The sequence below is a fragment of the Spea bombifrons genome, chromosome 4 (assembly GCF_027358695.1).
Source record: "Spea bombifrons isolate aSpeBom1 chromosome 4, aSpeBom1.2.pri, whole genome shotgun sequence".
Lineage (NCBI taxonomy): Eukaryota > Metazoa > Chordata > Amphibia > Anura > Pelobatidae > Spea > Spea bombifrons.
The window spans coordinates 85,070,281-85,214,459 of NC_071090.1; the positions used below are offsets into that span (position 1 = coordinate 85,070,281).

General features: G+C 39.5%; 4 protein-coding genes across 4 annotated transcripts in view; 3 read left to right on the top strand and 1 right to left on the bottom strand.

Moving 5' to 3' along the window:
• Positions 1-7,879: 7,879 nt before the first annotated feature.
• Positions 7,880-9,405, top strand: LOC128491931 (cocaine- and amphetamine-regulated transcript protein-like). The gene is made up of 3 exons (XM_053464323.1): positions 7,880-8,161; positions 8,438-8,521; positions 9,243-9,405. Exons 1-3 carry the CDS (start codon positions 8,009-8,011, stop codon positions 9,348-9,350), a joined length of 345 nt encoding a protein of 114 aa, XP_053320298.1. The 5' UTR covers positions 7,880-8,008; the 3' UTR covers positions 9,351-9,405.
• Positions 9,406-19,299: 9,894 nt separating this feature from the next.
• On the top strand, positions 19,300-38,739 carry TUBGCP4 (tubulin gamma complex associated protein 4). The gene is made up of 18 exons (XM_053465111.1): positions 19,300-19,475; positions 20,207-20,335; positions 20,706-20,828; positions 21,093-21,146; positions 21,362-21,418; positions 22,044-22,123; positions 23,487-23,688; positions 25,189-25,354; positions 27,108-27,232; positions 34,505-34,555; positions 34,776-34,881; positions 35,018-35,125; positions 36,523-36,661; positions 36,881-37,058; positions 37,235-37,369; positions 37,446-37,562; positions 37,664-37,803; positions 38,252-38,739. Exons 1-18 carry the CDS (start codon positions 19,398-19,400, stop codon positions 38,262-38,264), a joined length of 2,001 nt encoding a protein of 666 aa, XP_053321086.1. The 5' UTR covers positions 19,300-19,397; the 3' UTR covers positions 38,265-38,739.
• A 2,163-nt stretch (positions 38,740-40,902) lies between these two features.
• TP53BP1 (tumor protein p53 binding protein 1) lies at positions 40,903-61,355 on the bottom strand. The gene is made up of 27 exons (XM_053463766.1): positions 60,960-61,355; positions 60,542-60,626; positions 59,964-60,051; positions 59,286-59,356; positions 58,967-59,113; positions 57,434-57,509; positions 57,004-57,242; positions 56,046-56,145; positions 54,728-54,822; positions 54,223-54,410; positions 51,742-53,797; positions 51,122-51,241; positions 50,361-50,597; positions 49,521-49,558; positions 48,682-48,884; positions 47,743-48,253; positions 47,064-47,216; positions 46,367-46,659; positions 45,915-46,091; positions 45,299-45,702; positions 44,684-44,875; positions 44,111-44,329; positions 43,525-43,740; positions 42,936-43,030; positions 42,296-42,495; positions 41,696-41,841; positions 40,903-41,292 (listed from the first exon to the last, which is right to left on the bottom strand). Exons 1-27 carry the CDS (start codon positions 61,137-61,139, stop codon positions 41,105-41,107), a joined length of 6,717 nt encoding a protein of 2,238 aa, XP_053319741.1. The 5' UTR covers positions 61,140-61,355; the 3' UTR covers positions 40,903-41,104.
• Positions 61,356-135,168: 73,813 nt separating this feature from the next.
• The window catches only part of MAP1A (microtubule associated protein 1A), a 12,188-nt gene continuing 3,177 nt past the window's right edge, over positions 135,169-144,179 (top strand). Inside the window, exons 1-3 of the mRNA XM_053465255.1 lie at positions 135,169-135,251; positions 136,610-136,750; positions 137,478-144,179. The exon at positions 137,478-144,179 is cut by the window's right edge and continues 1,936 nt beyond it. Of these exons, the coding sequence (XP_053321230.1) occupies positions 137,628-144,179 (6,552 nt within the window). The 5' untranslated portion in view covers positions 135,169-135,251; positions 136,610-136,750; positions 137,478-137,627. The remainder of the gene's footprint in view (positions 135,252-136,609; positions 136,751-137,477) is intronic.

Sequence of the window (144,179 nt, forward strand, 5' to 3'; positions counted from 1 at the left end):
AAGACAACTTGCTGAAGTTCAAACTGAGCATCAGAATGGGGAAGAAAGGGGATTCAAGTGACTTTGAACATGTCGTGGTTGTTGTTGCCAGATGAGCTGGTCTGAGTATTTCACAAACTGCTGATCTACTGGGATTTTCACAAACAACCATCTCTAGGATTTACAGAGAATGGTCCGAAAAAGAGAAAATATCCAGTGAGCTAAGATGCCTTGTTGATGTCAGAGGTCAGAGGAGAATGGGCAGACTGTGCACAACATGTCGAAACTTAAAGCAGATGGGCTACAGCAGCAGCAAACCACACCGGGTGCCACTATGTCAGCTAAGAACAGGAAACTGAGGCTACAATTCACACAGGCTCACCAAAATTGGACAATGGAAGACTGGAAGAACGTTGCCTGGTCTGATGAGTCTCAATTCCAGCTGCGACATTGAGATGGAAGGGTCAGATTTTGGCGTAAACAACATGAAAGCATGGATCCATCCTGCCTTGTATCAACGGTTCAGCCTGGTGGTGGTTATGTAATGGTGAGGGGGACATTTTCTTGGCACACTTTGGGCCCCTTAGTATGTAGTAGTGTTGCTGACCATGTCCATCCCTTTATGACCACAGTGTCCCCATCTTCTGATGGCTACTTCCAGCAGGATAATGCACCATGTCACAAAGTTCACATCATCTCAAACTGGTTTCTTGAACATGACAATGAGTTCACTGCACTCCAATGGCCTCCATAGTCACCAGATCTCAATCCAATAGAACACCTTTGGGATGTGGTGGTGATTTAAATTTTTATTAATCCGCTGCTCACAATAATTTGTGTAATAATTCCAACCTTAACTTTATACTTACATGAATGTGTCATATTTAAATCCAGTGCATGTCAATTAAAGGATGCAAGCTTTCTATTGGTCATTTAGGAGAACACATTTAGTATACATTTTGTAACCAGTAAGTCAATCTCCTACTCTGACAAATCCACAAACATATAACGACATGATAACTTAATGGTGTTGTTCACTATCTTTTTCCATAGTCTTGTCATTTTTCTTTCTAGCGCTGCATACACCTACTCAAAAGGTGCGTGTGCAACAACCTTGATAATCTGTCATGCAGCAGATATAGTGCTTTTCTACTATTTATCTATGTATCTCTAAAGAATGGATCATAAGAGAGATTGTTGAAAAGGTAACAGAGAAAAAGCTCATGAAGCTGAGAGAAGAAGGAGGTAGTTAAAGGGGGACCTCCATCACTAGTTTATTATTAACTCTTTGAGTGTCAGGAGGCCAGGGCAATTTAGTAGTTTTGTTCTATATAGAATCAAGTGACAACAGTATAAAACAGCTTACAATTTACCAAAGGCAATATACATATAAATTCATAATCTTGGGAAATTGAGAAGAGCTATCCACCTCCTTTTATTACGAGGATTAGATTTAGGATTAACCCAGTGTTTTGGGTAGGGAGTTTGATTTAGCATAGAATCCCCTGTGTGGGTTTTATGATTTTACAGGGTGGACCAATTTAGGATTGCACCGAGTTTAGCTTTATGTGTGTCTGGAAAAACATCTTACTATCCAGAAGGTAGCATTAAAAAATCTATTATCCACCAAACAGCAATTATAATGACACACTTAAAAACACACCTTTAACAAATGTTTTACACAAGAACCACAGGCTTCACAGATCTCGCCTGCAAACACCACCCTACTATCACACTGTCACGTGAGGAAAGTTGAATTGAGTTAAGACCTTTTATGCAGTGTCAAACACCCAATCTTTAACTAAAAAAAAATTGCATCGCTTATTGCAATGTTTGTGATCGGCCAGTAGGGGAAGCAATCAGATATTCCAGTAAGGTCTAGACCAGGCATGTCCAAAGTCCGGCCTGAGGGCCAATTGCGTCCCCTGTTCCGGGCTGATAAGGCCCCACAGATAAGTTGCCCAAATATAGATCTGTTTTTTTGATATTAAAGGCAGAGTGATTTAACACCTGTTGTCATCCAAGCCACAAAATGAAAAGTATGCCGTTTTCAATAAACTTTGCATAAAATAGTTTATTTGCATTTAATTTTAAGGGTTCAAAGAATGTCAGGCAAAATGGTCGGCCCTCGCACATGTTCACTTCAACAAATCTGGCACTCTTCGAAAAAAGTTTGGACATGCCTGGTCTAGACAGACCATATTCACATTCATCATACCTACAAATGCCATGATATCAATGAAAAGTATTTTCAAAAGTATACTTCTAATATACATTTTTAAGTCATTATCTATATGGCAATGTCTATTCTCTTTTTTTTTTTTGTTACTCCTATTATAGTGAAAAAGATACTAGAGACCTGATCCCACAGATCCTTTGAAGCAATGCTTAGTATTTCTGCACATCCTATTCCAAGAAAAAGTGTTACTATTTTTCATTAAATGAAACTTCATTAAAGATGAAAAGTGTATGCTGTCTTGAGCGAAGAAATGCCTATGTTTTATTTTTTGTTTTGTTTTTTTGATCTGTGCATTCATTTTATTTAAAATTGTTATTTCAGGTCTCCCTTTCAGCTCAGGCCTATATGGAATCATTAGAATTCAGTTTATCGAGTACTTGGTGGGCACAGGAATTAGATTTCATTTATTGGTTGGAAAATAAATGTCTTACTCTGTGGAGAATATTCCCCAGGCACAGCAGTAATTTAGATTGAAGCCTAACCTTTAAGAAGAATGATTAAGTGTGACAAGGGCAGTAGGTGATAGCTGGATTCCTTAACATGCTACTGAAAAGCCACAAACATATCTTTCTAATGAGACCACCGTTTAGAAGCAGTCCATTTCTGGGCTATTTTTGTATGCTCTCTTTCTCCTCAATGAACAGGAATAATAAGGAAAATGTAATGAATTGGTAACAGTTCATCTGGTAAAGGTGGTAAAGTTAGCTCAGCGTTATATTAGTATTAGAGCATTGTTACTAATATTCAACGCATCATTAAACGCAATCAAAAATGTACAACTCCAATGCAAGGGTCAAAGACTGACAGTTTAATGCAGTTCAAAATATTGAAGAAAAGGAATATTTTTAACATTTTACGCAATTTCATGTTATTGCATATAATACAGTACCACGTAAGAAAAATGTTATGCAAGAGGATCATGCCAAAGGTGTGTGTGATTGAATTCAATTGAATCATTGGTTTTAATGCTTGCCATTTCTCGTGATTAAGAATTAAAAATTAAGCGAAATGAGTAAATGTGTTGTATAAATAATTTTTTTTCTTTTTTACAAAAACTAATAGTACCATTTTTTATTGTTTTTAAACCTGTGTAATTATTATAATGATTTGATTTCAATTTTGGTCTGGGCAGCTCTAGGTGCAAAACTTATTTTCCTTCTTAAGACTACTAGAACCAAGTAGCTTCAACAGGGGAGAAACAACTTCATATGGAGGATAATTACTCAGGTCATGGGACAGGTAGATAAAACAGATCTTCTTATTCTCAAAACCTACAGAATATTTTGTAATTAAAAGTAAAAACAAATATATATTTCAGACTGTAATTTGAAAATCATAATGAATGTATGATATCTACAATCTTTACCTTGACTTCATAAACACTTAAGATTTTAATTTAAAAAACCCAAATATACAAAACATGCCACTAAGCCAGACCACATATTTTTAGCAAATGGATACAATTTTTTTCCACTTTTGAGAGCAATAAATATAATTATAGAAGCACCATAGAGTACATCTAAAGAAGTAAAGAATGCAAGACGGTGATCAGGTAAATGCTATAGTGTGCTAAAACATATGGGTGCGGAAAGAGTATAATAAAGAATAAAAGATGGAAGATATTTATGTACTCATTCCCATGTGCATAGTTGTTTCGCATTTAAATGAGTACTCAAAAATCTGATCTGTAGGCTGTGAATGGTGACACAATTGACTGGAAAAGGCATTATTTAAAAACATTTTTTCCATAGTTCAGCAAATCTCTTTGACCATAACTCCAGTGTTGTCATTTACAAATTCTACATATTGCCAGGATGTTTACATAGGAAGCTAACTATAAACCGAAAAATACACAATACATATGGACATGCAATGTCAACACAAATATCTTTGCTCATGATTAATGATGTAGTAAACATTTCCGCAAGAAAGAAGAAAGCTGGACAAATGAGGAGTAATGCCGATTAATTCCAAACAAAAACAAATGTCAGCCAAAAATGTGCTATTAGCAAATCACCACTATATAACAAATATAATATAAGCTCAACGGCTTTACAGAGATAGCCTGGACAGTCAACCAACCTTTCCAGAGTCCCTGGATGAAGTGAAATGTGTTCACTTAAACAAATATCCAGGGAGTACATAAGGCAACCGGAGAATGTTTCCTGATTCACAGAACAGAGAAAATAATAAAAATGGAAATGTTATATATTCTTATTGTTTCAGAATAGAAGAGAATGGTGGCATTTAGGCTTCCTACACCAATGGGGCAAAACAAAATTATATAGCATGCTACTCCAGGGAAACATATTAATCAAGACATAGCTGCTGGGTGTGCTGTGCTTCCAATCATTATATGTCCCAGATGCAAGTTGAAGCCTGGAAAGCTCCATATTCTTCGCTAAACAAAACTAATAAATCAGCTATAACAAATGTTGCAATTTGGATTCCTCACTATATGTGCCCAGCAACAGTAAACAATGCCGAAAAGTAGCTTACAATGATCTTCCAAAGAATTCATATGATAAATTAGCTTCCTGGTATTTTAAAATTGCTCTTTGCATACAAGAACACAGCGCACCCTTCAATGAAATGTTACCCTGTAAATTATTGTGTTTTAGTGTTGGTTTTTGTGACCATATAACCCAATTTATATTGTATCCCCATTACACGTTTGCTGTTACACAAAGGGTAGCCAACAGGTACTTCTCCATCTTAAAACTGGCTCAAAAATGTGGGGTTGTAGTTAAAAAGCTTACCCCATGTTCACAACATGCCATAGAAACACATACTAATGAATCCATTTAATTTAACTGTCATGGTCCCTAGGATTATGGAACACAGAAATGTGCACAAGAGTAGTCAAAGGCGGGCCAATGTCAAAATAGGAGATCAGATGGCTGGCAACAGAATTGGAATCCAAGCATCTAGGTCAGGAGTAGGTCGAGATCAAACTGGATGATTAGATGTCAAGCAGGTTGAATCAGAATCCAGAAGTCAGGAACCGTCCAGGGTCAGAAACAAATAAGAAGGGTAAAAGAGGGCAACAATCCAAGGAGCAGAATCAGGAACAGATCCAAGGGCAGGGCCAGGGTAACAAGCTGGGTCAGCAACTTGTATCAAACTACAGGAAGTGGAGCAATAGAGGAGGCACCTGAGCACCTACTGAGTGCACCTGAAGTGGTCTTATACCTGAACTAAACATGATCTACCCATGCAAGAGCTCCATCCACAGACACGTGCCTTGACTTTTTTGGTGCCTGGATGACTTATTTGCTGTTATTTCCCAAAAAATGAAGGTGGGTACACACACGGCAACAAGTTTAACCATTACACTATTAAAGTAGAACTATAACATTTTAACTAACTTATTTTAATTTATTTTTTAATGAACATGTGCTTCCTGAGTTCACTTGTAATACAAATGACTGTGAGTTTCAAAAGGGGGAAGAAAGTGCTATTTTCCGCCGACATGAATATACAGACAAAACTCTTCACCAAGCTCTAGCCAAGCCTATTATGTTCCAGGGCTGAGGTGTATCGTCCCAAACAGAAGAAAGGCAATCAGTAAAGAGCATTAAATCTTCAAGATTGATTTTCCAGTACCAGCCAATAACCTTGACTGAAAACCCTTACCATGCAATAACATAAGTCCTTAACATCTTTTAAGGGCATCACAGAAATTTTTAGTGTTCCGTGTTGCTGTGTCTACAAATGGACTTATTTTTTCAAATAATTATATTGCAGTTGTATTAAATAGGCAGTTCTGTGTGTGCGCAAAAAGTGAATATAAAGAACAGCCCCGGAGGGAAAGAATTGGACAGAGGGGCCACATGAATGTAGTGCGGACGAGGTACCCATTAGAGCCCTGCGCGGGACTGCTTTTTGAATCCCGCTCCCGCTGTTTTGAATCCCGCTCCCTCAATGTGGGTGTTCTGCTCCCGCCCGCTCCCGCCACATTTGTGGCCAATCCTGCCCGCTCCCGCCACATTTGTGGCCAATCACGCCCGCCTCCTTACCTGATTTCCCACGCAGTCCCGCAAGGCTGCCCTCGAGTTGTTCCCTCACGGCGTCTCTTCTCTTGCTCCGCCCAGTAATAAGGTGGAGTCACAGGAAGTGACATCACGTGACTCTGCCTTGTTCATGGGCGGAGCAAGATAGGAGACACTGTAATGGAGCAGCGAGAAGGCATCCTTGCGGGGCTGCGCGGGATTACCGGGACCTGCAGGTACAGTGCCTGACCGCCCGCTCCCGCCTGCAGCACCAGAAAGACCGCCCGCCTCCCAATGCAGTCCTCTAGTACCCATGGTCAAGTCTGTTTAAGGGGTTAAGGCATGACTAAGTGGAAATTTTGGCACTGAAAGCGTTAAGTATTGGTGGCACGTGCAGGGCCAGAAGGGAGGGGGTAATTACCCTCCCTGGGGGGGTATATAAGGAAGGGTCGTGGCCTATAGGGGCAATTATTTTCAAGAGAATTTTCCCGCCCATCCCTTTTTTTTAAGCTGGTACGGTGCAGGAGTTAACCATCTAGGTATGGTTACTTGTGGTGCACAGAGGTGTAAGTGCAGGACACTCCAGGGGCATGCGCCTCTGTGAATCATAAGGTCATGTGACTGCCGCACTAGGGGACGCCGGCAGTTCCAGCAGGGATACAGGTGGACACGCCCATACCAGCAGGTTATTAATTTGGTTATTAAGTGGTTATTAAATGGTTACAATTGGTTATGTTTGCTTTCATTTTGAAAATAAATTATTGATATATATAGTGTCAAATTTGTTGTGTTAATAATATTTGACACTTTGTAACATATTAATAAAGGTTGAGTGTCGCGGTGCTGAAGTTATTTTAGTCAAATAATTCCATATCTGATGTTTACTAAAATTTTGAAATAAAGAAGTGTCTCTTGTTTTTATTTGTAAAAGAGGTACCGAAACTGGACGCTACTTCATTCAAGTGAATTACAAAGTGATTATTTATCTTGGTTTTTATTTCATACGAAAACTTATATGTTATTCCCTGTTACAGAATTTCTGTTAAGTATTCAAAATGGGTAGGCAACAGGTTTTTCTCCAACATGCCATGGAAACAGTCCATATTCCAAGACAGCAATTTTTCTTCCCCCTTGTTAAACATGTCATAACTCATTTAGTAATGCTAGTATATCAAATAAATTGGCTGCTTGAATTCTATTAAAATGCTATGTACATTTTTTTTTGTAGCTGTGTAGAGTTATAGATATATATATGTCTTGTGTCTGCCTACACATTCTCTGAAGAGAATTGAAAGTCGTTGCATCAAATGTACAATGTCTGTTTAAAAAATATATATTTTAAATGCTATTATCCAAATCCTCAGCAATCTAAGAAGGATTCGACTCTGAACTTAATGATATTTTTTTTTGTTTAATTTGTTATTTTTAAGACATCAAAACATATGAGAGATAAATGAGAAATGCATTCTTATTAAGTCGTCTTGATTCGTAGGAGAAGAAACATACGTCTTTCATGCCCTCTGTGCCATGCCACCAATGCCCAGGGGATGTTTGATGGATTGTTTAACAAAGACTCACCCTGTAGCTTTCATATGGAGATCAATGATTTCTGCTTTGTACCCCCCCCCACGCAGCCCATTGGCGTCATAATAGGAGGGGTTAGTGAAATAAAACAACTAAACAGTTCTTGGAGGATTGGATAAATAGGAGCCGTTTGGGAGAGCTTGCTGATTAGCAGGCAGCGTGTGCACTTTTCTAGCTCCACGTTACATTCTATTGTGTGCGCTCGCTCAGCACCATGGAGAGCTCTCGGCTGCGTGTCTTGACCTTAGGCAGCTGCTTGCTCTTAATTGCTGTGGTCTGTGGGCAAGAGGACAGTTCTGACCTGGAGACTAGGGCTCTAAGAGACTTTTACCCCAAGGACTCTATCCCATCTAGTGAGAAGGAACTGGTGAGTATGGGGGGGCAACTAAGTTTGCATAAAGGCAAGTAGATTTTGTGTATTTGGAGTGGGCATTATTAAGATTAATTATAAGGCTCAATTGGGGCAAGGGGAATGTTTTAATTAAGTAAGAGGGATCAGTTCTGATCTGGATAAAATAGTTCTAGTTTTAGGTTTTGTACGTTATCCAGAAATAAAAAAATGTAAATCTTTCTGAAAGACGCATAATAAGTGGACGTGTTGCTCGGAATGCGGTATTTATTATGGGAATATTGTGTGTTCCAGCTGGGAGCGCTGCAGGAAGTCTTGGAGAAATTACAGAGTAAACGGGTCCCATCCTGGGAAAAGAAATTCGGACAGGTGCCAGTGGTAAGTTAAAATTCTCTCAATAAACTACATTTTTGTGAGCTTGAAAATGGCTTTTTTTAAATTAAAATTAAGTTTACTGTGATTTTGTTATGGTAAAAACACAGTATTCTATGATGTTCACTCTGATGCATACACTACATAGACTGTTTCAAAGGTTTAAAGACACACAGTATTAAGAAAGGTCTATACTATGTTAATGCTTGAAAACAGGTGTTTTTAGGGAATGGAAAATTTAGTGCAATCATGATGTTCCTTGTAAAACAAAGAAATTAGATTTACAGAGGAGGGCATTTGCACCACTTTTTGGAAAGCATTCTCCTGTATGTTTTTTCCTTTTTTCTGTCTTAGTTTAACCCATTGTCAGCAGAAGGCAAAATGTGATATGTGGAAGATTAGTCTAACAGTACTTATTTTTCAACTGTCCAGCATAATAATTTGCACCAATTTGTATGGTTAATTTTACAGAATATAAAAAATATTCCTTATGCAAACAATGACATGAATATTAAGTTGTATATGATTAGGAGTGTATATGGAAATTATTATGTATGGAGAGTGTATACTTTTAGTTTGGAAAACACATTAAAATCTTGAGCTTTTTACATTCAAATTACCAAAGTTTTCGGTTTTTCCAATTAAATGGGTAAACAGAGATCTGAACTGGTCCAGTAGATGGAAGTATTAACCCTTAACTAGAACTGTTTTATGTTTTATTTTGCAGTGTGATGTTGGGGAGCAATGTGCAGTGAGGAAGGCTTCCCGCATTGGAAAATTATGTAACTGTCCTAGAGGTGCTGTGTGCAATTTCTTTCTCTTAAAGTGTTTATAAAAGAAACGTCATCCAACGTCATCTGTCAAAGCACCAGTGATTACCAGCAAGAGAAGACGCAAGGAGAGGACATGTGCTGTGGATGATTTTAACACTTAATTAAATAATTTGCAGTATCCAGGGTCGGTTTTAGAGAGACTCAATTGCATATTCTTATCGGGATGTCTATTAAATTTCTGTAGTACTGACCTTTCCAGAGCTAGATGTGAGTGCAACACATTACAAAATTGGTTGCTCACCCTTCTAGTATTAAGTCGTTTTTGAGATGTATACACATATATATCTATATATATATATATATATATATATATATATATATATAGATATATATGTGTCTGTGTTTATCTTTGTATATATATATATTGATCTATATATAGATCTATAGATATTGATATACATATATAAATATATATATTAGTATACACACATTTATTTGTGGTCGGGGCTTACAGAATGGGTAACAGAGTAAGTATATTATAGATAGAATATTATAGAATAATAGAATATTGGACAGTATGATATGTTGTAAAAAGATCAGTGTGTTGTATTGTGACAATAACTTAGGCTCCGATGATCCTAGGTGCAGCTGGCAAGGCAGCAAGCTTTTTTAGAGAGCTAACCCTTCGGGGGCAGAGGTAAAGGGTATAAAGGGAGGGCTGCTGAAAGAATGACAATGTCTAAGGAAGGCTGGATTAGAGGGGTTTAAATATACCTCCATCCACTCCCACAAATTCAGGCAATGCCTTTTACACACACACGCATATACCGGTATATATATATATATATATATATATATATATATATATATATATTGTATATAAGCACCTATGTTCACTCTAACACCGACCCTGACAATATCTGCTTTGTTCATTGTACTCTTCTGCTTAGTGTTGCAGAGAGTTTGTACACGTGTGCAGATAATGAAAATAAAGTCAATGCTATCTTTTCTAAAGTAGCTTTTTTCACTAGGTGTCTTAAAGCATTAAGACGAAGAAAGTCAAGAATTGATTTTTGTAGGGATACTATGCTATTGAGGTATACAGAATTCAACAAATTCACTGCCGCTAATTGGAACATTTCAAGTTAAAAATGACATCAGCTAAAGTATATGTTCGCTTAACACTTGCCAGTGGATATCATGCAGGGGATGTGGGGTGTATTCATGTGGCTGACAGTACTATATGTATATGTGTTTTTTAGAGTCTTAATTTCTGCTGGTTGCACCTCCTCCGTTTTGAGGTCTAGTTTAACTAGAACATGATCTATTTTATGCTTGGGAAAAAAAAGACACAATTGGCAAAGCCATGTCCACACAAATATTTATTAAAAACAAAACCTTATTTTATCTAATTAAACTTATGTGAAAACCGATGAAAATATGCATTTTTATTTTAATGACGTGTTGGTCACCAACTTTATTTCTAGCGTACATGGGTTTCAGCTCGATTCCTGACTTAATAAGCTTATCAACAGTCCATAACAACTGCTGTAGATAGTGGCCCCTTCCACAAAGTCGTTTACTGAAAACAAAATCCAATCTGATAAGATATAACTTTTAATAATAGCTTAAAAAGATGTAAAATATATTTATGAATCAAACTATAATGAATCAGTCCTTCACTAAACCTCCCAGACAATGACCACTAAACGTTACAGGCTGTGTCTATGGGCCCCCAATGTGTCAACTCCTTCAGATTCAACCCTTTGTGTTCCCCTGTTAATACAGGTTTCTGTCTAAATGCCATCTACTTTTCATTCCTGGACAACAAACAAAAATTAAAATTGAGAAACTAAATTAACACAAATCCACCATTCATCCATACCTTTACACTATCCCCTAACTCCTAACCGAACCCATAGATATAATCATTAAGCTGCTTTGTTCAATATATGAATGCTAGCTGGCCTTTAGAACCAAAAAAGTAAAAAAAAAACGAGAGACACCAAAATATTTAAAATAATTGCCCCAAATCCAGGAAAGGAACTACGGCATCGCCAATACCATATGTGGAAGACAAAAAGGAAAGGCTCCCAACATGTGATACATGCAAAAATGTGAAACATCTAAACATCCTGTGTTCCTGACGTGTTTGAGGTCCTCAGGCAATGTGTTTTCAGGGAATACATGGGGTTATTTTGATGTTTAAGGGTAGTTTACCCCCCAAACTATGTACTCTTATTGCACTCTCATGATTTTGGAGTCTCTTGTGTAGCGCTTACACACCACATCCAGGTATCTTTACAAAAATTCAAGGGCATGCTTTTAGGGAATTATATATTTTGGGGATATGTTGGTGTTTAGGGGTAGATATCCCTCCTTGTGTTGTCTTTCTTGTTCCAGTTAGGCCAAGGTACAGCATTATCCTCAAATATGCCTGGAACATGAAACATATGGGGAGAAAAAAACAAAAATCCTCTGGTCTTGGAAGGTTTGTGGTTGCTGTGGACAAACTAGAAAGGTGAGTGGGGTGTCTTTGAAATCTTCAAGGTATGTGCTTTTAGGGAACATATATTTTTTGTTGGTTATTTTGGTGTTTAGGTGTATTTAAACCCCCAAACTCATGAGGTTCACCTGTACAAATTCCTTAGCCTTAAACCACTTTACGCACTCATGATTTGGGGGTTTCTCATGAACACATGTGTTCGAGAGACGTGAGAGATTTTATTTGTTTTATTTTTTTCTACCTTTTTATGTTCCAGGTAGTACAGAGTACATCATCCATCCTCAAATATGCCTGGAACATAAAAAAGTTGGTTAAAAAAACAAAAATCCCATGTGCTTGGAAGAGTCATGGTTGCTGTGGGTGACTTAGAAAGGTAAGGGATGTGCGTTCAAGCAATTACATAGTCTGAGGGGATTATTGTGATGTTTAGGGGTAGTTTTTCTTTCCAAAGCAGAAGGCCCGTGTTTTTGGTTCAACAGTGAAAGTGTCTTGGCTTTGTGCACCCATGATTTGGGGCCATGTTGTGATATTTTACAATGTGATATAACACACACGTGGTAATCAGGAAACTTTGAAGAATATATTGTCTTTCTTTTAGCTAACATTTGAAAAATACATAATCATATATCTCAATGTATTTGTTGTGTAAGAAAAACTAGATGTTTTTTAATGACTTACAGGGTTAATAAAAAGAAGATAAACTTGTGTTTGTGTTCTTTCCCTTGATACCCTTGATGCGAAAATAAACACTTGGAATTTATCACTTGCATCGTTATTAATAAAAAATAAAGATTTTGGGTTACCAAAAAAGTTAAGCTATGATTCTATGTGACAGTATACAGCAAAACAGAGGAATATACTATGCAGTTCCGTAATATATATGTAAAAAAAAGAAATAGCACAATAAAAGTATCAACCATATCTGTGTATAAGGGAATTCAGATGTTTCCTCACACTTTTTAGAGCAGCTTACTGCTCCTGGACCCTTTGGTCACTGTTATTGCATCCTCCCATATAGTAGCTCTGATAAAATAATTAAGCATTTTAAAGGTAATATTCTTAATTCAATATAAAAAAAAGAAAAATTCTTACATAAAAGTTTGTGTTTGCAGTCCCACATAATCATCAATATTTTGCTTAAAAGTGCAATCCCATCCTCAATTCACAACGCATTACACCTCTGTGTGACTTCATCAAGGGGTGATTACATCTGCCGTTGTATAGAACAAGAAGATCTACTCTGCCTATTCCACAGTGTTGCCTGTGATGCTTGTATGTTTAGCTCTGCTAAATTCTGGGTAATAAGCAATAGGAGCAATAAGAGCTTTACCTGGTTGCCCCCTATACTCTGTTTACCAAAATTGTGACTATAACTGTGTGATATTCACCACTGAAGGGCCAACCAATTAAGCCAAATAAATCAACTTAAAAATATCATATATATCCATTCTAAATATATCATGACACACTAGAGCACTTCCCTTTAGTATAGGACTGTTTGATTCTAGTTTGATTCATAAATATATTTTATAAATATTATGAAAAGTATCAGATTAAATGTTGACTTCAGTTAGTTACTTATTTTTAGGGTTTAGTACCTATTGAAATCATTTCTTCGTATGTCAATTTATAGAGCCATCTACTTTGTGAATGCGTTTGGTAATGCAGGTGCCAGAACATTGTGGTGATGGTGGAACAGGCAAATGTAGCTGACCAGAAGTTTCATTTCCATGGGAAAATAGAAGCAGCAATGTATAAAATAACTTTAGAATGCTAGGATGCCATTTACCTCTTGACTGACATAGCAGCAGACCCAGAATTTGATATTCAGCAATGTTTTGCATGCTTAGTATCACAGATTAAATAATTGAATGGTATGAGTCACATGGGCACTCCAATGGTTATGTGTGATCCCATGGGTACCCTTTTACCCACGTAATACTTCCTAAAAAAAAAAAAACAGATTATATATGCTCATGTTCAGAGGAATAATTTGCATATTTATCAGTTCTTGGCGTGTGAGTGCTAGTCTTCGAGTGCCACATGTGGATATTTATATTAAACACATCTGAGTTCAATAGATTCTCTTTTGTCATCCAAATGCTGAAGTCTATGAAGATGTTTGCTCTTCTGTCTCCCAAAAGAGCATGTGCTAACAGGGAAGGACCCATTCTCGTCCAGGCTTTTCTCCCCATAGTTTCCGTTAAGAAACCCCTTCTGTCTTTTTCATTCTACTCCAGTCCTTTTTCTTAACGTTGCCGGTCCGTCATGCTTTTCCCCTCACCTTAGTATTCTGTTCACACTAATATCCCCCAAATCTCAATCCACCAATTTTCTCCCTATCTATTATAGATTTCTCTCTTATAATTTCTGTCTTGATTGAAACAGAGAAGGGCAATTGGGTCTTAATACTTGTAAGTAAAATCACATTAGAATTTTAATTTACGGTGACTATATTTTTCTAGGATTTATAATCTGTACTCAGCTTGTCCTTTCTGACGTTGGAGGCTCGCTACCTGAGCATCTGAGCAGTGAATTCTGGTTAGCAGGTTTTGTATTTTATTATATCAAAATTACAGAAAAATGCCAAATACTTATGTTCGTAACATTTTAGGTTGCATGGAGTCACACTCTTAAATTGGTCTTCCTGACTAATACAGTTTTGTATAGACGACAGAACTTTTTGTAATAAGTTATGATGTAGTAGAAAACAAACGTGTAAAAACAAAACTTTGTCCTGTGACTTCCAATTGCAGAGTGATTTGCATTGATGCACAGGGTGTTGGCAGCATGCATTGGCACTGAGATTAGCAGCTTTTTCTTCCCACACACCCTGACCCTCAGGACTGTCTTCACAACCAGGGCCTGCCCGACAATGGAGCCGAGTGGGGCAACTGCTCCAGGCCCTTTTTTTTTTAAAGCGGAAGAGAGAGAGAGACAGCATTACAAGCCGGCACCGAGACCGAACAGGGAGACTCGCCGCAGAGGAGAGAGGGGCGCCAAGCGGGTACTGACAACTTGGTAAGCGAAAACCACTCGGCGCCCCTCTCTCCTCTGCGGCGAGTCTCCCTGTTCGGTCTCGGTGCCGGCTTGTAATGCTGAGCGCCAGAAGATGACGTCATTTCCGGTGCTCAGCATTACAAGCCGGCACCGAGACCGAACAGGGAGACTCGCCGCAGGACTGCTGAAAGGTAAGTACAAGGGGGGGGTAGATCATGGGGGGGCGACAGGGACGGAGGGAGAGGAAGGGTAGATAATGGGGGGGCGGCATTTTAAACTTTGCCCCAGGCGGCATATTGTCTTGGGCTGGCCCTGTTCACAACACAGCAAAAGGGGCAAATGTGGTTGCTATGTTATTGAGTTCAAGTTTCTAAACATCTATTCTACATTTATAAGGACTGTACTTAAATTGAATGTTGACACAGAAGAGATTTGATAAACTTGTCCAGATTTCATATAACAAATATCCGTGGTGTTACCTGATACATCTCAGGTCACGTCTACGAAAAGACTGTCACTATCAAAGTGATAACAAGAGAACATTTAATTCAAATGTTATTTTAATTCTTGTTTTGTTTCACTCAGTGAATAGACAACGGGTAAGTTTCTAGTTCCTTCTAAAAGTCATCTCTCATTGTTTCCACTTACTGCAGCGATGGCGAACTTATTTCACGCGGCCAGGTTGCCAACTGTCAGGGATGGTGTTTGGGGTGTGCAAGTTCTGCGGTGTACAGGACACCATACCAGCAGGACACCACTAAGGCCAGGGCCATGGCGAGGCAGGGAGCAGGTAGTAAGGGGGGGAGGAGAGAGAGGGCCGCCGAGCGGTCTCTCATGACAAAGGTTTTTTTTAGCAACCGTTCGATGCTGCCCTGACCTCGGCAATGGGAGTGCAAAGCCTCTTTGGTCACGGTGCCGTCATTTCATGCTGAGTGCGAGAATATTATGTCATACCCTAGTGCTCAGCAGTGAAGTAGCGTGCAAAACAGCAATGCACCAAGACAGAGGCCTTGCGCTCCCACCGCAGGACTTCAGCAGGGTAAGTAAACTAGTGAGAAGGGGGAGAGGTCAATAGTGAAAAGGGGGGGCGGTAGCTACTGAGAAAGGGGGTTCATGCATGAATGAATATGTGTAAATGATTTATGTGTACTGTATAAGTGTTTGTGTGTATCATAGATGTTTAAGTGATTTGGGGAAAGGCAAAGATGGCACAAGCATGATGTTTGAGCCTTGGGGACCAAGATGGCACAGGCAGGGTGTTTATGGGACAAACATGTCTTACGCTGGTCTGTTTGAGGGCAAATATGGTTTAGACTGGGCAGTTTGAGGACAAAGATAGCGAACCCTATCTGTTTTATCCGGGTGCTGGCCAGGTTCTATGTCGGCAGTGTGGACGCCAGGGCTGGCTTTTGGGTTGTGTAACCTGTGATTTATTCCTGTAATTTAGGGGGTATCTATACATTTAATGCTGAGTTTACATGTGGTTTCCAACTGATCGATACCTGCAAAGCTAGGTTTGCGTGTTATTCTGTTGCTCTGTATCTGCTATGCTATGTTTCCATACATTATTTATGTATACCTGCAAATACAGGGTTTGTATATCTAATTCAGTTGATCCAGGCCTGCAGGTCAGGTGCCTTTTAACTTGTCTTATACCATGAAATCATTTTATACTGGACAGAGGGCTCATCATCTATGCTTCTGATCACTGGCTGTGACTTCAATCATAGCTGTTTTCTGTTGAAAAGTCATTGAAGCCAATAAGAGGAAAGTTAGATTTCAGATGAGTCAGTTAGTTATGTTCTACTTTCTTCATATGTCTCTCTTTACTTTTAGTAATGTTGCTAAACAGTTTAGTAATGTAAAGTTCTTGATCCTCGTGCAGAAGAGTTGGCAGACTATGCAGGACACGTACTGTGAATTGTTAGGCTCCATTTATTTTTGTTATACACTGATCTCATTTCAGTTTAAATAATAATAAAATCCTTTTCACAAATAGAACCATCTTTTCATGTGTTTTTTTTTCTTGGGTAGATAGATGGGCCAAATAGTTATTATCTGCTGACACTTTCTGTTTCTATGCTTAAAAAACAAACATCATTTATATGGGCAAATTGATGCACACTGTTGTGTAGAGTGATGTTGTACTGAAAAAACTTTCCTTCATGTGTAAAACTTTGAGGTCTGCATCTTGGTTTCATGCAGAAAATTGGGCACTCAGGGCCAAAACCGTTCGCCATCGCCATCTTATTGCATTTCCCAGTTGTGAAAAAGGGGTGGAATGGTAGGCAGCCAAGTAACTGTGATTCAGAAACAAATAGACAAGCCAAAGGGTTGAGTAACTGGAAAAAGGGAGTTCAAAAGTGTAAGAAAGCAAATGTAGATGCAGAGCATCTGCACCATTTATTTTAAAAAAAAATATATATAATATATATATACACCTTTCAAACTGATGGGATCTGGTGTGTCGCACGGGGCTTCCTAGTCAGATGAATTTCATTTGCCAATCTTTAACAACTGCATTAGGTTAGCAAAACACGAAAGACAAGAAATGATGGAGAACAAGGAGTTGACTAAATCAGAGTGCATGGTGTCTCTATGGCAGCATGTCACGCTTGCAAGTTCATGTCTTCTGGTAATGAGACCAAAGCACAAAAGAATGCCAGCTGGATTTAAACAAGAGATGGACTTCACTGGAGCTGGAATTTTGAGTCTCTTGAATTTGGTAATATATAACATCCACTAGGCCTGGAATCAATCAAGACATTAAATCAGTATTTGTTTCAGTCCCCTGCAAGGAAACAGGGACAGATAAGTGAGGGGCAACATAGCAGACTTAGAAATAACAAAGTATGCTTGCAAAAAAGCAGCCTGCTGCCTGGCATTCATGGTCTGATACTAAACTTGTGGAGGATATGGCCTGGTTACCATGATAAAGAAACAGGCGCAGCTGTCTCCATCTTTCTTTCAATGTCAGACTACCACTGAACATGCAAGGACAGAAAAGCAGAACAACCGAGTGCGGGCTAGCAGTCTACTACATGGACCTGGCCAGGCGACTGGTCTCAACTAGATTGCCAAAGCTGAGGGAGCTGCACGCCAAAAGAAACATACAGAAAGGAAGTGGAGGATGCAGTAAGTACTGTGTGAGAACATATGTGTAATATATACCGTATTGGCCCGAATATAGGCCGCACTTTTCCCCCCCACGTTAAGTCTTTAAAGTGGGGGTGCGGCCTATATTCGGGGTCTAGCGCCCGACGCCCAGGACATGCAGTTCCGGGTGCCGGGTAGGCAGCAGGGTTAGGATGCAGATCCCCCACAGCGGTGCAGGGGCCCCGTATCCTACTCTCTGCACGCTCAGACAGCCTCCCCTGCCAGCACTTTCCACGGGGGGGAGTGCCGGCACGGGAGATTGTCTAAGTGCATCGCGCAGACGTTCACCGGCAGTGGCGATGCGCGCATAAACAACCTCTGCTGTCGGCATGTCTGCTCGATGTGCTTTAACAATCTCCCTTGCCGGGAATTCCCACGAGGGGAGTCCCGACAAGGGAGATTGTTAAAGCACATCGTGCAGACGTGCCGGCAGCGGAGGTTGTTTACGCGCATCACCGCAGCTGGTGAACGTCCGCACGATGCATTTTACCTCTGCCCCCAAGACTTACCAGAGCAGACTCCCGGGTGTCTTGCGGGGGACATCTACGTATACAACTTCCGTATGCGTATACAACCGGGAATTGTATACACGTATTGCGTAGATGTCCCCCTCCGGCCCCGCAATACACCCGGGAGTCTGCTCTGGTAAGTCGGGGGACAGAGTGGCAGCATATCTCCAGGGAGGGGGACAGAGTGGCAGCATATCTCGGGGGGGCAGAGTGGCAGCATATCTCGGGGGGGGCAGAGTGGCAGCATATCTCGGGGGCGTGGGGGGGACAGAGTGGCAGCATATCTATTACAAAACTTTTTCTTTAAAAAAGCACCAAACTTTTAGGGTGCGGCCTATATTCGGGTGCGGCCTATATCCGAGCCAATACGGTATATGTGTATTATATATGTGTGTGTGTGTGTGTGTGTATGTGTGTGTGTGTGTGTGTGTGTGGGGCTGAACACAAGTTAAAGGAAGAAAAATGTAATAGGCAGATAAAGCAAGATGAAAAGAAAAAGAGAAACAAAGAGAGAAAAAAGGTGAGGGAAAGATGTCAGCAAGTAAGGTGCAACAAATAGATGGAACAGAAAAAAAATTGAAAACAAGGAGCAAAGCATTAAACGGAAAGAAAAAAGAGAGCAAGAGACAGAACGCAGAGAAAAGGCTTGCTAGAGACAGGGAGTCTAGAGAAGGGGCCCTTCCTGTACATTTGCTCCAGAGCCCAAAGCTCCCTGGCAGTATCTCTTCCCTACACCATCACGTCCGCCGCAGGTCCAGAATGTGCAATGCAAGCAGGGAAATGTAGTCCTCGGAGCTTCGTCCGCCGCGCACTGTATGTCGGGAAATGTAGTTTTGCAGACCAAAACATACCACTGGCGGGCTGTGCTGGCGGTAGATCCGTTGGGGTTTCTCCGGTGGAAGCACTCGTATAGCCGCTTGTATCGCCCGCTCTTGGACATGATTCACGAGCTGCTCCTTGCCCTGAGCGGATACCCTGGGAGTATTTTCACCTGGAACAAGCGGACGGGCCTGCAGGTAAGAGGCCATATCGTGACAGCAGGACTGTCGTGTCGTGACATGCAGACCTGTCAGCACAGCCTAAGGTATGGCCAATATCTATAGCCTTGGGCAACCTGCTATCTCCTTAATCAAACACAATTATCAGTTGCCAAATGCGCTATTGCCAGCTTGTAGGTTTATTTTAGTGGCATACCCGATTATATATAAATATACATATATATCACATACAGGGCACATGTGCTACCTCTTTAGTAGCTTCTTTAAAAGTTTAGGTTGGCTTCTATGTATCTGTCAGGGGTACCGAATTCTTGCCTCCTCAGCTTCAATGTTTAATTGCTGTTCAAGTGGCATGATCATGTCACGCGTGTCACACATTTTTAACTTGTGCAAAATCAGCGTGAATGTTCATTAAGTGTGCACCCCACACTGGAATATTTACATGCCCCACAATTTTACCAAGCTGTTAACTTTTATTCTACCAAAATTAAAATTGATTAAGGAGCGATTCAGCAGGGATCTGATTGCAATATCACAGATAAGTGACTATTTTTAATCTCTTTACAAATGCGAGGCCGTGGTTACTAATTGTTAAATTATTAATTACTAAATATTAGTAATTTATTATTAATTACTAAATAATTTGTGCTCCATAGGATCCTGATGTTGAGTAATTTAGTTGTGCAGTGCAGGTCTTTGTATTCATTCACATTAAACTTGATGGTGTTTTTGTTTGTTTGTTTTTTCAGGTATCACAAGATCTGCCTTTCCTCCATCCAGGGGAAACCAGCGTCCTTAACCGCCTTTGTAAGCTGGGAACCGACTATATCCGCTTCACAGAGTTTATTGAGCAGTACACGGGACATGTACAGCAACAGGTACACTCAAAGCAGGGAGATCCGCTCTATGGAAATATCATACGCTGTAATGCACACTAGGTGGAAATCACATGCTTTAACATTATAGAGCGATGTGTTATATAAAAAGTAAAGGGGCAAATTAGACCTAAATGTGATCTTAAAATGACAGCATCTCAGATTTGGTGCTCAAGCTCACCCAAAGTTTTGCTGGGTTTTAAAATCATTAAAGCTTTACAGTTGGTGGATAGATCCCAGTGTTACTATTTCTTTTTTTTCTTTCTTTCTTTCTTAAAATGTTTTATGTTTTCAAAGCGATCAAAGCCTGAGACTGGGGAAAGAATCTGTACGTTGGATGTTTTATAAGGTTGTGCTCTGTTCTTTCCCATAGGATCACCACCCCTCCCAGCAGGGACAGATCGGTCTGCACGGAATATACTTAAGAGCGTTTTGCCGAGGCCTTGATTCAGTACTTCAGCCATATAGACAGGCTTTACTAGACTTGGAGCAAGAGGTAACGTAAAGTCTCCAAAGTCTGGAACATAACAAACTGTGAATGATTTTTATTTTTTTTGTGATGTGTGTTTATTTAAAAAAAACAAAAAAAAACAGTAGTTTGTATATCGTATACATAGAGCATAAATGTGCACATGCACTAGTGTCTCAGATTTCTGATTTAAGTAAAGTGTAAATCCTTTAGGACTAGCTAAAACATGAATGCTTTTTATTGTTTAAATTCCTGTTTTTTTGTTTTTTTCTTGTTTTATCATAATTGCAGTTCTTGGCTGATCCCCATCTTTCAATTTCACACGTTAACTACTCCTTAGATCAGGTATGTTTTCATTCTCTCATCATATCCAATGTCATCCTGTTTCAGTTAAGACCGGATTCATAAACATGGTTATATATATGTCTTGTAGTACATTTTGAGGCATTGTACTCTGTACCTCATCGGTGAATAAGCAAATATGTACATTGTTCTTCTCAGGCTGGACATCTGCAGCAGCATAAGCAAATGTATTTACAATATAAACTTTTGTCTTCTAGTTTCATCTACTCTTCCCGTCATTGATGATTGTGGTGGAGCAGATTAAGAGCCAGAAGGTGGTATTATTGTTATTGTCATCTTATTATAAGTATATATTTATAAAGCACCACAACATACAAAATATGGTACAGTGGGTCAGTAGGTAAATATAGACGCTAAAGCCTAAAAATAAAATATAAGCAAACGTTCCTATGGCTGGCTTATCTTTAGAAAACATATAAAAGGACATTTCAAGGTGTAACATACAGTCTGTGTTTCACTTATAAATGCTGGGTCTGCTCTGCGTGCGGTGTGACATGGTATAAATTATATTCTACCTAACGTCTCGGAAGTTTAATGTATTGGTGGTACATGGAGATACAAGTCAACAAGTGCTATTTTTTGTATATGTCAGATTCATTTGGGGAGGAAATATTGATTAAAATGTCATGTCTTCCTAACCTCTTAGGGGAAAATAGAAGGTCAGATTTCATTGCCTTTGTCTAATGTTACAATGTGGTGATGAATAATGATCCATGATATTATTTGGAAACCTGTTTTGGCTTGAATATCATAGGTTCAACAAGGTGGCCAAAGGCAAACCTTTTAACATTATCAATGTAGCTCATGTGTTAATATCACTGCTTTATCTATATCGGTGTCAGTCACTGGCATTTATACAAGGATTGTTTTTGTGTGCAGATTCATGGCTGCCAGATGTTGGAAACAGTTTACAAACATAGCTGCGGAGGACTGCCCCCTGTCCGCAGTGCCCTGGAAAAGTATGTATGTATGTGTGTGGGGCGTGTATGTGTGTATAGTTCGATCAGCCATAACATTATGACCGCCTGTCTAATATTGTTAAGGTTCCCCTTTTGCCTCCAAAACAGCCCTGACAGGTTGAGGCATGAACTCCACTAGACCTCTGAAGGTGTGCTGTCTTGTCTGGCACCAAGATGTTAGCAGCTGATCCTTTTAAGTCTTGTGAGGTGGGGCCTCCATGGATCAGACATGTTTGTCCAGCACATCCCACAGATGCTCAGTTTGATTGAGATCTGGGGAATTTGGTGGCCAAGTCAACACCTTGAACTCCTTGTATTCCTCAAACCATTCCTGAACCATTTTGCTTTGTAGCATGTGTTCTCCAGGTAAGCGATGCACCCGGCCATCCATGTGATGGAAAAGAAAAGGTGATTCACCAGACCAGGCCATCTTCTCCCATTGCTGTGTGATTCAGTTCTTATGCTCATGTGCCCATTGTAGGTGCTTTTGGCAGTGGGCAGGGGTCAGAATTGGCACCCTGACTGGTCTACGGCTACTCGGCCCCACAGGCAAGAAACTGCGATGCACTGTGTGTTCAGACACCTTTGCATCAGAACCAGCATTCACCTTTGCATCAGAATCAGCATTTCAGCAATTTGAGTTACAGTAGCTCGTCTGTTGGATTTGACCACACGGGCCAACCTTCTCCCCCCTACGTGCATCAATGAGCCTTGACTGCCCATGATACTGTCACCGGTTCAGCGTTTTTTCCTTTGTTGGACCACTGCAGACCGGGATCAACTCACAAGAGCTGCAGTGTTGGAGATGCTCTGACCCAGTCGTCTAGCCATCACAATTTGGCCCTTGTCAAAGTCATTCAGATCCTTGCCTGTTTTTTCCTACTTCTAACACATCAACTTTTAGGATGAATTCTTCACTTGCTGCCTAAAATATTCCACCCACTGATAGATGCCATGATAACAGGATTATCGGTGTTATTCACTTCACCCATCAGTGGTCATAATGTAATGGCTGCTTGTTTGTGTTTACTTTTTTATTATACATTACACTTTTTAGTTATCTGGAACAAATATTTCAAGGTGACATAACTCTTGTCTGACAAAATATTAAATGGGCAGGATCTGTTTTTTTTTTTTATGATCTCCTTAGCGGCTTTACATGCATCCAGATACCAGCATTTGCCACTGCGATGGCAATAAGTGCTTTTTACCTGTCGGTACCCTCTGTTTAGGTCATATGACACTGGCAGTTAGTCTAGTGGAGGCAAAATATAGTCTTTGCAATATGTAACATTGCAGCATTTCACCTTTGATGTGTGTGATGTTTTAATGCAAATGTGAACATGTTGTGTGTTTTGTACAGGATCCTGGCAGTGTGTCACGGTGTGATGTACAAACAGCTTTCAGCCTGGATGCTACACGGGCTGCTCTTGGATCAGTATGAGGAGTTCTTTGTTAGACAAGGATCAGCTTCTGGGAGTACATCAGCCCAGCTTGAAGAAGATGATGATGACTTGGGTATTGGTGGCTTAACAGGAAAGCAACTGCGAGAGTTGCAGGATCTGGTGAGTCCTTGTAATGGAAATGGAAATGTTTATGTGTATGTGTGTAACATAAAAAGGGAGTTTAGCAAATATAGTTCATATACAGTTGAAATGTACAAAAATGTACCATGTCACTCTAAAAATAATAATAAAACATGTAGTGGAAATGAGAAGGACAATAGTCTGTATTCTAAAAGAAAGCAAAAAAAATTAACACGGTTAGTCCCCACCGAGCTCCATGTACTTAACGACATATAATTATACTGCAAGAGCACTCTACATGGTGCCTACTAGTATTGGGAGCTGCATTGCATATCACTTTCTACAGTAACCCCCATAGCGCTGCCTGCAGTCCCTCCCCTTATTAAAAGTGCCGCGCAAGCATAGCCTGTCCCTCTCTGACTTAGTCTGCCAATCCAGTTGTAGCAACGAGGAGGACCCCTAGATCCCTAGTTTTACACTATGAATTCTGCAGCAAGTGGCAAACCCTGTCAGTTTTTTTCTCCCTTCCTTATAATATAGACTATTGTCCTAATTTCTACTACATTTATTATTATTACTATTCTTTAAAATTCTTTTTAGAGTTATATGTTACTCTGGCTCCCCCCAGTGCCCAACAGGACAGTTGTGGCTACACTAACAGCATAAGTAGATTTCTCTTATCAGCAAGTCTTGTGTGTATGTATATGTAATCTACATATGTTATATACACACCTATAATATAACTGTGATAAATTACTGTGATATAGTATATCTGGGTTTTTTTTTTTTTTTAGAGTGTTTCAGATACTGTATACTTTGTTTTGCATGAAAATTCTCAGCAATTATCATTGTGTTTTACCTATTACCAGTGGGAGTCATGTAAAAACTTTTGCAAGCCAGTGGCACTTGGAACTTTGATGCACATGGATGTTGTTATTAATGTTATTTTATTACCATTGTTAGAAGACTTGTGCATGTATATAATGTTTTATGAAATGTTTGTTTTTTACTATGTATTGTTATCCTGAGTTTTGTTTAGACTTCTTACAAGGCTATTTTGACAGGGTAGACATAATTTATGGGCTCCTTTATTTCCTCTTTTCTCCCTCTTTAGCTTACTTTTTCTCGGTATCTTTCTTTGGTAAGACTCCAGCTTGTTCTCCTTACACATTACCTCAGATGAAGCCATACGGCTTCTATATACATGTATTCCTACTGTATAGAACAAGCACAGGGAGATGCCAAAGTCACAGTTAATATAGTGTATAATAAACTGAACCATAATTAGCCAAGATATCGAAGAATATCTGTTTTTCATTAGATCCTATTTTGTACTATTCTTTTAACAATAAAAAACATTTATGTATTTCAACTTTTAACAAAAATGATTAAAAAATTGGAACATTTTGGTAGTGTGGTGAAAAAACAACAACAAATTGTGTGTATCTGCTTCTAAGATGTGTTTTGGGTTTTTTCCCCATCCGTAAATACATATACATGTGTGTGTTTTATGTACTGAAACTGCCCTGTTTTTGACAGCGTCTCATTGAAGAGGAGAACATGCTAGCACCATCTCTCAAGCAGTTTTCATTACGAGTGGAAATGCTACCTTCTTATATTCCTGTAAGGGTTGCAGAGAAAATATTGTTTGTGGGTGAATCTGTACAAATGTTTGAAAATCAAAATGTAAACATGACCAGGACAGGTAAGACAAAGCCATTCTGTTATATCACCATACTCATTATATGTGCAAAATGTTACTCTAGTGCCTAACCTAAATTTGAACAGAATTTCAAAATGAATTATATATTGTTAAAACAAAGAAGGTCCCGCTTTATTCCTCCAATAATCTGATAGATGCCCTCTATTTTCCTGTTATATTATTATATATATGAAATGATATGTGTGTCTGTGTATTGTATATGTATTTATAATATATATATATATACACACACATATACATTTGTGTGAAAAAGAAAGTACACTCTCTTTGAATTCTATGGTTTTTAGGACATAGTAACAATCATCAGTTCCTTAGCAGGTATAAAAATTAGGTTAATACAACACAAAACATATCACACCGTGTCATGATTTATTCAACAAAAATAAAGCCAGAATGGAGAAGCCATGTAGCTTGTAGAACCACCTTTAGCAGCAATAACTTGAAGTAATCGTTTTCTGTATGACTTTATCAGTCTCTCATATTTGTTGTTGAGGAATTTTAACCGGCTCTTCTTTACAATGTTGCATTTGTTTATGCACAGCTCTCTTAAGGTCCCACCACAGCATTTCAGTTGAGTTGAGGTCTGGACTTTGGGCCATTGCAACACCTTGCAATTCTGTTGTAGATTTGCAGATGTGCTTGGGATCATTGTCCTGTTGCATGACTACATTTCAGGCAAGCTTTAGGTCTCAGGCACATATATGGTATACAGAGGAGTTCATATTCAACTCAATAACTGCTAGGTTCCCACATCCCGCAGCTGCAAAACAAGCCCAAATCATCACCCCTCCACTACCATGCTTGACAGTTGGTATGAGTTGTTTGTGCCGTTATGCTGTAAGTGCATTATGGCTAAAGGTCTTGTCTGTCCAAAGGACATTGTTACGGAAGTTTGTGGTTTGTTCAGATGCAATTTTGCACACCTTAGCCATGCTGACATGTTCTTTTTAGAGAGAAGAGGCTTTCTGTCACACAAACCATACTTGTTGAGTCTTTTTCTAATTGTACTGTCATGAACTCAGGCATGTAGAGTCTGAGATGTGCCTTGTTGGTTTTTCACAATTTTTCTGTGCATTGCACAATCTGACCTTGGGGTGAATTTGCTGAGAAGATTGGAAACTTGAATTTTTTCCACTCTTGAATAATCTTTCTCACTGTAGAATGATGGGTTTTCAATTGTTTGGAAAATGCCTTAAAACCCTTCTCTAAGATCGTTGCTGATGTCTTCCCATTTTGAGATTGTGTTAACATACACCTGAATGCTCCAAACCAGCAAACTACTAAAACTTTTAGAGAGGTGGCCACACTTGCTGATGAAAACTTTAACAAGGTCATTTGATCAGCAGCACCTGTCTGGTACTTGGCATCTTAATTCCTATGGAAGCAGTAAAGGTGTACTTTAGTTTTTTCACACATGGCATCTCCGTTTCGGCTTTATTTTTGTTGAATAAATCATAACACGGTATAATATGTCATGTGTTTGTTGTTCATCTGAGGTTCTATTTACTTCATTTTTAGACCTGCTAAGGAACAGATGATTCTTATGCCCTAATGTGTAAAACCTTAGACTTTCACACAACTGTATATATAATTTCTTTCCTGCCAGGAAGTTATACATGATACAATCTAATGCTGTCTAGACAGCTTTGCATGGAATGGTCCCTAATTGTATATTGTGGGTGAATAGGGAGCAATTATCTCGTATGTTTCTACATTCAATCTGTCATGTCAACAGCTTCTATTTTAAAAAATCAAGAAGACATATTTGCAGCGGAACTTCACAGACTGAAACAACAACCACTCTTCAGCCTGGTAGATTTTGAATCTGTTCTTGATAAAATCCGAAGCACAGTGGCAGAGGTAAAAAGGCACTTTATTTCTCTCTTTCATAACAGCAGAATACTGTTACACTCCTTGATGACTTATATACGTTTCACAATGGTTGAGACTAGTTCCTATCCGGTAGAAGGACCATGTCCTTTACAGGGATAGGGAATAGCTTGCTCAGTGTGTGTGAGCTATTTTCTATCCAGCAAAATTACCTTTTGCCCCCTACTGGTCAGGTCCTGTACAGGGATAGGAACTATCCAACTCATGTAAAGAGAGCTAGTTTCTATCCCTGTAAAGGACCTTTTGCTCCATTGTGGCCAGGTCCCGTTAAAGGATAAGAACTAGATGGTTCATGGTGAGAAATCTAGTTACCATCCAGCTTAAGGACCCTTATCTCTCCAGCTCACACAGGTCCCTTAGAGGGATAGGAACTAGACGGTTCATAGTGAGCAATCTAGTTTCCATCCAGCTAAAGGACTCTTACACCTTCAGCTCACACAGGTCCTTTACAAGGATAACAATCCTTAGTATCTATACTCCGAAGGGACTCATATCTCCAGCTCACGCAGGTCCCTTACAGGAATAGGAACTAGACAGTTCATAGTGAGAAATCTAGCTTCCATGGTCTTGCCATGGTCATAAAGGCAAGAAAAATTCCCGAAACATTGTGTATTAGATTTTATTTACTCTAACGCAGTTTCATAACATACCCATAGATATTCCTAATAATAATTGTGTTAATGGGTGCCAACATGTCCAATTGTCTTCCATCTGTCGTGGATTCACACCTTAACCCTGTGTGGTCCCTAATCTGAGCAGGAGAAAGACACAACCAATGGAGCCTTTCTTGGATATTCTCCCTTGTGTATGGCGGTCCGACGCACACAGCTGAGCTGTTCCCACTAGCTTTGGACTTTTCCGCTGCACAATACTCCATGGGCAACAGTTTATGCCTGGCTCCTATTCCAAAAAGCCACCACCATGAGGACGTAATCTATTAATCTACCCATTTCACTAAAAAGTTAATGTTTTTTGAGTGGTTGAGATAGACTGTAGAAGAAGAAGAAAAGAGTATAAACATCTATTTAAAGAAAAGAAACTGACTTTTAATTGCAATTCCAGATATATTACATGCGTTATGTTCATTTAATTATTTGTGAACATATATTATTATTATTACTATTATTTTGAAACATATACAGCTGTTGCTTTATTTGATCACATTCTCATATACATTGTGAAGATCTCAATTACAGACATGGCATTTAGTCTATAACAAATGAGTCTATTCACTAAAAAATGATGTGCAGTAGAGTTGAGATCCCTGGCTTAACTAGAGTGAGTTATCTCTCTCTCTCTCGGTGCGCGCCCGCGCTCTCTCTCTCTCGGTGCGCGCCCGCGCTCTCTCTCTCTCGGCACGTGCACGCGCTCTCTCTTGGCGCGCGCACGCTCTCTCTCTCTCTCCCTCTCTCAGCGAACGCACGCTCTCTCGGCGCATGCACGTTCTCTCTCCCTCTCGAGGCGAGCGCACGCTCTCTCTCTCTCAGCGCACACGTGCTCTCTCTCGGCGCGCGCACGCTCTCTCTGCCTCTCGAGGCAAACACACGCTCTCTCTCTCTCGGCGCGTGCATGTTCTCTCTCCCTCTCGAGACGAGCGCACGCTCTCTCCCTCCCTCTCGAGACGAGCGCACGCTCTCTCCCTCTCGAGGCGAGCGCACGCTCTCTCTCCCTCTCGAGGCGAGCGCACGCTCTCTCTCCCTCGAGGCGAGCGCACGCTCTGTCTCCCTCGAGGCGAGCGCACGCTCTGTCTCCATCGAGGCGAGCGCACGCTCTCTCTCTCTCGAGACGAGCGCACGCTGTCTCTCTCTCCCTCGAGGCGAGCGCACGCTCTCTCTCTCCCTCGAGGCGAGCGCACGCTCTCTCTCTCCCTCGAGGCGAGCGCACGCTCTCTCTCTCTCTCTCTCTCTCTCTCTCTCTCCAGGCGAGCGCACGCTCTCTCTCTCTCTCTCTCTCCAGGCGAGCGCACGCTCTCTCTCTCTCCAGGCGAGCGCACGCTCTCTCTCTCTCTCTCTCCAGGCGAGCGCACGCTCTCTCTCTCTCTCTCTCCAGGCGAGCGCACGCTCTCTCTCTCTCCCTCGAGGCGAGTGCACGCGCTCTCTCTCCCTCTCGAGGCGAGCGCACGCTCTCTCTCTCCCTCTCGAGACGAGCGCACGCTCTCTCCCTCCCTCTCGAGACGAGCGCACGCTCTCTCCCTCTCGAGGCGAGCGCACGCTCTCTCTCCCTCTCGAGGCGAGCGCACGCTCTCTCTCCCTCGAGGCGAGCGCACGCTCTGTCTCCCTCGAGGCGAGCGCACGCTCTGTCTCCATCGAGGCGAGCGCACGCTCTCTCTCTCTCGAGACGAGCGCACGCTGTCTCTCTCTCCCTCGAGGCGAGCGCACGCTCTCTCTCTCCCTCGAGGCGAGCGCACGCTCTCTCTCTCCCTCGAGGCGAGCGCACGCTCTCTCTCTCTCTCTCTCTCTCTCTCTCTCCAGGCGAGCGCACGCTCTCTCTCTCTCTCTCTCTCCAGGCGAGCGCACGCTCTCTCTCTCTCCAGGCGAGCGCACGCTCTCTCTCTCTCTCTCTCCAGGCGAGCGCACGCTCTCTCTCTCTCTCTCTCCAGGCGAGCGCACGCTCTCTCTCTCTCCCTCGAGGCGAGTGCACGCGCTCTCTCTCCCTCGAGGCGACCGCACGCTCTCTCTCTCTCTCGAGGCGACCGCACGCTCTCTCTCTCCCTCGAGGCGAGCGCACGCTCTCTCCCTCGAGGCGACCGCACGCGCTCTCTCCCTCGAGGCGACCGCACGCGCTCTCTCCCTCGAGGCGAGCGCACGCGCTCTCTCCCTCGAGGCGAGCGCACGCTCTCTCTCTCCCTCGAGGCGAGCGCACGCTCTCTCTCTCCCTCGAGGCGAGCGCACGCTCTCTCTCTCCCTCGAGGCGAGCGCACGCTCTCTCTCTCCCTCGAGGCGAGCGCACGCTCTCTCTCTCCCTCGAGGCGAGCGCACGCTCTCTCTCTCCCTCGAGGCGAGCGCACGCTCTCTCTCTCCCTCGAGGCGAGCGCACGCTCTCTCTCTCCCTCGAGGCGAGCGCACGCTCTCTCTCTCCCTCGAGGCGAGCGCACGCTCTCTCTCTCCCTCGAGGCGAGCGCACTCTCTCTCTCTCTCTCTCGAGGCGAGCGCACGCTCTCTCTCTCTCGAGGCGAGCGCACGCTCTCTCTCTCTCTCTCGAGGCGAGCGCACGCTCTCTCTCTCTCGAGGCGAGCGCACGCTCTCTCTCTCTCGAGGCGAGCGCACGCTCTCTCCCTCGAGGCGAGCGCACGCTCTCTCCCTCGAGGCGAGCGCACGCTCTCTCCCTCGAGGCGAGCGCACGCTCTCTCCCTCGAGGCGCGCGCACGCTCTCTCCCTCGAGGCGAGCGCACGCTCTCTCCCTCGAGGCGAGCGCACGCTCTCTCTCCCTCGAGGCGAGCGCACGCTCTCTCTCCCTCGAGGCGAGCGCACGCTCTCTCTCCCTCGAGGCGAGCGCACGCTCTCTCTCCCTCGAGGCGAGCGCACGCTCTCTCTCCCTCGAGGCGAGCGCACGCTCTCTCTCTCTCGAGGCGAGCGCACGCTCTCTCTCCCTCGAGGCGCACGCTCTCTCTCTCGAGGCGAGCGCACTCTCTCTCTCACTCAAGGCGAGCGCACTCTCTCTCTCTCCCTCGAGGTGAGCGCACGCTCTATCTCAGAGAGAGACACACTTACTGGCACAGATAGAGAGAAACACACTCACTAGCACAGAGAGACACACACTCACTGGCACAGAGAGAGAGAAACACACTCACTAGCACAGAGAGACACACACTCACTGGCACAGAGAGACACACACTCACTGGCACAGAGAGAGAGAGAGAGACACTCACTGGCACAGAGAGAGCCCATTTTTAGTAATTTGCACGTCCCGCGCTGCTGCTTCTTCCTCTTCCTGTAGTTCTTTGTACTCACTGGCACAGAGAGAGACACACACACACTCACTGGCACAGAGAGAGAGAGAGACACACACACACACACTCACTGGCACACACAGAGAGAGAGACACTCACTGGCACACAGAGAGACACACACACTCACTGGCACACAGAGAGAGAGACACTCACTGGCACAGAGAGAGAGGGAGAGAGACACTCACTGGCACAGAGAGAGAGAGAGAGAGAGACGCTCACTGGCACAGAGAGAGAGAGAGAGAGAGACGCTCACGGGCACAGAGAGAGAGACGCTCACGGGCACAGAGAGAGAGACGCTCACGGGCACAGAGAGAGAGACGCTCTCACGGGCACAGAGAGAGAGAGAGACGCTCTCACGGGCACAGAGAGAGAGAGACGCTCTCACGAGCACAGAGAGAGAGAGAGACGCTCTCACGAGCACAGAGAGAGAGAGAGACGCTCTCACGAGCACAGAGAGAGAGAGAGAGAGACGCTCTCACGAGCACAGAGAGAGAGAGAGAGACGCTCTCACGGGCACAGAGAGAGAGAGACGCTCTCACGGGCACAGAGAGAGAGAGACGCTCTCACGGGCACAGAGAGAGAGAGAGACGCTCTCACGGGCACACAGAGAGAGAGAGAGACGCTCTCACGGGCACAGAGAGAGAGACAGACGCTCTCACGGGCACAGAGAGAGAGAGACAGACGCTCTCACGGGCACACATAGAGAGAGAGAGAGACGCTCTCACGGGCACAGAGAGAGAGAGAGACGCTCTCACGGGCACAGAGAGAGAGAGACGCTCTCACGGGCACAGAGAGAGAGAGACGCTCTCACGGGCACAGAGAGAGCCGCTCTCACGGGCACAGAGAGAGCCGCTCTCACGGGCACAGAGAGAGCCGCTCTCACGGGCACAGAGAGAGCCGCTCTCACGGGCACAGAGAGAGCCGCTCTCACGGGCACAGAGAGAGCCGCTCTCACGGGCACAGAGAGAGCCGCTCTCACGGGCACAGAGAGAGCCGCTCTCACGGGCACAGAGAGAGCCGCTCGATGGCACAGAGAGAGAGAGAGACACTCGATGGCACAGAGAGAGAGAGAGAGAGACTCGACGGCACAGAGAGAGAGAGAGAGAGACTCGACGGCACAGAGAGAGAGAGAGAGAGAGAGAGACACTCGATGGCACAGAGAGAGAGAGACACTCGATGGCACAGAGACAGAGAGAGAGAGACACTCGATGGCACAGAGACTGAGAGAGAGACACTCGATGGCACAGAGACTGAGAGAGAGAGAGAGACACTCACTGGCACAGAGACTGAGAGAGCGAGACACTCACTGGCACAGAGAGAGAGACACTTACTGGCACACAGAGAGAGAGATACTGGCACTGAGAGAGAGACAGAGAGAGACACTCACTGGCACTGAGAGACAGAGAGAGACACTGGCACACAGAGAGAGAGACACTCACTGGCACACAGAGAGAGAGACAGAGAGAGACACTCACTGGCACACAGAGAGAGAGACAGAGAGAGACACTCACTGGCACACAGAGAGAGAGACACTCACTGGCACACAGAGAGAGAGACACTCACTGGCACACAGAGAGAGAGACAGAGAGAGACACTCACTGGCACACAGAGAGAGAGACAGACAGAGAGAGACACTCACTGGCACACAGAGAGAGAGAGACAGAGAGAGACACACTCACTGGCACACAGAGAGAGACACACTCACTGGCACACAGAGAGAGACACTCACTGGCACACAGAGAGAGACACTCACTGGCACACAGAGAGAGACACTCACTGGCACACAGAGAGAGACACTCACTGGCACACAGAGAGAGACACTCACTGGCACACAGAGAGAGACACAGAGAGAGACACTCACTGGCACACAGAGAGAGACACACTCACTGGCACACAGAGAGAGACACACTCACTGGCACACAGAGAGAGACACAGAGAGACACAATCACTGGCACACAGAGAGAGACACACAATCACTGGCACAGAGACAGAGTGAGAGAGAGAGAGACTCACTGTGAATTATTTCACAGATTCAAGTTTCCTTCTGCCTCCATGATATTCTGTATTTTCAGTACTTCTGTTAAAACTGCATCCTCACATCCCACGTTATTGAAAAAGAAACAGCAGCCCAGCACAGCTCAGCTCATTTGTAGTCATTTGTACTTCCCGCGCTGCTGCTGCTGCTTCTTCTTCCTGTAGTTCTTTTTACCATGTGACCAAACAGTCACATGGTCTGCTGACATCACCAGAGTCCTTCTACTGGGTAGGAACTAGCCGCTACCGTTTCACAATATGTGATATGCGTTTGCGTAGTTTATGCGCTGAAACTGTCCTGTCTGTTACATATTTTTTGGTCCTTTATGGTGTTTTAAAGAGGAAGAGATCATGCTAGTACCATCTGTTTTTAACACACACCATTTTGTTTAAAAACATACTGTATAAAAAAAAATACAGTATAGCTATATACTATACTGTATAGGTAATATATTGTATATCCTGCCACTACATCAATCTGCCCTAATTTCAGTAAACATACTTAAATGACTGCAATTCGTAGCCGTCTGTTATCACCAAAACAATTGTACCTTCATAGTGTTGTAAGTGTAAAAGCTGACCTCTGTGACCCAATGTATTAATCTCAATCTCAAAAACAAATTTAAAATTGCAAAGCTAATAAGGAGTTGAAATAATTAATGCTTATTAGATACATCACTCAGTGAGTATTATTCTTCATGTTTCTAGTACACCTTTTTATTGTGATCAAAACAGATTTTACTTCTTAATTTGAACTTTATTTTAACGAGTAATATGTGGAAAGTTCCATTATCTTCTTGCACATGGAAAAACCAAAGTCAGCGTGCGCTTTCTGAACAAATAAAAGTAGAAACAGAGTTTGTATTGTTGATTGAGTCCTTAGATCAGGTGGCCTGCTGATTCATACAGAATATAAATCATTGAGTGCGAAAATTCTACCCTCATCAAAGGAAGCACATAATTAGAACTGTAGGCCGGGTGTAAATCCTCAAATTATGAAGTCCCATTCAGAACTAAGCAGGTTAAGCTTCACATTAAGCTGATTTCTTTATGGCACAGCGAGTGAAGTCCTTTCCTTTATAGATTTTCATTAGAGTGTCCGGCTAGGTGATCAAGGAAAAAATGGTGGGAGATCCCCTTCAACCAGACACATTGTTCTTGAGTCTTTACATAGGACTTATGATTTTGTTTTCAGTTTATCTGTAAATGCATATTATTATTTTAGTATTTTATTAGATTTTTTTTTATTTTTTTTTTAGCACTTGTGGAAACTTATGGTAGAAGAATCAGATCTCCTAGGACAGCTAAAGGTGAGATATTGGCATTTAATAAATAGTACAATATCAGCCGTAAAACATTGTGAACCATGGCAACCAAATGAAACATTCCTTGAAGAGATCTTTTTTCAAACTTTGCTCTGGAATCCCTTTTTATAGACAAACCTCATGTAGAAACCATTGAAATGGTGTAGCCACTGTTTAGTGAATATAGCACATTAATAAATATATACTCTTTTCTGTTTTCTTTCAGATCATTAAAGATTTCTACCTTCTAGGTAGAGGAGAGTTGTACCAAGCCTTTATCGATATTGCTCAGCACATGCTGAAAACTCCCCCCACTGCAGTAACGGAACATGGTACGTGTGAAAGGCACATACTTTGCAGCCGGATTACGTGATGCAAGTGTTATGGTATCTCTTCCTCGCAATGATACGTCTATGTATACATTTGTCACCATTTGCATCTTTCTTTTTTTTTTCTTCTTTGCATCAGATGTGAATGTGGCATTCCAGTTATCGGCACATAAAGTATTACTTGATGATGACAACCTGCTTCCCCTGCTCCATCTGACTATTGACTACCATGGCAAAGACCATAAAGGTAATTTAGACAAATCTTATTACAAACATAATCAGTTTTAACTAATAACACACAATGTATTGTACTTATTATGGTCAAGAACAATACATCATTCAAACATAGACAGTGTAGGTTTTAAAACGTATGTGAACCTCTAGGCTAATCACAACAAAAGCTAATTGGAGTCAGAAGTTAGCAAACCTGGAGTCAAATTAATTAAACAGGATTGGAGGCTGTTTTTGAGCTACTTTGACATTAAAAAAAAACAAAACATTGAGTTTGCGATTCCCAACAAGCGTCTGCTGATGTGAACCATTCCTCACTAAAATTGAATTTCATTAAGCTGGAAAAGGTTGCAATATAATCTGAGTTTACATATTCAGCAGTCCACAGTTAGACAAATTGTTATAAATGGACACAATTCAGTACTATGGCTACTCTCCCTAGAAGTGGGCACCAAACCAAGATGGCCACAACTCAATGCTCTATGAGGTAAAAAAAAAAAAAAAAGCTAAGATCTTGAATGAATCATTGGAACTGGTTCACATCTCTGTTCATGAGTCTACCATATGCAAAACACTGAACAGGCATGGAGTCCATGGCAGGACACCACAGAGGAAGCCCCAGCCTCTGGAAAAGGGGGGAAAAAACATTACTGCGTGTGTGAAGCTTGCCAAAAAGCACCTTGACACTCCACGCCACCAGGAAAATGTTTTGTGGACTGATGAAACTAAGTTTGAATTGTTCAGGAAGAACACGCAGCACTAGTGCATACCAATATGAAAACATCACCCCAATGGTGAAGTATGTTGGAAGGAGCATCATGAGTTAGGGCTGCTTTGGTGCCGCAGGGACTGGACAGCTTGCCATCATCAAGAGGACATTGAATTTGCGAGTTTGTTGAGGTATCGTACAGGAAAATATCAAGATGGCTCTCTGCCAACTTTCCCTGAAAAGTATCAATTATTTTCCTAAGACCATCATTCTGAATGAGAATTCCAGATTGTGGTGGTGTCCTGCTGCAGGTCTACTGCTGTTCAATTGTGGAATATCCCAATTTCACTGGAGCTTTATTACACACCACTTAGTGGTCAGACCTCCTTGACTTTTATATTCTCTACTTATTTGCATGTTAATAGGAGCTGGTACTGCTATCAGCTCATCTGCACCCGTTTCAGATTGGTGCCACCCTATATCCTCCTTTTTTCCTCTAGGTACAGTCTCTATCTTAGATTAATAATACCTAGTGTCTCGATGTGGCTTCCTGGTGAAGTGAAATCAGTAAAGTTGTGTACACTCAGAGATACAAATTGTTGTTTTTTTTTACCAGAACTCTGCCAGTTTATGCAGATTCTTTGCCTTAAAAATGAAGTGAAATCCTTTCCTATGTGCTTCTATTAGCTTGTGTTCTTCCGCAGATGCATCCCAGCCCCGTGAGGCTCCATCAAAAGACACATCTCCGAGGGAAGCTCCTACCTCGGGCTGGGCAGCTCTGGGGCTTCTCTACAAAGTACAGTGGCCTCTACATATTCTTTTCACACCTGCCGTGTTAGAGAAGTGAGTACTACACTCAGTAAATAACTACAGTACATATTTAGTTGTGTATAATGTATGGTGTTCTTAAAACTTTTTTTTTCTACTTCACATATACAAAATATACCCCTGTAATGAGATTTTTATAACCTTGTGTTTATATAATATAAAGATATCATTTATTTGAAGCAAAGACCAAATGTTTGCCCCTGATTCACCTTAACACTTTGCTATACTTGCTAGGTACAATGTAGTGTTCAAGTACTTGCTGAGCGTCCGACGAGTACAATCAGAGCTACAGCACTGCTGGGCTCTCCAGATGCAGAGAAAACACTTGGAATCCAATCGAACGGATGCTATAAAGTGGCGGCTACGGAACCACATGGCATTTTTAGTGGATAATCTCCAGTATTACCTGCAGGTGTGCAAGAGTGCATTATATCAAACCAATCGTTAAAAATAAAAGGCAATCCGCTATAGATAAATCAATTTACTGTTTACGCCATAGACAGGGTAAAATTCATTGGACTCCCTAGATGTGAACTCTTGCCTTTTCACTTGGTAAAAATACTGAACCACTGTAATGTATTTTTTTAGGTGGATGTTCTTGAGTCCCAGTTTTCACAGCTTTTGCAGCAAATAAACTCCACACGGGATTTTGAGAGCATTCGGCTGGCCCACGACCATTTCCTGAGCAATCTCCTGGCCCAGTCTTTTATTTTGCTGAAACCTGTAAGTGGGAACACACACGGTCCTGTACCATGAATAGAAACATCTGCTACATTTCTAAGCGTTTTTTTCTATCCAGGTTTTCCACTGTCTGAATGAAATCTTAGATTTGTGTCACAGCTTCTGTTCATTAGTCAGCCAAAACCTGGGTCCTCTAGATGAACGGGGAGCTGGTCAGCTTGATATCCTTGTAAAGGTAAGTAAACTTCTAGATGGCTTAACATAATGAATATAATTCAATGAAAAGAGAGATATTTCGCAAGTAACTTGGTCTTGGCCTTTCTGTTACATTTTCAGGGATTTAGTTGCCAGTCCGCCCTTCTTTTCAAGATTCTTTCCAGTGTCCGGAACCATCAGATCAATCCTGACCTGGCTCAGTTGCTGCTTCGGTTAGACTACAATAAGTACTACACGCAAGCGGGAGGGACGCTGGGCAGGTAGGACTGTGATTTACGAGCATTTATAATACTTCCACCGTTCTAGATACTAAAAGAAAATACAAATGATCTGTAATGGAACTGTTTGTTAGTAGCGTATAGTGGATATAAAAAGTGATCACACTCACAAGTGTGAAAGAGCACAGAGGATTGGAATTAAAATCTTTGTTCCTTACTTTTACATATTCTTGATAAGGAGAGCTACTTAAGTGAAAGTTTCTATTAAAAAAAATATATATATGTGTATATATATATATATATATATATATATATATTTTTTTTTTTTTTTCTAACCTTAATATACCTTAGCAAAATGTTTATGCTGACTCAACAAAGTAGGAGCCTTGTTATAAGCAGCTATTATGACATTTTGTTTAATATAATCATACATTTTGTGCCTTTCTAGTATGTTTTGTCTAATTAAGGCTATTGTGTTTTCTTCTTCAAGCTTTGGGTTATGAGCTGATGACTTTCCAGTAGAGGGACATTGCTGTTGTCTGTCTGCAGTGAAGCGTCTGTCCGTGGCCGTACTGGCACCATCTGCACGCTGCACCAGGAAGAGTGGGGTCCATATGACGAACACGGAATCATTGTTGGAACAAGATAATGACCAAAACTGGACTAAAATGTATTCAAGGGATGGATGATCTAGCAGCAGTGAGCCCAGCCCACCATAAGCATTGGACTAGCTGTTCTTAACCCCAGTGACCTTAATGTTAAACTTTACAAATACCGTACCTGTCCAAATGTATGGTGTCTTCTCCATAAGGAAGGGCAAAGCAAGTTAGCCCGCATGGGAGAGATGGAGCAGCTAAAGTAGATGTGCTCCATTGTTTTGAAGCCAGACTTCAGACACCATGGGGCAGTAGTAGCCTGAGCAGATATGTAAAAGCAGTTTTTTTTGTTGTTGCAAATAGATACTTTTTGTAACACTAAGGTGTTGGTGTAAATATGTTTGCCATAATATTAACTTACAAGATGTTGTTAAGGGCGGTGCAAGTCCTGATTCTCAAGAGGCTTTGAGGTTGGGAAAACTAGCTTCTCCAATGATGGGTAAGTGTAAAGTCACGTGACTTCAAACTTTATACATATTTCTCACAATTATAGAACAATACCTAAAGGATATAAAGGTATGGTGGGAGTTAACTCCCTCTTTAGGATAGTCTGTTCTCAAACATCTGCAGGATTATATTCTTACCATATGTGTTTTTGTTTAGCCATTTTTCATTAAGTTTATATATTTTTGACAGCTAGGGTTTTCTTTTGAAATGTCCTAAATATATGGCCCAATAAATAAATTAAAAAAAAAAGGAATTATCAGACCATGTATCTAAGAAATATAAAAAAAAACACGCCCTTTATTTAACCAAAACAGAGAAAATCTCCATATTTGTCAGATATTAGAATACATTGCCGCAGTGGGGTTTTTTTTATGGTGTAACTAATATGAAAAAGATAGTATAACCCACAAATGAATTCATTTCTGGGAAAACAGACAATCAAGGGTATATCACTAGGAGCTTTTGTGCACAGTTTTTTTCCCCAAAGTTAAGCATAATATTCATTACATGTAACCACTGAGAAATCCACTGAAATATTTTCAGCAACATCTATGGAAATAGTTTTTGAAGGCACAGGATACAAGCAGAAGATGCGCATTATTTTTGTGATTTCCATGTGGTGAGATTGTTAATAATATATATATATATATACCGTATATTCCGGCGTATAAGACGACTTTTTAACCCCAAAAAATCTTCTTAAAAGTGGGGGGTCGTCTTATACGCCGGGTACTTACCAAGCCGGAGGTTCCCACGAAGCCACCAATCTCTCTAATCACTACGCGCCGGCTATTGAGGCCGAGCGCAGGGATGCCGTCATGTCCCGGCGCCCGGCTTTAATTGCCGGCGCGTAGTGATGAGGGAGCAGGGAAGCCGAGGTCTGAAGTGCCAGACCTCGGGCTTCCCGAGGTCTGGCACTTCAGACCTCGGCTTCCCTGCTCTCTAATCACTAGGCGCCGGCTATTGAGGCCGAGCGCAGGGATGCCGTCATGTCCCGGCGCCCGGCTTTAATTGCCGGCGCGTAGTGATGAGGGAGCAGGGAAGCCGAGGTCTGAAGTGCCAGACCTCGGGCTTCCCGAGGTCTGGCACTTCAGACCTCGGCTTCCCTGCTCTCTAATCACTAGGCGCCGGCTATTGATGCCGAGCGCAGGGATGCCGTCATGTCCCGGCGCCCGGCATCAATTGCCGGTGCGTAGTGATGAGGGAGCAGGGAAGCCCGAGGTCTGGCACTTCAGACCTCGGCTTCCCTGCTCTCTAATCACTAGGCGCCGGCTATTGATGCCGAGCGCAGGGATGATGTCATGTCCCGGCGCCTAGTGATTAGAGAGCAGGGAAGCCGAGGTCTGAAGTGCCAGACCTCGGGCTCCCACAACTGGATGGAAGAAAGAAGATAAGGTAAGAGATAGGGAGAAAGGGGGGAGAAATATATATATATATATATATATATATATATATATACATATACATATACATGTGTGTGTAAAGGCAGGGGTGTGTGGTGAGGGCAGTGTATAAATGTGTATGTATGGACAGGCATATGTGTAGATATATATATAGATATATATATTATATGTGTGTGTGTGTGTGTAAGGGCAGTGCATGTATGTATATGTCAGCAAATCAACCAGCAAATCACCGGTAAGGTACATCGATTGCCGCGATTGGCTGGTTGTTGTACGCTGGGTAGAGGGGTAGTCTTATACGGCGAGTATAGTCCAAACTCTATATTTGGACTGTAAAAGTTGGGGGTCGTCTTATACGCCCAGTCGTCTTATACGCCGGAATATACGGTATATATTTTATCACACACACATTAACATTAATCAACTTGCAAACAGACTTGTTGATAGTTGTGAACAGCAGAATTTTTTTACCTGAACATCCTATTAACTATTTTCTTTGTATATCCTTTGATATCACATGCTACGGCGAGTATTTGTTTCCCCAGGTAAATTCAACCCTTCCTTGAAATGTCTTACCTGTTAACAGTATCATCACCCTGATGGTTGAATTCATTAAAATGAACAGGACGAAAAGATCCTCAAAACAAGGAGAATGCAATTTATTTATCATAAAAGTCCAACAGATAAAAGTATGTACAGTAGGAACATGCTCATGTTGATTCAACACAAAACATTTAAAACTATCTAAAACTTCATTAAAACACAGTATGCACAATGCACTGAGCAGCAAAAAAAAGAGAAGGCAAATAAAAAGGATGATCGCATCAGGAGGGAGACTTAGCACTGAATGTAATCGTGTTTGTATTTCGGATGTGTCTGATAACCCAGCTTTTCCCCAGTGATCAGACACTGGATGATCCACTCTTGGGAAACAACTGGAAGATCCAGGGCTTGGGCACATTTTAAGATAGATTCTGGACATGAACGGTCTGTGACCACCACATCAAAAATACCCAATGCAACATCTGAAGAGAGAATAGAAAACCAAACAAGATATTAATACTGATATCCACCTGCACTTTTGCAACATGATTTCAGCGCAGTAAAAAAAACATATAAAAGATACATTGGCTAAGCTAAATAGATGCACTTCCTATAGAGCAACACACCCTAACTCCAGAATAACCAGCAGTCTGTGCTATCCAAGCTATCGTATGCACTTTAATGCATATGAAAAGTGGGGGGATTCTGCATATGATGGCTGGTGTGTCTTTTAAAGACCAAAGTTTCTTGTTTGGAATCAACTGCTGAATTCCACCTTTAAGACTTACAGAGCCTTGTTTTATGGGTATGTACGGTACTATTTGTATAAGTTACAGAGGTATGTGTACCGAGATGCAAACACGTTTTTGTACTTTTCAGCTTTACCTTTGTTTGTATCCGAAGAATTGTGCTGTTTTGCGGAAGCTGCACCTCCAGTCATTAAAATCTCTGTCCACATTTCTAAAAAGTTCTCTTTCAGGTCAGACACCACAAGAAAACGCACATCTTTAAAGGGGTGCCTAGAATCGTGCCTGTAAATTCAGAGGATTCTTAGTAGACATGCATGAAAATGGTTTAATCGTAAGGGTAGTAAGAAGAAAAAAATAACTGCTAGGAATTTGAAGGGGAGATGAACATTTACAATGCATTTTGAATGACAAATGAAAAGCATTTCGTATGGCTACCATATAGCAGTTAAATGTCAGTTTTACAGAAACATCAATAACTATACATCTCAGCCCTTGATGCAGACGTTTTTCCCAATCGGAATGACCCTTGATAATGTTTAGTGAAATGCGTGGGTTACAAGAATCAGCTACAATGTCACAGTAAAAAGGGCCATAAACTCAGTGTATGCAAAACGTGTCCCTAATTCTACCATACTACTATGCCACCTTAACAGCTCAGGACTACGCCCAAGAGAATGGTAGGAATAGACCCAAGTATTATTACTTTTCATGCTATCATATGCTGCGCTACACATACCATTCTAGGATCCTTTGCTCTTGCAGGCTGTATCCAGCAGGAAGGAGATAATCCCGAAAGTTTAGCAGCTCATTGGCATGGCAGCTTTCACGGACCCAGGTGTGGGATACGCACGGCACCCCACCGGCAAGGCACAGGAAATACTTCCGAGTCCGGCAGTGCTGGTCGGCTATTAACAGACACTGGTAGGCTGCATTACACTGGAGAGCAAAGTAGTCACAACGGTGAATCAATTACACTTATAAAGCACACTGTCAGACGATGCCCTTAGAATTCCGTGCGTCTTAAAAATATATATATATATATTTTTTTAAAGTGTTCAGTTTCTGAACTAACATTTAGCAGACCAAGCAGGTTAGCGATATAAATTAATCCAGAAACACTCCTATACTGGATTTACATAGTGCCATATATTATATATAACCGGAAACTGTAGTATATTGTATAAAAATATTTTATTAACATGGAGATGAGCATGCAGAATCAACAAATACGAAATTAGAAAAGAGCACCATTTACTTAAGTTTGTTGTTTGTTTTTTTATTATTGTAACCCTGATTAATCCAGATATATAACACCACACACGTTATACTAAGATTACTCTATAGAATGTATATGTTAATACTCAGACAACACTCACCTGTGCTTCATTAAAATTGTCCAAAACGTATCCTCCCCCTGCCCGGAGCTGTGCCTCGGTATATCTCCTGTCATAAGGTGTGCTCTCAATATACTCTAAAAAAGATGAAGTTAATTAATTACTGTTGCAGCTGTTGCAAGTAGTAAGGTCTGCACCAGACCTACTATATACTAATTATATGATATATATATATATATATATATATATATATATATATATATATATCTATATCATATACACACACATTATAGTATACTACTATATAATATAGTATACTACTATATATGACTTTATATAGGAACCAATACAGGCGGATCAGATTAATTAAATACATATGCTTGTACTGTTTTCCTTCCAGGCAAGAACCACACAATAAGCCCAGTAGGGTCCCTAGGGTGTTTGAGCTAGAAAACATCCAAATGGCATAACATAAAATATGCAGCTGCCTTAAAACAGCACCATGTTTTTCAAAACATAACTAATACTCTTAGTAAAAAAAACGGTGGGAGTTCCCGTTCAAAAACTCTGACGACTAGGAATATTCCATTTATTATAATATATATTATTCTATTTCAAGTAATAAACTTACCTTCATCTTCTTCGCTGCTGATTGAGGGAATCTCTTGTGATTTGACACGATTGTTAAGCTTATCACTAGACGTGGCTTTAGTAAGAAGGAAAGCATAACCGAGAAAGAGAGTTTTGCTGTGAGGTAACGGTCCATGGGTCTCCTCCACAGCTGACTGATCTGTAGCGTTGTCGCCGCTTTCACCCGGGCTCACAAAGTCACCTCCTTTAGCTGCACCTTTGGAAAAAGAGACTGTTCCCAAGTAGCACCTTATTAGACATTCATCAAGTCTTCATTATTCCATACATTTTGAAAATTGTGCATTGCTACCATGAATATATACTTTGCCGTAATACACCAGAGAAGAACACTTGTTCAAGAGCTTCTGGGTGTACATGACCTCAACCTAAGACCTCTGGAACCCTTGCAAAAAGAGTCTTAAAAGTCTAGATAAAGCTTATGTTCTTAGTTCTTGCAACTAATCATAATCCACAGTCTCTCACACTTGTTTGCAATTGTTTCCTCCATAGTGATGTCAACTGTGGTAGATCACATCATAAGGAAAAACATTAGCACCTAACCAACCAAAACAACGAGATATTCTTACTGGATTTCACCACCGCAGATTTCCGGCCACGTTTTGCCGGAGATTTCTCATCATCCGAGCTGATGAGTTTACGTTTCCCAGAAAGCGGGGCCAGAGAGCTACGCGGATTCTCCGAGCCCTTCCTGGTTGGGGTGCTTGTGCCAGACGAACTCGAAGTGGTTGGGGTGACGGCTGCACTTATGTTAGTCCTCCGTTTTCTCTTTCCCTCCACCAGGTTATCTGCAAAAGATATCACCCTGGTTTACAGCAAAATAGAAAAAGCAATGGCAGCTACTGTCCTTTAGTAGCCAAACGAATGCTGTTGCGTTGCTATCACTCATGTATACATATATGCACCAATAATTTAATGCAAAATGTGTTATTTAATGTTATTGAAAATAAGTTTGGTTCTATTTTTTTTTTTTTTATTAAACGATACTGGGAACAGATAGCCAGCAGGAAGCGTTCGGTTCCAGTTATCCTGGCTGGTAACCGTATCACCTGCATAAGCCAGAATAAAAATGAAGTCTTAGGTGTATGAACATATAACCGATAGTTTATCACCATTAGCTCTCGCGTTGAGAATTGTGTTACCTAGACTTATGTCCGATGCCTTGGTGAGCGGCGTTGAAGGTTCATATGGACCAAGACCAAACTGTTCTCTAAGACGATTTCCTTGTTCAAGGGACAAGATGACCGCCATTCTTTTGTACCATTTCCGTTGTCCTTCCTTCTCAATACAGTAATAGAGTTCTCCAAATTCTTTTTTGTGCGCCTTTACCACTCCTGGAAATGAAGAGACCTGTCATTTCTATGGACTTTAACACATTGAAATGCAATTGACCGGAATGAAAACCTGATTTTAATAGACAATATTCCTACAAAGTTATGTTTGCCTTCACGTGGCAAAGTCTAATACTACATGCTGAGAATTCCTGTGATCAAATTGGTTACAATGCAGAAAAGCAAGGAATTGTTGCTGGAACTTTACACACATTTTTAAGGCTAATTGTTTCAATGTATTTTTCTTGGAACAGAAACTTTTAGCTTATTTAGTTTTATCTGATCAGATTGTAGATTAATTACTGGTATAATAATTACTATACTATATTGCCATAATGTATTGTTAAATTACATTAAATCAGGGCCATCCGTCCATATTGCATTATTTGATGAGTAATTTAGTCGGGGGGGGGTTCTAGAACATACCTGCACTAAAGTATTCATCTTCAGACAGAGCTGTCACCTCTGTGTCCACAGGGATTGGATCGCATAACAAGATATCTTTTCCTAAAACATCACACTCGTAGCCATCATCAAAAAGTAGTTTGTATTTCCCGCCACCAACATCCCGAGTAATTGTGCCTGAATAAAAGTAACCATTTGAGGACCATTTGGCTACCACTTTGAGCCCAACAAAACTACTGCCTGACATGGAGTCTGAAGTCTCACTCTTTGAGTGAGTCAGATATGGGATTTCGGGGGAGTCACTTCGACGTACTACCGGTGTTCCCGGGTCACTTTTATCATACGCTTCTTGATGACGTATTCGTGTAAATGCTTCCTCGTCCTGGGCAGCAGTGCTATCACCATGGGCAGCCATGTTTGTTTCCCTAGAACAGCAATAATAATCTACATCAAAACAAAATGTATCCATACAACGGCTACGTGGAAAAATGTCCAAAATAAAGCCTAGATGGTAAAGACACACGTAAAATCATCACTACCCGATCCTAAAGATGGCAGTAACTAATCAGCAGTGCATGCAATTAGGAAAACATCATGTCAGTCTGTCTCTTCTTTATTCAGAGACAGACTATATTACCTTGAGCCACCACGAGAAGGAGGACGTCCCCTCTTCCCTCTGCCGCGGGGTGTAAGAGGTGCTTTGGCCCCAGGCCTGTTGTCAAGTGATGCGTCCGCTTCATCTTCGCTCACTTGCATCATTGTCTGTCCTCCATGCCTATGTGGAGACCCTGGCTGGCTAGGAACCTTCCTAGGACTAGAAAACGATACAAGAATAGTTTAATGCTCTATAACCATCTGCATAGGAACAGCCTAGGTAAACATACACAACAACCGACAGCCTACTAGTGCTTAGCACACAAATACAGATTAATATTCATAGAGCAGGGCCCTCTCCACCTAATGTATCAGTTTGTCTTGGTCCGTCAATTCTAATCTTGTCATAGCCCTTGAAGTTATGTATTGTTAGAAGCGCTTTGTAAATTGTTGGTGCTATATAAATAAAAGAAAATATAAATTTTTTATAAGCACCTTAGTTTTCCAATTGCTCCACGAGCACTAGGAACAGCAAACTCTCTAGATTCCAGAGGTCCAAATTTATGAGAAGTGGATATCCTGGCCTTGTCCGAGCTTCTGCCACTAATGCTCTGTGCTGCTGAAAGCCCACTGCTTGCCCCGCTGGATGTCCGCTGAAGACTCGAAGCCTTTGAAGAAAATGAACTAATATCTGCAAGGTCACCAGAAGTCAGGGATGAGGCACCAGTTCTGGATGGAGATAGATCATTCTCAAATTCATGGCATTCAATAATTGGCTCTTCAGCTTCCTAGGAAAATAATGAATATGGTTACATTATAACCAACAAAAAAAAAGGCTTGGATGAGGACTAAACTAGTGACCTCACTCCTGTGGGTTACAGCTAGGTAGAGGGGTAAACTGTCTTTTTTGTCTTCATGGGTTTTTTAGGGTTCTAATGGATTTGATTTTATCAATACATTTTATGTGACTTTAGTTCTTAGAAGAATAAATGTATTTTATTTACACAACTTAATTTATAAAGAAATTTCCTGCGGTTTCTTCACACATTATTGTAACTTTTAAGGCTGGAGAACACTCATACCCACCAAGCATCTTGAGATAATAGAAAAGAAGGGACTGATTACGAGGGACTTGTAACCAGACTATCTGCTGTCAGCAACATGGAGATTTTGAAATTGTACAAGCACTAACCTCAACCACCTTGCGCTCCACTTCTGCCCCATTCACGTAATAGACATCTGTGATGACCCGAGTCACCACAGTACGCACCTCCCGAATTGTGCGCACATGTCGATGAAGATGACGACCAGGGCGTAGACGATGTAATTCAAAGTCATCCTCTTCCTTATACATAAAAGAACATATACAGTCAGCTAACCTGAAAAACTAGGCTGTAATACAATACAATGGAATCTCAAGGTTATGCAAGGTTAGCACAAATCCACAGATCAGACCACTACAAGATTTTCCATTAGAAATCAGGTTTGACATACCAAATTCAAATATTACCACTCTACACCAAAATATTTTGATGTATTCACTAGACAACACTAAAATGATACAAAGTACATATAAGCCTGTCCAGATATAATACTAGGTGATAGTAGACATCACTACATCTTAAATATATGTCAATTTTCTATTCCTTTGATATTCAATTTGCTTAGATTGGCAACTTTGCCCATCTACCAGGCAACACATGTTGTAAAGGGGTATATGGAAGAGTCTACAAATGGTTATGGAACAATGTGATGTGTGCATCTGTTATGGAATTAACAGACATGCTTTCCTGGAGAGGAACATATATTAAAAAGCGGGGACGTGGGAGGTAGCGAAGGGAGTTTGCCACAGACTCCCTGTTCCACATTACCTGGCTATGTACAGAATCCGTGTCATCTCCGTGCCTTTGCGCAGTTCCTGATTTCTCAGGGTCCTTCTCAGTTGGTTGATTGGCATCTGGCCTTAGGCTTCCTTGCTTTGTATTAGTGCTAATCCTTCCTAGCCGTGGGCCAGGATCCACATCAGTCTGAGTGGCTGATGACACCACCAAGTTGGAAGGTTTTAAGACAGTCACAGTTTGAACTTCTTTATTTCTATGTCCTGGTAGTACATGTTCTGACTGCTGTGAAGCAGAATCTGGAGTGATTATTTTATGACCATTTGTCTCATTATCATGTTGGACATGCAATTCATTTTGTTCTTGGCTACTTTCTATTTCCATAACTTCCTCTTCTGCATTACAGGACAAGTCCTGAAGAGAATCTTTCGGTATGTCCTGGGATGCCACATCCAGCTCTTTAGTGTCCTTAACACGCTCTAAAGTTTGTCCGATAAACACAGATTCCCCCTTCTCTGAACTGGGACACTGGAACAGATTTTCCCTGTCAAGAACATAACAGACAACTATGACAGAAGAAAACAGAGACATATGATACAGATTAGTCACATTTAAAGACATTAGCTGGGTTAAGGATCATATTCAGGGACATGTTCCTATAATAAAAATTTTCTTGATCACTATACAGTGCCTATACAATTAATTTCCACTGAGGTCTGTCTAAGTGGTTCTCATAAGGTGACTGAACGCATGGTTATCTTGTTACCAGAATTTTGCAAAGGATTACATATCATTTAAGCATTTGTCAATCTTTCCTCCTTTTCAGAAGCTACCATTTACTTTGCACAAATTTGTTGGTGCAGGTTCTATTTTAAATTGTATTTATGAGGAAGAGGCTAACAGTCATGTGATCACTTTTACATGATTAACAGACATTGCCAAATCACTTTGGTAAATATGAACAACTGATACCGGACAGGAGCAGCTGGACGATTGTGACCTCCGGTCTCTTCTTCTCGACGGACTTCACATACTCGTACAAACACTGATGGGGAGTTCTCTGTGCTGCAGAACAGTAAAACAGCAGTCATTAATACCTTCAACTCTAACATGACCCAACAGTGAGCAGCTCCCTTTGACCTAAGTGGGTAAATGGGATCATAACTAAAACCACTCTACTACTTGTGAACCAAAACAAGTGTTCCTCACTCCAAGAACTGCGACCGATTAAACGGTGTCCGGTTTAAGGTGATCACAGAGTCCATCACCTTTTCCCAACGCCAGCGTCTATCTTCTGCCCCCATTCCCATCAGATTCATTTCTAAGGTGGCCCCTCTCTATAATTGTGGTCTGTCTCCATCTGTCTAATAAGTAGTAAATCTCTCAAACACATATGACTTTGTGCACATAATCCTAAACTATATGTCAGATTTAGTGTAGATTTCAACATCTAAACCATGAACCAGCGTTAGTGTGCCCATGCAATGCCTTAATCAACAATATGTATTTTGCTTGAAAGGCATGTGCTGTTGTCTTATGTGCAAATGTTTAAAACAAATAAGCAAATAAAATCTGAGTTTCTATGAAATGTCTGACACGGGAATAAATGCATCAGATAAATAAACATGCCCAATTGTAGCAAAAACTATTACTCAGTTCTTAATCAGCAGATAATGTTATTTGAACAAAATGCACAGCCTCTTTTGCTTCATAAATTCCCCGGATTAAAAGCACACAGAGCTCTCATGAGAATGTCCTCTGCGCATGAGGTTAGTGGATACAGCAACAAACATTTATTACCTGGCAACAACTCCAGCTGTTCCATTTGTCTTCCCAGCAATCTCAGGCTCTGAGAAAACATAGAAAAAGTGGCAAACTTTGTAAACATCACGTTATCATTGAAGGTGTTTTGTCAAAGCCTTCTAAGAAGGCCAACACTGCTTTCTGCCAACGTTGAGCTAATGGCACATGCTGGACATTTTCCGATTACAAAGGGAATTAAACATGATGTGTCTTTCATCTGCTGCACTAAGATTCCTTGGCCGACCGCACCTACGGTCCTCAATATTAACTTAACCGAAAAGCAAGCTAGAGCTACACTACATTAAACCTGAACCGGGAGAGCACAATACCAGGTGATCACGTGGGACCGACTGCTGCAGAGAAAGAAAAGCAGCAACACTTCAGTTAGAAACACCACTCAGTGCTCACTCAACTGCTTCACTGGCTGGGTCATATACTTACAAGAAAAAGAAGTCTAATTAAAGCTTATGCCATATGGAAAAGTTCTGGGTTTCACTTCATTGTGTTTAATAGATTTATCTGGAGAGTTGTATCTCGCCATTTGTATGCCAACACCACACTGGGCTGACTGTTCATGGCAAGGCTAATGAAGTCTTCTCCCTCTGCTAGATATTTTACTTGAGACCAATCCACTATCAGAGATTTAAATTAGTTCAATTCAAAACACTTTGTTTTGAAAGAAAACTGGAGGGACATTTTATAGAACTTGGGTCAGCAATGTTGAGAAGCTGGCAGCTTGTCAGTTCATGGTTAATTGTAAGGTAGCTCTCTCTTGATGGCCAAACAAGATAGGGTTAGGGTTATTGGATAAGTGTCCAAAACTTGTATGTCTAAGTATGTAATCTTACTTTCCAGGTTAAACTGTGATACACCTTCACTCTCCTCGCTGACAGGTGTTGTGAGTTTCATCCTCAAGCACAGCTTGCCACTGGGATCAGGGACAGGGCAAGGGTCCGCTCGCTCACTTTCCTGCGATACATCAGTCGTAACCATGGCACTCTCAACTGTAATATCATTGGCTGCCGTCGTGTTCTCAGCAGTGACATCACTGGTTGCTAAGGTGCTCTCTGGACAGCTTCCAACTACTGAAATAGCAGAAATCAAATGACAATGCAAACAATGCAACATGTGGTCCTGAAGGGTCACTGCAACAAAATGGGATGCTGTGAAGAACCTACCGGCGTGCCAATGCACACATGTCAATCAGTATACTAGTTGTGCTGACTTGTATAATAGATGTCTGAGGCCTTTAGTTTCAGGTTGGGAGCGAAATAAAATTTAAATTAAGTTTTTAACATGTGATTTGGGGGGGGGCAAGGTGGGTTGTAGCACTTTATTATAGACATACTTTACAGGTTCTTTAATTGCCAAAACAGTTGAAATCCTATACAGATGATGGATTTTAAGGAAACAAAAATGTCCCCACCTAACTGGATATGAATCCACCAAGTAAGTGTAACTTTTACTTTCAAATATAGGGTCACTAAGTTTTCTAGCAGTAGTTGCGGATAAGAAATTATTTCTACACTTTACAGAGACGCACAGCTAGGTAAGGATTTTCACAGACTGAACGTGATCAAGATCTGAGTAAGCAAGTTACCAGACTCACCAATCGGAGTGCTGTGTCTCCTTGGGCCATGTTTTAACTGGCCAATCATGGGTGGTGTTACAGTGCTCATTGGTTGAATTAAGTCTCCTTCTTTGGGCAAACTGAAGTGAAAAGGTGTATCTGCAATAAAGACAACAGTCATAATAACAAAAAAGCAAAAAAGTCTCCATCGGGGTAGACCTCAAACTGGATATAGAACCCAGATGATGCTTGTGAACTGCATTATGTGCATTTCCAAAGATATATTGAGAACAATTTATAAAAAGGAGGATATTGTTTTCTTACATATGATCAAGCAGTCAGGCTCAGGTATGGAATTGTGCATGATGTTTGTGGTTCTTTGTTTTTTTTTAAATTCTAATGAACATGTAGGTCTTACATGCAATGATTGAAATTAAATTGCTTATACCACTATCATAGACAAAGTTTGAAACACAGCTTGTCTTATTCTGCACCCAGTGCATCCAATTTACTCCCCTTTCAACAAAAATTGCTTTGGTACCGCCAACATCTCTCACTGAAATATTATGCTGCTGGGTTCAAACAATGTGGGAGGGAACATAAAAAAGCAAGCATCTAACAACTGGAACAAGTATTTTATGCATTTTTTTTTCTCTTACCGCTAGAACTCTCACAAAGGCTTCGGGTGCCATGTCCGGCTCTCTTTTCTTGTAGATCTGGATCCAAACGATGTGCCTCTTCTTCAGAAGTATCCATCGATAAATCAGCTCCTGGAAGTTGTGGCTCTTCTTTTTGCATCAGTGTATCCAATTTCTCGTTTGGGCTCTTCTTGTTATCGCACACTTCTACAAGCGCATCTTTTGTGCCCCCTGCGAGCGGAGATCCTTGCAGAACATCAGCTTCCTTGCTTTCGCTCTCCGCCTGCTCCTGCCTTCCATGCTGCTTCTGAGATAGAGACACTTCTGGCACCGACAGCTTCAGTGGTACGATCTGTTCTAGCTCAGGCATATCATTAGCCATGCTTGGATGGCAAGGATGTGTTTGATGGCTTGCAACAATGGCTACAGAAAAATCCTTACTACTGTCGGCTGCGGTAAGGTCAGGTGCCTGATTTTCGGGATAACCAGTAGACATATCACTTGATTTCTGACATATTTGCGGATTCGTTCTCACATTTTCGAGCTTGCCAGCAGCGGAAAGCTCTGAATTACTTCCAATTTTATGTACAGACATAATTTCATCCACAGGATGAGCAGAAATTAAGGGTTCCTCAAGTGTTTTACTATTACATTCTTTTTTTTCATGAGGCACTAGTAGTTTTAGAGGATCTGTTTTCAATACATCTGAAACAGTGGCATTTCCTGGACATTCATCTTGCGGCTGTCCTTTCTCTAGTACAGGCATCTGAGGTACACTGGCATATTTCACAGACACAGAATGGTCCTGGATGTTTTTAGTCACTCTCTCTTCATCGACAATATTCTTATCCATTTCCTTTAACCCTTGTGGCAAGACAGTATCATCACGCTGAAGAACTGGAATCTCTGGTAAGGACTCCATCGGGATCACTGGTTTGTTACAATCACTTAGTGCAGGCACAGCATAGTCAGTCTTCTCTCTAGTGCTGGTCTTCAAGTCCCCCCTTTCACATTTCTGATTTGGTTCCTCTAAAGTTCTTACAGAGATGTCTTTTTTCAGTGCGGCTTGCAGATCTCCTTTAATGGGTTCTTTCTCCGCATCTACTAAAGGCTCATGTGTTTCAATTGGATCAGCCTGTATGGAAGCAACAGACACTTTAGCCATGGTCTCTTTCGGCTGATGTTCATTGTTTTCAAAGACACTGCTTTTTTCAGATTCTTCCACCTTTTTGCCACCGCAAGCCTCCTTTACAGTTTCTTCACCAACAGGCTGTAACTCAGTTACCTTAGAAGCTGAACATAATTCAACTTCCATTGCCTCCTCTTCCATCTGAGACGGTTCCACATCTGCAGCACACAAAGGCTGAGTTTGTGTCTCTGACAGAGCGAGATTCACATTAGTACTTTCCTCCATTGGTTGTCCATCCTCTGCTTCACGATCTTCAGATTCCTTCTCACATGGAGTTTCAGGGACTTCTTCTAAAGATGATGCGTCGTCTGACAGGTTTTCAACAGCTACGTGTACTTTAGCCTGAGGCTCGCACTGATCTAATACACTTAAAGACGCATCTGAATTTAAGGACATGCTTATGAGATTCTGGCTTTCAGAGTCAGTCATGAAAGCAGTACGGTGCGTTTCCGTAAGTTTTATTTCTGTTTTGCTAGCAGTACAATCAGTTGGGCATTTTTCATTACCAGGAGTAGCTTCGTCTGTAACCACCATGGACGTTGCATAATTTACTTCTTTATCTCCTAGCAAGGGAAGTTTTTCCTGTGCAAGAATTTCCGCTGCATCGTCTGAAATTTGGCACGATTGTTCCATTTCGTCAGTTTCAATTTGCGTGTCTCCACTATTGTCCTCTGCAGATTTTGTATTTGTACAGTCCGTTTCCATCAACTCACTCGGTTCACTTGTAGACAGTGCCAAATGACACTCATCTACATTTCTTTGCGAAGTTGTGGTATCTAATTCTGCGCCTTCTTGTATCGATTCTGGAGCCTTTTGACTTTCAATATCTTTTGTGTGATCTGTTTCGGATTTGGACTCCTCAAGGCTTGGAGTTGGCATAAATACATCCTAAATATTAAAGAAAAGTGGGAAAAAAAACTAACTTATTGTTGTATATGATGTGGTGTAATTTCCACTTCATAACAAAACACATTTGGGAAAACCCAACGTTTGGTAATCCATCCATGCCCAATGACCAGTATAATAAGCAAATGTTGGAGTGTAAAGGGAAAACATTTATGAATTTCTCACCACACTATATTAAGTTTGTATACATACAACCCTAGGACTACAACATGTGGCTGCTAATGTTTATATTGAATAATTGCAGCATAGCTCTCATCTAAAAACTCAAAATCCAATGTCCGTTCTGCAAAAAAAAAAAAAAAAAAAAAGGAGAAACCAAAAGTATTCTCCAGCAATTCATTGAAAACCTACAATAAAAAAAAAAAAGACTACATGGACCATAGGTTTTAAGGCTTTGCGCAACTCACATGGGAAAACTGAGGCTGTGAAGGTACAATCAGTGTCCGTGGTGCAAATGCTGGGGCAGTCTGGCACACTGGGGTAGAAGCCTGAGGCACTAGTAGGAAAGGACTATCCTTTGTATCCATGGGCTCCTCTTGAGCATCAACTGGGTGATCAGCCTTTTCTGACAGCCCAGCATGTTCCGAGACCTCAACTATATTAACGAGAAACATTCATCAGGACATCATAACGTTTTGGAGGAGTTTACAGAACATAGCTTTTACATACATAGACCCATGCCATCTCAAGACAAAAATCTAAACGGCTTCACGCAGCATTCTATTGATCATCAAAATAGAAGCGGCAAGTGGAGTCATCAAGAACAATTCACATGGCAAAATACCAAAGCAATTTGGTGTACAGCTCTAGAACATACAGAGACCAGCATGGATCCTTCATGGGTTTTGATTAATAATGATGTAATCTTTTCCCTGGGAAGCAGGGAAATAAGCAAGATAGAAAAGGATTTACCGTCTTTTGCCTCCTGTTCAGTGGGGGAGCTGGGGATGATGATAGGGGTAGGTTGGATAGCATCTGGGGAAGGACAAACCAGGTCTGAGGAGCTTCTATACAAGGAGAGGAAAAGATGCAGATACTAGTTACCCAGATGTGCATTCCTAATAATCTGCATATTTTGTGAATATTTTGCGTATATTGTAAGCCTACTCATAATTACAGACAACAGCAATCAATTTTTCCAAATATTGCTGGAACTTTGGAAGGGAAAAAAAGCAAAGTATGAGTCAAGGCTAACAGTATCCCAAAAACACAATCTGCATCTTCCAGAACAGGAAACATCTATTTCATGAACGGCAAATAAAGTATGTACACGTTTTATACTGCACGCCCATGTAACAAATCTAAATAGATGTCAACTTTAGCAGTCAAACAGCAAAATAGCAGTCATTTGCAAGATAGGATGCATCATCGCAGCATTCCAGCAAGAGACATGAAATACAACTGCTTATATTTTATTAGGCAGAGCTTACAAACTGCCATATGGGGAGTTACTATTAAATCATTACTATGCCCCACGTTCTTACTGCAAGCATTGGTTAAATGACAGACTGTTTAATGGTACCAGTGATAAACAGTCACAATTCTCTCTCCCTCCTACCGTATATGACGACATCTTAAAGAGACTGTCTGATGTCCCGGACACCCCCTCTAAAGAAGAATGGATTTTAGAGTACTCTGTAGGAGATTTGTTTTATTATTTGTTTTAAAAAGAACCGGAAGGTGATTCCTTAGCAAACCTTCTAAGTGTAAACTTACAAGTTTTAACTGGCAAATTAGGAATTAATTGTCAGTAAGGAGGGGAAATACATGTGTTAACTTTTGTTTTAATATCAGTGCTGCCATGATTAGTATCTGTGAATGAATGAGTATATGAATGAGTGTGTGTGATAGCATCGATGTGTAAGTGGAGGGGGGATAGCATGGCATAGGGAGGCTGTAATCACACTCTTATCATGCCCAGGTTCCTGTAGGGCATTTAGCAGGGGAAATTCTCCAGGTTCCCCCATGAATTTGCAAAATGGACCACAAGGGATAACATATGCATGAAAGTGCATATGATGGCTGGAGTGCCCTGTTAACACCCTACCCTGCCTCCTCTCCTAGTCTTGCCAATAACCAACCATCACACAAGTCTTAAACCTTCCCCAGAATCACATGAGTTGTTATTAATTCTAATAATTATGTGGTCTTTACAATGATGTTGCAATGCTTTATTTTGGCTACACTCCCACTTGACATCCATAAAACAAAGATGATGCGAGTGTCTTACTTCTGTGCTGTAAGGCTGACATGTCCAGAAAGATGTAGTAGATGCAACGTGTCTGCAGGGGTGGATACCACCTTAGCCGATACAGGACTGTTCTGTGAATCTGCTTAATAAACCACGGACAGAGGGGAAAAATAAATAAGTCAAAAACAAGTTTCCCAAGTTCACCTTAACTCAGACTTTAAGATTATTTTGTTTACTAAACATTACGTGCGGCACTGATTACTGCATTAGCCCTTAGTTCAAATAAAAATACTGTTCATAGTTTCTAACCTAGCAATACAAATTAATGTAGTATTTATTAACCAGCTTTATTTTTTGTTTTATGATCTATGCATGCATCAATAGAAGTAAATTTATTAGAAATCAATATTAGTCATGGCTGGCTCCTTGGATTGACCTACCTACAATCACATCATCATTACTAAAGAAGGAGTAGATTTTTAAAAATCTTTTCAATATGCACTGGTGTTTTAAGTGATCTAGAGGCCATCTACAATTATCTAAGATGGCCATTGTTAGGGATACTTCTTACTCCTTTAAGATACAGGGGGGTTTATATCTCCTGTTGGCAACAAAGTATTTTCTTAATGGAGTTTAAAAAAAAAAAAAAATACCAAAAGAAATCCCCAGTCTAAAAAAAAAAAAAAAACTCAAGAAATGAAGACATCACTCTACCATTTGAAATTAATAAAAATACTGCCTTAATCAGTGCATATCTAGGTCTGGCCTATCTGCATCACTAAACGACTGGAACGTTATTCAATGCTAATACCCCACTAGTTTTTAGGGTTCTTAAAAATATTCAGTCCTACATATAAGCAGTTTATGAATTATGCACCACCGCAATCTCGCCAACACCAACGTTGCTCGCTACAGAAACTACTGGATTCCATGAGATCATTAAAAGCCCAGCACTACTTACAATAAACCATAACTGTAAACTAAATACATTCCTAACCTGTTATATTGGTCTGTCCAAAAAGGTCTTCTTGAGTTGAGACAATATCAGAATTATCCATGTCTCGACCAGTCAATTTTGGACTGCACGGTGAATTCCCAGATTGCCCATCTTTGTTTTCTGGCTTCTCGACACAAGACTGCTTTTGTAAGCATTCACCAAGATTATCTCCAAGTTTTTTACCAGTACAAGTTTCTCCACCTGACAAAATCTCTTCCTTGCTGGTTTGTTCCGGTTTCCTGAAAAGGCCAAGTACAGGTCAACAGATCTAAACTTCTAATCAACAAGACTACAGTGCTCTACAACCTTGGGTGTACATTACAAAGATGTAAGCAAACGTACTGTACTCTACAGATTTAAAATGTTAGTTCTTTGTTGGATCTTATTGGTATGCAATTCAGAAACATATGATCTACAGCTGGGAAATCACCATTTGGGCTCTTCATTTGGAGATTGCTCTGTAGGTTTCACATTTTCACAAGTCTCCACAGCAAGTTGCTGGTGTTCTGAAATGAAAACCGTAATTCAATCACTGAAAATGCATTTAGTGAAGATTGAATATAATTGAACTTCATTATTCAACAAAAATCTATACAAAACTAATACCTAATACTCCAAGATCATGTATTTACTGAACGCAGCAGTTGCCAGTTAGAAGCTTGTTTGCTTTCTTTATCAAAAAGGGGCCATTTCTGCAGTCAAAACATTGAGCAAGAATCAATAGTGACCTAACAAGCTATAAAGCTACCCTCAGTACACAGAACAGTTTATACGATGTTATTGTGATTTATCTGAACATTGTTCTCTCCTAGTCACAGAACTCCAAAGACCTTGAAAGGCCATAGGCGGCAGCCAGTGAAATCACAAGCCTGCTAGATGTCTGGTACGTGGACCCCCCCCCCCATAAAAATCACTGGCAAACCTTTTGGGGAAACACTGATACAGGCTTCTATGTTTTCAGCTCCTTTACCACTTGAGCTTTGGCAAGCTGAGAATGTATTTACTTATCCTTCTTATGCTGAATCAAGTTGTCACGCAAACATAAATTAGATATAGCACAATAGCAAAACTTGAATACAAAGTCTGGAGCCATTTCACCAATTGTACAGGACAGTCAAGGAATTAATTTATAAATATTTTCATTTAGGTAATAATTCAGTAGTAAATGTGATGAGCAACTAATTTTAACCCCTTAAGGACTATGGGCGGTCCCTAAACCCATTGAAAACAATGCATTTTGAGCCCGTACATGTACGGGCTGTCATTAAGGGGTTAATGGAAAAACAGAAATAAAATAAAATATAAATAATACACAAGCGTGTACACACACCTGATAAATGTAAACATGCCTGGTACATTTTACACGTATCGTAAAGTTTAAAAAAAAGATGTGTTGTTAACCTAATTGAAGTGAGGCAACCTGTTAGTATGAATTACGCATGGTCTTTTCTCCCCTTCACAGTGCATATTGAAAATCTGATTTATGATGTTTGACTTGTCAGAACTCTGCTTCGGTAGTGAACACAGTTTGTACCCAAGTCCCGCTATTTGGTGGCATTGACTGCCAGCCTATCTAGCAGGATACTTTGCCACTGTAAAAATTCCAGCCACAAAAGAACACATTTGGAGGCCATGTAGAGACCCTTTTAACGTGCTTCAGAAGATGGCAAGCTAAAATGTTTAATTTCCCAGGAATATACAGTTTGGTGCTATAAACCTATACCTCTTTGCCAAACAAGAAAACCCGAAGCATTATGCACCTGCTCGCAATTTAGCGAAATAAAACATTGTCTTTTAAATACAAATTATACCAAAGCATTAGCAAGGCTTAACTTTTTAACATTTATTACATGTAGCAACATGTATGCATACATAGGAAGGTTACTGAACTAAAGCAACATAAAAACAATTTTCTTCAACTTTATCGTAAATAAATGGTGTATCAAAAAAAGGACAATTTTACCTGGTCTTTCAGTATTGCATTCAGGAGTCTGAGGTTCTGTTATCTCTGGATGGGAACCTTTGCTTTGGTCTTCACTGTTAAGACCTTCCAAATCTTGGCTCTGTGAGAGCTCTAAGAGCCCAAACGCAAGCTGTGATGTGCCGGAATCTGGAACAAAGGAACTAATGAGATGATGTTTAATTGTTAAGTTACAGAAAGCATGCATGTCCTAAAAAGGCACCTTTTAAAATAGATTCTCTGTATTTTTTTTTTTTATAAAGTTCACAGCATGTAATACACATTAGCTATGAGTAATAGCAGATGCTATGCTTAATGTTACCTTCAGCAGGCAGCGATTGTGTTGTACATTCTGCAGCATTTTCCCGTCCACCTTCTTCAAAGTTGAAAGCACTTAGAGGGATACAGCACAGTTTTCAAATACAACATATTAAGATTTCATTTATGTATGTTGGCAAAGATTAAGTCAAGGGAAACATGAGCCACATGTACTACCGTAAGAAGTCAGAAGATTTCCAGAATGACCCTGTACTTAAAGAAGGCCAAGTGAAAATGACATGTCACACACCACCGAAACGATTGGATTTTAGGCATACACTTGTGTGCACACTGTGCTTAACATTATATTTTTTATAATGGCAAGCAGTACAATGTACAAATTCTTAATGGACGTTTTAATGGTGGGGGCAACATTACATTTAATTCTATAATTTCAGTTACGGAAAAGTCAGACAAAAGCTCCATGCAAGTGTACCGACATTGTGTACGGTCTCACTAAATTACACAGCATCAGTAATAAGGACATTAAGGAAATAGGCAATGAAGGTACATTTACATTAGGATGTCTCTACAGAAACAGCAAGAGCAAAGCATAATTATCAGATGGTAAGAATAAACTTTTTTTTTTTTTTTTTTTTTATAAAAGAATAAAAAGAAAAGAATGGTTGGTGCCTCAACTTTGACATCTGAAAACTGGTATTTTTAGTTTAGATAAATGTACCTGCATATTTTGCTTGGACAAGGTATCGGTTGTATAACTTGGCTGAGAGGACCATCCCCATCTGATGTGCTTAATGTTTCCATAGACTCTATTGGAAAAGAAACATTTGGAATTTCTCTCTCTCTATATATAATATATATATATATATACATAGAAATACATATTTTACTTTAAAGAAAAATCTACATTGTTTGCAAAGCCATACCCATATAAAAACAAAAATGCAAACTAATGTTCGGCCAAAGTGCACTTAAAATGTAAATATGATGGGAAGTAAAAAAAGAAGCTTCAGCAAGTCCGAACATCATAGTTAAGTTATAAGCCAAAAATACTAAATAAAGTGTTTCAACATTAGAAGTACAGATTACTGGCCATAACTCAAATAATAGTGGTCACCAATCATGTGATATCTGCCTTACAGTCAGAAATTTAAATGATAGAAAAGAGTTACAAACAAACCAGAAACCATCTAACGATGGAGCAAAGAGTGAACTTTTTTCTTTTAGTGTTGCATTTCACGTCAATCTCTTTTGCTCCTGTTTACATTAATGCAAAAAAATTTTTTAAAAAAAGTTTACCTATACGGTTTTCTTTTGAAGCTTCACTTATTAAAATGTTTTCTCCTTCACCAATGGGAGGTTTGTGGCTCTGCGGCACAAGTTCCTACAACAATAAACACAGTGATGAAAAACACTGTCGCTTAAGCTCTCTAATAAAACACCAAGGAATAAGATAACCCCTAAATAATATTTTATAGTGCTACATAATCCAAAGAACCATACAGCAGCTTTCAGCTTCTGACTGTTAAGCGAGGATACCACCATTCATTTTGGACACAGAGGGCTCCTGTAGGACATGATACCAGCTCAACAGTGAATACAGTGGATGGTAGCATTGGCAGGTAAGACTGTTTAAGGACTTTTTTTTTTTTTTTTTGCTTTACAAACAATTTGCCATTGTTTTCACAAATCTGAATGTTCATGTATAGCAGCCTACCAGAACGGGACTTTGCACCTGACCCTGCAGATTAGGCAGATGCTGTGCTAGCAATCCAAAGCGTGCCCGGTCCAAATCATCTTCCGTCCCGGCGCTTTCAGGCTGAGAGTCCTCTACAATAAGACATGGCGTCCCCTGCTGTGAGAAGTCTGGGTCCAGCTGACTGCTAGTGGGGTCCATGCGCTAATCTAGAAACGAGACAACAGAAGAAAACAAATCAACTAGTAGCTGCAGATATTGTTTAAAGTGTTCTTCCCTTGCACGGAGTATAACTTTTAGTATAGAGGGAGCACAGAAGGCAGAGGCTGGAAGGGAAAGTTACATCAAATTCCAATAGAACCATGGCTTCATTCACTAAAGAGAACAGTTCAGTCAAACAATGACATATAGCATAACAAACGACAACGACATATAACATAACAAACAATAATCACATTAACAGTCACATTATATTTAAACAGTGACAGTTATCATAGAATGTAATCTTGCAAGCACATTGTACTCTTGTATGAGCTCCTCACCTCTTTCTAAATGACCAATTATGTTATGCACTATTTGTGTCCTGTTTAAATATTGCAGAATGTAATGGCGCTTTATAAAATAAAGAGCACGGCCCACTTCTTATGTACTAGTCTATCTTAACGTGCGTTACTCTGGCATTTTCACCTCCCTATTGCAAAATGGCTATAGAATCTGCAGGCGCTCTATAAATAAATGAATGAAATGATTGAAATGACCATCTGTGCCTCATGATCTATCATCTAAACAATAACATTTCATGCCTCGCAACCCCACAGACTGCATGCTGCCTTTTCTCCATCATGAAACATCAAATGATCATCTCTATGCTAGACATGCAGCTCTGTGCACACAAACACAGCATGATCTGCTCAATAAATGGGTTACTATAACGAGATGTGGGAGGGAGGATAGATCCCGATCTATGGAGTCAGTCTTCAAAACAGAGCGGCCATGCTTTTTCATATTTACATCAGAAGCACCCATTATCGACTTGAAACATTGTAACCAATGAAACTACTCCACAAACGCGCCACTATATGTACTGTGTAAAGCGCGTATACGCAGTGTTCCTCACCTAATGGTTTTCTAATCGCTGCAGCATACATGCCCGTCCATTTAAACTAGCCCTTTAAATCCTTTGTTTGATTAGTGCACCACGCAAAGGAGGCCATATTTACTAAACTCCCCACCGACTCACAGTTTGATCACCCCCGACCCCTTCAGGGTAAGGCAGCCTCGTCGTCGTGGACTACTACGAAACGACAATCAGTCCTTAAAAAAGGGGGATACCAGGTCCTAGATGTGGCTGCCAAAACACGCTGCGTCCTGCCCGCGAACACGTCAGGAAAGCGTACCCTGATTGGCCGACTGAATATGACGTAATCGATTTCCGGCTGCATTATTTGATAGCTACGGAGGAAATCCCGCCTTCTTGAACAAGCACGTCCTCACCATGGTTACTGTTGCTAGGAGCACAGCAGTGCAGGCCTCCCACCAGCCTGCTGTCTGCAAGGAGACAGTGGTTCAGACCTTTAACCCTTTAAATAGTGCAAGGAATGTATCCGCAGAGCTATGCCCCGGTCGGTTTCTTTTGTTTGTCACCGGTTCCTTTTACCATTAGGCATTAAAGGTGCCGTCCCACTTACAATACTGAATTTAACACTAACATAATGAAATGCAACCTCAGAAACATAATTCCCAGTACGCCTGCATGCCAAATATTTACCGTACCAAAAATGTTCTGCCTTCTTTATATTTCCATTACCCATGTCATGTGATGCAAAGCCAGGTACCCATGGGCTGTTGTCATAGAAACGGAAAAAGCACCTTAAATGTTTTTATGTAATTTGTATTGTGATTGATTAGAGGAAATAATGAAATAGATCTGCTAAGGTGGAACAGCACCTTTCAAATAGACGCGGTGGGATTCCAAGTGCACCTGGGCGAGATTTCTGTATTTCAATATAACTTTGGCGAGATAGTTCTTTAAAAACATACTGGATGATACAGCCTTCTGCACCCAGGGATAATATTGATTCTTATCATCCTCACCTTGAATAAAAGTCATAATAACATTTAACCCTTTAAACTCCATCTCATAAAAATAACATGTGTACCGCCACACTGTGCCATCTACGGTATTTTGCCCGCAGATCTATAAAAGCTGCTTTAGCTAAACCTTTTTAGGGACTTTAATTGCCATCATCACACACTAAAGACACAGCTAACAGTGTAAATAATGCATAGATCTCTGCAGTGTCACAGCCGTTAAGCTGCCGCCTTTTATGATCAGTATATTCCTTATTGATTGTTAAATAATCAATCAATTATTTGTTAAATAATCAAATATCAAGCATATTTTAATACACAAAAAGTGCACAGTGAAGTTTAGTTAGGTATGCAAAAGTTTGGGGACTTCTCTGTACGGCCTGGCATTGCTGCATTAAATTGTTATTAAATGTAAGATGAATTTATTGATAATTTTTTTTCAAAAAGGCAGCTCCATCAAGCAATAATGCTGTTTTTTTTATTTTATTTTTAATCTCCATATAACATCACAGAGGGGGAGAATAATACAGGCCAATCGAATGTATTGTCTAAGAGCTCATCACATGCCATTTAAGGAATAAGTGAGCATTTATCATTAAAATAATAATATTTTAATAATTTAAAAAAACTGTTAAAAAGTATTTGTTCTTTTTTTAATCTGCTTATTGTTCGCATATTAGTAAATGAATGTTGTTTTTCACGACAGTTCCTTTTAAAGAATAACAGTCACAATAGTAAAATGCATAGAAACAGCAGAAAATGTGCTTAAAGTTTTAAAATTGGAAATAAAATGCATCATTCCACTGAATTCCTTAATAACATACTATTAAAATTACATATACCAACTCTGTAATGCTAGCCCCCTAACCATGCTTTCATCATATCCCTAAAACACAAGTGTCCTTAGGAAACTTTAAATCTTAGGATGTATGAAATGAGCCACAGTTTAACCTCTTACCATCTGAGGTACTCTATTATTAGTTATGATAGCGGTGATTGGTGATCACACCATACAAATGATGTTACTGGTATCGGGAATCAGCAGGTAGATGACTTGTCCATGATGTCACTGTAGGTAATAAAGCCCCTAGGTTTTCATGATGAGATGAGATGTCATGAAAGCAGTAAAGAAAACGTTCAACTGAGAATGATGTGAGCTCATTCAACAAATTTCAGGACTCATATGGCATATATGCTACCACATTTCAGTGATACATGTTAATTAAAATGATATTTTTTTAAAGGAAATGCTTTAATAAAAATAACAATACAGGGAAAAAAAGATGAAGGGAAAAAAAGGTGAAGAATTATGTGTTACCAGGGCTCCTGCTGAAAACACTATTGGTTTGTGGGATTGCAACATTAACACACAGAATTAAAATCTACCCATCTTCTGTAATTTGGTTTTATAGCATCACGTTGCAAGGCCTAGGCATATGCACCCATACTCATTTTACATACTGATTCTGCTTCTCCAACAGTAGTTAAATACTACGGTGCTCTTTTCTAATTTAATAGCAGTGACAAAAGTGTGTTACCATGCGTGTTCAATTTCATAACTCTGCAATCAAATAAACCCATAAGCACAGAGGGAATTATTCACTAAATGGCGAATTTTCGGGAGAGTTCTTCATAGAGCAATTTCCATTCATTCATATAATAAAATATAGAATTCTGCATTTCACACGCATAGTGATATTGGGCAAGGGTTTCAATGGACTCACGGTAGAAAACGAAACATTACCGCGCTAATTATCCGTAACAAAATGCATACACCTGTCCTTTAAACCATTAGGCTCCAATTATGTCCCCAGGTTATATACATATATATTGCTTGTGCTACCCCTTAATGGATCATAATGGCTTTTGGGGATCAGTTACTAGGTACAAAGTAGCAGAGGGAAGTTTATTTCAAAGGAGGAGAGTCGTAAGAATAAGAGGTCATAGTCTAAAACTAGATGGCCAGATGCTTACATGTAATGTAAGGAAGTTTTACTTTACTGAGAGAGTAGTAGATACATGGAACAGCCTCCCAGCAGACGTAATAGAGGCTAATGCATTGAGTGAATTTAAACAAACATTTGATAGGCATATGGTTATCCTGAACCTAAGACGAGACCAAGAACTGGTTAAGTTCTCAGTCTTTTCAATAAGAAAAATGGGTAGACTACATGGGTTGAATGGTTCAAATCCGCTGTCAAATTCTATGTTTTAACACTAAGTCATGGTGATCTGTGAAATATCTTACAATTTGAGACCAGCAATGTGACACATTTTTGGATTTCGCAAATTATCTATGCTTTTTCTTTGGAGCAACAAAATAAACAATAAATAATATATAAAAATATAATAAATAAAACAGTTTTTTTTTCTTTCAAAAATAAACATTGTCCTTCCATAGAAATTCACATGAGTAAATTGCTTGGGTAACCAAAGGGTTAACATTAAACACTCCTGTGCAATTGGTTAAATTGTGTGACTATATCAGTGTTCCCTTCTAGAAAACAGTATCCCTTATATGTGCATGATGTATACATATACACACATATATATACATACACACATACAATATATATATATATATATATATATATACACATAATATCAGAGACAATATATATATATATATATATTTATAATATCAGAGACAAATTCTACCATTAAAATGTAAATAATGTATATTTATTCCTTTAATGCATAAAAAAAACATACATCTGTGTATATGTATTCTCATTAAAATATTTTGCAATATATTAATCCTATATATATATATATATATATATATATATATATATATATATACAATACTATAGTATATATATATACTATACTGTTATCTGCATACTATATATATATATAGTATGCAGATAACAGACACACCTGCCACTCACACAGCAACACAACAAAGACCAGTAAGGAGAAGCAGAGAAATGACACAATGTTACTGGTTAATAATGGCCAATTTCATTACCCAACCTGCTGCAAGGCTGCATGGGATGAAGAAAGGGGCTGCCTGGTGGCACTTCACTCTTTCTGGGAGAACAAAGAGGATCTTGTGGACAAAGCAGAACACACCTCTGATTTCTAATTGCCCCTAGAGGTGTGATGTCAGGGGTATTTTGACCTTCCATATGGGATTTCCAGCTGCTGTGACATGCCAAGCGTCATAACATCTCTTCAAATAGGAGAATGAATTACAAAGCTACGCAGCAAACCTGCCATTGTGACCTGCCACTGGAGCTGGAGAATAATCCATTAGATTTAGTAGCAGTTAGCGGAATGTGATCAGATGCACCCACGGGCATCGTGTCAATGGGTGATCTATGGCAACTTTACCTCCGTGGGCTCAGCAGGTGCAGACAGGATCGCAGGTGACGGCGACACGGACGCGGCTGGAAGGCTCTCCGCAGCTCTTGGAAGCTACACGGATCAGCTTGTAGGATGCCAAGGCGCCGATAGGGGCGCTGCAGCTGCAGATCACAAGAGGAGGAGCTCCTCCAGTAACATCATAGCTCTGTTCCATTGAGCAACTTACCTGAATTACCGGTACTACTACTATCAATCTGAGTCGCACCACTGTGGAACGTTGTATGTACAGAATCACATTTATAAAGGAACAAGGAGTCAAAGAGTTACATTCCTTTCCATGCATGTCAATGTGTGAATGGCTGAGGCATGTCCATCTAATGCTAGGGTGACCACACTTTCTGCCTTTCAGGGACACACTTTAAAGCGCATGAGATCACACACACAGGTTTATATATACTGTATATGCGGTAGACATTCATTTTTAACTACATAATATGTGCATATCTCTTTGAAGTAAAGACCGTGATTGAAATATACCGTAATTCCAAAATAACAGCTGAACTGGCAGTTTTCATTCTTTAATATTAGACCCTGCTTTTGATATATATTAATATTAGCCCCTGATGGCAACATATATAAATATTAGACCCTACTGCTAATATATATATTAATATTAGACCCTGCTGCCAATATATATATATAAATATTATAACCCTGCTGCCAATATCTATAAATATTAGACCCGACTGCCAATATATATATATATATATATATATATATATATATATATATATATATATATATATATATATTAGATTCTGCTGCCAATATATATAAATATTAATTTAAATTAAATATACAACGCATAGCATGTACAGAACACACAAAGCCAACATTGCAGATATAGATCAACTGGAAACCACATGTAAACGTAGCACTGAGGGTATAGATCAAATAATCAACACATGGAAACAACACTGCAGGTATTGATCAACTGAATAAGACATACAAACCCTGTATTTGCAAGTATACATAAATAATGTATAGAAACATAGCATAGCAGATATGGATCAACAGAATAAAACACAAACCCAGTTTTGCAGGTATAGATCAAATGGAATTCACATAAAAACTCAGCATTAAAGGTATAGGTAAACCCCCCTAAATTACAGGCATAGATCACAGGTCGCACACCCCAAAGCCATCCCTGGCGTCCACATTGTCCAGCACCCAAATTACACGCATATGACTTAACATCTTTGTCCTCAAACAGCACAGCATGAGTCAACTTTGTCCCCAAACAGCCCATCCTATGCCATCTTTGTCCCATAAACACCCTGCCTGTGCCATCTTGGTCCCCGAAGCTCAAACAGTCTGCTTGTGCCATCTTTGCCTTTCCACAAATCAATTATACATCTATGATATATACAAACACTTTTAAGTCACTCACAAATTCACACTTTCATACACATAATTCATTCACATAATGATTTATTCACTCACTCATTCACACAAATCATTTACACATATTTATTAATGCATTCTCACACATTAATTCATACTCTCACTTATGCAGACAATTCATCCACACATTAATTCATTAATTCTTTTACTCATTCACACAATTCATCCACACATTAATTATTTCATTCTCTCACTTATTCAAACAATTCATCCACACATTAATTATTTCATTTTCTCACTCATTCACACAATCTACCCCCTCTCCCCCTTCTCACTATCTACTCCCTCTCCCATTCTCACTATCTACCCCCTCTCTCCTTCTATCTACCCCTCTCCCCCTTCTCACTATCTACCCCATCTCCCCTTTCTCACTATCTACCCCCTCTCCTCCTTTCTCACTATTTATCCCCTCTTCCTCCCTTCTAACTATTTACCCCCTCTCCCTCCCTTTTACTATCTACCCCCTCTCAGGTTTATTTACTAAAAACTTTGCAAAAGATGTTAACATTTCAACTCCCCTATAGAACTATGCATTATGAAGGGATGAATTCGGTGAGCTTGTTTGGCCCTATATAATGCATATTTAAAGTGATGGGAGTTCATGAAATTTGTAACACTTAGTCAACTATGTTTTGTGCAGGGCTCCATACAGTATTTTGGAATCCGTGAGTTGATACAGTAACTTTCTTGCTAACTTCCTTTTTAGTGAATAAAGCCCATTATACGTTTGCACACACTCGCTAAAATACACCTTTATTTTTTATAAATATATTTTCCTTTAGTAAAAAAAAATATATATAGGAGCATTTGGGCACTTATCATGCAACCAGCTGGCCACCAATCCCTCGGAAAGGGAGCCATACAATTAACTTTTTGTCGCTTTTTTCATCAACCTTTCCAGTAAAATATGACAAAACGATTTTATCTTTGGGCTCTTTATGTCTCAGTTGTGGATCATATGTACAGTCTACAATGGCAATAAAGCATGAGAACTCCAGCCTTTGTGGCAAAGTTTGATTTATTTAACAAAGTCAACCCCACTTATAGCATGGAAATAAAGCCTTGTTCCTGTTGGAGCTTTTCTGGTCCTAGCTGACCAGGCTAAAGGCCCCTCTAACTTTGATTATTAATGCATTCTCACACATTAATTCATACTCTCACTTATGCAGACAATTCATCCACACATTAATTCATTAATTCTTTTACTCATTCACACAATTCATCCACACATTAATTATTTCATTCTCTCACTTATTCAAACAATTCATCCACACATTAATTATTTCATTTTCTCACTCATTCACACAATCTACCCCCTCTCCCCCTTCTCACTATCTACTCCCTCTCCCATTCTCACTATCTACCCCCTCTCTCCTTCTATCTACCCCTCTCCCCCTTCTCACTATCTACCCCATCTCCCCTTTCTCACTATCTACCCCCTCTCCTCCTTTCTCACTATTTATCCCCTCTTCCTCCCTTCTAACTATTTACCCCCTCTCCCTCCCTTTTACTATCTACCCCCTCTCAGGTTTATTTACTAAAAACTTTGCAAAAGATGTTAACATTTCAACTCCCCTATAGAACTATGCATTATGAAGGGATGAATTCGGTGAGCTTGTTTGGCCCTATATAATGCATATTTAAAGTGATGGGAGTTCATGAAATTTGTAACACTTAGTCAACTATGTTTTGTGCAGGGCTCCATACAGTATTTTGGAATCCGTGAGTTGATACAGTAACTTTCTTGCTAACTTCCTTTTTAGTGAATAAAGCCCATTATACGTTTGCACACACTCGCTAAAATACACCTTTATTTTTTATAAATATATTTTCCTTTAGTAAAAAAAAATATATATAGGAGCATTTGGGCACTTATCATGCAACCAGCTGGCCACCAATCCCTCGGAAAGGGAGCCATACAATTAACTTTTTGTCGCTTTTTTCATCAACCTTTCCATGTTTCATTGGATTGTTTGCAAAGATTACATGCAACTGCAGAGAAACCCACCAAAATGTATTCAGCTGCATCTCCAGATTAAAGAAATACCCTACCTGCGTAGGTGTTTCATGAGTTTTGGAAGTTATGGGCATACCTGGGAACTACTGGGCGTTGCTCCTCTGGTTCTCCGGGTCAAGACCCGAATCCTCTGGGTCGCAAGAGCGGGGTCTTGACATGCCCAGCTCCCCGCCCATTTCTTCCTTTAAATGAGGGTGTTTCCCGCAGCCGTCAGCGAGAATGCCCCTGACGTCAGTGAAACCGCCCCATTTCTGAATGAATGTGTGTAAATGCATATTTGTGAATGAGTATCTGTGAATTAGTGAATGAGTGTTTGTGAATGAGTATCTGTGAATGAATGAGTATGCATGAATGGGTATGCGTAAATGAGTATCTGAATAAGTGAATTAACATCTGTGAATGAGTGAATTAATGAGTATATGTGAATGAGAAGCTGGGAATAAGTGAATAAATGAGTATCTGTGAATGAATGTATGAGTGAATGAATGAGTATCTGTGAATGAGTGATTGAATATCTGTGAATGAGTGAATATCTGTGAATGAGTGAATGAATGAGTATGTGTGTGATAGCATGGATGTGTGAGTGGGTGGGGGAGATGGCACAGGCAGGCTGTTTGGAGCAAAGATGACACAGGCAGGCTGTTTGGGGAAAAGCTGACACAGGCAGTCTGTTTGTGGCAGAGATGGCACAGCAGGCTGTTTGCAAATCCTGTGCACCCAATCTGGGTGCTAGGCAGGTCCTGTGGATGCAATCTGGGTGCATTTTTCAGTCGATCTATACCTACAAGTCTGGGTTTGTGTTATTTACTTGCTCTGTACCTGCAATTCTATGTTTCATGTGTTATTTATTAATACCTGCAAATACAAATTTTTTTTTCAGTTGATGTATACCTGCAAAGGAACCCTGGGGGTGGCCCACACCTAAACCCAGCCCTGATCACGACTTGCACTCTTTTTCAGGTCACTTGCCGGACACGCATCATTCATTTGCTGTGCAATCTGCATAGTATTGTGCTCCTCCCCTGGCAAGCATCTGTGGGGGAGGGAAAACCAAACTGACTCTGACAGTCCTCCTAATCGGTAGAGTCAGTGCGACAAGTTTTGTTTTTTTGTGTTTTTTTTTGGTGTTGGAGTGAGGATGTAATTGTATGCCAGGAAGTGTGGGGGCAAGTAAATGCTCGCCCAGGGTCCTATAGATATTAAAGGCGGCCCTGCCCGAGTTAATCCAATTCAAGTGAATTGACTAAAAATGAAACCCTCACGTCAACTCTGATCTTAGTGAAGACAACCAAATGTCAGCAGACATTCACTGAAAAAAATCAGGTCAGTAAAATATGACAAAACGATTTTATCTTTGGGCTCTTTATGTCTCAGTTGTGGATCATATGTACAGTCTACAATGGCAATAAAGCATGAGAACTCCAGCCTTTGTGGCAAAGTTTGATTTATTTAACAAAGTCAACCCCACTTATAGCATGGAAATAAAGCCTTGTTCCTGTTGGAGCTTTTCTGGTCCTAGCTGACCAGGCTAAAGGCCCCTCTAACTTTACCTCCGTTCCAGACCCACGAAAACCTTGACTACATTCTCTTGTAAAGGCTGGTAATCCAGGCCGGGATGCAATGCCTCTCCTTGTCCTAGGAGCACAAGGGAACTTCCAATCCCCTCATCAGTGTACCCTTCTGTGTTTTTGTCAAAGTGCAAATCCTGCAGTTGTTGGTTGGCTACATCACAACTCTCAACAGGATCTTAAAATCTGGACATAGAATACTTACTGGAAATATTTCCTCCACATTGAAGTGAGTTGGAGCGTTGGCTTACCCTGCTATCTATATGATCCACGCGGGAGCGTGATGATGCAACACCTGTGAACAAGATCTAGACAAAACGATCTCCCTGGAGCATTACAATATCACAATATCTTTTTACTTATTTCACTAGTGCAATGTATAGCTTCACTTTTACAGCTGGAGTAGAGCTTGCCTTCCACACGCTTGTAAATGATATATTTAGTTTTAACAAAAAGCAAAAAATACTCCTTCTTTATTGGTATTGAAATAGATTTATGATATTATGCACATTTATTCTGGTTTCATTATCACAAACCAGACCACGTGATATAAATCTCACCATGCAATTTTAATCTATTTCTTGCATCTCATGACAGCTTGTGACACAAATGAAACCTATAATTTTTCAGGTGCTGGCTTGTAATCACTAATTTGCATCTTATAAAACATACATATTATATTGTCGGTGCTAAGTATTAAATAAGCAGCAATTTTAGAAGCCTGGAAATGCCGAGAATGAGATGTACTTGTGGGAATATGTACCAAGCTGTTTCCCATGAGAAAGAAGCATGTTGTCCTTCTCCATGGCAGATTCAGATGAGGGGGGGGGGGCAAAACAAGAATAACAGATAACTTAAATGACAGTTTTAAAAAAACACCCATTTTTCAAAATGCTGATTCAGACCACAGAACAGAACTGTATCTCAATTTGTCAGCTGCAATGGAACTTACATTGTCTAGAAGCAAGGGTGGGCCAAAGCTTGTGGATGTATGTGGCCGAGGAGACACTGATTAAGATTGTAAGGACATTTTCCTTCTTCATTGTATAAGATCCCCATGCAAATGTGAATTTTATAGGACCTGTCGTGCGAGGGGGTGTAAAAGAGAGAGAGACAGTGAGGATGTACTTGTTAGATGATGTGACATTAAAGACTCTGACCCTGGCACAACCCCAAATACACTATATGATCAAAAACATGTGGACACCTGACCATCACACCTATATGAGCTTATTAGACATCCCACTACAAAACCATTTAATATGGCGTTGCCCCCCACCCCTCTCTGGTTATAGCAGCCTCACTCTTCTGGACAAATTTCCACCAGAATTTGGTGTGGCTGTAGTAACTTGTGCCCATCCAGCCAAAAGAGCATTTGTGAGGTCAGGCACTGGTGTTGGACAAGAAGGCCTGACACACAATCGTCGTTGTACTTCATCACAAAGTTAATCTATATGGTTAAGGTCAGGGCCCTCTGCAGGCCACTCAAGTTCCTCCACACCAAACTCATGTCACTATTGACCTTGCTTTGTGCACTGGGGCACAATCATGCTGCAACAGGAAAATGTTCCCCAAACCGGTGCCACAAAGTTGGAAGCATACAATTGTCTAAAATGTCTTTGTATGCTGTAGCATTAACATTGACCTTTACTGGAACTAAGGGGCACAAAGCCTGAAAAAGAGCCAAATACCGTTATTCCTCCTCTGTGTTTAAACATTTAACTTTACACTGATAATAATAAGATGCAAACAGGGTGGCACGTATTATTTGTTGCCTCTAGAGGATGCTGTGGTCCAGGATTTCCAATATGTTTGTATTGACTGATCCACAACAAACAACACAAAGTCAATGTACTGCAAAGGGATTTCTAGATCAGTCACAGTCTGCTAAAGTGACAGTAATACTTTGCCAAGTCTATGTCATCTATTTATAAGGGCTGAACAATGCCAATAGTACACTTGCCTATGACGAGTACGAAAAGGGATGGATGAAACACGTCAGATGCTTTGAGGTGTTCTTTGCTGACCTGTAATGCATGGCACAATGTTTTTTGGCTTTTACACTGGAGAACCGTAGGCAGCTTCTACAACCTGCAATGCATTTATGCAATTCTACAATAATAACAATCTTCAATAACAGAGAATGTTTTTATTAAGACACAAAGTTGTAAATTACACAAAAATCTTGAACTTTATTCATTATAAAGAAATGTTAATTATATGCTGGATAACATAATTTACTCACAATAAATACTTTTATTAGCTGTGTTCTTACATATGACCCTATGGTATCTGAGCTCTCACCACCCAAGTAGGATTGTGTCAGGGACAGAGATGGCACTGGCATACTGTCTAGGGGGTGGAGATGGCACAAGCAGACTGTTGTGGGGTACAGACAAGTTGGGGACAAAGTTGGCACAAACAAATTGGGGCAAAGGTGGCACCGACAAGCTGTTTGGGGGCAAAGATGGCACCAAAGGACATGTTGCTTGTGAAGTTGGGGTGCCCTGGGAAAATTTTACCTACAGGGACCTGTGGTTACTAGCTGGCATGTGGCATGTGGGCACATGAGCTCGACCACGCAATAAAATATATGGCTGGTGTCCAAATATTTCCAGGGCTGCTTTTCATTCCCAGTCCGGCCCTGGTTTTGATGAGTCAAATATGATGGAAGGCAACTAAATCTGTCAATACATGTGCATAATGTTTTCATAACCTTGTTTGTTCTTTCATCTCTCAGCCTCCCAGTGTCGAGCAGGCATGGGAGTAAATATTCTTCTTCACAGAGATTTCCTACAATGATACAAAACAAATGTAGCCTTATAAGTGAATGAATTTACCATTGTTAATTATATTATTGCCAACATTATTGGATGGCCTAATGCAGAAGGTTACATTTCACATGTGTGTATTCGTTATTGGATTGGGCATGTGCTCGTAAATGCATTTGCCTGCAGGCAGTAAGAGATACATCCAATGTTCACGCAAGAAGAAACAGTGCTCGCATTATCCATCTTCCTTATGCTAAGGGACCTCTGAGGTGATGGCTCATTTATCTTTGGTGCTCTCCTAAGCCTGATCCAGGGCAGTGGCTCCAGCCTCTACCTCCATGGCCACTGTCCTCACCGTTGAGCCCCCCAGATGCAACATCACATCTTTGTGCTCCATGTTTTAAAAGCGGAAGATACCCTTTACAGCCTACTATAAACCTCCATAGTGTAAATGGGGAGATCTCCCTTGTAACCAGCTGATGGTGCAGCAGTGCCTCACACACAGGGGCTACTGCTAAACCAGCCTAGGCCAGAATGAATCACTGCTGTGCGGTCCCAAAGGTTTGTGGTTCTACATATTTTTGTATGTTAGCCTCAATAAAGGTACCACCCTCAACTAACGCACCCATCTATAATTTTCATCATCATCATCCTGATAAAGAAATGAGAGCTTTCAAAGAGGAAGGAAACTATAGAGAATTGTTGTTCACTTTGTTAATGCTTACGTTATCTATCTGTTTAGATTGATTACTCGTCTTCATCTATATTGATTTTATTCATATTAGAGAAGTGGTTGGCTTAAATTTGTCCTCTGTATTATTTATAAATGTCCTTGTCAATTATGATCATAAGAGTAGTCATCATGAATGTTTATCCTTTTTTGTGTGGTGCATGACCAAATTAAAAATAACATAGTGGTATTGTTTTAAATAAAATGAAACACATTTAAATGTATCTTTTCATTTATTCATTTGATTTACACAATTCATATATTGCAAATAGGCACATATTCCATTGAAATTCTGATGCAGCGCATGTTTGGAGACCCACCATTAAACTTCAATTCTATTTTACCTCAGGCAAATACATACATCCATTTTTTTATTATTATTTTTAATACAGTTGGGGAAGTAGACATATATCTTCTCTCTGTGCTTGATTCTATTGCCTATTGACACATGGTCATCTCCAGCTTTTGAGCATTTAGTAAAAAAACACTAGTTTCTTTACTAAATGCACGCTGTAATAGATTGTGTTATTCACTAGTTAAGAGTTTGTTGTGATGTAGAGGATGTTGGTGCCCGGGAGCGTGTGTATTTATTCAATTTAAGTGTAAAGCAGCTCTAATTACAATTTTCAGCCATTAATGTGGATTCTCTTAATAGCCATTTACATTTATTCAGCACCATGGACAGAGTACAAAGCTAAGGATGAATTTAAGGATCATAGGAATAAAACTCCAAATAGTCTTTTTACTGTACTGCGTGACCCTTGTATGACAGTAATTGTTAAACTGTATTAAAATAGGGGGTTTTTTATACAATTTTTTCCAAATCCAGAAAGAGGCTTGGATCACACTATGGGTCTTTGGCTCATAACAAGTCTACAGACTTGTATTATGAATACTTTGGGAGAGGAGGCCCCTGCCAAATAGAGCTTGCAGTCTTTTTTTTTTTAAAAAAAAGACCTGGGTTAAGGGGCACAGTTTGGTTTTAATGGAAACACAAGCACAGCAGACAAACATATTCTTGAACTTTATAACATATTCTTGAACTTTATAACATATTCTTGAACTTTATGAGTGATACCTATATATATAGGGTGCCTTACCTGCAGTTAAGGGTTATAGACACTTCACAACAATTAGAAATTCAGAGTAGCAAATCTTAATTATGCAAGGCATAAATATTGGGGATTGCGTCACACTATATGGCTAATATCGTTTAGCCCACCAGTACATCAAAGTACCCCAAGTTTGGCGAGCCCTATGTAATTTTTATGGCTAAATTACTTACAGAGGAGCTGAATCAGTGGGACTGCACTGCATTTTAACCCACAGAGACTCTCAACCAATTTAAAGCCTTCTCTGGACACCATTAATGAAGCACCTGTGTGCCAGGAGGGGTGCTTAACCCCTACAAAAATAGAGTGTACAACCTAAAAAGCTTAAAAAGGCATGAAAATTCAGATTATGGGGTAGCTGGTAGGTGTTTTTTGAATGGCGTTGACTGGGCATGCGCTGAATTCTTGCTTTGTGCTGTGTACTTATTGGTTATTCTAGCAGCAAACCAGGAATTTGAATTTTCATGCATTTTATCCTTTTTAGGTTCCACGCTCCTCTATTTTTATATTAAACAAAATTAAACCTTCATAGCCTGTGGGAATTCATGGCCTAGTTGTTTAAAACAACTCTCCTAAAGGGACACTCCATGCTTTTAATGCATATAATAGCTGTGAGGGCCTTTAAAATTTCAGTGGTGTCCGTTTTGCAAATACATTAAGGATCATGCAGACCCATATGCATGTGTCCCCTCACTGTTTTTTTTAAATACGGTTCCTACATCTAAAAAGCTTTGCCCAGATCTTGCCTATGTGCTCATTATCTCCCATCTTCGCTACTGGAACTCCACCTTAGCTGGTCTTGCCCCTCACAATCCATCATAAATGCTGCTACATCATGAATACAAGGCTTATCTTCCTTACTAATAACTCACACGTTTCCTCTGTGTCAATCTCTTCATTGGTTGGTGGTACTCATCGGGATTCAAAGCCCCCCCCACCTATAAAGCTCCTTCTAACAGTTCCCTGCCCCCACCTACACTTCCCAACCAGGTAGGTTTGTCTAAATACATACCTACCTGGTCTCTTCGCTCATCTTTTAGGATGGGATTTTAATATGTATCCACTTCATAGATAGTTCCATTTCCTTAACCAAGATATATTTTTGGGAAAAGTTAAGTTGAAGGTGAAGTTATCTTAGTTGCAATCACCCCCCCCACACACACACACACACACCTGTTTTTGCTTTCTTAAGTCATGGAAAAGGTACAGAAAATCCATGTTTTATCAAACACCATTAAATAATCTATACATGTGGCATGTATTAAAAGACCATGCATTCTCACCGCAGCACTCTATTAATAATTAGGTGTTAAGAAGCATTGAACACCGCCGATTTGATTCCCAGCTTAAGGTATCGTAGGGTCACTTGTGTTAACCATACAGTTAACTTTTCTTACCTTTCTTAGAATAATTATTTCCCCCGTCCTGGTATCTGAGAATCACACATATCATCATACTACCCTCCATCTCTGGTGGGGTTTCACTACTTATTCTTTAAAACTCTTGGAAAAATGTCTGAACAGCTCTCCACTGCAGCAGGGAGCTTGTCTGGGAATGACCACGGCAAATAGTAACATAGTAACATAGTAACATAGTTTGTAAGGTTGAAAAAAGACCTAAGTCCATCAAGTTCAACCCTTCTACGTAACCTTCCTATTCTTGATCCAAAAGAAGGCAAAAAAACCCTCTAATTAAGCTACTTCAAATTCTGCCATCAGGGGGAAAAAATTCCTTCTTGGCTCCAAGAGGCAATCGGATTTCTCCTTGGATCAAGAAGCTCTAAAATATTAATGATATTCTATTTATAGCCCTGTATGTCATGCCTTTCTAAGAAAATATCGAGCCCCCTTTTGAAGGTATCTAATGTATTGGATAAACACCACCTCCATTGGCAGTGAATTCCATACCTTAATTGTCCTCACTGTGAAGAATCCCTTCCTTTGTCGTCTATGAAACCTGCGCTCTTCCAGTCTCAGAGGGTGACCTCTTGTTCTTTGTATATTTCTGTTAATGAACAGGTCACTGAATAGCTCTTTATATTGGCCCTGCATATATTTGTATAATGTTATCATATCCCCTCTGAGGCGCCGTTTGTGTAGTGTATATAATTTTAACTTTTTTAGTCTCTCTTCATAACTAGTATCACCCAATCCCCTTATTAATTTCGTAGCCCTCCTTTGCACTTTTTCTAATTCCATAATGTCCTTTTTAAGGACCAGTGCCCAGAATTGTACTGCATATTCAATAATAAATAATAAATAATAAAATAATATCACCAATAAAAGCTAAGACGCCATTACCCAGAATCTCCTGACATCATATAATATCTAAACATCTATTTAAACAAAAGGTGTGGAACTAATTCTGTAGTTAACATGAGTTGTGTTACTGGCTGCTGTAATAAACAATGATTCTCAGTTAAAATCGTGACTTGGCAAGCTAAGTAGGAAACACTAGACTATTGCCTATTCCGGTGATCACATTGCAAATCAATATCTTACGTGCATTTAAATGAAATATGTACATGTCGTCAAATGTACAATGTTTAATGAGATTATATAGACACATTTGGTAGACAGTTATAAGGATCAGGCTGCATAATGTATTTCTGGCTACATGATAATGGTTGGAAAACAATATTAAACAATATATTGGCTCAAGATAGAAATTCCTCCACGCAATGTTTAATGGTATCTAGGATGCTTTATCAGTATCATGTTCCAGGACAAAGGTTTCTGTGGCCCTTGATTACAGCTTAATTTTCAACTCCCCCAATGACAGAAGGTCGTATATCACACACATGGATAATGTTCCTTAAGGAGCATATACAGTGAGCTACCCAGCGGCCTCTCTAAGGTGGGAGTGGCCTCATGAGGGTCAGGACTGTTACTGTATATGGGCGGGGTATCCACATATGTGGGTGGGGCTAGAACCCAACTCCTTTAATGTGTATATGGGTGGGAGGGGAAATGGGCGGGGAGAGGTTGTGCCCAATCGCCATTACCGCCAGGGCAGGCCTTTGGGGTGTGTGAGCTGTGCGGCAGGGCGCCATGGCAGCAGGGATGCCAAGCGCCCATCCCATCACCAAGGCCAGGGCCCTGCCGAGGCACCCAGGTGGCAGGTAGAGAAGGAGAGAGAGGGGTGCCGAGTGGTCACACATGAAAACGTTTCTTTGTCTCCTCTGCTCCCTACCGCTGCCCTAACTGCGTGCGGCACTTCATAATGAGCGCCGGAATATGACGTCATATCCCGATGTAGAATGCTGTGGGACTTCAGTATAGTAAATTATTTATGCCTGATATTATCCATACAATTTAAAAAATAGGTGCTATTCGGGGGTGAAGTTTCAAGTGAAGAAGTTTCACTATTCTTGTTTTATTCTTGCGTAAAGATTTTAATCACATAGCTTCACAGATAACAGAAACACAGAATCTGACGGCCATTCCCTTTGCTGTAGAGATTCAGGCCTTAATCAGTCCTTGGTCTTGTCTTAGATTCAGGATAGCTTTAAGCCTAATACAAATTCCCTCACTATAGTAGCATCTACAACTTCTTCTGGGAAGCTGTTCCATGTATCTATCCCCCTTACATACAAAAACAAAGACCATAACTTTCACCACCATATCAGAAAGCCCCTTCCAATTGTTTCCTTTCTGTTGAGAACTTTGTCCTAGACACTTACATTTGGTTTCTTAGGTCATTATTTCCCCCAAAAGGTTCGACCTGGCTATCAATCTGCAACAGAAAATGCAGCTTTAGATTTTTAATTTTTTTTGCAATAAATGGTTAACGTCAGGATTGCATTTGCTGAAAAGTTTGCCCACTTGAGGGAGGGGGGCAGCCCTACATCTTAGCTCCTCCCAATTATGCCATCTCTCTGCCCAAGGGGGTATGACGTGACACTGGCGAGGCTGCCTCGGCCAATCACCACCTTCCAGACGAGCTTTAAAGAGCAGGCTCACGCTCCCGACTCCCCTCAGCCTCCACAACGTTTCCATGGAGACCGAGGCGGGCTCTGCGGAGGCCCTAACCGTTGCCATGGAGACAGGCGTACGGCCGGCGCTGCTGGTTCAGGACCACGGAGAGCAGCACTCGGGTACTGCTGTCGCTGCGAGGTGGGATCCACGGAGACATTACCTGCTCATTGTCATCGGAGACATCGCGACAGAGAGTCAGCTGCAGGCTGTGAGGAACCACCTGGAGCTCGGTAAGTGTTTTTCTGCAGCCTGCGACACATCCTGCGGCATCCCACAACACCAGGGACGTCATCTAAACCCTGACCCGAGCCAGTGCTTAAGCAACGCATGTACAATTGTACACCTATAGAAGTGCATATATGGGCCATTGCCTGCTTACAGTGTATGGGTCTAGGACAAAAAACGTGGTGCAGATATATAGCTTGTAAATGCAACTGGCAGAGAACTGTGGCTGCAACAACATGGATTTGAGAGAGAATTCTGTTTTGCGTCTGTACATTAATATTGTTTTAAAGTGAGGTAGAAAGAATAAAGTGTTTACAGACTTTGTGTATTGTTTATAGAGTGCTTGTTTTAATTCAAATGCTATACCTTGTACTATTGCATGATGCTTATCAGATCACGGATCATCTCGCATTCTATACCATGCTTAATAAGAATTATGCAAACTTCCGTACCGTACAACATCTACGTTCATTTATTTACCGGCAGATCAGCTATTAAAGTTTGCTGTTACTGGAATTGGGGCAGAAATGCATTGTTCAGATTTTGGCTGAGAATCATCTGCAATGCAGTGCTTAGTGGAAGTTTTAAAAAAAATTACTACTTGGGATGGGAAAACAGATTTAAAAAGTTCTACTGTAAAGTAAATGTATGATAAATCATTTCAATGCATCATTTCGGCTTTTGTTGGCAAGCGCTGTGATGTTAAAAAGTCTGGCTGAGGAACTTCTGCCCCACCCAAACTAATCTGATTTGGAAGGAAAGGGTAGATGCCCCCATCATTTTTAAGAGGGAGTTCTGTGACGCATTGCTGTTCTGCGATAATAGCATAGAGCACTGCGTCATAGGCCTACAGGAGGAAGAACGATTATTGCAGGGAGATATAGTCAATATATCATCTAATGCAGATGAACAGAAAAACATGCGTCTGCAACCACATTCTCATAGTAATTAAATCAGAATAAATCTTTTTTTTAAAAAAAAAACTGGCTGCAAATATGGGGTGCCTCTAGCTTTAAAGAATCATTGCCATAAATGAACACTAGTTTTTTTTATATTGTTGTACATTCTAATACCTAGGCAGTAGGTTATAAATCTACTGGTTTCTATATTTTCTTGAGGTATAAGGGTTTAGCTAAACCCTTTTCTAAAAATACATTTTTAACTCCCACAAACTAATAATTCTGATAATAATATGCTATGGATTTATCTATAATAACAACAACAACATTATTATTATTATTATTATTATTATTATTATTACAGATTATATGGTTTTATCTTTGATCTGTGGTATTTAATGGATAATGGTTGGTTTTCTTTTTTTCTTTTTTTGGTTGGTTTTCCTTATTTTATTTTATTTTTTACCGCAGCATGGACTTTATCCCTGGGGTATATGTTTAAATACCTGTAATTGCACAAAGATAGCAGATCACCAACATAGTTTCCCAATGCAGTTTTAACAAGTATCACGTTTCATTTATAAAGTGTTAACATAGGATACAAAGCTGTTTTTTTTGTTGTATACTGTTACTTTTTATATTAATATTTAATTAAAGTAATCGTCTATGGTTTATGCATTTGTTCAATTGAACTATAAAATGTTCAGTTTTGTACACCTTGTATGATATTGTATAAATGGTTCCAGGTAATATAATGATGTTGCAACTTATATATCATATTGTGATTTTGTCATTACACGCCTCCTCTTATATTGCCTTATTTAATTTTTATTAAATTAGGTGTTATATCATATATATGTGTTCTGGTAACTGCAAGACCTCCAGAGGGTAAATCAAAGCTAGAGTATGAACTTCTGGTCGGTACGGACAATAACTATAACAGCATTATGTGTGTTTGTCAACGACTTATCCAGTTGATCCTTGCTGTGAGCTATCCTTGGTTAATATACTTTACTTGTAATAATCTGATCAAGTGTCTTTTTAAAGGCATTGGCTGAACTCAACAATCTGGGTTATTAATTAAAGATTCTCTCTTGTAACCTTCTATACATTATTTAAGTATTAAAAGAAAAACAAATTTGCATTACTCAAAAGAATACAGATAAACATTTTGTTTACAAAAATGTATTTTTATTTTTAACAAGATTTTAGGGCACGCATAAAATAAAATGTCTGTGAATTTCTACAACAGTAATGAATACCAAGGTGAAATGTATGAATGGAATCTGAGAAATCAAGAGATAAATAATTAATGTTTTAAGAATGTATCAACTCTGAGAAAAATGTAAATAATTTTAAACAATGTTATATCAGTGCTGTCACTTTTTCAAATCCTGCATTTTACAGTTTATTATTAAAAAAATAAAAATACAAACAGCGAACCTTCCCTTTTTGTGTATATTTTGAGGTCCACCTCAAAGCCCTCCTCAATGAATTATTTCTCGGGAGTCTGACTACTACTACTCCCAGTCCCCTATAAACTAGAAGACCATCAAGCAAACACCCCTTCAGCGATGTCAGAAATTGGCAGACAGCCAGAGCTGAACAGTGCAGAGGGAACAAGTTAAGAGACCCGCTGAAAAAGCTTTGAACCAGAAATTACAAAAAAGGGTACATTATTTTAAAATACAAATGTATAAGATGGATATGTAAGAATTCATTCTGCCTGGTATGCCCCCAAATATAAAGCAGTCTATTCATATAGATATACATTTTGGGTTTATTCTTAATAAAGGAGAAGAAATGAATAAGGAATGGTTAGAAGAGTAGCATTACTAAGAAACGAAGAAGGAATTTGATAGACAAATATTGTTATATTTTGATTAAAATATACATTTTTCTCTGCACTGGTACAAGGAACCATAGTTTAAGATAGAAAATGTGATTTTGTATTTCTGATATAATCAGACAAATAATCCTGTGTAACATTGTCTAAAGAAGTTGTATTTGCATTGGCAAGAGCACAGCTGGACGCTTGAATTGTGTTGTCAGGGAGCTCATACATACGTAAGCTGGAATATATATATATATATATATATATAACACTAAATAAACTAACCATGTTCATGATTGTTTAGAATGAGGTTAATTCACTAAAAGGAGAGCTTGGGTAGAGTTTCCTCATTGACCTCACTATTCATTATGAAGGTCCAACCCCAGTGAGCTTCTGCTGCAGGATGATCTTGTGTGGCCCTGTATAATGCACAATTAAATCAGTGAGATTTCCTTAGTCTCCTCACTTATTGAATTATGCATTATACAGGGCCAGCTTAGCCCTTCATGTTGGAGAAACTTAGTGTTGGCCATTCATAATGTATAGTGAAGGAGGGGATTTCAGACCACAACTTTCCTGCAAACTCTTTTGCCGACTTTCCCTCTATTGAATAAACCCAATTGAATCTGGAATTAATGGGAGTAGCAGCAGCCAATAAAATTGATGTTTTTTCGCATACACACTATAATTTGGTACACAAAATGAACATGAGAAGAACCTGCTGAATTGTGTTTACACAGAGATCAGCGTTTACACAATAAGAACTTGTCATAGAGTAGCTTGATCAAAACCTGGACTGCTAGGGGTTAATTGCAATTATATCTGCTCTCTGCAGCCTTAACACATCATACTATAGGATATATATAGGTATATTTTAATAAATGCAGCTGTATCACTGATGGCAGCAAGTACTATGTAATTAGCCTCACTGCATTCAGTGAGACTCACAGAAACCAATTGTATGCCAACAAATATTCAGTGTCGAGGCATCAGTGAAGAAACAATCACTCCAACACTGCAGTGCCTGAAGTGTCTAATCTCCCTACCTCCTATGAGTTTAGCATTCTGCGTTAGTCTCACCTATTAACTGTAAAAATGATAACACAATTTAAACAAAATAAAAGTTGTGTGTAAAAAAGGGAGCCTAGTGCAGTGAGTTTAAAACCATAGTAACTAATGGAATAGTCCAGTGATATATCAGGACAGTTTTATTGGTGTTCTTATTTTACATTTCACAGCTCAATGTCTCTGACACCCTCACTATAGAAGAGTACATGTTGTACAAAGTACTCCCTATCAGTGGCGTCTCCAGCTTTCATATTTAGGGGGGGCACATGGGGGGCCAGGGACCAAAGTAGGGGGGCCAATTATAAAACGGTACATATACACTATATATATATATATATATATATATATATATATATACACACACACACGTTAGAGGTGCATTTTTAACTACATAATATGCACTTATCTCTTTGAAGTTAGCCCCTGCTGCCGATATATAGAAATATTACACCCTGCTTCTGATATATATTAATATTAACCCCTGCTGGGGATATATGTTGATATTAGCCCCTGCTGGGGATATATGTTGATATTAGCCCCTGCTGCGGATATATACTTATATTATACCCTGCTGCTGATATATATAAAAATTATACCCTGCTGCTGATATATATAAATATTTGACCCTGCTACCAGTATATATTAATATTAGCCCCTACTGCCAATATATATTATTAGTCCCTGCAGCCAATATATATTAATATTAACCCCTGCTGCCGATATGAATATAAATACTAGACCCTGCTGCCAATATATGTTAATATTAGCTCCTCCTGCCAATATATGTTAATATTAGCTCCTGCTGCCAATATATATTAGCCCCTGCTGCCGATATATATTAATATTAGCCAGGTATAAACCAACAGAACACACAAACCCAGCATTGCAGGTATAGATCAACTGGAAATCACATGTACACTCAGCACTGAAGGTATAGATCAAATAAACAACACATGGAAACAGCACTCCAGGTATTTGTAAGACATACAAATCCTATATTTGCAGGTAAACATAAATAATGTATGGAAATATTGCCGATACAGATGAACAGAATGACACAAAACCCAGCTTTGCAGGTATATATCAATTGGAAATTACATATAAACTCTGCATTAAAGGTATAGATAAAACACCCTAAATTACAGGCATAGATCACTGGTCACACACCCCAAAGCCAGCCCTGGTGTCCACACTGCCCACATAAAACCCGACCAGCACCTAAATTACATATTGTGTCAACTTTGTCCCCAAACAGCTGAACGTACGCCAAGTTTGTCCCATAAACACCTCTCCCTCCTAATCTATCCTATCTACCCCCTCTCCCTCCCAATCTATCCTATCTACCCCCTCTCCCTCCCAATCTATCCTATCTACCCCCTCTCCCTCCCAATCTATCCTATCTACCCCCTCTCCCTCCCTATCTACCACCTCTGCCTCCCTATATACCTACTCTCCCTCCCAATCTATCCTATGTACCCCCTCTCCCTCCCAATCTATCCTATCTACCCCCTCTCCCTCCCAATCTATCCCATCTACCCCCTCTCCCTCCCTATCTATCCCATCTACCCCATCTCCCTCCCAATCTATCCCATCTACCCCATCTCCCTCCCTATCTATCATATCTATCCCATCTACCCCCTCTCCCTCCCAATCTATCCCCTCTCCCTCCCAATCTACACCTATCTACCCCTTCTCTCTTCCTATCTACCTCTTCTGACTCTCTAACCCCCTCCTAACTTTCTACCCCCCTTTGAAGTTCACTTACCTTGGGCTTGTCCAGCGGTGAGATCGCGAGGTCTCTGTATCCCTGCTTCTGCAGTGTGCGCGGCTTCACTGCCGGGCGCCCGATATGACGACATATACCGGCGCCCGGCTTGAAATGCCGGCACTGCGACCAAGGCAGAGGCCTCGCGGTCGCGGAGAAGAGTGAGAGGCGCCGAACAGTTGCTGAGATCTTAATCCTCAGCGACCGCTCGGCGCCTCTCTTTCTCTCCTCCGGGTCTATTAAAAAAAAAGCCGGCGTTTCAATTGGGGGGGCACACCGGGGGGCACAGCATGATGTTGGGGGGGCCATGGCCCCCTCTGGCCCCCCCCTGCCGACGCCACTGCTCCCTATAGCTCACTATAGAAAAAGGCATATTAAAGCACAGCGGCACTGCAGCTGCCCTTCTCCTCCGTGGTCCGACTATCCTTGCTGTTGATTGGCTGATTGAGCTTAATATATTATGGCTTTTAAGTGTTGGGTGATGAATGGTGCAAATGCATTTGAAAAAAGGAGACACACACTTATACATAGACATTTATGCTTGCACACTTATACATAGACATCCATGCTCACACACACTTATACATAGACATCCATGCTCACACACACTTGTACATAGACATTCATGCTCACATACACTTATGCATGTATATTCATACTCACATTCATACACATCAATTACCTTTCCTGCACTGATACCATGGTGGTTTTTGATGGATTCATTGGTTACATGTTTACTGTTTGTTTAATGGAGAGTTCACTGGTAGGAGTGCTAAATCCGTTTAGGGGAATAATGAAACAATTTTAAAACGGCTTTGATGAAAATTTGAATGTTTGATTTTCAATTATACATCAAATACCCAGCTTGAAAAATGAATAAGAATTTGCTAAATCCTTTGAGAATATTAAGGAATTTAAACCTAAGCAAAATAGTCTGATTAAATTATTTATTCCAAATAGACAAATTAACATTTTTCTTTAGTACTGAGAAGTAGAATCATTCTGTGGAAATTAGGTAATTAGAACGTGTTGAGTGATATCGGAGAATTTTCTAGTAGGGGATTTAGCTAAACTGCAAACTCATTATATGAAATGGGATATAGGCTTTTCATGTGAAAAAAATGACATTTCTAATTATTGTATTCCTATCGGGGGCGACAGTGTCAAGTAAAGGTATTAAATACTAAAGAATTTTTATACTGTGGGTCTATAAGAAATACGTTGAATTTTAATATCAGAATATTCAAACAATGTACAGTGTTTAATCCAATTAAATCCCTTTATAGATATGGATGAAGAAATTATTTGAAATATATGTCATTTATTTGTATATTTGACAATTTACCAAACATTTGCCATTTTAACCCACCAATTCCACTATATACCATCATAACATTGCTCTTTAATTTTTTTGACATGACTTGTAAGAAAGCCTGCCAAATTATGCTCACTAATAGATATGGAGGATTCTACCCACATCCTATGGGGGGGGGGTCCACTGAGGTTTTAAAATGTTTTGCTAATTTTTTAGTCTGATACTTGGGTTGATTTCTTAGGTAACATAGAAGATAGCAAATGTGAGCGTGAGCATGCATCTTCATACGTCAGTGAGTGTAAGTCGCTAACGGTGCTGTTCTGTCCTTTTAGCTGTTGAAATGACTTCTTGTGTCACATGGCAATTAAGTGTTCCTAAGAAAAAAATAATGAACAAGGCAAAAGTTTACTTGATTAGAATTATTTCTGAGAAGGTTTTGTGAATTCAACAGCACGTGTTATAATGTTTCAAATGGTGTTAAGTTACTGAAGTGTTAAATTCAGCAGAGTATGTGGAATAGAACCTTATTCTATAAATCAGAATAACTCTATTTCATCATTACTGCAGTGATATTATTTGTAGATCAGTTACCACAAGGCATGCTGGGATATATAGAATTTTAAAACCAATACTGTGTCAAGTTACAACAGGTAAGATCTCAAGGTCATCTAAAAATCCCTCTCTAGTTTCTGCTGCATACAGTATCTTGATTACAATGATTTTCACATAGGACTAATTTCTTAAGGGTACATACACTATACTTTGTGAAATATTTACACTAAATTATTATAATAACATTCCTTTTATTATATGTATACAATTTTACATTTGCACATACATGTTTTAGATTTATATAAAAACACTCATTTTGTGTGTTTCTGTATTAATGGAACACTCCAGTGTCCCAGGGAGCCTCCTAAAGAAATAAAAAAAGATATGGAGAAGCTGGAGTGCTGCAGCTTCCCACTCCATCCATGGTCTGAGGATTCTCACTTCTGATTAACTGTTTGAACCTTGAAATCATTAGGGGCGCTTTCTGCATATGCACACAACATACAAATAGCTGAGGGACGGCCAATGGGGCAAATAGATATGGGGGTTCTGGAGAATTCCCACCATGCATTTGCAAGGGGGACACCACACAATGGAGGGTAAATGTGTCGGTGTATGGGTGTCAGGAACTGAGCATGCCAGGAATTAAACCATAGAGCTTGTTGTTTTTAGTCATCCTCCCTGCCGGTTTGCCAATCTGACCTGATACTTTGGCTCCAGTTCTGACAGACTTGACCTCAAAGCCTCGACAATTACCTAACTTACTTACAGCTGTGCTTAGGGAGGTGTCGAACCAGCAGCCCATAAAACTACTCCCTGTATTACACTCACTGACAGATTATTGTGGTTTACTGGTTTACTCCCAGTAATCCAGTTTCTTCATCTATTGTTCATCTGTGTATTAAATTTAGCTTGCCTGACTACTGCTGCTCTTACCCACTGACCCCATCTCATCTGACTACTGCTGCTTTCTCCTACCCACTGACCCCATCTCATCTGACTACTGCTGCTTTCTCCTACCCACTGACCCCATCTCATCTGACTACTGCTGCTTTCTCCTACCCACTGACCCCATCTCATCTGACTACTGCTGCTTTCTCCTACCCACTGACCCCATCTCATCTGACTACTGCTGCTTTCTCCAGTCCACTGACCCCGGCTTGTTGTCTGCTCTCAGCTATCTGGTCCTGCTGTTGCTGATCTGGCTACCGGACTCCAACCTTGCCTGTACATCAGTATTATTACAAAGGGCAAGTAAGCATGTGTCTGCTAGGATGTTTGTGTGTGAGGGCAATTGTGAATATGTGTGTCTGTATGGACAGCTGTGAAACAAAAGAAAATCATCAAGAGAAAGAGAGAGAGTAGAGGCCAAAAGAAGAGATCAAAATCTAAAAGATAAAAATCTAAAATAAGTGACAAAGGTATTTTTAATCTTATTAAGCAGAGGCCAAACCCATGCCCTTACTTTATTGCCTTCTACTTTCAAGCTCTTTATAGACACTCATAAGTTTATATGTAAATTAGAAATTAAAAGAAAGATTTAAATATAGAGATTCCTATATCCAGAGTAGAAAAAGATGAAAGTGACATTTCACAATATGTGGATAATCAGGTCATAATTCATATGGGACTTAAAAACAAATGTATTCCTCATATAAGGTACATTGAGAGAGTTTGAAGCTTTTGGAAAAAAGAAGATAAAACCCAAATTAAATTTGAATTTAGCAGAAAAAAGAGCTATGAAAATCTATCTAAAAATTATAAAACCTCAGATAAAGGAGGTAGGATAGTCAATAAGAGGCAATAAAAATAAAAAAACTTTTACAAAAGGAAGCATAAGTTGAAAACGTTATACTCTCTTGGTCTTAATAGGGACTTTGATCTAAGGGATTTTCTGTATATACCGTATATATATATCTATATATATATAGATATATATATAGATATATATATCTCTCTCTCTCTATATATATATATATATAGAGAGAGAGAGAGAGAGATATATATAGGGTTATTATATATTATTTATTTCATATGTGTATATATACATTTTTATTGTACGTATCTTTAGACATACACAGATCTACAAAGATTATTACAAAGATTAAAATAGAACATATATATTTTATATAATTTTCATGTCTTAAGTTATGTATGTCTTAGAAATTAGCAGCTATTTCCTATGTAATATTTTCTAAGTAGCAACTTTTAAGATACATTTATTAGGACTTGGGAGCTGTTTACTGTTTTTATTATATTTTTTCCATATCATGTTGTATATTAACTTATATACCTAGAAGTAGGTTATATCTATACTACAAACTAAGCATATCTCAATTAATTATTCATATTTAAGATTTTATATTACCAATATGTTATTATTCAATTGATTTGACATGAAATTATTGTTTACAAAAGCAATTGTTTGAGATTATAATAATAATTCTTAGGATTAATTTATTGTTACATTATTTATTAATCTATTATTGTTAATTTATTATTAAAAATTAATTAAAACATTTTTATATAATCATGATTGTATATGAATTGCTAGTTTTTCTAATCATCTATTTTTTTCAATTGATGATGTTTATTTTTTAATAAGGCTGCAAATGAAGCATCAGTCTGGGAATAGGATGCGTTACTAGCCAATAGCCACCCTGATGATGCCTTTTGAGATAAAACGCGTTGATGGTGTTTGAGCCTTGTCAGCTACCATAGACTTGGATTGCTACTGGAAGCTCTGGCCGAGTTTTAGGAGTTGTGCGCTCCAATGATTCCGCACCAGAATATCTGCCCCCACGTACATCAACGTCTTTGGATCTTCCGATCAATGTATTTTGGCTGTAATAAAGAAGTTCAAATTTATGAAAAAAAGTTCTCTGCTCTTCATTTGGTCTTCATTTGTTTATCCATCTGCTGCCAGTTTGGTGCATTCATTCTGTCGACCATGAACTATGTCTGTGCCTATCTCTGGTAATTGTACATATTATTTAAAGAAGTATTCATATAATACTAGTATAATGATTATATTAATATTTTGCATGTAAAATGGAGCAAGTTAATTTAAAAGCACAAGAAATATCCCCTAAACCTTTTTTTTTACTTGTGTGTTTGTGGCTTCTCTCCTCGTATGAGAGTGGTACCACTTGTTTCATGGACAGCTTGCAGAATTACCCAATTGTCAGAAGACAAATAACATTTACTTCAACCACTGCATCTTACAGCTATTCTCATGTACATCAGGGAGTGGATATATATATGGATATATAATGGTATCAGCCATGTTTTTTTGACAAGAATGCAAAATATTTCTCTTCACATTTCATTTTATTTTGTCCTGTTGCAAAATGTGACTACTATAGCCGAAAATAATGCAATCTTTCTACTGTCCTCATTTTTTGCAGCTGAGAAATATTGTTTCTTTGCAGAAATAGACTGAGAAAATCAATCCTGGTCATGTTTCTGAAACTGATGATGCTGTGTTCCTTGCAGGACCATTCTGCCTGTCATTTTGAGTCACACGATCTGCCACTATCTATTTACCTGCCTCCAGAACAAAGCCAAATGGAAACAATTATTTACCAGCAGTGCATTTGCTTCTTGGTTTTAGTTTTAAATTCTGTGTTCTGTTTGTGTTTCATTTCATAAAGACACTTCTGACTTAGAAGTTTTTATTTTTGTAGATATACAGCTATGGAAAGGCTCCATAAAGACAAAACTATTGGGTTTTTTTTAAAACTCAAATAGGAGCTGGGCGGTGAGTCTGTGGGAGAGTTGTTTTAATTCTGTTATTTTACTATGCATTATCAAATGCAAGCCCCAATGAGCCTTTCCTTCAAGAAGTGTTTGCTTGGCCCTTCATGAGGTGTAGGTACATTAGCATACCCGTGAACAAGGTAGGCTACATGGAGCTCTCCCACGTCTCCCACGTCTTGTAGAGCTTCTGAGGGGGTTGGGCTAGCCTTGTGTGGAGCTTGGGCTAGAAGTAGGATATGGGGCTACTCATGCATCAGGGGGTTAGCCCCAGACAGATTTAAGTGTGCAGGGAGTGGGGTGTATGTGCAGGGACTGGGCGTAGCCAAATGGCACCCCTCTGCCTGAAGAAAGAGAAAACGAACCAGGAGACTCTGGGTTAAACCCAGAGTTTCCAGGTATATACATCAGTCAGATTTTTTTTTTAGCTGAAAATCCCCTAACCTATCAGGAGAGGCTCCTGAACTCTCAAGCAATCACAGATTGGCTGAGACCTCCTTCACTCAGACTTCACATTCCAGGACAATGCATTGTCCAGGAATGAGGCTGCCCGGGACCCGGGACTTAAAGTCCCATTGCGGGACTGTCCCGGGCAATGTTATTGGGTGTGTCATGTTGGTGCTCACTTATGTGCACTTATGAAGCAAATTAACACAATGAACAGTGGTATGTTAACAAACGCCTTGTCTATGCACAGTAATAACACAGAGAATATCAGCAGATTTTGGGGCTCTACTTGCATCATGTTGGGAAGCATGTTGGGGCCTATTTTTCCATGTTGTTAAAACTTGAAACCTTCTTTGGCCTTGTCTTATATCTAGGGTAGCTTTGAGCCTATGCCATGCATATTTAAATTCCCTCACTGTTAACCTAACTTTAGTTACGGTTTAATGCAATACTCTACCTCTCCCAAGAAGGTGTCACTATTGAAAAACAGGCACTCCAACAACCATAAAATGAATTCAGGATTCTGTGATGTTCCAGAATGACCAGCAGGTGTCACTACTCAGAAAGGGAATTCTTCCATAGCCATGCATCATTTTTCTGGACTCCTAATTTTTACCTGTATGCTGATGGCCCATTTCCTTCATAAAAGAGCAACTTACAAATAATTCAAAATTAACATTCCAATATATGAGATCTAACTAAAATTATGCTATGATTCGTTCCCGTTAATTAATGCCACAATAATAAAAATTAACACGTATGGCAGAGGCATAACTGAGCAGTGTCATGAAATAAGCAGGGCATTATCTTAAGCGGCACAAGATGAGTGGGGTGTTTGAGCTGCCCCGCAACAATTACCATACCCTTGTGCGTTCTTCCACTTCTAGGGTGTGACCTCTTACTTTGCCACAGCCACCAAGATTAGTTATCTTTAAGTTATGATTCGGCAAGTAAATAATGTAAAACAAACCCCCAGATATCCCTGCTTATGAAGGGCTGTCCTTCTTTGGGATACAAAGTTCTTATCTCCTCCTTTCCTCCCGTGATGTCCCTCTTTTCTAGAAGCTCAAAATAATTGGCTAAAGGTAACATGCTTAAAATTAAATATTTTCCTTACAGCTGTGTTTTGTTACATAAATACTTGTTTGGTGGCAAAGATGGCATAGGGAGGCTGCTTGGGGGCAAAGGATCATATACAAGGTTTATGCATTTACTGCCCATTGGTATCATATACAGTCTTTATCCTTGCATTTCATTTATGCATTTACTGCTCTTTGGCACCATATACATCATTTATATGTATAAAGCCTTGCAATAAAGGTACTGTGAATTGGCATTATAGAAAATCCTATGTCTGTATTTATTGCCCATTCCTTATCTTATATTTACCTATTGTTCATTGGCATATACTTTATATCCTTTATATTCCCACCCAAGCATGTGAGCTTGTCTTTACTCCAGTTCTACCAAATCTGCCATAGGCTCTTACCCCAGATCCTTTTGATATTTTTGCTCAAGGATCCCCCACCCACCCCATTAATGCAGTCCAGATTTTCTCTGCATGAGAGAACATATATAGGTTTCACCTGCAGAGAAGGAAGGGCTGAGTGAGTTTCATTTTTAAATCATGACACTCGTGTGTACAGATTTACCATAGGGAAAGTAATGGAAATTTACCCCAATTTATTTTGTATCCACAGACAAATAGTAAAATACAATACAAAAAAGTAAGTATGTCTTACTCTAGATAACCTAATGTTCGTGTGAAGGAAACAATTATTGGATGCTTCAGATGCTGGTCAACCAGCTGTTATGGATACCTAGACGAGAAATCCTAAATTAAGTAATTTACTTTGAAGACCACTTCAAACATAAGGTTACAGTGAAGCTTCAAATTTCAGAATTCCTCACAGCTTTATATTTCTTAGATTAATCAATTCATTATAAGTGGGGACATCCACAATTTCATTTGCAAAGTTATTTAATATTGCAGTACCACTGCTCAGGTTGTAACCCATTTTAAATTATTTCATGACGGATTACAAATTGCATTCATAAGATGGTTGCAGATACAGTAATAAAATAACTGGAATGCAGGTGCTCACCAGAGAATTGAGCATGTAGATAAGGAAAATCAAGTCAGCATAGGATATTTTAAATAATGAGAACAGAGCTTTATGATCTGTGACGTTCTGCCAATTTGCCATAATTAGTATCAGTGTAAATTGTTGTGTTCAGAAATGTATTTACCTTCTGCCCTAGGCCCTATCTAGGGCAGTGCTCCCAACCACCCCTCCACGGTGCGCCTTGCCTGTGCTGGGATGTGACACACTGTGCTCTAATGTAGCCTAAGCCATAGTGTAAATGGGCTGGTTGGGGAGATCAAAGATCTCCCCTGCAACCCGCTCATTAAGCAGTGGGACACCGGGGGCCCTGATCTCCCAAGAAGGCTATCTGCCACTGGTTTTGCAGCAGGGGGACTGTAGCCTTCTTGGACCTGCCACCCTGTGCCTAGTCGGCTTAGGCTGAATACATCACTGATTGTGCTTTCCAAGCAAATCTGCTGTAATAAATAAAGCAAAAAAAATGATATAGATGTTGTTTAAAGAATTTTAAAACACTCCTTACATAAATCAGTGAAATTGGAAATCAGGGCCTTCTCATATTTTCTGTTTTATGTACCAAGTATATAAACAAGTCACAAGGTTATCAAACCCTTGATGACAATTGACGTAAGAGGCACGTCACGGGAAAACATCCAGTTGGTGACAGTTGACATGCCTAGCACGCTATAAGTTTAGATGAGTGTAGAAGGCTATCTACGATCACTTTCTTCTCCTAAATGAGAAATCGAGCCATTACAGCAACACCGAAATTCGCAGGAGGAGTCCCGTCTGATCGCTCCACATAGGGTCAACATGCACCATATTAAATATTGAGTGGATTCAGAGAATTAACTCCTCTATTGCCAGACATTACACACACAAACAGACAAACACAGTGACAAACAGACAAACACAGTCACACAAACAGACAAACACAGTCACACAAACAAACACGGTGACAAACTTACAAACACAGTCACACACACGGAATAAAACACACATACCTGGTGCTGGCTGCAGCTTACTCTGAGTTGGTGTGAAGGACGGACTCAGCCTATCAGGAGAGGCTTCTGAACTCTCAGGCAATCGGGAGAGTTGAGAAGTCTCTCCTGATTGGCTGGGACCTTGTTCACTCAGACTCCTCATTCCGGGACAAGGCATTAATTGAAAAAGAAAAAAGAAAACACCTGCCCGGCGCCCATAACTGCATGTCCCTGCGTTGGGCGATACAGATTGCGGATCCCTGCTCAAGCCCTGTGTAACAGGTTCACCGAGAGAGCTGTAGTAACTCCCAGAGATCACCCAGTATCCTCCTGTTGTCCCCGGAATCACTTCCAGCACCAGCCAGCATGCACACCTTGGAACCCTGCTATGTGTACCCAATAAGTAGACACAACTACCTTGAACTGAGTACAGCAGGAATGAACAGTTTATTGTTGTAAAACATAGACTCATATAGCCACAGAACTGCATTAACATAAATTAACATTGATAAACAGGTACATGTAGACGGCCCTTTAGCTACTGAATCTCCCCCTGGCAGCCATCCTGTTAATGGGATTAGTTTACACAATGGAGTTCCTGCCTGTGCAATCTTTGCTTGGCAGCCAGGCTAGAGCCATCTCTGACTACCTTGGGGCCTTGTATGACAGGTCATTCTGTCACATCCTGATTATAGGCCGCATTATAAAACCCAGATTATAGCTTGGCAAAAAGTGTGGCCTATAATCGGGCCTATACTGTATTTTAAGATCATTCATGACTTCCTTTTCAAATACTGACAAAAGGGTCTGATTTGGTAAAAAATGGTTTCATATAGTATCTATCTCCATTTTAGGGCCCTTAATGGTGTAGTACCTTTTTAGTGTGGCATTTCTAACAAATGTATTAATATTCATAAAAGCAGAAAAAAGGATGTTGAAGGAATTTTCCATCTAATGGCTTCATGCATGAATGAATTAATAGGCTTCTGTGGGTTCAGCAGCAGAAATTACTCTAGTTCAATCTATAATTGTTGTTTCCATCACTTTTTTTTTTAGGAGTCCCTCCAAAATACTTTTTTACGTTTGGATTAAAGTCTGCAATGTAATAGAAATGACAGTGGCCAAAAATATCCCTTAGACCTATACTTCCTTATCATACCATGATATATGCAATAGAATACATCTATATTCAACTAACCAATATAAGGCTTAAATGAAACCTGTGGCCATGCACACTGTTAACCCAATTGCTCCAGTTGCTTGGATCCTCCATCCCATCTCAACCCTCCATTATTCTCACCCTCAAATCCTTCCACTTAGGGAATTAGCCATTTACTTGGTATGCAGTTCAGGGTTATTAATGAGACATATATTGCATAAAGTGACAGAGGAACTAACTTTAATTGAACCCATTGGCAACTGTTACAATTATTTATTGATTTATACAGCACCATCATATTCGGCAGCACTGTACCGGCGTATGTGTCGTATTGGAACGCAGGAATTGTGCAGAGCTTCAAACAGAGCTACAAAAACTTGTTACACAATGCACATAGCACTCACTAAACACCCTATGCAAATAACTTGTCTCATAAGCATATTATGGAAAGAAGAAACAAATAACCAGTGCCAGTGGCTTTAAACATGCACACAAAAGGAATGATTTTGTGTCAATTTAACTGCTTCTTGCTTTCCCAAGCATTACTTACATATTGATGTATTTTTGACAGGTATACGCTCATGGAACATCAGTCTTGCTTCCTGTGACCTTAATCAGCAGCTGAAGCTTTTTGTGACAAGACATCTTGCCCATTTTTCTCCAGACGTTAAAGGTTAGTAGCTTAAAATTCAGACTCCTGCATGGACCGCAATTGTGAATTTCTATGGTTATTGTCAACTGTTTCATCCACACCATGGATGATTTTCTTAAAGCATTCAGACCAATATGTTCCTAGTTTGCATCATGTATACTGATGAGCACACATACAATTGTAGTCAAGGTCATGAGCAAAGACAGCGACTTCCTTTGACAGCAGCCTTTGCCGTTTTCTACTAAAGAGTACTGAGTCATACATTTAGGGCAACCCTGCTGAAAACCGCTGTTTAAATATTAATGTCCCTTATTGCTCTTTAGAGGGCAGCCAAAGCCCCCACACTATAATGTGTGTCATGTCCAAAGTCTGAACCACGGAATTAAATTGTATATGTGAGCAGGGTTGAGCAAACCTTGCTGTATGGGCACCCGATTTGATTGCAGGACTTTACGTCTGACTGGGTAACTGCATGTTCAAATTTGGTTCCTCGAGGCCACTCTAAAGAGATTACAATCATTCCTTCGCTTCTGTGATGTAGAGATGATTTGGGCAGCTGTGGACACCAAATGTGACCTTACTGCTTCTGTTCTAAAGAAAATGAAATCATATATGTGAGAAAAGGTGTATCTGGAAGAAATTAATTGACTTTCTTAAACTGACATGTTATTTAGGTACGTGTTTAGTGCGCTTGGAGACATTCTTCAAACATACAGCTTGCTGATGGATGCTTTAAACAGACAATAGACAAGAAATAAATAAGGTTATTGCTCCCTAGGAACTTGCTCTGCAATACAATAAACCCTGTTTCCTCGAAAATAAGACCTGCCCATAAAATAAGCCGTAGCGGGATTTCTAAGCATTTGCGCAATATAAGCCATACCCCGAAAATAAAACATAGTGATAGGCGTGGCTATGCAGCGTACAGGCGTGAAGCAGTAAAGAAGACGGGCAGCCCTTCCCATCTGCCCCATCGTCACAGCTGCTATCTCGGAGGTGACCGGAGAGGTGCGGGCAGCCCCATCAACAAGGTCGGCTCCCCCTGTCAGGTCTATATTTGAATAAATGTAGATTGTTGTACCATACTTAATAAAAATAAGACATCCCCTGAAAACAAGCCATAGTGTGTCTTCTTGAGGAAAAATAAATATAAGACAGTGTCTTATTTTCGGGGAACACGGTATACTATGAGAAATAATTAGACAAAATGGTATTGTACAATAACAATCTCTACAATGATATCCTACAAAGTTTTGCTATGTGGCCTTATCACTATAGCAACAGATAGACTCCTGCTGATTAGCCCATTAACTGGCTGCTGTGGTATTAAGGCTACTTAAGCCATTTATGTAAAAAGAAACACTTTTTACATAACCTCATATACTATATATAAAACAGTTGTTGTTTTACTACCTGTCAGTCATGTGATTGCAGCATAAGATTACAGTTTACCAGCCTACAATTACAGAAATAAGGGGAGAACTGGTCCTAACAAAAATGTTAAGCACTATTAACAAATAAGCGTGATGATTTACAATTTGCTTACCATTAAGACAAACAGTATACAGATTATTATCATATGAAACCAAGAGCAAGTATAGTATTGCTTTTATTCAACCATCAACTGAAGTACTCATATAGAGATTAGTTTACAATCACTCTTAAACTGTATATAAAGCAGATGAAATGTTTCATGAGAGTTTGCTTTCAATAAGTTAACTTTGTCATTGTTATTATGCTTTTGGAAGACTTATTTAAGTGTATCATTAATGGAAAAATCACAGTGAGTACATTAATAGACCTCCTAAAATGTCTAAAAATGAAAATATGATAATTATGTCTTAAGTACCGCCAAAGTGCTTCTCTATCTGTGGTATGCAATAGGAGTCGTACTAAGTGATAGATTCTTGCTCTGTTTTCACATGTCTCCTTATGCCCATGCAAATGATTGGTGATGGCTATTGTTGTGTCTGTTTTATTTTCTGCTATTTAAATTGTATTACATCTGTAATTTAAAGGACCAGTCAGGTAGTTTTTCTTTACTGGCCTGGGAGCAGGTACAGTTACAGTATACCCCCCTGGTCCCTTGCTCCACCCCCAGTAACTAACATACAGTCCCTATAACACACACTAACACATATCCATCACATTCCATGCTATCTGTCATGATTATGACAGGAGTCAAATTGGGGATGTGTGCCTTACTCCTGTATCCACCAGGAGGCTGGAGTGCTGGTTGTACCTAGCAGCTATCCCCTAGCTTTCAGCCTGCTAAAAAGGTGCAAAAGCTAATCCTTCAGAGTTCCTGGTTCCAGATCACAAGTTTCAGCATTCCCAGGTCCTGTTTAGTTCCAGCTTCTGACCCCAAGTTCCTGGTTCCAACTTCCTTGTTTAAACCTGCCTCCATGCTTGCTCCTGTGTGATCCTTATGCATAAATGAGTGTAGTTCCTGCACCAGCTTCACTTGCCTGTTCGATAAATATTACACTTCATCAATCACACTTCACTCTCTCATACCTCACTCTTTCACACATCAATTTTTCACACAGCAACAGCAGGCATTTATATAGCTTTACAGGGGTAAACATATGTATTAACTTTCTGTAGTTAGATCATTGGACATTAATGTGGATCATGAAAATTGAATTAGCTGAACGCTTGGGAGAATGAAAGTCTTAAAAAAAAAAAAAAGTGTGTAAAGATGGGGCCTCCCTAACTGAACGTGGCTGAGAGTTCCAGAGTGTAGGAGTAGCATGACAGAATGAATTGGAGCCTGATTTTGTGTGCATTCTGGGCACTGAAGGAAGTGAAAGATGTGTAGATCAAAGCAGGTGAGTTGGCATGCGATACTTTATCAGGGAACAGAGGCCCTGGTTCTTTAGGGCTTAAAATGTTTACAAGCCCATCTTAAAAATGAGCCTCCATTTAATAGGAATCCAAAGGAGAGAAGGGAGAATAGGTGTCATATGGCATAAGCGGGGCTGATTTCTTAATAGCCTGGCTGATGCATTTTGGGCCATCTGTAGGAGATGAAGTTCGTTTTTCTGGGACTCTTAGGTATAGTGTGTTGCAGTGTTCCAGGCGAGATGATACAAAAGCATGGATTAGGGTGGCAGGGTATTCGGGTGGGATTAAGTGCTTTATCATGGCTATGTTCTTCAGATGAGAGAAGGCAGATTTTGTCACTTTGCTTGATAGCTCTGAATCACTGAGTTTTACACTGGGTGGTTTGGCGTTTAATAGGATTGGTGAAGTAATCCTTTTCCCTATTGATCTGATCAGCAGGACTTCTGTCTTATCAGGGTTTATCTTTCACTTACTAGTTTCTATCAATTACAGGAGATCTGCTAAGCATCTGTTGGTTATAGATGTTGGATCCTTAGTTCCAGGTGCAAAGAAAGCTAAAGTTGTGTATCATCTGCATAGCAGTGACATCTTAAGCCAAGATGACTGATTATGTCCCCTAGTGTTCCACCCATACCTTGCCTGTATTCTTTTCTTGTAACACTAATGCCTGTAGACACTAATGCCTGTAGATAAGGGGCATTGCTACCCATTTACCTCACATGTCTTAGCTAATAAATCCCAACTACTCGAGTCAAAAGTACTAATTGGTGGACCCTCTCTAATATGAGGTCTGGGAGTGGACATGACATCCATAAATAAATGACCAACATTTTATGGGTTACAAAAAACAACTGCCCCTCTTACCAGCTCATCCCAGTGTAAAGGTTTTATGATAAAGTTTGCCTTTAGTCAATAGACAAATTCTTTGAGTTACCGTATTTGCTCGATTATAAGACGACCCCGATTATAAGACGACCCCCCAAAATCTGAATATTAATTTAGGAAAAAAAAGAAAAAGCCTGATTATAAGACGACCCCATAGGAAAAAAGTTTTACTAGTAAATAAATAATAATTCATGTAAACTATTTGTTTGTTTTTAATTTCCTTTTATTTACCAACCTGCCCTCCAGTTATGCACATCTGCCCCCAGGCATGCCTTATACCGTCCTATATGCCACTCTGTCCCATGATATGCCTTTTAACCCCCTATATGCCACTCTGGCATATAGGGGGTTAAAAGGCATATCATGGGACAGAGTGGCATATAGGGGGACACTTACATACTCAGACACTACCCACCCAGACACTTACCTACCCACCCAGACACTTACCTACCAACTGAGACACTTACACTTCCCTACCCACCCAGACACTTACCTACCCACTGAGACACTTACACTTCCCTACCCACCCAGACACTTACCTACCCACCCAGACACTTACCTACCCATCCAGACACTTACCTACCCACCCAGACACTTACACTTACACTTACCTACCCACCCAGACACTTACACTTACCTACCCACCCAGACACTTAACTACCCACTCAGGCACTTCACTCACCGTGATGCCTCAGCAGGCGCTTGCTGCAGCTCCCGCGGGATTACAGCATGACGCTATGTGACCCCGCTAGGCCCCGCCTCCTCCAGAAAATTGAAGAGGTCTGTGCAGGGACAGCGCAGTACTGCCGGGTTCCGGTCTTCTGGAGGAATCTCCCCAACCGGCTCTGCTTCCCCACAGTGGGCGGGCTATCCGGGGAAGGTATGCGCTTATGCAACCTCGGCTGCTGCCGGCACTTTCGCCGGCGCTCGGTGATAGTCGCCGGCGCTCGGTGATAGACGCCGGCAGCAGCTGAGGTTACCATACAGGAGGATCCAGGTCTCCTGCAGCGGTGCGGGGGATCTGGATCTTAGTCTCCTAATCAGACCTCTATTTGAGGTCTGATTAGAAGACGACCCCGATTACAAGACGAGGGTTATTTTTCAGAGCATTTGCTCTGAAAAAAACCTCGTCTTATAATCGAGCAAATACGGTAATCATCAGTTCTTCCACAGTATTTACATGCCATTCTTTGAAGGAAAAAATGATACAATATGATGTGTTGAATTCCAGTTGTCTATTTTGGAAAATGAGAAATATAAAAAAAGTTGAAAAGGTAGTGACAGAAAGAGTCATTGTCAGGAACTTACCTTTAATCCCCGCCGTCTGCGAGTATCTTCGCCCTGGTGGGGACCTCTCTGGGCACCAAGGTCTTCGTCCGCTAACCACGCGGTCGTGGACCACAGCCACGAAGGATAGGCCGCATTCCCCGGCCTCCTATGGCTTGCTTATACAGACTTTGCTAATTCTCTCTACCCCTGACCACGGATTGCTGTACAGTACTGTTTTTGCCTATTCCTCTTGCCTCAGTGAATAAACCTTTGCTGTTGCATTATATACTGGTTTCGTATCACCTGGTGCCTCTCTGCGCTGTACTCCAACCCCATCAACCTTAACAGTCATGCTTGAACAAGGGCAGTAAGCTGGTTTTTTTTGGTGCTTATGTCCCCCTTCTATTCCTTGATGGGGGATCATTAGTCTTTGTGGGCATGTTTTAAACTAATATTATGGTAGTTACGCTTATAAGAATGTATGACATTGTGAGGCTCCTCCTTTATCTTTTCTTGTTAGATGCGTCTTAGAAATCTTGACATTTCAGATGACAGATTTAGCCTCCAGGGGCTCAGCAAATCTGAGCTAAATGACCATGTAACCATTTAAAAGATGTATTTGTATCAATTTTTTCTGGTGATTGGCTTTGAAATAAATTTTATGTAATTAATTGCAATGCATTTTGTAATCCCCTGTGTTTATAGAGCTAACCTGAACACATGATATGAATGAGAATAGGTGAAATTCATTTCAGAACGTGGATAAACCTAAAATCACGTGTGGTGTATAAAATAAACAAGTAGTATAATACTTCCCTAATACGACTGCAGCGGCCCAAAAACGAACACTCCTCCTCAGGGTGTAGAAATTCAAATGAACCAGACAATAATGGGGCGCAGATACATATAAGGGAAAAAACAAATAAAACCAATAGTGTAGAGTGTAAAAACCAATAGTGTGTGTGAATTAAATATTGCACTCACAAAACCAATGGATGATTCAGACCCATCTAGGTTGGATGCAAAGTATCTTTAATGTTCTTTGTGGATTCTAAAAAATAAACTTAAAATAGTGCAGTATCCGAGAGAATGTTTAAAATTGCCAGTAGAAGATACACTCACATTTAGTTCGTGCACCGAAAGTGCTAGAAGAGTGTCAATAAAAAGTCCACTGGTTTGCAGATTGTAGAGTAGTCCAAGAAATGTACTTCCAAACGCGTTTCGCCGACTTGGCTTCTTCAGTAGAAGTATAATCAATAGAATAGGTGATCTTGTCCCGTTATTGTGTTTTTTTATAGGTACTTCCGCATATGCGTCATCTCGCGTCCTCCGTTTTCGTCATCGCGCCGTCTATTTTCATTCGTTCCTGCTTTCCCGTCTTTTGTGCGTCATTACGCACTGTCGTGAGTCATCTTCGTCCTCCGTTTTCCCTTCTATTGCCGTGTGTCTTCCATCGTCCGTTTAAATAAAGATTTAAAGAACCTGGGCAATTCGATGTGTACTTTATTTATGTTACCGAGTTCCGTGTATCGATGGGAATCCTGGGTGGGCTGCCCAATTTTGGCTTAAGATGATACGGTCCTCTCGAGGATGGAGTTAAAGAGACATATGATTAGGACCAATTAAACAGGTAAGTAATGGCACTTTTAGCATCCATATCAACGGATTTAGACGAAAAAGAAGACGAGGAAAGAACGCAAAGAGAGAGACACACCCACCAAAGGAACACCAGACATTATATGTGTATATGTGTGTATTTAAATATGAAGTTGTTCCTTAAAATGTAAATGAAAATTAAAAATAAAATAAGATACAAAAATGGTGAGAGTATCTGTTTGTTCAAAGATGACTCACGACAGTGCGTAATGACGCACAAAAGACGGGAAAGCAGGAACGAATGAAAATAGACGGCGCGATGACGAAAACGGAGGACGCGAGATGACGCATATGCGGAAGTACCTATAAAAAAACACAATAACGGGACAAGATCACCTATTCTATTGATTATACTTCTACTGAAGAAGCCAAGTCGGCGAAACGCGTTTGGAAGTACATTTCTTGGACTACTCTACAATCTGCAAACCAGTGGACTTTTTATTGACACTCTTCTAGCACTTTCGGTGCACGAACTAAATGTGAGTGTATCTTCTACTGGCAATTTTAAACATTCTCTCGGATACTGCACTATTTTAAGTTTATTTTTTAGAATCCACAAAGAACATTAAAGATACTTTGCATCCAACCTAGATGGGTCTGAATCATCCATTGGTTTTTAGAATCCACAAAGAACATTAAAGATACTTTGCATCCAACCTAGATGGGTCTGAATCATCCATTGGTTTTGTGAGTGCAATATTTAATTCACACACACTATTGGTTTTTACACTCTACACTATTGGTTTTATTTGTTTTTTCCCTTATATGTATCTGCGCCCCATTATTGTCTGGTTCATTTGAAATTCATTTCAGATAATTGTTAGATTTATTGGACGGTCCTGAAAGCCTCTACTATTATGCACACCACAGCACGAGGGTTGGGATATTCCTTTAGACCATGTGCACACACCATGCAAATATCTCCAGACTGCAGCAGAACAGGTGGTACTGTTGCAAGGATATGTGTGTTGCCATGGTTACAGTATTCTCTTGCACCTCCTCATATATATATACATGAACTGCAGATACTTTGCAGATAAGCCAATGCAACACTGCCTGCTCTGAATTTCAACCAGTTACTGGTAAAGCAAATATGATCTAGGTATGTAGATAGTTCAATGTGTACGTAAATTGCATATTTGATTGGACACACAAAAGATAGAGACATCATGCCGTGGGCACTTGGGCAGAGTATGTACTCGTGGAAATAAACTAAAATGCATACCTAGAGCTGTCAATTATTTTGTAGGGTGTAAGGGGTTTTACTCCAGTGAGCTAGAATAACTAAACCTAGTTTTGTTTTTCTGTTTAAAAGACAGCGTGAGTTCAACACAATGCCTCTGTGCTAATGATTATTCATCACCAGTCTAGTTGAACTTGAATTGACCAACATTGCTGTGAAAACCGGGAATTGCATGCACAGTGGCACGCTAAGCATGCTAACCGACTTTTCAAAAGGAAAGGGACAGAGCTTTTCATATACACAGTAGGGTCAAAAGTATTGGGACACCCCTCCTAATTATTGAGTTTAGATGTTTCAGTCACACCCATTGCTAACAGAGGTATAAAATCAAGTACAAAAGCAGCCATCTCCATAGATAGACATGTGGCAGAAGAATGGGTCATGCTGAAGAGCTCCATGATTTTAAATGTGACACTGTCAGAGGATGTCACCATTGCCAGTCAGTTTGTGAAATTTGTGCCGTTAGATCTGTCCCAGTACAGTGTCTGATGCTATTATTGTGAAGTGAACGTGTTTATTAACAAACAGCTCAGCCATGAAGCAGTAGACTATTCACACTCACAGAGCGGGGCTGCATCGAGTGCTGAATCGAGTAAAAATCACCTGTAGTGTCACTCACTGCGGAGTAAAAAAACTGCTGCTGAAAGCAACATCCGCACAAGCAGTGCGCGTCTGGAGCTTCATGAAATGGGTTTCCATTGCCAAGTGGCTGCACACAAGCTGAAGATCACCATACACAATGCCAAGATTGGGCTGGAGTGATGTAAAGCACATCAACACTGGAATCTGGAGCACTGGAAACATATTCTCTGAAGTCATAAGTCGCGCCTAACTATCTAGAAATCTGATAGACAAATCAGATCCCTAACTACCAGAATGCATAGTGCCTACTATAAGGTTTGGTAGAGGAGAGGTAATGGTGTGGGGCTGTTTTCAGGGTTTAGGCCGCTTTATTCCAGTGAAGGGTAATGTTAATGCTACAACATAGAAACACTTTTTACACAGCATTATGGCACCGGTTTGGGGAAGGCCCTCTCCTGTTCCAGCATGACTGTGCCCCTGTGCACAAAGAAAGTTCCATGGTCTGATGAGTTTGATGTGAAGGAGCCCGTGTGGCCCTAACCCCGTTGAATGCCTTTGGGAAAGTTGGAACGCTGATCGCAAGCCAAGCAAATACTCTTTTGGCTGAATTGGCCACAAATTCCCACAGACACACTCCAAAATCTTGTGAAAAGACTTACCAGAAGCGCAGAGGCTGTTATAGCCACAAAAGGAGGCCAACACCATATGAATAGCGTTATGGTGGATGTTTTGTTAAATAATAAATAATTATCTAATAATAATAAAACACATTTTTAAAATGACATGAAAGGGACCCTCCTTACCACCACCCTACGTGCTAGGGGTGATAAATTTAGCAGTTTGGCATTCCCATAGTGCCCTCCCTAAAGGAAGTTAAAGTACTTTAGCTAGGAAGTTGAAACATTTTTTGATGCCCTAACCTCTGCCTCCTCACACCCTTCAAAAATAAACTAAGGCTTAGGTATGAGGTATGTCCCGTGCCCAATCCCTGCCCCTATTACATTCCTGACATTAACCACATATGGCCCTCTAAATGTAATGGGGTACAATACATCTGGTCATCCCCCTCCTTCAACTATTCTTAATTAGAATAACAAATACATTATATTTCCTTGCACTATTCTCAGTTATAATAACAAATAAATACATTTTACTTCCTTGCACTATTCTCAATTACAATAACAAATAAATACATTTTATTTAAGAATGCCCTTCAACTTCACATCTAACTAAGTGGTGTGGAGATGTTGACTGTCCCTGAGGAAAACTGAAGTGAAATCGTGTATTACTGTTTGTAAACGAAAATAGAACAGAAAATGAAAAGGGAACATTTTCATAATACAGAAAGAAAAAACATTAGATCGGCCATTCAATTTAAAGAAAAGGTCAGTATAATCCTCATGGAATTTGTGGTCCATACAACCCAAAAAATAGGGCTAGACATTCCCAGAAATTCCAGAAAACAATCTGACATTTATTTTCAACCACCACAAGCATAATTTCTCACTTGCAGAAATGTATTCACTGTGAATTGATGAGGCTTCATTTAATTAGATTGTAACAACATTTTAAAAAGACAATTATATTAGAAAATTTTGATGGATGGTTTGGAAATAGAAGTTTAACAGAGTGAGATGGATTCATATCGTATTTTTTTTTAATTGTGTTATTCTCCTATGCTCTTTACTCAGACTACAAAAAGTACTAATTTTTATTTAACTGTGCAAGTGAGGTTCACCTAACGCTCTCAAACCCCATACAATGTGTCTTCCATAATTTTAAATTAGAAAAGAAAAGCACAATTAACTCAGCTATAATAATGGGCCCACACACCATCATATATGAGCATACCTGAAAATTCTCTGGCTTTGACCCAAAGTATCTGGATGAAGAAATGTTTTCTGGGTCTCTGAGCCACTTTCCTCTTTTTCAGGAGCAGTGTTTGGCCACACCCACTTCTCTTTATTCTCCCTAGCCACATAAGTCTGTATAGAGACTGAAGGTCTAGCAGAGCTGACCATGTATAATGTGTAAGTGAATGGATGTGCAGACTTGGAAGATGTCTAATTTATTTAAATCTGTATTATATAGGACAGCCAAGATCTTCCTACAGGTAAAAATCACTGGAGTTGGAGCTTCATAATGTACACTATATGGACAAATGTATTGGGACACCTGACCATTAAACCAACAGTGACTTGGTTGCATTCTAAATACATGGACATTAATATGTAGTTGGCCCCTCCTTTGCAGCTATAACAGCTTCCACTCATACTAACGGAGTATGATTACATGCGATTAATAACTGAGTTTCTAAGGGAAACTAACTTGCTTAATTAACTTCCAACCCTGCTATCTTACTGATAGACCTATGAATTATGCACATTTAGTATGGGAAACCTACACGATGTTGTAAGGATTCTCCTAGGTTGTGTGTCAATTATTCTCATAGGTTTCTTACTTCGTCAACCATGCGTTTCCTATAAGCTGAATTTTAGGTTTCATGAATAAACTGTGATTCTGGAGCGATGTTTGACCATATCACCCAATGAGATGTCCCTTCTGATAGGACCATTCCCTTGGTTGTTGTAATGATAAGACCACTTTTCAAACTTTGTACCAGGACCACAGATTGGTCTTAATGTTCATACAGTAAAAAAAAAATACGCCATTTAAGTTAAATTACCGGCCTTGATTGTGTTATGCTCACGCTGTCTACCCACCTACTCATTGGTAAGTTGTTGCCTTCCCACGCACACATAACTTCAGCCTTCCTACACAACAATAATCTTACCTGTATGACATGAAGCGATATTGTAGTATACATCTGTGCTGCAGTTAACACCCACTCATCAATTTTCCTCTTCACACAGAACACACAACCAATTTCTCATCTTCAGAAAAAGTGAGACAGTAGTTTTATTACATACACCCACTGAATAACTAGCATTTTGTTTAAAATTAACATTAGGCATAGTTCCAGAAAAAAAGGAAAAGTCTCATTTACGACACAATACATTTGTCACATGAAATCTTTGAATATGTCCAACACCTGCTTTTTAGCCATCTGTTGAAACAAATCCTTGGATCTCTTTACCAGTCGGGGTATTTGCTGTTTAACGTCCATGTCATAGGACTTGCTTTTTAACCAGAAACATGTTATTTGTATCTATCAGGTCACTAATTATTTTTCCTTTACTTCCAATGTCATAATAAGAACTGAGCAGAGAAAGAGGAACATGGTGTAATGTCTGACTAGATAGGCATCATGAATGCAAACTTTATGTCTTGAATGTCATCTGCTTATTGAAATATTAGATTATCTCATGTTACTTTATCACATGCAGTTTGCATTAAATGTACAATTTTCCTGAACATTGCAGTTTCTTAGCGGTATACATTCTGACTTTATAAAGCTCCTGGTCCAAAATATGGACAGTAAGTTCATGATGAGGTGGTATCCAAACCATTTATCATTTGCAATGATAACCCTGCTCAGCAATCAGTGGTCCTCACAGGATCATGGTGCCACCTTTCACTAAAGGGTCGACCCAGAGAGTGACATTTGGTCATGCCTACTCCATGCATAGGTTCTGCCCATTTCCCAAGTACACCTTTCTACTAAAGGCTAGCCGAGCCCCTATGTACCTCTATCTCTGTCCCTAGAAGCTTATCAAGATATCAATTTCTCTTTAAAAGACCCTAAAGGTGAGTCAGTCATATTTTCTGTGAAAAACACATTAATATGTTCCCCATATACTCAGATGGGGGCTAATGCAGCAAATCCAGGACATGGCATGGGAATACTGACAAGTAGCTTCCATTCCATTTCCATTCCTGAAAAGCTTCCATCTTTGCTGTAGACGTCATAGATTTAGCTAGTCAAAATCTTAAGATGTTAGTGTGGGCAGCTGAAGCTGGAGTCTGAGCTTCATGATGGCACCTCCTGGCAGGATGCGTTATGCTGCTTCATCTACAGTTAGGCTTAGCGGTATGTATTTGACAAAAAAACAGATTCTCTTTACATAAAATGAATTCAAATGCACAGTAGTTTTTAAACAAACTTGTGAATAATATCAAAAGCTTCAATTCTCTGATCTAAACTGAAATTTTAAATGAACTAAAATTACTGTATATACAATCGGCTTGAACAGCCCTCAAAATGTTTGTTTGGAGTCCATCATCAAGCACTCACATCCTTGTAACTCATACCTGGTTAATTTTAACACTTTATGTTCTGTGCGTGTCTTTGTGTTAATATTATCCTCAGTTACGCTAATTGTCAAGTTTTGGTTTGATATTTCCACCTGTTTCATAAGATATGTGCCTGTTTGCAACAATAAACACCCTACATGAAAGCTTGAATGTGTTCAGTGTGTTTTTGATATTTTTTTTCTTACATGCTTCCCCAAGCAAAAGCTTAAGCATTAGTCATGCAAATGATTGCATTTATCAAATTGTGCTTCCCGCCTCCATATTAAATTAAGTTTGTTGATGGATCTGCAGGACAATTGGCAGATGGAGGTTTGCAATTCAACTGAAGTACCACCTCCACAAAGATATGTGTATTTGCAAACCCGCTCTCTGTGCATCTAATTGTCTGTTAGAATAGATGTACCAACAAATTATTTCAATTGATGATTCCCATTAAACCCCTTTCAATTATGCCATGGTTATATCGCATTATTCTAATAGCCATCTATAGAATGTCACAGCATATATTGCACAGGTGTATGATCTCATTAATGCTTCATTAATTGCTTGCATCTTCTCAGATCCTGTAATTGCTTGTCTTTGGCTATAGGACACAATAGTCTCCATCAGCAGCTAAAAACCCATCAAGCAGGGATCAGGTATTGTGACATCACAGGTGCCCCAACCACTCTAAATCCCCCACTCCCAATATGTTTTTCAAGTAAAATAAAGCCCAAACACTAATATAGTTTCATAAAAATGTATTTTTCTATTTTAAAATTAAAATAAACAGATAATTATTAATTATGTCAGTTTTGAAAAAGTTACAAACCAAGTATTTTGAAAATTGTTGGTGCAATATTAAATTATATAATCTATCTCTATCATCATGGTACTCCATAGTTTTTCTTTTTTTTGTATACCCTTAGAAAGAATTCCCATTCTTGTGAGGAAGAGCAATTTATTATTTAATTTGCTTGCTTTGTGGATTACATTTTTAAAATAACTTGTACATGCAACTTAATATTTTACTATTTTCAGCATTTTTGTTTTCAGTGCACTATAGCCCCTTGATGGCTCCATGGAAGAGCATAATCCGATTTTCACAAACCAGTGAAATCGCTAACATTTAGTTTTGTCTCCATAAATCAGTGACACTGTTTGTTCTATTATATCACTTTACTGTTGCTAGTTGGGGATAGGAACAAGAAATTATAAATCCATTTTCTGCATCTGCTAACTGCTTATATTGTTTATCAAAAAGAAATGATTAATGCTTATATTGGCAGAGTTATTCTTAGAGCCTCTCTCCTCTATACTGAATGCTTTTGTGTGCCATTATATATAAAGAAATGAAGGTTCTGGCTAAATACATTATTATAGAATATAGATTTTACTACAGCGCAAAATTATGAGGTGAGTAAAAACAGAATAGAGACTTTTTATTAAAGATTAACAAGTAAATTAAGGAACATAGAATCTGACAGCAGATAATAACCATTCGGCCCATCTAGTCTGACCATTTTTCCTGGTGAAAATTCTTCCTTTTTACTTTATCTCTTTTTATTGTAATTTGGGACATTTATCAATTAATACAAACAATGATATCTGTGGGAGAACAAAAGAACAACGTAAATCACAAGCAAAACAAATAAATCTGTGTTACAACGCAATGTGGCATCTGACAAGTGCTTTATTAACAGCTATCAACTGTGAAGTCACAAATCCGAGAGGGTGTCCTCTCATTTTGTCTGTTGCAATAGAGCAGCCACAGATTTCGAGGGAACAGAAAACAGAAGAGAAATAAACTGCAATCAAATAAAACCATAAATAATTAAATGTATACAAATAACACGAAAAGAAACAAAATATGAGTGCAGACACATGATTCCCTGTAAATGTCAGATACATTCTACCCTTCATGACCCAAGGGATTAACGTCGCACCCATCCCAGCATGGTGGATGTTCCTAGGACTTCTGAGTGGTCAATATCCTTCCCCTGGAATAAAGATATGAACTTAGAAGAAATGCCTAAACTGTTGGTACTTAAATTGTACCACAATCCAACTCTGTGGGCATGCTGCATAAGAGGAAAAGTGAGCTAATTTTACCCTAAGGGCCACCAAGATCTCTGAGAAGCTCCACGGTGGTGTTTTAGTTCCCGGTCTGCTATTTCATCCTATAATGTCTATAAGGTTGGCTCATCTACTAATAAAGTTTCCTTGAACCTTAATCAGTCCTTGGTCTTGTCTTAGATTGAGGATAACATTATCTTCTCAATTGAACTAAACTTTTCTTTAGATTCCCTACCTTCCTTCTTCATTGCATATGTTTTTCAGCATTATAGTTAAAAATGTTCAAAGGGTCAGGAAGTGGAACAGGAAGGATTTAAACAGTACTCCCTGACAAATATTAAGTGACGGCCCTGGACTGCTGTCCACATCCTAAGCTTCTAAGAGAAGTACAGGGATATCTAGGTATATGTGTGTGATTGACTGCTAATAAAGATAATTCTGGGAATTCTGTCCCAGATTCGGATATATTCCTTTTAGCTGCATAACATCATATTTAATTACTACGCAGCTATTAAGGGGATATATATATATCTCCCCTCTCCCTTTTGCCGGGAAACTTTAAATACATCAAAATATAAACACAATTGAATGAAAAACCACTGGCTCCTAAATTTTTTGGCTGGCTCCTTGGTCACCAATCTGAAAATATTTTGAAAAAATTGACTTTCATTAGAAGGCAGATGGTTCTGGTCCTAAGAAGATCTATATGGTCCTATACATAAATGATCCTCTGAATAAAGTCAGAGGGGAAAAAAAACAAAGAAATCAATATAGTTTTAGTTCCTAAACAGGATCAATAATTCACTGCACAAATAAGTTGGTCACAGAGACAATCCAGTGGCCCATGGGTGAATTCATTGCATTGTTAGAAAACCAATTCATTGCATCATTACACAATTGCTTCTGTCTACTTCCACGCAAGCAATGGAAATAAATTCATTGGCAGAATGTACACAATAATAAGATAGACACTGGATTTAGCCACTGCTCCAGGCAAACAGAGCAACCAAGCATTAAACATGTTTGTTGTATATATATTAATATTAAAAATTTCTATAACGTTAGTATAAACATTAGTATTATCATAATAGCATTATATATCATGGTATTAGTAGATATATGGACGTATTGGGACACCTGACCACTACACCAACAGGGACCTTTATGTCATTATTAATCAGTGTTTTTAATACACATATGTTAAAAAAAAACTATTATTATTAGGAGTCATGTAGAAACATACCCGTATTTGCTCGATTATAAGACGAGGTTTTTTTCAGAGCAAATGCTCTGAAAAATACCCCTCGTCTTATAATCGGGGTCGTCTTCTAATCAGACCTCAAATAGAGGTCTGATTAGGAGACTAAGATCCAGATCCCCCGCACCGCTGCAGGGGACCTGGATCCTCCTGTCGTCGCCCCCACCCCTCCCCACACACTTACCGGTGCTTCCGGAGGTGAAGTTGGCAGCGGGGGTTTGTATGCGTCCGTCGCAAATACCTTCCCCGACTGTCAGAGATCAGAGTTCCAGAGTTCCTGATCTCTGACAGAATGAGACGTCAACCCGCTGCCCCGGCAATACAGCAGGAAATTGGAAGCACCGGTAAGTGTGTGTGTGTGTGTGTGTGTGTGTGGCATTTCTGGAATGCCTTACACCCCTATATGCCACTCTGGCACTTAGGGGGTTAAAAGGCATATTATGGGGCAGAGTGGCATATTGGGAGGTATAAGGCATTTCAGGAGGCAGAGTGGCGTTAAGGGGGCATTTAATAGAGCACTCTGCCTCCTGAAATGCCTTATACCTCCCTATATGCCACTCTGCCCCATAATATGCCTTTTAACCCCCTAAATGCCAGAGTGGCATATAGGGGTATAAGGCATTTCTGGAGGCAGAGTGCTCTATATAATGCCTTTTAACTCCCTTAATGCCACTCTGCCTCCTGGAATGCCTTATACCTCCCTATATGCCACTCTGCCCCATAATATGCATTTTAACCCCCTAAATGCCAGAATGGGATATAGGGGTATAAGGCATTTCTGGAGGCAGAGTGGCACATAGGGGGTCAAAAGGCATACCATGGGGCACAGTGGCATATAGAGGGTTAAAAGGCATATCATGGGCCACAGTGCCATATTGGTGTGGCAAGCCTGGGGGCAGATGTGCGTAACTGGGGGACAGGTTGGAAAATACAAGAAATAAAAACAAAAAAAAAATATTTTTCTCAATCATAGCTTTTATTAAAAAAAATAGTTTACATGAATTAACATTTACTGGTAAAACTTTTTTCCTTTAGGGTCGTCTTATATTCAGGCTTTTTCTTTTTTTCCTAAGTTAATATTCAGATTTTGGGGGGTCGTCTTATAATCAGGGTCGTCTTATAATCGAGCAAATACGGTATATTGCATTTTATTTAAAATAACACATTGTTGTCAGCAGAAATTAATCACATTGTATATGTAAACAGTGACCAAAAACAATAGGCCATTTTAAAGATAAGAATCCTGCAAAAATAAATAGCCTATTTGCTTAATGATATCCTATTTTACACACTGATATACTTTGCTTTAGGGGTAATCAGGGAACCTAATTGCAGCTTTTTATGCCAAGGGTTATAGTCTAATGGTACAGCGCAATTATATTGTAATCTTTTGGAAAATCTACACAATCTGGAGAAATAGATGCAAATTGTTATAGAATACGTAGAATAAGACAAATCATCCCCAAAATATTTACGCTGAAAATGATGTGGCTGCGATGACATTAAATAAATGAAATATTTAGAATTATGAAAGGTTACATTTGTCATGTGACAGCTAATGCTGTCTATGTGACTCCCCCGCACTGTATTCCAACCCTGCGCTGTCAAAGCACAATAGAAAAATATTGATAGAAAATGAATGGTTCAATTAACCAACTGCTTCACATTGAAATGATAGCAGAGATACAAAGCTCTAAGCTCTTCTTTTTCATTTTCCTTATTAAACAGAGTCTATCGAGTTCATTTGTCCTAATTTAACATGCCAAGATTTTTATTGAAGTTAGGTGACCCCTTCGGTTGCATTTCTGCCCTTATTTTAAATCTTAGATATTGTTAAAGTGATTTTCTTAATCACATTTTTGTTTCCTTTAATACATTTAAGGAAATCAGTACAACAGCATATTAAAATCCAATCGCTTCAGAATGTCCATCTGTTATAATATGGAGCTAAAAATAATTCTGGATTTGTCTTTGACATCACCTTTTGAGATCCCAGTGAGGCAAATGACAAAGATAAATGACAATGGCTTTAGATGCAGAATGTGTGATATAGACGAGACTGCCTGCTTGACATTCTATACTTCATACAAAGACTTTCTTCACAGCCTTTGCCTTCACAACCATATGAGTGTTCAGATTTTAAAAATAGTGTATAAATGACGTATTGTAACTATCTGAGAAAATGATTCATTAGCAATATACAATATCCATATTATCATTATTAATATTATTATCTTTAATTTATATACCACCAACAGTTTACGCAGCGCTTAATACAATACATATATTCAAGGGGTATGACAAGACAAGAATTGACAGACTAAGACAAACCGATACATTAGGTGGAGAGAGCCCGGCTCGCAAGCTTAGAATGTTGAGGATTCAGAGACCTGTACTAACCAGTTTTATATTGTGCAGGAATTGTGTGGTATTTTACAATATTTGGTCATCCCTCATCCCTGCAAAAAAAACTAAAAAAACATTTTGGCCTTGTGTTAGAAACAGACTGAGCAGTTGCAGATCGCACACACATATAATTATCTTTTATTTAGGTAGCGCCAAGCATTTACGCAGCACTTCTTACAATACACACAGTATATTCAGGGTATATCACAAGACTAGAATTGACAGACTAAGACAAACTGATACATTATGTAGAAAGGGCTCGCAAACTTACTATATACTAGAGGACTGCATTGGGAGGCCAGAAACTTGCGGGCGGTCTTGCTGGTGCTGCGGGCAGGAGCGGGCGGTCAGGCACTGTACCTGCGGGTCCCGGTAATCCCGCGCAGTCCCGCAAGGCTGCCTTCTCGCTGCTCCCTTACAGTGTCTCTTGTCTTGCGCTGCCCAGGAACAAAACAGAGTCACGTGATTTGACGTCACTTCCCGCGACTCCGCCTTGTTCCTGGGTGGAGCAAGAGAAGAGACGCTGTGAGGGACTGCGCGGGAAATCTGCAGTTCAGGTAAGGAGGTAGGCTTGATTGGCCACAAATGTGGAGGGAGCGGGCGGGAGTAAAACACCTACATTCGGGACCGGGCAGGATTGGACAAAAAATCAGCATGAGCGGGATTGAAAAAGCAGTCCCGCGCAGGCCTCTACTATATACTGTGTGTATATATATATATATATATATATATATATATATATATACACACACACAGTACAAAAGGATTAGCACACTTACATCAAAACTATAGTTTTCATTATATTTAAAACAAATTCCCAACATAACAAAATTGTGGATTTGGTCACATTATATGCCCTTATTATGCTTAGCCCCCACCAAGTACTCCGATATACAGTAGGTGGGCCCTAACACTAAATACTGTTGTGTGTATGGATTACACACAGATGTATTAAATACCTTTTCAAAAATGAAAGGTATAGTTATTTCATGAAACATGTTGGGTTATGATTTGCAGAGGTTTTTGGCTGATTTTTCTCTTAGGAAGCAGAAACATGCATTACTATGATCTGTTAACTCAGCCTTCTTACAGTGTTATAACAGCCCCTCCCCCACACGCCAGTGAAATAATTCAGCAAAAAAGGATTACAGCTCCAGGAATTTGCTCAACCTTAAAAACGCTGGATGTGGCCAACATTTGGACCCATTCACATTTAAAGTGTACAGATGCAGAGCTGGAATTAGTGGTACAGCGTTGGATGAAACTGAGAATTGTTCATGTACAGCCTGAGATTTGCATTTGATTGAAGTCCACTCCGGATTTATTCACTAATCTGTATCTATGTCAGACTTGGTAAGACGTGAGGAGCAGGACGGGGAGAGCTCCAGTTTAGCGGTGCTGGGAAGTTCCTAGGTATGAGAATTTAGCCAGGAAGTCTGACCAAGTCTGACATAGATACAGATTAGTGAATAAACAGGATACTTCTGGGGCCACTCATCCAAGTTATCTAACTAGAAACACTGTGATCCTTAGTGTTTGTACTGTACTGCCTCTGTTCCTAACAAAATAAAACCTCTTGACATGTTATAATACATCTAGGGACTAGACTACATTATGTTAATATATGATTATACTTAAAAAGTGTATTTTTACTCTAGAACATTAAATCTAATTGGAATGTTTCTTTTTCCGTTTGTCACAATGAGGTCTATATGACCTTTCAAACACTTCAATCATTTTATAATGGACGCACTTCTTGCATCTAGTAATTATAACTAGTTTTGAAACTAATAATATCACAGTAATGTTTTTTTTATTTTTTTTTATTTTCTTAGTTATTATTCATTTCCATAAACAGCTACAACCTCTTATTGCAATTTTCTAATTAAAACCTGTTCCAAGAAAAACTATTGGTTGGCTATTTAACTGGCTTTTTAATTATGTTTTTTTTAACAGTAGACAATGATGTTAAACTGTATAGATTCACAGTTTTCATGTGTAGTAATCGGTATGACATCATACAGTGTTTCAGTGTATGTTACCCCACTTCAATTCATTATTGTCTCTGAAAAACAACATCTTATTGACACAACATTAGACATTGTACCATATCATCAATATTACCCATAAAGAAGAATATTCATCTAAATCCAAACCAGGCTTTAAAACAAATTTGCTGTAGTTATAGAAAAAAACTGGCAATCCCATTCCAGTATCACATTAATTGATGTCATATGCCATTAACTGTCAAGTGCCATAATTCTTGTGCTCATCCCTTGAGAAAACATATGTTACCAAATCTGCTTCTGACAGATTCCCATTGCCTGCTTTCTCTCTCATTCTTTCAACCATTTCTACAATGGCACAAAATATATTGATGAAACATTTTGGCCACAATAACAATAATTAAACTAACATACAGTATTGTTGTTCACCTGGGATTATTTAAAGCAGATGCAGATGGGTTTTAGGTGATGGTTTTAATTAACAGTTCAATTTGAATGAACATAAAAGTGATACTTGCTAAAATTAGAAGCTGGCCAATTTTTTGTCATAAAAATGTATCAAAGCAAGAACTGTTAAATTACTAGTTTGCTAGTGCCTAGTAGGTTACAAGCAATTATTATGTTTTATTTTTCTTGGTTTGGACCCTGTATCTTGGAACAGAGGAAATACTTTAGCATTAATATATATATTTTAAATGTTTGCAGTTTTGCCTTGTTTTGTTATAGTGTTTATTTTCTGTGAGAATGCATTGGGATTTATTTTTCTTAAATACGGTAACTTTAATACGTCTTGCTATTATATATTATGCATGTGTTCAGAACAGCAATGCATTTATGCGCAGCATGCTCAAAGACATCTGTCTGAAATTTGATATCTTCTGACTGCATGAAGGTTAATGCCTTGATTAGCCATGTATCCACGGCATGGAATTTAATCACTAAACACATAGGACATTTTTCCTGTTAGTAATGGAACCCCCGTGTTCTACGTACCAAGTTCCTTCGTCCAGTAATATCATAGGTCTATATATTTTTTTTAGATCCCATAGTCCTAAAAAGTGCATTTACAGGCACTACAGAATATGATGGTGTGATATAAAACAATAAATAAAGAACAATTACAGGATTGGGAAGATACAGTAGGTTGAGCAATTATGATATGCAGGGTTAATTTACTAAAGAAGGAGTTGGCAGGAGAGTTTGTAGGAGAGTTGTGCTTCACCTCCACAGCTTTACTTTGTATGACTAAAGGCCAGCCACAGTGATCTCCTGCTGTTCCGTATAATGTATAACTAAATCAGTGAGCTTTCTTCGGTTAACTCACTAACTTTGACTTGGACTTGGCTATCTTAGAGCTTCTTGCAGGAGAATCTTGCCAGCATTGGGTCTTCTTAATGCATAGTGAATTTAATCAGTTGAACACACAACCCTCCAGCCACCTCCCATTAAATAAACCTTTTATGAGAGAATTACATATCACTTTACCTTAGCTCTGTTTTGTACTTAGCATTCTCCACATCCATACCAACATGTATGATTGTCCTGTGTCTGATTTATTGAATCAGGAAAGATGTGGTACCCAGACCAATGGCGTGTTCGGTCTCTCATTGGAATATAGCTTGTATATGCTGTTTATGAAGGTTAGCCTATTTTGAGCTGTTTTAGCAATGTAACATTTTGTCATGGAGCTATTGACTTTTTGGTTGAAGTTTATGATTTCAGATTCTGTTTTAGGCAAAATTGTCTGAAGATTAGGGTGGTTTTATGCTGTTTGCTCTGCTTTTTGATCAATAATTCACAATAATAAATTATTCAGGGGCTTATTGATTTGGGGTTTGATTATTCTTGCTTTTCCCGACTGTGGATTTTCCAAAAGAACATGGCATCTTTCCAGTATAATGAATATTTTCTAATGATTCAGTTCAGTAGAACTTAAACTGGCCTAGGATTAATTTTAAAGAAAGGGTTAAATATATTTTAATGTCAACACACAAGGCTAAATTTATGTATTTCAATTAACATACTCTGCACACAATATTATTTTTTTACCTTCTGAAAACCATTGCATATCCTTTTATTCAGTAAAATTTTACTTTGTAAGCTGTAAATGTATTTTCAGTATAGATATATTGGAGTCTGATTTTTTAAAGAGACCTCTGAGGTCATAAAGCTCATGTATTTTTACATCTTTTTCTTTTACATCGATTTTCTCATGGACTAATACGCCAATGTCATATATCCCAAGTGTCCCAGTTTTTGCTGGACAGTCCAGATTTCGCAGCACTGCCCACTTAGCTGCACTTCTGTGCTGCTTTTACAGGCAGTGGTATTCTTGAGAGCCCAGGTTACTGTAATATCAATAGAGGTCTGTGGTGTTGTACGTGGCCTCCTTGTGACGCACTGAAGCTGAAAGTGAAGGGACAGCCATACTTCTGACCCTGCCCAGTCCTGTCCCCCAATGTCTCCAGCCACCCCCAAACATAGGTTTCCCGATTTCGAGACTTGAAATGTTGGGAGGTATACTATATTCATTTTTTCAAGTATATTTTTTTATTGAATCAGGAATCAGTAGTTTTTCAAACTATATTCAAGTTTAGGTCAATTCAAATATTTAATTATAATGTAGCCAAAACAATGAACAAATAACCTGATAAATGATAGGATAAAATCCTCAGTGAGCATACAATCAAGATTTTTGTAGCGGTTCCCTGTCTTTGCAGTGGATATAAATGTACACCGGTTTAAATCATTATGAGGCTATTGAGATGAAAAAAGTCTATAATACTCTGGTGGCACAATGCCCTATTCTTTTTCCCTTCAATTGAGTCATGCAGTGGAGCCATTCCAGATTTGAAAGTGGAAAATATGTCTATTTCTGATGTAAGCAGCCAAGGTGTTGGCCATTGCTGAAACTAGGTCAACATCTCAAGAAAATAGTCATTTTGTCACTGAGGCATGTGTTGGCCTTTTACAATAAACTTAATAAAGAGGTTATAAGTATTATCTCTGTTACTTTCCTTAATTTCCTTCATAGTGTAAAATATACTGCTATATATTCCTTGTACTTGCAGGTCATTATCTATAGACTAACTGATGGTCTTTGCCCTGGGGCATTAAGAGAAATGTCCCACTTGGATTTCTAACTCTGAGGCAGCTGAATGTAGTCATGTGACTTGCAGCTGTTTCCACAACCTAAAACAATTTAAAAAAAAACATTATGAAGGCATTTGGACTGAATAACGCGGAGTAATTATTTAAAAAACGTGCATATTTAAATTAATATAAACTAGTTAAACCTTCAAACCTAAATGCAGCATTAGAAACACCAGTCCTAGTTCCGTTAAATGTCAAAGCCTTTCCAAAGTGTTTACTCATTTGCACAATTGAAGGTACTGATGTCACTGCCGTCAATGCTGTCGTCATAGAAACTGAAAATGTTTCTTTAAATGTTACTAAAAATTACACATCTGCTAAGGTTTATATACCTAACATTTTAGAGCATGCAATTAATGTTTTGTCCTAATAAACAATATTATACACATGTTTTATTTTATTTGCACAATTTGGAGCTCTCTTTATAGTTAAATAATAATAATATGTTAAAAATTGCCCAATGATCTTTGGAATAATTTGGAAAACAATCACATTCTACATTCTACATGCAGTAACATACCTGGGGGGGGCGGTCCACCATGGGTGCCACTCATCAGGGGGTTGCCACCAGGCCAGCATGGGGTATGCACCCCTCCGGACTATACTGTCCACCACTAGAGGAGCAGGCTCGGTTAGGGAGATCAAGGATCTCCCTTTAACCGGCTTAAAATCAATCAAGAGAGTGGGAGGTCTGTTAATACAGGCTCCCTTGCTCCCATGCAATGCTAGCCAGGATCTGATGCTGTGCACCAGGATTTGATGTCATAGCCCAGCGCTTAACACTTAAGCTGCGCCCACTGAAGAAGGAGACAGAATAAGAAGACCCTAGAGGACGAACGAAGAGGAGTAAAAAGATCTGGAGCAGGTAAAGTGACAGTAACAAGGTAGGGAGATATTCAGAGAGAGAGAGAGAGAGTGTGACAGCATTAGTAAGCGTGTGCGAGTGATGGGAGTTATTATGTACCATTGTCGATGTCTTGTTCAATGTATAGTGGTGGAAGTATATAATGGTAGCGTTTATGCTGCACCAACATTAATATCCACCTCAGTATATAATGATAGCAGTTATGCTGTACCACCATCAATGTCTGGCTCAGTGCATAATAGTAGGAGTTATGCTTTAACACTGTCAATATCTGTCTCAGTTTATAGTGATAGTATTTATGCTGTACCACCATCAATGTCTGGGTCAGTGTATAGTGATAGTAGGTATGCTGTTCCACTGGCAATGTCTACCTCAGTATATAATGATAGCAGTTTTGCTGTACTAATGTCAATGTCTGGCGCAGTGTATATTGATAGTAGTTATGCTTTTTCACTGTAATGTTTGGCTCAATAGATAATGATAGCAGTTATGTTGTACCACTGTCAATGTCTGTCTCAGTATATAATGATAACAGTTATCCTGTACCACTGTCAATGTCTGCCTCGGTATATAATGAAGCAGTTATGCGGTTTTAAAGGGGAAGTGCCACATACAGGATCTGCCCCAGGTGCCAAAAACTCTAGGTACACCCCTGTCTACACGTTTAATATATTGCTATTTGAAGGCCTCCATAAAATGTTGGCAGGTTTTAAGGAGATGCTTGGCCAGAAAACCATGGATTTTGAGATTACCATCAGCGCATCACTCTTTGAATAGACCAGGCAATGAAGACTTTAGAAGAAGGAAAGACCATAACTGGTGTTGGGCTCCACAGTGGTGTAGCAAAAGATCCAGGGCCCCGCAAGAGCTGTGTTAAGGGGTCCCTCCCCCGGTATGTATCCTGTTTTGGAACGAAATGGTTATGTCCTAGAACGTGTGCACTGGTATTACGTCGCAGATAACTACAATTTTGCTCAAAATGGTATGGTGTGTGGCTGGTATGTTAACAAACAACTTCTGTGTGCTCAGCGTCATTAACAGCATTTTCAAAGGAATGTTTTTTTGCAACAAGAAGCCTTAGGGCCCCCTTGCACTACTGTGGCTTCAGGGTCCTGTGCTACACCCGTGGGGCACCATAATCTTTAAATAATAAATCAGCTGTAGATATGTTAAGGTGTCTTGTGGAACATCCAAGTAAATAAATGTCAGAAACTGCTTTAACACATTCTATAAACATCACTGTTTCAATATTAAGAAGCTGATGAAATCACCGGGAGATACTGTGCTTAGGGAGCTGGTCCCAAGACAGTATATTGAGGAAAGTCAGCAGTGTGATAAACAGGTGGGGAGAAATAAGTAGCAACTAAAACATAAAATGCCTGAGAAAGTTTGTTACAGAATGGACAAAACCTAGATTATAAAAATAGATCAATTATTAAAGAGAACATATCATAACTGATTTCATAAATGATACGTTAGAAAAACGCTGAAGGTCTTGACTTGGCAATGCCTCAGCGGCAGAGAGACGTCATAATACTAGCTTGCAGTTTGTTTGGATTGCATCAATGCCATGATTTGGCGCATCTCCCTATTTTTCATCCCCAAGTCCTCTCATTTTTGCTGCTGAAGATGCTTGGAGCCTGGGTAGACACACATCCCATGTGGCCTTAGAGGTTATAACAACAAAGTGACAAGTCATGATGATCATATGCCTGTGTATCTGCCATATTGGATTTTGTAATAGCTGCTGATAGTAGAGTATGATTCTACTTGTTTATAACTGATCTCAAAAATCGCTTTTACAGAAATCGCTCATCTAAATGCCCCCATTTTTACAACTGAATCCAAGCTCATTATATATTACTTTATTTATATGAGTCAAATTGTTGGCAAAGTAGCAGAACATATACACTGTATTTGGCAAATTTAAAAGAAATATTTGCATACTAAAAGAAATGTCACCAGACATAAACTTGGACCACTTGAGAAACAATCATTTAAAGAGATGCTCCAGCCATCATATGCACTTTAATACATATTTTAGTGGAGTGGTCCCTAGAAATGGTTTGTGTATTCCACCTTGCAAATGCGTGGAGAGACTGCACGAATCCCCCCATATGCATTTGCCTTTCTCCCCACCCCCCAGCTACTTGGCTTGCAGGAGATGTGTTCGGCCGAACCTTGTTGAATATCCAAACGGATAACTGTTTGATTTTAATTTAACGGTAATCCACGAGGAAGTAAAAGAAGATATAACACTCGCCAAAGAGTATAACCCTTTAATGTCAAAGGGGGTGTACATTATTCTGTCACTGAAAGCCTTCCTCCCAGACAGTCTGATAAAGTATAATGCTCATTCTAAATGTATTAATACCATTTTCATTTTATTTTGGAATGTTTGGAGATGATTTTGCTTTTTTTAAAAAAAAACAAAAAAAATTCAGTGCAAAATACTTCCAGTTTTAAAGCCACTGAAAAAATTGATCAGTGTGATGCCTTTGGAAGGGAAGGGGTTACGTTTGCCTGGTGCATTGTAGAGTGGGTGTAAGAGAGAGGCTGGGCTGCTCCTCCCTGACTCCCTTTCACATAGCAGCTGCTTTCTGCTGCCTGTTCTGTACGACCGTATCACTGCATCTCCCTGTCTTCTTTCACCGGTTTTACATATATATATATTTTTCTTCACGTACTGTTGAATCCTCAAGACCTTTTCAGTAATCTTCTGCTTCCCTGGCGTATCCAGAAGTTGTTGTGACTTCTTTGGACTACTAAGAGAGAATGGTATGTTTCAAGATGGCTCTTTCCAATGTACTTAGAAATATTGTCGTTTTATATTGTATTAAACGTTTGTTGGAAATGTAAGATGTGGAACCGCAATGACTTTAAAGTCAGGACAGTGTCACGTAAAAGAATTACAGTTTTAGCATCTCTGTAAAGCTGAGATTAGCTGCCGTCTGCACTTAAGAAGCCTTGCGCTAAAAACAGATTAATTGAAGCTCTCGCTCTTGCTCATGCAAATGTTATGTCTGGGTGTTTCCATCCAGCTGGAATCTGACATGGAAATTCTGTAGAAGCCAGCCTTACAAGGCAGAAATATGTACAATTCTCATTTCCTTAACTCCGATCCATTCTCTGTCTTCTAAACCTTTACTCTACGCAGAATGGTGAGTGTGAGTCTGTGCTGGACGTTTGGTCCATGATGTAGCATCCTTTAAGCCAGGGAGCAGAAAATGTGGCCCTCCAGCTGTTGTAGGATTACCCTTACCATGCTCAGCCAGCGCCCTGGAAGCTGTTGATATGCAGTCAGCCACCCCTGCTTTAATGGATGCCTCAGAGTAGTTAGATTTTTTTTTATTTCTGAGAAGACTGTGTAGATGCATCATGTTCACAAGCTAAGGACCAAGACTTTACTGCTATAGATGGGAATATTACAGCAAGTGGCTTAGCTGAGATGATAGAGATGCTCTTCTTTTTTGTGTTTTTTTATGTTATGTTATTTTATTCTCTCATTGCCTGTCAACTCTCAAGTGTCATGTCACCAAGGCTTTCTCTGCAAATCCTAAGAACAGCTCATTATACATAATTTTGTACACCGAAAAAATGCATGGAAGCGACTGAATAGAGCCCCTTTCATTGTCTAGAAGGTTCTTGGTCTTGATTTTCCAGAAAGGCCTTTTACAAATCCCCCATCCCCAAGAGCAAAGCTCTAAGAGAATCTGTATTTCAATGGACGATTTTATCTCCATGACGACTGTTTCCTATAGGTACCTGATGCCTTTCCCAGCAGTTTAGTTTCAGTCCTTTAACCCTTCAGCTGTTAACAGCCCAGAAGCTATCTATCTATCTATCTATCTATCTATCTATCTATCTATCTATCTATATATATATATATATATATATATATGTTTACATTCACTTTACAACAAGTGTAATGTATATTCTAGCAGCTGCTAGCTAAAGAAAACTCTTGAAAAGTGCATGTTATTTTAGCAATGATTCATAGCATCTTCGTAGATGGATTGACGGCATCGGGGTGTATACTTTAACGAATTACTTTATATAGCACTCAGACCTGTTTATAGTTTGTTTTGGCCTTCTGTCACAGTGTATCAAATGGTGAAACAAATAATATTATATGAAAAAAGTACTGTATTATAATATTTTTTATTACGTAAAAATCACTCCTGAAACATACAATTATCAGTAGGGTTGGAATCAGGTTCTGCCGAAACAGTTCACAGACCTAACACAAAATGTATTTAAAAGCAGCAACTTATCATTTCTATACGTAAAAAAGCCTTTTTTGCTTGGGTACCTTCTGCACATTAACATTTTATTTCTATCACTAGTGATTGCATGTCACACATTTTTAATATTTGCCGTAATTAATTAATTATTTGTGTATATATGTATACATATATATATATATATATATATATATATATATACTTTTTTGTTTCTATCAAGACAAATTGTAAGCTAAAATAAGGAGCTAGTGTCAGCAGGCCAGAAAACCTATATAATATATATATATATATCTATCTATATATATATATATATATATAGATATATATATATATATATATCTATATATACAGACTTTTTTTGTCCTACCCATCTATGATTGCTAAAAATGTCATGAGTTCTTTGATCGAAAATGGAAATCTTATGGATTGAAAATATACTTGAAATTCAAATTAGTGCCGGAATCAGGTTGTCATATCTGCCCTTTATCTATGGTGTTGACAGTTTTGCCTTCTCAGAATGTCTAATGTACAGGTGGCTTTACAGCCTTATAAATGTTCATTAAATCATATCATGACTGTAATTAGGCAGTATCTGTGATTCTCATTATCGCCTGATTGCATTTCTAGATAAATCACTGTCTCAGCTTAATGTAAAACTTGGTTCAATGAGGGTCAGCTGTTTTAATGCAACATTTAAGATAACAACTAAGATTTTGTAGCGAACGCATTTGATGGACTTGTATCTGGTTTCAGCCCCACTATTGTGCACTACTCAGCCGCCTCTTGAACTCAAAAGGGTTAAAGCAAGTGGCAGTTCTGTAGAAAATTCCACTGGTAAAAACATTTTATCTTCAAATAACAGCTATCAGTTGTAGAGTAAATTGCTTATAAATGACCTTAAAATGGTCATAGCATCACTGGACAGGATAGAAAAATAAAATAAGTATAAAATAAATATTTTATATATAAATTAATATGGTCAAAGATGCACTAAAAAAGAGAAAAGGCATTGGTGTTATTCGTATATTTCTTACTTTCCACGCTTTGTAGTCCTACCTATTAAATTAACAAATGTACATGTTTCCAATCTTAAACCAGATTGTTTGTTTAAGCTTGATTTGTACATATTTTGGTAATGATTGGAGAGGTGAAGCCTCTGAGTTACAGTCATTTGGCTTACAGATACTAGTATATTATGGGGTCTGGAGGAAGTAGCTGGTGTCATTAAAAAACTGGTAATTCTATAAAAGTGTAAACCATTATTGTAATCATCATATTTTTAAGGGACATAAATAGAAATGGAGTAGAGAGCACTGTGCCGTTATCCCATACATTGTGCGAGATACTATGTCTATTAATAAAGAGGTGGGGGATGGAAAGGATGTATCAGTGATCAGAATAAAAGAGAGGTACAACTGACGTTGGCTGTTCAGAGCCATTCATCACAGTGAGACATTATTGGGAGGGGCCGGTCGTGACACACACACACACGCACTCACACTGCGGCAAAAGCTGCAGCTAATACCTTCTAGCTGCCTGCTGCAGACCAAACCATTTTCTGCTTAATAGGAGATCTTATTTCCACTGTAATGAGATTGCAAATATTCCCCTCACCGTCATGACTTCCAGTAAGCTGTGACCTCCTGCTCTCTCAGATCACTCCTTCTTCCCAATAGCTACTCAATTCATCATCTAAATAATTCTGCTGGCAATTTTCTGTTCACCTACTTTCCATGACCAGATTAATGTATACATGCAGATACAATGTACCAGTGCAGCATGTTTATGGCAGAATACAATGCGCTGGCATTAATGTCACAAGCTGGCATGTTGGTGGCTACAGAAACATGGCAATAAAAACTCTTGGAATGACCCACCCATTCCAAGAAAGGAATTTAGAATTCTGTTTATTCTTTATATATCCACTCCAAGGAATAACAGCTGTAATAAAATGGCCAAACCCTTTACTGGCAATACAAAATCACTATTTTATGCCTTGTATATATGAACACTTTCAGTGTGATGTGAAATCTGGATAGATATATGGGGCAAGAAGCATAGAGTAGATGAGAATCAGAGGGCCGTTTCATTCTGGTAGTGCTGACTCTGTATGTTTAAAGGGACACTCCTGCTATCACATGCAGTCCAATGCATATGATAACCATGACCCCTAAATGAAAGTAATTGTTATCTCCCCTATGTATATGCATTATTTCTCTACCTCAGCTGCTTGGATGGCAGGAGGTGCATTTCCAGGAGGTCTGGTGAGACCCCTGTGTGAATGTGCAGAAAGCGCTCCCATCACTTTCAATGGAAGCACATTCCTGCTATTGATTGGCAGCCAACGCTGTGACAAGCACAGACAGCGGATGGTAGTGTGTTGCAGCTCTGGAGCTGCAGTTCCTATAAAAGTTTCCTAAAGTACTTACAAAATACTTAAATATGTATTCTAGGTTGTTGAGTTGGTATGGGGCATTGGAGTGTCCCTTTAAGTGAGAACAAGTGCAACAATCCGGGCTGAACTTGTGGTATAATTTTCCCTCGCCTTAAGTCTGAATTCAGTTGTGCACTCTGTATTTCACATTGTTAAATCAGTGAGATTTCTTTAACACGTTGCAGGTTGAAGGAAGCGTCAGTGGATATTTCTCTATGTGTTTCTAAGCAGAACCTAACAGTTACAGGTTTGAGTAACTGATCCATGGCCTGGGGTAGGATAGGGGTAAACATGTCACAGTACCAAGAATGTTTCATTGGCCACTGTTAGAAACATCATGAAAACCTTTGGCTTAAATGTAAGCAAATATTCATCCACAACTTGTCTACGATCAAATTGTCAAAAAGTCAAATTGTCTAAGAGAGGTATCTTGTTCATTAGGTAGCATTTAATAACTGTGTTGTCTAAAACTCTGGATATTTACAAGGGTTACAACTGGACCAATGCATGGAATGCTGGGGGTTGCCTCATATGCCCCCATGAATTAATCATTTTTGCACTGCATTTCCAACAAGGATTTGTATGCAAAGTTAATGTTAATGAGGTTCACCAAAGAGGATTCAGTCCCCTTGTATTTGCATGCCTGTGTATTCACAGTGGCTGAGCCTATTTCCAAGTGAACAAAGTTTGCTTAGAACCTAATGCATGACATCAGCCTCAGACAATAAACTCCATTTAAGCAGAATATTTTCATCTCCTGGTTTTCAGATGTCTCTAGCCCATGTCCTCTCTCCAAGAGACTTTACTCTTAAAATGAACACATTTCAAAACATTTTTCTCACATTTTCCTTATTTACTTGATTATAAGACCATCCCTCCCCAAAACGTGGGATCTTAATGAAAGAAAAAAAAAGGCCTGAATATAAAATCTGCAATATTCCAGCTTCTTGGAGTACTTACGCAAAATGACAGAGCCACGGTGCGTGCTCCGGGGACAGCCTCTCCTCTGTCTTTCCAGTTGTTGGAGGGGGTTTTCCCATAGTGCATGAGAGAGTGTGAGTGACAAGCCCCTAGGCTTAGTCGGCTGTACGGTGGCATCGCAGATCTGAAGTCTGAATAAAAGATGACCTTGATTATAGTTTTTTTTTTATAGATTTTTTTTTAATGGGAAAAAAACATAATCTTATAATCAAACAAATACGGTATTACCTCCACAGTAGCGCATATTTAGTGATTCGGTCCCAATGGGTATTGTGCAAGGGGCAACAGATTATGTTATATATATGGTTTTTTTTCAATTTAGGATTTCTGTTCAGTAGGTGTGTGATTGGGTAGCATGCTAGAAAAGCTAATCAACTCAGCAGATGTAAATTGATCCAAAATATTTTTTTAAATATACGTTTGTTATAGCTAAAGTGCACCAACATTTTACAGTTTCCCCATCAGATGGGAGTTGTAGGCTTTTGGAAGATCAATATATAACCATTGCAGGATATCATTTACAGAAGCATTGTGCAAACTAACAGTTGTTGTTCAATATCAACTGGAGGACAGCTGGCTGCCTTATCTTGGTGCTTGTTTTGATATGGAGGGCAAGAATACACAAGGGAATGTATGCTCTCCCTATGAGCATTGCATGCGCAGATCAGGCTTATGCCCTGCAGATTGCAGATACATTATGATCCTTACACAGCACATTCAGAACTCGATGTTGAGAACCTTATGCAAATGCCCGCTACAGACATAGAAATATAACATTTGGTATCCTTTAACTGGTTGACCTAAGTGGCTGACGTTGGTTGTTCTGTGTCTACCCCATACAATCTTGAATACCCTTGGTACATTTCTCCTGTCATTAAAAATGTTTTTGGAAATTAGCCACCCAGATTTTTCATCCTTAAAAGGCTTGTTTTTATTTATTTATTTTTTCAAACTTTTTTTTCATGTAAATTCTCAGTTCAGCAAAAAGGGATAACCCTGATCCATGATGCTGTAGGATCCTTGTTGTCAGACAATTAACCTTTTGTACATCTTGGTAAACACTTGTAATTGCCCCATATATCTTACTTATTTGCTAAACTGGGATGCTGACCTTAATGGTCAGTTAGATGACCAGCGGAATAAAACCCCCTCAGTAAGTCAATGAAGAAAAATACCCTTAAAGTGCTTATGAGGTGGTATATCCTGCAGATATCAGACAGCTGCAACAAAGGGTTCACACTCGTTTCTGTTTCTTTTCTAAGATGTTTCTCTAGGGCCTTCCGAATTTGACTCACGGGACTGTAGATTGGCTATCAGGCTATTCCTAATTTCCTATGCACCATATGTTGTATTTTCTGAAACAAAAATCCAGTTTGTGCTATGCTAAGTCAATAAAGTAACAGCATGAGCTTTACATTCTGCTAAAAAAGTGTCTTGTGCTAAAAATGTCACAATAAAATAGTTTGAAAACCCACAAAAATCAGATCTACAGCAAGCAAATGCCAGTGTCAATATATATGGGGATTGTATACCAAAAAGACACAATGGTCTACTCAATGGAGCTGCACTTCCACAGATGGGATATTGGAGAAATTTGCTTACTTGGAGTTGTAACCTATTGCTTTCATTGTAGATGTTTTTTTAGAGTCCATAACCACAGTTAAATCCATACCATAAATTTTCAATTAGGGTACACAAAGACAGGTCATCGGAATCATGTCCATACCTAGGAACTTTTCAAGATAGGCTACCCGGATTGTGATAGGTGGATATATATATATATATATATATATTTCTATTTATTCATATTTTTTTGCTGTTTGATAGTAATTATTGCAGTAATGTCTTAGATGTCAGCATCCATGATGTAAACTTTTAAATGAAATATCAAAACAATATTACTTATTGTCAAACAAAAGGTGATAGCTAAGCATATTTTAATAAATGAAAAATATAAGCTATTTTACCAGGAAATAATAGGGTTGAGTCACTGTAACGTTGCGTGGCACACTTTGCAGACAATATACTATTTTAGTAAGTGAAATGCAGCAGACTGTGAAATGAAGTTGCAGTGGTGTGTGCATATTTGTTCATTGTTAAATTTGTTTACATTTTCTATTATTTATTAATTTATTAAAACTACACTTAACCAAGTAGCAAGTTATTTGGTTGAATGAGCTTACTCATTGAGAGATTTCACCACCTTCATAAAGTTCCCCTGTTCTTATTAATGTTGACTTAGAATTACTTGATGAGTAATATGATGTTATCAAATTAACTGGTATTGCCTACAGAGAAAAAAAACACATTTTGTGTCTTTAAAAAAAAATCACGGACTTATATTTTGACGTCCCATGTTGTTAACAAAAAGTGTATGTGTACAAAAGCTTTATGAGCCTCTGAGATATCCTATTCAATCAGGGAAGCAATATCTCAATTTCCTGCATGTGGATTTAATCATCATGGTGATATGATTGGGCATGGGTTTCTACATTGGCCCCATGGTGTGCAAGTTTCCTATTTTTAGAGTGATTTTAGCAGTTGCGGAAAAATCGAAAGCAAAAGAAGAAAATCATTTTATATGTAAATGCACTGGTTCAGAACTGTTCTCATGACAATTGTATAGACAAAAAAATGAGCTTGTAATATATACATATGAAAAATGTCTTATTTTATATATATATATTATTGATGAAGAATAAAAATCTGTGGTGCATTTACAGCACAATAGTTTATCTAATGTAAAGATGTCGAAAATAAATAATCGTTTCACTTACCTATTCTATCTCTAAATCTAGAGCAGCTGTCTTTGGAGAATAACTCACCAAAATGAAAGCTGTGACTGTGTGCCATTTTTCAATATGTGTCTTATTGCTGCCATATAAGCCATTACCTATAGAGATATTCTTGATAAACTGTATTGAAATGTTGCTAAACAATCAATAAAGAAATCTAAGGTTTGTAAAGACGAAAAATGCAAAATATTGATGGTGGTGCTTTAGCACTACAGAAAACAATTGCAGCCGATAAGAAATTCAGAGCAAAATGACACAGGGTTAATATGTTGTTTATTATGATTTTTTTTTAAAGATGACAGAATATAGGCCACAAACCAAAGAACTACTACTACTGTCACAGAAAATATGATTTATTAATCTATATGGTGCCATCATATTTTGCAGTGCTGTACGATGATCTTTACATGATGCCTCTGACATGTTTTGGAGGAGGACGTAATGGCAACTTAAATCTGCTCTAGTTTAGAGTTAGAGGTTTTGCACCATGGAAAAACTCAGATGTACATTGACACTGTTGTTAGCCATTATGCAATGCTATCATGCCTCTTGTTTTTCTTTTGTATGTTGATCAGATCCATTAAAATTCACATCAATATTCAACACACATTAAATATAGTGGAAATGTCAGAGAAGACTGTACCAGAGAAACCTGCATTTCTTTCCTCCAGCCCACAGACTCCTGTCCTGTAACACAAGATATACACACACTGTAAAGCCAGCTGTCCCCTGTCTTTTTGCCTTCTGCTGACCAGCAGGTTTTTAAATTGCTCAAAACACATATACCATATATGCTTTCCATTAAAAGTGCTGCACCGGGGTTGTATTTATTCCTACTCTGGGTGCTTCACTGCTGTATCGTGATTGGGTTTGTCCAAGTGTAGAGAGCTAAATACCATTTCCATAGTGTAGTCACTTTCCCTGGAGCATCGTTCCAAGATGTATCCTGGCTTTTCTAGTGTCATGGTGAATGGCCAACAGCAGCAAGTTTCTCCAGTGTGAAAGGCTGAGCTGGCTCTGTATAATATGTAATTCAGTGTGTGAATTCTAACTATACACTATTCAGGGCCAGCCAAGCTCTTCCTAGAGTAGACGCTCACTGGGGTTGGCTTTTCAAAATGTGCATCTATATTTACCATGTACCATATATTTTGTGTACCTATGCATGTATGTATGGATGTATGTATCCTACTTGTAAACTCAAGTTGAGGAAATCATCCCACCCTCCCAGTTGATCATATTGAAATTACTTGGAGCGTATCTTGGCACAACCTAAGGGAACTAGGAAATGCTTAACAACTAATGGTTTTGAGTATTCTGTCTCACTTATGATGACACTTATGTTGATATTGAAAATATCTAATTTTGTTGAGCAGCTTCTTGGGGTTACTTGATGAAAACATGTGGGAGTTTGAACCACATGTCAGAACCGGTATGACAACAACGATGTACAGAAAAGTATTGTTTTAGCCATACTAACAGGAAATGTATGTGACAATATACATAAACTGTCTAGGATACAACGACTGCCCAGCGCACTAATTTTGTATAGGGTCTCCACCTTGGGGTCCTTTTCAGTAAGCAGGGGGATGCAGGGGGGTCATCAGAGACACAGCTTACCTAGGAAGCTAGAAAATGCTGGACATCCTAGGGCCAGCCATGTTGGTCAACCACAATGCTCTACTTTTTATACTCAAAAAGAGAGGTTGGAATGCAGCACTCAGCAGTGAAATGGTGCACGAGCCAGGGTACCACCAAGTCCCTCAATAAATCCAAAACAAAGAAGCAGAGGCTCAGCACTCAGAAAGACCTGTGCGTCGAAACATTGCCTGTGTGAAATAAACTCACCTTATCATTTGAGTGCTGAGCCTCTGCTTCTTTGTTTTGGATCTACTTTTTATACTAACATATGATCTTAACATACTCAGTGGTCCATTATGTTTTTATTTCTCCAAACTTACATATTTGTCTTGGTCTATATACCTGTTTGCTCAGTCTGCAGATCATCTATGTAGATTTACTTGAAATGCACCATTGCCATATTGAAATCCTGAAAGAACAAATGTATTTTTAATCATTATTCTGCACACCCGGCCGTGCTTCTCCTAGTGACCTATTTTATGTTCTCATTTTGTTTTATAAAGGAATATCCTGATAATATACGTAAGCTGACATGCCCTAATTAGCATAAAGCTTTACTATGTCTATCCAAGCTTTTATGTTATAATATTAGTAATAAGTACACTATATATGCAGCAGAACTGTAAGCTTGTGGGGGTTCAGCTTTTCATATTTGCAAATGAATTGATGAGAACTATTCCTTATAAAACATTCTTTGCCAGATGATTACATTAGATGGTGCATGCGCAGGATCAAATTATCACTTTAACATTCCTCTTGGTTCTATATACAAGTGATCTAAAGTAGACCACCAACTTAATACCAGCGTTGGGATGTTTCAAGGGGAATGGGAACCCAGATTGCTAGATGGTAATGGAGATAGTCAGGGCTAGGCACCCCCACCACACACACACACACACACACACGGTTTGAATTTCGGGGAAGGGGATTTTTGCTAGGGGTGATCTTTAATGTTTGAGAAAGGAACAGTTTCAGGTTTGTTTTATATGTAGATGTTCCCTATCTTGGTTGGTAGTTTTCTAAACTTGTAAATATTAACTCAGGGTTATTTTGTTAAGGCATTTATGATCAGAAACGATCCTATATTACAAAGATTCGGTGGCGCTTTCATGGAAAGTGGAGAATACAAGGTCCACTTTGGATTTTGGTGCTATATACATACCTGGAGACTCTCAGGGTTTTTGCCCCAACCTCAGCGTCACACCTTGGGAAGGGTCACACTCCTTCCCATTCTACACTGCTGTTATATTTAAGACTGCCAATTGGTGCTTTTGCCACCAGTATGTTTTGGTTGATATCCCTGCTTGAATGCACAAGTGCCTCCAGTTGAAAATGAAACAACTAAACACATTCCCTGCTCTTTTTATACTCATTATTATGATGTTTACGGAGGTAGAGCGATGTGAAGCACTATTAACCATCAAACATTCTGAGCTTCTAGAGGAGGAGACATCAGAGTTGGAAAGAGGGGCAAAGGGGGGATTGACCCTCGTAAATAGCAATGCAAGTGACGTATGGTTTTGCAAATATAGTCATGTTACAGATGTTAATTCTTGTAAGCGGAAGAAGCATTTACAGCTGTGGATATAATGTCTTAGGGTTAGATTTAATGATTTAGAATGCTGTGCTGGAAGCCAATTGCAATCTGATTCAAAAGTAAAATGACTAAAATTGCCTTTTGTTCGTTTTCTTTGAATGCTTATTTTCTTCCAGTCAACAATATTCAAAGCTTTTAATTTTTGAACAAAATAGTAAGTGGCAAATAAAACCATGAATTAAACACATTTTCATTATGATGACATAAGGTTAATTTCGAATTGTACAAGTCAACCTACACGCTTGCCACTGGGGTAATTTTTTTGTGTTTGTTTTTACAAATGCATTTTTTCTTCCCAGGCCAAAGAACTCTACAGCATCGGAGTGATGTTCTTGAGACAGTAATTCTGGTGAATCCCAGTGCAGACAACATTGTTAATGAGGTACGTTCTATTAAATCTACCATAATCAAATAGCATGTGTGGGAGGCATGAGAAAGGAGAAAGACGTGGGGACCGTCAATGAATGCTGCTCTGAAAATTTCCCCTATACCCCAAATTGAAGGGGCAAAGCGAGGGGTAGCAGTCAGGGCTAGCTGGGCATGGGTGGACTTTCACTGGAAGTGGGCAGCGCTTAAGATCAAATGCTATAGTTTTAAATGGTTGTCAAAACTACAAATCTAGTTTTGTGCAGAGAATAACAGGGTTATCTATAATGGTGACTGGGGTTTAAAGTGCAAAAAGTAGTCTTAACACCATTTAATGATTGCTATGGTGTTGAGACCACTTTTAAAACTTGGTATCACCATCACCTTCTACAGATAACAACAAAGTATGGAAAATAAACACAACATCACAATGCAACTTAAATATAATAACACGTCACTTCACTAATAAGCATACCTGGGAACCCTCAATCTCTTTCTTCTTCTCCAGCTCTCTGAGTCACTATGCTCTGTCTCTGGGTAAGGAGAGCCGGGTGTCGGCACGCCCACTCCACGCCCTATTCCTCTTGTACACCTATACAAAGTTATCTAGGGCTAGCCCCACCCTTAGAGATGCTGAGCCCCGCCCCTTGTGTGACTAGGCCCCTCACTGAAGAGGGAAGGTTCCGAGTAACCTGACCTGTGAAGTTATTAGTAATGCACATGAGCCACATGAATTATTCTTTTCATACTTTCACCATTGGTTTATAGAATAGTGACATTTTTTAGAATCCACCTGGGGCAATAGATGGAACTTTTTGTTATAGAAATATACATAGATATATCCAGAGCCGGACAAATGTTTAACTTTAAAAGGGACAAACACTACTTGTTATATTAATGTATAAAATGCTTTTTTTTGTCCTTCATTCATCAGTGCTAGATTAAGACTGTCTGAGTCCCTAGGTACGTGGCTTTTGCCCCCCACCTCAGGCAACGTGGGGGGTCATATTACGTGAGACCACTGTCTCCTAGCAACAGTAGCCTGAATGGCTGCTGCTATGTGACCTGAGGATGTGACCTGAGGGGGCAAATTATCCAGTAAAGTACTGGGAGCCCCAAGCATACCTAGTATTCTCAATGGGTGTTCCAGCAACGCATGGCCTGCAAAATATAGTATGACATATGTCACTTGGCAAAATAACTTTTCTAGAAGTTATAGAAATGTCCTTGGTAATGAATCTGTGTGTTCCTTTAAACAAACTGAAAATATGTGGCTTTGCTCTGAAAGTAGACTTATAGAATATGTTTATTACTAGTTATCATTATTTGTATGTCAATGCTGAGTAAATAAAACATTGTGAATTATCTTTCTAGGTGCGCTCCTTGATAACAGATTCATCTGCTCACAAGCTACTTATTCTGAGTGGACAGTACTTGGACCAGGAAGGAGATTTGATCCTACAAACTGGGACCTTTACATCTCACAGATTCAAGGAAGTGTTCAGTGACCCAGAGGTTAGTATTATTTAAACAGGGTATGGTTATATAATGGAATACATTCTTAAACCATAAAGCTTACCAACAATACATGAGTAATGATTATGCTTCATAAGATAGTATTGTAAATCATTTTCAGATCTAGAAGTTTAAAACAGAAAATTGGCAATTCTAGCACCCCATCAAACAACGTGCATTATTATTATTATTACTTTTATTTATATAGCGCCAACAATTTACGCAGCGCTTCTTACAGTCTATATATTCAACAGACTGACAAAACTAGAACTGACAAACTAACACAATGTGGTACAATAGTTTTTTTGATGATGTTTTTTTTATGATGAGTATTTTTTCCATTTAGTTTTGGGACAGGTCAGCTTCATGACAAGTAACTCTTATTTCTACAGCCCTTGGCAAATAATACTGATGAGACTTACTGCTCTATATTGCAAAATAACTAATCATAACATCATACCTCTGGTCCTCAAGGACCGTATCCTCATTGACCACTCCATTTAGAACTGCATATTTAGAAATGTTTTCTGTATATTAAGCATCCTTTTATAAGGTGAGGATTAGCCAGCTCACCTCCAACTCAACGTCCTCCATCCTCGTGTCAAAGCCTGGTCTAAGCCCATACTTCATCAGTAATAAATAGTGTACTTTGCAAAATACTAAATGCTGCAAATATTCTAGTCTCTATTAAATTTCCATAATTTCTCTTATATTTGTGTATTCGCAGGTGTGCCAGCTATTTAGTAACACTGATCCCGAGATCAAAGCTTCTCTCACAGTGTCTTGTGTGGAAGAAGGAGAGTGGTGTAACCTTGGGCATTCCACTTTTCAGGATATCATTGATCTCAAGCTAAATCCTGATCCTGTTTTGCCTGAAATGGATGGGGTTTCGGAATTTGCAGATTATGTCTCTGAAACTGTTGATGTCCCTTCTCCTTTTGACCTGTTAGAACCACCAAACTCAGGTGGATTCTTGAAGCTGTCCAAACCATGCTGTTACATATTTCCTGGTGGCAGAGGTGATTCAGCCCTCTTTGCTGTTAATGGATTTAATATCCTGGTGGATGGCGGCTCTGAAAGAAAATCATGCTTTTGGAAGCTTGTCCGGCACTTAGACCGAATTGACTCCATACTGCTGACACATATAGGGGCAGATAATCTGCCTGGAATTAATGGACTTCTTCAGAGAAAGATAGCTGAGCAAGATGAGGAACAATCTCAGGGTTCCACTGCCTATAGTGACTGGATGAGAAACCTAATCTCCCCAGAGCTTGGGGTTGTGTTTTTCAATGTTCCCGACAAACTGAAAATGCCAGAATCTAGTATGAAAGTTAAAAAAAGCATTGAAGAGGCTTGCTTGACACTACAGTACTTAAACAAACTTGGAATTAAACCAGAACCTTTGTACAGGGTAGTAAGTAACACAATTGAGCCCTTAACATTATTTCACAAAATGGGAGTTGGTAGACTGGATATGTACATTTTAAACCCTGTAAAAGACAGCAAAGAGATGCAGTTTTTAATGCAGAAATGGGCAGGAAATAGCAAAGCTAAAACTGGAATTATACTAGCAAATGGCAAAGAAGGCGAGATATCTGTACCCTATCTGACCTCCATCACAGCTCTTGTTGTTTGGCTGCCAGCAAGCCCAACTGAAAAAATAGTACGTGTATTATTCCCTGGAAATGCACCACAAAATAAAATTCTAGAGGGTCTAGAGAAGTTGAAGCATCTCGATTTCCTGAGGTACCCAGTAGCTACTCAAAAGGATATGTCCAGTGGTGTAGGTCCAACCACTGGTAAGCACACAAAGATCAAACAGAGGGCAGACAGCAAGGAAAGTCTAAAGTCCTCTTCACGACCAAGCACAGGAAAGCTGAGTAAGAAAGATGATATTGCAGAGGAGCTGGCTAAGGAGGTCAAAGCTGACCTTGTGAAGGAATCAAAGGTTGAGAAAAAAATTAAGGAAGCTGTGGATAAACATATTGACAGACCTTTAAAGGTTGAAAAAGTAAAAACTGAAACAAGTGATTCTGCAAAAGCAGAAAAGAGGAAAATGTTGAATCAGAAAATAGGAAAAAAGTATCCAAAGGACAAAATCTCCAAACTGGAAGAGAAGAAGGACAAAGAGAAGAAGGAGATAAAGAAAGAAAAGATAGATATAAAGAAAGACAATTTAAAGAAAGAGGAAAAGAAAGATACAAAGAAGGAAGATAAAAAGAAAGAGATAAAGCCAGAAGTTAAAAAACTGCCAAAACCTGATTTAAGACCCTTTACACCAGAAGTGAGAAAAACACTGCACAAAGCTAAAATTCCTAGCAAGATCAAAACCGATAAAATAAAAAGTAAGTCTGAAAAGGAAAATAATGCAGAGCAAAAGGTTAGTCAAGTCCAACACACACATGTGGAAAAGGAGCCACAGATGAGTGATATTATAGAGCAAAGATCAGTTATGTCTTCACCTGAAGATCTTACAAAAGATTTTGAGGAGCTTAAGTATGAAGACAAATTGGAACAAATAACAAAAGGACTAGGCGATACAAATATCTCAGAACTTGAAACTTCTGAGCTTAGGCCCTCTGCGATTTTGGTTACACAAAGTCATTTCAAAGAAGAGATAATTTTAGGTGACATAACATCAGATAAGACTCCTCTTGAATCCCCAGATGAAGGTATTACCACCACAGATGTTGAAGGAGATTCACAACATGACGAGAAGCCAATGCATCATACGGATGATGCTTTAGAAATGGTTGATGAAGGAGCAGCTATGGATGAACCACCTGAAATGGCAGAATTTGATGAAGAAATCATTACGGAAGAAGAAAATGCTAGCACTCCTGGAGTAGAGGGACAGGTACCTGAAAGAAACAGACTGGAGTCAATGCCAACTTTGGACATACAAGATTTGGAAACTGATGAAGATAAAGAAAATGAATTAGTTGAAAAGGGAATATTAGACAGGAATCAGAAAGAAGAAATACTTGAAGAACATCAGGATTATCTTGGTAAAACAGCAACAGAAGATGAGAAAGACAGTGAAAAAAATGTCGAGGTAGTGGAGAAAGCAGATGTAGAAGAAATGGAAGAATATGCTGAAGAGCTGGAGGCTGAGCACAAGGTTGATGAATACTCAAGCGCTGAGAACGAACAAGAAGAGAACATTTCTTGCGATTTTACAATGTCGGTGCTACAGAAAGAGACAGAAGTGGAGAAGTATGGAAAAGAAGCATTCAAGGATGCCACCTACCTAGCAGGGGTTCCCATGTCATCTGGGACTACAGCTGAGCACATATCTTATATACAAGATGAAACAATGCCTGGTTACTCAGAAACCGAGCAAACTATCTCTGATGAGGAAATCCATGATGAGCAAGAGGAAAGGATACCCCATTTGCAGTATGATGTAGCTAGTTATGACATTTCTGTCCCTGACCACCCTGGATCCTTTGATGCTATACATGGAATTAAAGCCATTTCATCTGAGGTTTCTGCCAAAGGTTATGAAATGCAAACACCTGAAATTGTAACTTATCCTACAAACATTGTTGCAGCTCCTCTGGCTGAAGAGGAGCACATCTCTTCAGCAACATCTATAACTGAATGTGATAAGCTTTCTTCTTTTGCTACATCTGTGGCTGAAGATCAATCTATTGCTTCTATCACAGCACCAAAAACTGAAGAGACAGGAAAGAGCTCTTTAGTGCTAGACACAGCAAACAGCATTCCTTCTTCCCACACAGAGGCAACCCAAGGTGTGGAATACTTGCCATCAGCGGGCACAATTTCACCAACTTCTTCCTTGGAAGAAGACAAGTGTTTTAAATCTCCACCTGCAGATGATTTCCAGTCAGTGCTTACGCCTGGGAAAGTTCCTGACGAAGAGGTAGATGAAAGTCCAAATTTTGAAGTATCTTGTAAAGTAAATTATGGTTCGCTTATCTTTTCTGAACAAACAGACCAGGGTTTGTCATACACATTTAACACAGAAATGAAAATGGCTACTGACTTTCCTTCAAGTGAATACGGAAAGGTGTCGCAGGCTGATTCAAGCTTTGGTGATGGCGAGGAAAGATGCTTAAGTCCTGATGACAGTACCATCAAAATGGCTTCTCCTACACAGTCAGGACCTACTAGCACAGGTCACACACCTTTCCACCAGTCACCTGTGGAGGACAGATTTGAAACTACCCAAGCAGAGCTTTTTGAAGCAGCGGACATACTAAAACATGACAAAGAAAACAAAAGTGAACAACAGCCTCAATATGACACATGCTGGGAAAACAAAGTACCTTCTAGAATTGAGGAAGATATTACTGAGACAGAAAATATCTTATCAATGAAAGGGCAAGAATTTACAGATGATCATTTGGATGAAGTAGAATCACAATCCTCCAAAGAAATAATTGTAACTAAAGAAGAAACATTACCATCACATTCTGCATCATATATGCAATTTGAAAAAATAATTTCCACAAGCGATGTTTCTCATGAAGATTATACATCAGTAGATAAGATGGAATATGAGGAAACTCAGATGGATCTGTTTCGGTCAGTTTCCCCTAAAGAAAAGGATACTAAATATGGTGATTATTCAAGAGAGAGTACGACAAAAGATGATGCCTCAACAGAAAGTTCAAGCCAAGACATTTTCCTTGGTGATGCAAAGTCACTTTCTTTCACGGAACAGGGAAAAGAAGATGACACATCTTTACAAATGTCTTTGATAGAACAAAGCCCAGTTGTACATGAAGTATATCAAGGAAGTCCAACAAAAGAAAACTTTTTAGACAATGACAAATCTCTTCAATTGACTGATCCTGATTTGATGAAAGATATAAAATGTACAACTGGGGAAACATCACCAGGCTTCGAAGAATCTTTGTTGTCAACTGCAGAAAGCCTTGCAGAAGATCAGAGCCATCTGGAGCCTTTTGATAAGCATGCTCAAAATCAAGTTCAGCCTCTAGTTCCAGCAGAATATAGTTATGGTGAAGAGATATCAGCAACAGTATTTTTGCAAAAAACACCAGAAGACGATGCAGATTCATATAATTATAAAGAAACTATCTTGGAAGAAAAAAGGTTAGGTCATTCTGCCTCAAGCCCAGACAACTCAGGGTTGGTTTATTGTGCAGAAGACTTGAAGGAAACTGATTCACTAGCAATGCAGTCTGTGGATGATCCCTCCATATCCTTCCTAAAAGCAAGTCATATCCAGGAGACATATCCACTTGCAGATGACTCTTTATATTACATGCAATCAGAAAATATTATGGAAAACGTTTTGGGGCATGGGAAGGAAACAGAAACATCAATGGAAGAAGCTTTTAAAGAACATGAAGTTATTGAAGAACAATCTGTTGACGATGAAAATCTTTCTATGATACAGATGATAACTTCTGAAAAGAAAGTCTGGTTCACAGAGGGTTTACAGGAAAATGAAAGAAAACCTGCTTTAAAGGAAAGCAAACTGCATTACACAGAGGAGGGAGAAAGCACTTTTCTCGATGATAGTCATGACTGGGATACACACTCTATTTTGAAGCCTGATGTCTCAGAACAATCAACCCCTGATCCGGCAGATGCAAATATACTGAGTACAGAATATGCACATTTCCAAGAAGATAAAGAGGCAGAATATATGCAAAAGTCATTAAACACATCTGATGAAACTGAGGCCTCTGAATTTAAGACATCACCACAGTTAAATGCAGAGTATCCTTCACCAGAAATTGATGTACTTGAAAAACACTCATACGTAACAACATCCTCTTCACCCTCTGATATTTCTTTAGAAAAGCCAGATATAGATAACTTTGGCTCTCTTAACAAAGACGGCCTCATAGAAAGCAAAATTTCAGTAACACCCATTGATGTGAAAGGTTTCGGAGAAACAATGTTTGCAGGAGATTATGGTAACGATAAAGAAAGTGAGTACTCTTATTCAAAATCTTCCCATGACACACCAGAGCACTCGTGTGAAGTTGATGCCATTGACAGCAAATTCAACATTCAGTCAGGGGACCTTGTGATCAGTACTTTGGACAAATGTGAACATTTGTTACCTTCTGAAAAACCTTTCGTACCCAAGGAACAAATATTAAGCTCTGACTCCATCACTGAAGATGTAGGAGCAGAATATGCAAAAAAAGATGATATGAAACAGGAAACACAGTCCTATCCTTATGTCACAGATCACACAGAGCAAGAGTATGTTGAAACAACTTTCGAAGGCGATAATTCAGTGCACAAAGAGAATATTGACTTCAATCTTGAAGTTCATTATGAGAGTATAGCAGAAGAGCTGCCTTCAAATTGTGACAAAAAATCCTCCCCTAGTTCACTAGATTACCAAGCAAATACAAGTTTAACTACATCATACAGCCCATTTGAACTATATTCTGATGAGAAGGAAAGTTACGAGTCCACAAGAAAGGCTAGGGTTGAAGAAAGAGAACCAACACCTTATCCTGGTGATAAATCTTTCCAATATGCTGATATTTACGAAAAGATAGTGGTCTCTGGAGTGCTGCATGACAGTGGCATTTTGGAGGAGGTGGAACCATCCAGTGCTAGTTATTTGGATAAAGAGAAGACTGATGTTTTATCATTAGAAACAGAAAAGTTATCCAAAAAGGAACTTCAACAGCAGATATCTTCTAAGGAGGAAGAATCACATTTATATACCTCAGCCGAAAAAGAACTATCTTCCCCTATATCTCCCAAAGACAAAGGCGATTATACCAGATTTGAATATACAGAAATGGAGGAAAAAAAATCTCCTGCTGTAGAAAGGGATGACAACCTAGATATTTCAAGTGTAACAGAAAAGGAGGAGTTGCAGATAGAAGCAACCCATAAATGTGAAAAATCAGAAGATGTAGATGATCATTTTACTTCACTGTCAGACAGGACAGAAGTGCAAGAAAAGATAGATCATAATAAACAAGATACTCTAGTGCCCTATATGAACCCATCACGTAATGATGACATCACTTTCACCAGTCAGGAACTTAACCTAATGGAATCAAAGCCACTTCAAATGAAAGAGTCATATTATGAGAAAACAGAGGTAGTAGAAGAAAGTGCAAGTGACTCAGAGTTAGAAAAGGGTGCCAAAGAACAATCTGAAAAGGAAATAAAGAGCCCAGGTCCAGATATAGGAAAGACATATGAAGAGCAACCTTGTGACAGCTTTTTACAAAAGGAGAGAAACGACTTTTCAACATATAGTTTATTTTCTGAACAAAAAAATCTACATCCTGATGATTTTGATGTTCAGCACCCTAAAGAGAATGTAGCTCGATTTGTAGAACATGCCACATTTAGTGCAGGGTATAGCTTCCTAGAAGATGAGCAAAAAAGAGAAGAGAGTGGTTCAGAATATTCATACTACCCTCTCACATCCAAAACAGGTTCTACAAAG

Bases quoted from the DNA above. Each gene is read 5' to 3' on its own strand.
- TP53BP1 (XM_053463766.1), bottom strand. From the start codon at position 61,139: ATGGACCCCACTAGCAGTCAGCTGGACCCAGACTTCTCACAGCAGGGG. The intron at 50,598-51,121 runs GTGAGTCTGGTA...CTGCTATTTCAG, and splicing joins GAGACACAGCACTCCGATTG to TAGTTGGAAGCTGTCCAGAG. The intron at 43,741-44,110 runs GTAAGAATATCT...CTTTTTCCAAAG, and splicing joins ATCTGCGGTGGTGAAATCCA to GTGCAGCTAAAGGAGGTGAC.
- LOC128491931 (XM_053464323.1), top strand. From the start codon at position 8,009: ATGGAGAGCTCTCGGCTGCGTGTCTTGACCTTAGGCAGCTGCTTGCTC. The intron at 8,162-8,437 runs GTGAGTATGGGG...TGTGTGTTCCAG, and splicing joins CATCTAGTGAGAAGGAACTG to CTGGGAGCGCTGCAGGAAGT. The intron at 8,522-9,242 runs GTAAGTTAAAAT...TTTATTTTGCAG, and splicing joins AATTCGGACAGGTGCCAGTG to TGTGATGTTGGGGAGCAATG.
- TUBGCP4 (XM_053465111.1), top strand. From the start codon at position 19,398: ATGATTCACGAGCTGCTCCTTGCCCTGAGCGGATACCCTGGGAGTATT. The intron at 21,147-21,361 runs GTATGTTTTCAT...TTTGTCTTCTAG, and splicing joins TTAACTACTCCTTAGATCAG to TTTCATCTACTCTTCCCGTC. The intron at 25,355-27,107 runs GTAAGACAAAGC...TCATGTCAACAG, and splicing joins TGTAAACATGACCAGGACAG to CTTCTATTTTAAAAAATCAA.